The sequence below is a fragment of the Ovis canadensis genome, chromosome 4 (assembly GCF_042477335.2).
Source record: "Ovis canadensis isolate MfBH-ARS-UI-01 breed Bighorn chromosome 4, ARS-UI_OviCan_v2, whole genome shotgun sequence".
Classification (NCBI taxonomy): domain Eukaryota; kingdom Metazoa; phylum Chordata; class Mammalia; order Artiodactyla; family Bovidae; genus Ovis; species Ovis canadensis.
Window position 1 is genome coordinate 55,371,449 of NC_091248.1, and position 144,179 is coordinate 55,515,627.

General features: G+C 37.4%; 1 protein-coding gene across 1 annotated transcript; it reads left to right on the forward strand.

The window, feature by feature from the left end:
• The first annotated feature begins 25,745 nt into the window (after positions 1-25,745).
• On the forward strand, positions 25,746-80,561 carry GNAT3 (G protein subunit alpha transducin 3). Its single transcript, XM_069587782.1, has 8 exons — positions 25,746-26,045; positions 48,784-48,826; positions 52,563-52,704; positions 59,758-59,915; positions 65,875-66,003; positions 77,225-77,354; positions 77,546-77,699; positions 79,947-80,561. Exons 1-8 carry the CDS (start codon positions 25,928-25,930, stop codon positions 80,135-80,137), a joined length of 1,065 nt encoding a protein of 354 aa, XP_069443883.1. The 5' UTR covers positions 25,746-25,927; the 3' UTR covers positions 80,138-80,561.
• Positions 80,562-144,179: the final 63,618 nt, after the last annotated feature.

Sequence of the window (144,179 nt, forward strand, 5' to 3'; positions counted from 1 at the left end):
TATGTTATACCTGTTACAGTTAATTTATTTCCCACCTATGATTTTCTTAGAATAATTGTTATTCCAGGCAAAATCATGTATTTATTGTTCTCAAAAAATACTCAGAATGTTACAGGTGAAGGAAGATGATAAAAAGAGTGATAATAAGGTCAATTATGTTTAGGAACAGATGAACTTAGGAAGTCCACTTCTCACTAAACTGGAAATTGACTGTTGTCATTTGGGCTTCGAGTTTATTTATTCTGTCCAATTTCTCCCTTTTGCTGTCATCATTTCCAGACCCATCCTATACATCCAAGTCCTCATGACCTTCTACCCTAATTCGTGGCAAGATCTGGTTTAAGAAACAATCTTCAGCTCATTCCCTGCAAAGCAGAAAGAGTAATACCAACTTAAATAACTTTGGTTTTATGGTAATATAATCATCCTTCAAAAAAGCTAGCTAAAGTCATTTAAAATTTTTATATTTCTGGATAATTTTATTTTGTGAAAGACCCTTTGAACAACAATCTAAGAATCTTCTGTCTTCAAAATTATTATAAGTCACAAGTGTGTCCTTGTGGGACCTAGGAAAATTTATGGAATATTAAATTCATGGAATATTAAAACTCTGTACATGGATCTATACTAATACATTTAAAATGCACTGAAGAAGAATCATGAGAAAAATATGGCACCAATTACTGTGCTATTACAGTAAGTCACAGAATAGATAAGAAACAAAAGCAGAGGAAATATGAATGAAAAGGAGTCACAAGTTTGTGAGAGATTTCAGTTAAAAATGCAAATTCAACTTTCAATGTCTTGTTCGAACGTAGGGAGCTTGGAAGTCACCACTGAATCCTAACAAGTAAAAAGCTGAACAAACTGTAAAATCAACAACTCTTTTTAGAACCCTAAGAGAAGGAAGGTCACAGAGAACATTGCTATCTCATCACCAAATTATAGAGACATAAAGATAAATACAAAGAATCACAACTTACCAGAGCAAAAACCTCTGTGGGAACCAGAGCCAGGGTAGAAATCCTGAACTGTAAGTGACAAATTGCCAGAGGCTCAATGTGGACAAGTCTGAGTGTTTAAAATTCCAAGGGGACTTGATCAGAGGTGGGCTCCATACTTCAACAACATTTATGTCCTGGAGTTCAAGCAGGTTATCACAGTGAAGATCAGCAAAAAATTTGCTCAGAGGAATTATTTTGAAACATGCCAGAGTTCTCTATTCTTCATAACAGGGTCTGCCCTCAGCAGAAACCTTTTTTTTTTTTTGCTAGGCTGCACAACTTATGGGTGTCCCCTGACCAGTGATGGAGCCCTTGGCCCTGCAGTGAAAGCCCAGAATCTTAACCAGAGGACTGCCAGGAAAGTCCTTACCAGAAACCATTTAGCCACAGCCTAATCTGCTGGGAATATATCAGAGCCTAACTAAAGCGGGAGAAGAGAAAATACCCAACTCCAGCCCGCTAGAGACATCCTGCTCCAACCTGGTGGAGGAGAGAGGACTGAGAAGCACTTGTGAAGTCCAGTCCAGAAGCACAGACTCACTAAACTGGGACCTACCTGCAGGAATGCAGAATGCTTCTCTTTCCCCACAACACCTTATCATCACATTAGTAAAAGCCCATTACAGCAGTTCCTTTTATTTGGTAAAATTACAAGGCATACTTAGAGGCAAAAAGCCCAGTTTGAAGAGATAGAGCAAGCACCAGAAACCAGACTCAAGTATAGCTAGAATGTTATCATACTGGGAACTGAAAGCAGCTGTGATTAAGATCCTGAGGTAATGAAGTAGAAAGCATGCAAAAACAGATGGGTAACACATACAGAGATATATAAATTCCAAGAAAGAATCAAAAAGAAGTGCCAGAGGACAAAAATACTGTAACAGAAATGAGGAGTGTCTTTGATGACTTAGTAGACTATACAGAGCTGAGGAAAACATTTCTGAGCTTGAAGATATCGAAACAGAAATTTTAAAAAACTGAAAAAGGAGAAAAACAATGAATAAAAGCAGAATAGAATATTCCAGAACTGTGGGACAAGTGCAAAAGGCATAATATGTGTGTGGTGGAGTGCCAGAAGGAGAAGAAAAGAACAGAAGCAATATTTGAGAAAATAATGACTGAGAATTTCCCCCAATCAATGTCTGATGCCAAGCCATAGATCCAGAAAGCTTGGAGAGTACCAGGCAGGACAAATACAAATAGAACAAAACAAATCAAACCAAAACAAACCCTAAAAATACTGTATTCAAAGTCCAGAAAATCAGAGATAAAGGATAGATCCTGAAAAAAAGCCAGAAGCGAATAAAACTCTTTACCTACTAAGAGAGAGAAAAAAAAAAAAATCCACCAACCTAGAATTCTGTTCTCAGAGGAATTATCATGCAAAATTGAAAGGAAAATAATAATAAAGAGACATTACATGATAATAAAGACATCAGCTCTCCCAAAAGACAATAATCCCTAAGTGGTATTTACCCAACAGTGAAATGGCGGGGATAGGGCACTGATAAAACTGTAAGAACAAATAGATGAATCCACTATCATAGTTGCAGATTTCAACACCCCTCTATAAAAAATAGATCGAGCAGGCAGAAAATCAATAAGGACATAGCTGAACCAATGATACCACCCATCAACTGGCTATAATAGTATCTATAGGCTACTTTATCCAACAAAGCAGAATGCACAATCTTCTCATGTTGACATGGAATATTTGCCAAAATAGGCCACATTCTGTAACTCTATTTCTGTTTTGTAAATAAGTTCATTTGTACCATTTAAAAAAATTCCACTTATAAGCAATGTCTTACAGTATTTGTCCTTCTCTATCTGACTTACCTCACTCATTATTACAATCTCTAGGTCCATCCATTTTGCTGTAATGGCACTATTTTGTTCTTTTTTGCATCTTAGTAATATCCCATTGTATATGTATGCATCTTCTTTATCCATTCCTCTGTTGATGGGCATTTAGGTTGCTTCCTAAATATTGGAATGTTTGCCAAAATAGGCCATAAAACATACCTTCATGAATATAAAAGAGTAGAAATCACACAGTATCTTCTCTCAGACCCCAGTGGCATTAAAAGACATCAATAACAAAATGATAGTGGAAATTAGGCCAAATATTTGTATATTAAACAGCATACTTGTAAATAACATACTTGTAAATAACTTGTAAAAGAAGAAATCTCAAGAGAAATTTAAAAAAATATTTTAACTAAATAAACATGAAGCTTATCAAAATGTGTGGAGTGCAGTGAAAGTAGTGCTCAGAGGATAATTTGTAGCATTGAATGCATGTGTTAGAAAAAAAGATCTAAAATCAGTCATCTAAACTTCCACCCTGGGAAACCAGAAAAAGAAGGGAAAAATAAATACAAATGAGCAGTAGGAAATAAATTATAAAAATCATAGCAGAAATCAATACTATTGAAAATAAGAACTCAAATAGAGAAAAATCAAAAGAACTGTAAGCTGGTTCTTTCTTTTAAAAGAACAGTAAAATCAATAGGCCTCTAGATAGGCTAAGAAAAAAGCATACACAAATTACTAATATTAGAAATAAAAAAAGAACATCATTACAGTTCCCCCACTGATATTAGAAGGAATAGCTCTGTGACCACAAATGTGATAACTTAGATAAAACTGAGAATCTAGACCTAATTCAAAATGATACATGCATCCTAATGTTCCTTGGAGCACTATTTATAATGCCAAGACATGGAAGCAACCTAAACGCCCATTAACAGAGGAATGGATAAAGAAGATGCATACATATACAATGGGATATTACTAAGACATAAAAAAGAACAAAATAGTGCCATTTACAGCAAAATGGATGGACCTAGAGATTGTAACAATGATTGAGGTAAGTCAGATAGAGAAGGACAAATGCTGTAAGACATTGCTTGTAAGTAGAATTTTTTAAAGTGCTACAAATGAACTTATTTACAAAACAGAAATAGAGTTATAAATACAGACTTCAATCCTATGATTACTGGGGCAGGGAGAAGAGGTAAACTAGGAGACTGATATTGACGTATGCACACTACCATATATAAAACAGACAACTAATAAGAACCTACTATATAACACAGGGATCTCTACTCAATACCATGTAATGACCTATATGGGAAAAAAATCTAAAGAAGAGTGGATATACTTATAGACATGTAACTGATTTACTGTGCTATACAGAAGAAAGTAACACAACATTGTAAATCAACTATATTCCAGTTTACGAAAGGATATACAGATGGCTTCCCTCGTGGCTCAGATGGTAAAGAATCTGCCCTCAATGCAGGAGACCTGGGTTCGATCCTTGGGTTGGGAAGATCCCCTGGAGAAGGGTAAGGCTACCTACTCCAGTATTCTGACCTGGAGAATTTCATGTATAGTCCCATGTATAGTCCATGGGATCACAAAGAGTTGGACACAACTGAGCAACTTTCACTTTCTTTCTCTACAGATGGCAAACAAGTCTATGAAAAGATGCTCCGCATAATATGTCATCTGGCAAAAGCAAATTAAAACAATGAGATTCCATTACACACTTATGAGAACAGTCACAAAATCTGGAACTGACAAAACGAGATGCTAGCAAGGATATGGAGCAACAGGAACTCTCATCCATTGGTGGTGGGAATGAAAAATGGTACAGCCATTTTGGAAGATATTTTGCCGATTTCTACAAAACTAAACATACTCATACCATATAAACCAGCAATCATGCTCCTTGGTATTTATTCAAAGGAGTTCCCAATATATATCCACATAAAAACCAGGCATAAATGTTTATTGCAGCTTTATTTATAATTGCCACAATTTGAAAGCAACCAAGATGTCCTTCAGTGAGTGTCAGAAAAGGAAACTGTGGTATATCCAGACAATGAAATATTTCTCAGTGCTAAAAAGCAATGGCAACCCACTCCAGTACTCTTGCCTGGAGAATCCCATGGAAGGAGGAGCCTGGTAGGCTACAGTCCATGGGGTCACAAAGAGTCGGACACGACTGAGCGACTTCACACTCACACACAACAGGCCATAAAAGACATGGAAGAAGCTTAAATATATATTGCTAAGTAAAACAAGCCAGTCTGCAAAGGCTACATACTGTATGATTTCAACTATATGATATTCTGGAAAAAGCAAAACCGTGGAGATAGTAAAAACTCAGTGGTTGCCAAGGGTTAGTGGGGAGAAAGGGATGTATAGGTGGAACACAGGATTTTCAGGGCAGTGAAACTACTCTAATATCATACAAAGTATGATGGGATACATGTCCTTATACAATTGTCCAACACCAACAATGAACCCTAATGTGAACAATGGACTTTGGGTAACAGTGGTGTGTCAATCTAGGTTCACCAAATTATAACAAATGCTCTACTCTGGTGGGGAATGCTGATGATAATGAGTTTGGGGAGGAGGGGATAGGGAAAACATCTGTACCTTCTGTTCAGTTTTGCAGTAAGCCTGAAACTTCTCTAAAAATAAAGTATATTTTAAAAAATGAAGTGTCTGTGTTTCCTTGGATGTAGGAATAAAGTGAAATGAGTGATAGCAATGCCTTCCTTGATGAAACTGAAATGGTGCTATTCTGCACGCGAACTGCAGTGTGAATGACAGACCTGCTGGAAGGTGGGGTGGTGGTGGTAGCCTGTTTTGTCTTGGAAAATACTACTTGGTGCGCTTCCCTGGGAGCTAACTCTGAAACAGACTGTGGTGAAGGAAGCTCATTAGGGAGTGCTCCCAAGATCCACATTGGTGAGGGAAGTGAAAATAGCAGAATAGGCAGAGAGAGAAGTAAGACTGCAGTGAAGTAATAATGTCTCAGATAACCCTATAGGGGTCCCTGGAAAGGACAAGGTCCTTTGGATTTGTGCTGATTTGAGGCACCAGTCACTGAATTCAGATCAGTTCTCTTGGAGGCATGTGAACTTACCTGTTGTTGTTATTCAGTCGCTCAGTTGTGTCCAGCTCCTTGTGGCCTCATGGACTGAAGCACCCTGGGCTTCCCTGTCCATCACCATCTCTAAGAGTTGGTCACACTCGTGTCCATTGAGTCAGTGATGCCTTCCCACCATTTCGTGCTCTGTCGTCCTCTTCTCCTCTTGCCCATCAGGGTCTTTTCCAATGAGTCAGCTCTTTGCATCAGGTGGCCAAAATATTGGAGCTTCAGCTTTTTCAGTATCAATCCTTCCAATGAATATTCAGGACTGATTTCCTTTGGATTGACTGGTTTGATCTCCTAGCAGTCTCAAGAGTCTTCTCCAATACCGCAGTTCAAAAGCATCAATTCTTCAGCACTCAGCCTTCTTTATGGTCCTACTCTCATATCCATATACGACTACTGCAAAAGCCATAGCTTTGACTATATGAACCTTTGTCAGCAAAATGATGTGCCTCTGCTTTTTAATACACTGTCTAGGTTTGTCATAACTTTACATCCAAGGAGCAAGTGTTTTTTAATTTCATGGCTGCAGTCACCATCTGCAGTGATTTTTAGAGCCCAGGAAAATGAAGTCTGTCACTGTTTGCATTGTTTCCCCATCTATTTGTCATGAAGTGATGAGACCAGATGCCATGATCTTAGTTTTGTGAATGGTGAGTTTTAAGCCAGCTTTTTCACTCACCTCTTTCACTTTTATCAAGAGACTCTTTAGTTCCTCTTCACTTTCTGCCATCAAGGTGGTGTCACCTGCATATCTGAGGCTATCGATATTTCTCCCTGCAATCCTTATTCCAGCTTGTGCTTCATCTAGCCAAGCATTTCTCATGATGTGCTCTGCATATAAGTTAAATAAGAAGGGTGACAATATATAGCCTTGATGTATTCCTTTCCCAATTTGGAACCAGTCCGCTGTTCCATGTCCTGTTCTAACTGTTGCTTCTTGACCTGAATATAGCTTTCGCAGGAGGCAGGTAATGTGGTGTGTTGCTCCCATCTCTTGAAGACTCTTCCACAGTTTGTTGTGAGCCACACAGTCAAAGGCTTTCATGTAGTCAGTATAGCAGAAGTAGATATTTTTCTGGAATCCTCTTGCTTTTTCTATGATCCAATGGATGTTGGCAATTTGATCTCTGATTCCTCTGCCTTTTCTAAATCCAGTTTGAACATCTGGAAGTTCTCAGTTCATATACTGTTGAAGCCTAGCTTGGAGAATTTCAAGCATTACTTTGTTAGTGTGTGAAATGAATGCAATTGTGTGGTATCTTGAACATTGTTTGGCATTGCCTTTCTTACCTGAGGTAGGTATATTCAGCTAAGGGAAATTTTTGGAGAACTGAGAGCACTCAGTTATCAGGCATCAATGTTCTAGTAAGTGGGGATCAGTCCTGAAGGAGGGTGTAGGTGGCACCCGCAGAGAATCCACAGGAGTATCTGTTTACAGTCCTAACAGGATCAAAAATTATGCGAGAGGTATTATCATTACTGGTTACTTAGGTGAATGCTGTGGGCTTATCAGAACACCTCTTTTTGGCTCAGGGCCAAGAAAAATATAATACTTTAACTGTCATATGCAAGGCACTGTTGTAATATTCTCTCATGTGTTAGTTCATTCACTTGTGACAACAGATTTTAATGTCTTCATTTTTAGATAAGAAGATTTAAGCTCATTGAGTTGCTCAACTCTCTGTTTCCCTGCACTGCTTACTAAGATAGCTTTCACAACTTGCTCTTCAGAGGGTAGAATAGGCCTGAATTATGACATTTTGTTTAGTGGGTGGCTTTGAAGGAGATGTGACATTCAAAAAATGGGAAGTGCTAGGCAGCCTCTGAGCTTTAAAGGAAGAATGTACCAAAAGACCGAAGAGAGAACTCTCAGAGGGGAGGTAGTTAGTGTTAGTCGCTCAGTCGTACCCAACTCTTTGCGACCCCATGGACTGCAGCCCTCTGTGCATGAGATTTTCCAGACAAGGATACTGGAGTGGGTTGCCATTTCCTTCTTCAGGGGATCTTCCCAACCCAGGAATCGAACCCAGGTCTCCTGCACTGCAGGCAGATTCTTTACCAACTGAGGTGGGAGGTAGGAAGGTGCAAATAATGTTTTCACTCACTTCAAACTAAGGCAATGCTCTTTAAAAGGACTGGCCTCAGATCAAATAAAAATAAGTTAATGACTATTCAGTAATGTCCATTATTCAGCTGCCCATTCTAGACTAATACTATAATGAGTTTAAAAAGCCTTTTTTATAATATGTCGATTATCCGTTTCTGCCCTTAATGGGAAATGTTTGGATTTGCACTATTTTTAAAGCTAAGAAAGAGGAAGGACAGCCTGATTCTCACTTGGTTTTCATCTGACCCAAACTGTTTGAGTCAGCACATGCAATATAAGTCCAATACCCTAACAACTAGATCTACACGTACCTTCAAGACATTTTCTGATTTACGTAGACCGTATTTTCCATTTTTAAATGAGGACAACTTTGATTTTCTGGACATGTATGGGATTCACGATAACATTTCACATAGAGAAATCTTTAGTGCACAGAGAGATAGAGCAAACAGTTTGTTGAGAGGAAGGCTGAAAAGTCCTGGGAGATTTTACCTTGAAGAACAAAGCCCTTCTGGCAATGTGGTAAGAGCTGAGACTAACTGGTTACAATGGACCCACACAGCAGAGAGTAAAAACGTCAAGTCCCCCAAATCAGGGGAGATTTTCAAAGTGGGTTTAAGAGAATATATTTAACTAAATATATTGAATATATTTAACCATTTAACTAAATATATTGAATATATTTAATTAAATATATTTAATATATTTAGGAGAGGCAAGAACACAAGCTAGGAAAACTATTCATGCTCATGCTCAATCACTAAGTCATGTCCAAGTCTTTTATGACCCCATGGACTTTTAGCCCACCAGGCTCCTCTGTCCATGGGATTTCCCAAGCAAAAATATAAGAGTGGGTAGCCATTTCCCTCCTCAGAGGATCTTCCTGACCCAGGGACTGAATCCCTGTCTCCTGCATTGGCAGGCAGATTCTTTACCAGTGAGCCACTGGAGAAGCCTATTCAGCTCAGTTCAGGCGCTCAGTCATGTCTGACTCTTTGTCGATCCCATGAATGGCAGCACACCAGGCCTCCCTGTCCATCACCAACTCCTGGAGTTCACTCAGACTCACGTCCATCGAGTCCGTGATGCCAGCCAGCCATCTCATCCTCAGTCGTCCCCTTCTCCCCCTGCCCTCAATCCCTCCCAGCATCGGAGTCTTTTCCAATGAGTCAACTCTTCTCATGAAGTGGCCAAAGTACTGGAGTTTCAGCTTTAGCATCATTCCTTCCAAAGAAATCCCAGGGCTGATCTTCAGAATGGAATTGTTGGATCACCTTGCAGTCCAAGGGACTCTCAAGAGTCTTCTCCAACACCACAGTTCAAAAGCATCAATTCTTTGGCGCTCAGCCTTCTTCACAGTCCAGCTCTCATATCCATACATGACCACAGGAAAAATGATAGCCTTAACTAGACGGACCTTAGTCGGCAAAGTAATGTCTCTGCTTTTGAATATGCTATCTAGGTTGGCCATAACTTTTCTTCGAAGAGTAAGCGTCTTTTAATTTCATGGCTGCAATCACCATCTGCAGTGATTTTGGAGCCCCAAAAAATAAAGTCTGACACTGTTTCCACTGTTTCCTCATCTATTTTCCATGAAGTGATGGGACCGGATGCCATGATCTTCATTTTCTGAATGTTGAGCTTTTAGCCAACTTTTTCACGTTCCTCTTTCACTTTCATCAAGAGGCTTTTGAGTTCCTCTTCACTTTCTGCCATAAGGGTGGTGTCATCTGCATATCTGAGGTGATTGATATTTCTCCCAGCAATCTTGATTCCAGCTTGTGTTTCTTCCAGTCCAGCATTTGTCATGATGTGCTCTGCATAGAAGTTAAATAAGCAGGTTGATAATATACAGCCTTGACGTACTCCTTTTCCTATTTGGAACCAGTCTGTTGTTCCATGTCCAGTTCTAACTGTTGCTTCCTGACCTGCATACAGATTTCTCAAGAGGCAGGTCAGGTGGTCTGGTATTCCCTTCTCTTTCAGAATTTTCCACAGTTTATTATGATCCACACAGTCAAAGGCTTTGGCATAGTCAATAAAGCAGAAATAGATGTTTTTTCTGGAACTCTCTTGCTTTTTCCATGATCCAGCAGATGTTGGCAATTTGATCTCTGGTTCCTCTGCCTTTTCTAAAACCAGCTTGAACATCAGGAAGTTCAAGGTTCACATATTGCTGAAGCCTGTTACCGCAGTCTAAACAAGATTTCATCATGATCTGAACTCAGGAATGGAGAACTGTATGTTCAAAAACCTCACAAGATGGTGTCATACCAGGCCTAGGTTTCTTTTCCATATTTCTAAAATACCCTCCATTTTCAAAATAAAGTAAGACTCTCTCTTGAGTACTAATCATGAACTTTCAAATGCCTATTATATGTTCTCTAAAGGAAACCTGATTTTGGAGCAAATTAGACAAATACAACGTTAGTCTTCTTATTTTCTACTGAAAATATGTTGTCCTTTTTTGTAAATATGTTGTTCTTATTTTCTATGTCAAATCCTGTTTATACATTCTATCATAATCTCAATTCATAGTTTAAAATGCTTTAGTCTCCCATCACACTAAAACTGCACAGCAAAATCACTGGTATCATTATTCTTATTTTACAGATGGACTAACTGAAGCTCAGGAATATTGGGTATGATTAAATTGACAAAAAGAGTGAAGGCAGGATTTTGAGCCTGACTCTGACTCCAAAATGCTGTTCCTTTCACTGCATCAAATTTTCGTTTTTTGTTCCTCGTTTCATCAAGCACCTATTACTTTTTTCTAGGTCCTAGTTCTTGTGTTTGTACATTACTTTAAAATGACTTTTCTACATTTAATACCCTAATTCTCATCCTTATTTTCTAATATTTTAAGTATTATAATAGAATGATTTGATAATTTATTTCTATTCCTTTTCTTCCAAGCCAGCTGACATCATCCTAGTGGGTTTCTGTCCTTAAGATGTCACCTCTACTTGGCTACTCCCTTACTCAAAAATATTGGCCCCTTCCTATTTATATAGTAAGCTCTCTACCTTGAAATACAATGCCCTTCACAATCTTGTTTCAATCTATTTTTCCAAATATATCTCCCATTGTTCCTAAATATACACAATCCTTGAGCCAAACTGATCTGTTGGTGTTAACTCACCACACTGTATCTTAAACTTTCCTATGTCTACAGAGATTCCTGCTTTTGGCTCTCAGGATATGCAGTTTCTTTCATCTGGAAAAGCCATAAACCTAGTTTGTATTGAATTTCTGTGATCTTCCAGGAATGATGCTAGGAGTTTTACAGGTAGTATTTCTAAACTTAAAAAAAAAAATTGAAAATAAACAAAAAGAGAGAGAGAGAGAGAAACAACCCAAATGAAAAATAGGCCAAAGATCTAAACAGACATATCTCCAAAGAAGAAATATAGGTGGCCAATAGGCATATGAAAAATGCTCAACATTGCTAATAACTAGAGAAAGGCAAATAAAAATCTCCATGAGGTACAGAATGGCCATCATCAAAGAATCTACAAATAACTAATGCTAGAGAGGGTGTGGAGAAAGGGGAACCTTCCTACAACTGTTGGTGGGAAGGTAAGTTGATGCAGCCATTGTGGGAGACAGTGTTGCTCATAAAACTGTGGGAGTTTCCTCATAAAACTAAAAGACCAATTGCTATACGATCCAGAAATCCTACTCCAGAGCATATGTCCAGACAAAACTACAATTTGAAAAGATGAGTGCACCTGCAATCCTATGTTCACAGCAGCACTAGTCACAATAGCCAAAACATGAAAATGACTTAAATGTCCATCAACAGATGAATGGATAAAGAAGCAGTACATATGCACAACGGAATACTAGCGAAAGTCACTCAGTCATGTCCGACTCTTTGTGATCCCATGGACTGTGACCTGCCAGGCTCCTCTGTCATGGAATTCACCAGGCAATAACACTGGAGTGGGTTGCCATGCCCTCCTCCAGGAGATCTTCTCAGCCCAGGGATGGAACCCAGGTCTCCCACATCGCAGGCAGATTCTTTACTGTCTGAGCCACTAGGGAAGCCCAAGAATACTGGAGTGGATAGCATAGCCCTTCTCCAGGGGATCTCCCTGACCCAGGAATTGAACCAGGGTATCCTACATTGCAGGTGGTTTCTTTACCAGCTGAGCTACCAGGGGTACCAATCAAACACTACTCCATCATAAAAAAAAAGAATGAAATAATGCCATTTACAGCAATGTGAATGCAACTAGATGTTATCATACTAAGTTACGTCAGAAAGAAAGACAAATACCATGTGGAATCTAAAATACGACACAAATGAACCTGCCTATGAAACAGTCTCACAAACACAAGGGGGAGGGAGTTGGAAGAGGGATATGAGTGGGAGGTTGGGGTTAGCAGATCTAAGCTTTTACATAGGAAATGAATTAACAAGGCCCTACTGTATAGCACAGGGAACTCTATTCAATATCCTATGATAGACCATAATAGGAAGAATATTAAAGAATGTATATATATGTATAACTGAATCTTTTACAGAAGAAATTAATACGACATTGTAAATCAACTATACGTCAATTAAAAATATTAAAACTGAAAAAAGAAAGTTGTAAATCCCTCAGTCCTTAAATATTAAGAAGTTTGTACAAGATGACACAGCTCCCAAGAGAATGGCATGACTGCCTACAAATTACATGTTCTTTCATTTCTCTATACTGTGTTCTGAATGCTTTTTGTTTAAAATCCTATCTATAATTGAATGGACAACTAAAATTATAACTTTTTCATATCACGTTTCTTATATATAAAAGCATGTAAAAGCCATAGCTCTCTCCGCTGAGCTCCTTAAATCCTGTGTGTGGCTGTGTGTGTGCATGCGCACGTGCAATTCTTTTGACATTAACCATAAACCTTGTGTACCACAGTGCTTTTATTGTATACTTGTAGTATTTCTCTAAGTATATTTTACATTCTTCAAGAGTATCATTTTCCAGTTCAGAACTTTGCTAGAAATTTAAGTAGGGTTAAATAGGCAGAGAAATCATTTAACAACTTGGCAGGGAAAGGATAATTCGGGGAAGATGTGACATGATTCTTTAGCTAGCACAATGAAAGGTGGGAAGAATGCACAGTTATCGAAACAGATTCATTTCTCTTCCTGTTCCCCTCAAGCAGTCAGTCATGTCCCTCTAACCCATATGTATGTAGAAACCAGAAACTACAACAAACAAGAGTGACAATAAAGGAACAGGGGTTAATGTTGGGAAAGTAATGACTCTGTGACTGTTTTCAGCTTTCACGTGCTTTGGGTGGTACAGGGGAAGGAAGAAATAGTCAGATTCAGATTCATGTTGCATGAGTCATAGAAAGGGGGCCAAAGTTGATACACACAGTGAAGTTCTACAATGGTTCGGTGAGGACTGAATCTTGAAGCAGCATTTATGCAAGGGTTTGTGTGGGTTGAGATGAATGGATTTGGAAGAAGGAGGTGACCCAGGAAATCTTAGTGTTCATAAATGGACCAAATGTGTAATATCAAAAAGCCACTTGTGGTAATTTAGATAAAAGTGATTAAAATTTAAAGTGTAGTTCTTCAGTTGTATTAATACTAGCCACATTTCAAGTGCTCACTGGCCATATGCAGCTAGGAGATGCTGAATAGGGCTGTGCAGATCCGGAGCATTTCCATTTACTACAGAAGAGTTCTGACTAAAATACCAAAAACATATAGTATTCTTCCAGCTTTGTTTCCAAAGCCTATAGAGTGTCAGTTAATAGCTATGGTAAGCTGGATATATAATTTAAATTAATTATAATAAGTTCAATTAGTATTTTAAATGTGGCCAGAGTAAAATTTTCTATTTTTCAGAGAATATTACTTTCAAGTTAGGATGGAGTTGAAAGTACTCAATATAGTGATATTTGAATTGGGCATTAATAAGATTTCTAAGTTGAAAAGGACACTGTGGCAAGAAGAGCCCAAGGTTAGAGATGAAAGACATGAAGTCTCACAAAATATGTGGGAAATAGTAAATCATTTTGATTAGGATTTAGAATAAATATAGGAGAGAAATGCAAAATTTAGGAGAAATGTAAAATTTAGAAATTGAGATCAACTAATGTAGGCTTAAAAGTTTGTCTTAAACAATGGATCTTACAAGAGATGTTGCCATTTGCTCCTTGGGAAGATAAATCTTCAGCTCCATGATGCCATATTGAATAAAAATGCAATTAAAGAAAAAAGGAAGTAAGATTCTTTAAGAGATTGCCCTAATAATCAGGAAGAGAGAGGGAACTATGTGCTTGGATAAGGGAGCTGGCAAAGGAAGGCGAAAGGGAGGAAAGGGTTTGAAAACACTTTTGCATGCTATCAAATATATAAATACAGGGAGAAAGGAAGAGTCAGAAAAGGCTCAGACTTCAAGTGAGGGATAAATACAATTATGCTGTTGCTCAAAGATAGTCAAGGGTTCATGAGGAGCTTTCTTGAGTTCAGTTTCAAACACTTTCACTTTGAAGTGCTGTGGGGCTTGCCACAGGCTCAGTGGTAAAGAATCCACCTGCCAGTGTAGGAGATGCAGGTTCGATCCCTGGGTAATCCCCTGGAGAAGGAAATGGCAACCCACTCCAGTATTCTTGCCTGGGAAATCCCACTACAGAGGCGCTGGTGGGGCTACAGTCCATAGAGTTGCAAAGAGTTTGACGCAAGTTAGTGACTGAACAACAACAAGACTCGCCACAAATTGAAGAGGATGGGGTGGTTCAGGTGGATGTAAACGTTTGGGTTTGCAGGGTTCATCTCCTGATCACTGAACCCTAGAAAGAAAATGAGATTGCCTGGAGCAGGAGCAGGGAATTTAAAAGACAGAAACATGAAACAATCTGGCTTAAAAAAAGAGTAACAGAGAAAGAATTTAGTGAAAACAAGATGTGAAGTCAGAAAAGGATAATAGTCAGTGTGAAAGTCACAGTGAGAGAGGCTTCAGAGGAATGAGTGGTTAGCAATCTCCAAATTTGCAAAGAATTTAAGGACAACTCCTAAAAGCTTTCTGGTGATCTGGAGTACATGAATGGCTATTGAGGCATCTTTAATAGAGGTGGAGGGTGGCATTGCATGACTGATATAAGGGGTTATTTAGATAAGAGCTGTTAAGTAGGTCACTATTTTATTCTTTTTCTTTTTTTCTTGTATCTCCAACACATGTTCCACTCTTGATTGCTACTTCTCTGAGAAATAGAAGCAACCAGAAGACACATTTAAACTCTATCACCATCACACCTATCCTCGATCTGCTTCTGTATTTACTTGCTTTTCCTTCTCTCTTGTTCCTGTAAATGAACTGTCTGTTTAATAGAAAGCAGCCATCCACTTATGCACTACATCCCATTTCTCTCTACCTACTCAAGGACATCATTTCAACAGTACTGTCCCTTCTCTGCTATGCACTATCAAATTTTACCACTGTTCTCCACTGTATCTTTCTCATCACTACATACAAAGCATCCTCTTTTGATCAACTTCCCCTACCAATTATGATGCTAGTCCTCTCCTCTCCTTTATGAAAAAGCACCAGACAGATTATACGGCGGCATTAAAGGATTTCCTAAAAACACTGCTTATTTATACTAAACAAAATGTTGAAGGCAGTGCTTTCACTCACTGTTAAATATATATTAAACAATATAGTTTAGTATATATTTTTGAGCAGCAGGAGGACATCAGAGCAGAAACTGAGCTTCTGGTGAAAAGATTTTCAAAAAGTCAGTAGAATATTATTTCAAAGTCTTGTATTTATAGTTGAACTACACCAATACAAGCTATTAATTGTATATTATACCAAATAAATGGAGAAGGAAATGGCAACCCACTCCAGTATTCTTGCCTGGAAAATCCCACGGTTGGAGGAGCCTGATGGGTTACAGTCCATGGGGTCACAAAGAGTCGTACATGACTAAGTGACTTCACTTTCACCTTCATACCAAATAAAAGTTGTTTTTAGGGGGGGAAAGAAAGAAAGTAATGTCTAGTACAGTTTCTAATTTCTCTTCCCAACCCCACATTCCCCCCACCCCCGCCACTCTTAACACTGCCTTGAAATCAATATTATCAAGATCAATATTTCTAAATCTTGTACCACCTTCAGTTTCAGCAAACAGGGGACTCTTCCCTGGACCCCATGACTTAGAAATTCTTGCCCTGGCCCTTCATACGCTGAGCTTCTCCCCAGTGGAGCAAGGAGTTGAGAGGCCCAGGGGAAATATCCACTTGGCGTCTATGCTCTTCATCCAGCCCATACTCCAGGGAACCAGAACTGTGCAACTTCCTTTTAGTATCACTTAAACCCACTTCAAGATCTGCACGGGCCTCTTCTGTGAGTCTGATGACTCAAGAGTAGATCACACCACTGAATTTACTTATCCCTAGGTCAGAGAGATTGCCAAAAGTCAGCTGTTTGTCAGGTGTTAACAGAGCTTGCCTGTGCAAGAGTTCTCACAGAGCAAAGCACTGAGTGGATAGTGGGAAGAGAAGGGGGCTAGGATTCTTACACTTCCTCATTTCCATACTGAAAAGAAAGCAAATTGTGCTAAATTTGGACATGTCTTTTTGTATCACTATGAAGTTACTTTTTTTTTTTTTTTACATAAGAGGGAAGAATTTTTCTTTTAAGTTGCAAGCTTGATTTATAACATAAGTATTTAGATGTGTAGCATGTATGCTTGGAATGATACTCTGGCCATGGAAATGTTAGATGTAGGTCTGACTGGATTCAGTGGTTAATTCTCAGTACATTGTTTTAACTTCACCAGTCAGTAGTATGTGACAGAGTGAATCATTCCATTCTCTTAAGACCCTTTCTTTTCTTGGCTTCTAGGAAGACGGTGTATTCTCCAGATTCTCCTCCTTCCGTGTTAGCAGCAACTTCTCAGATTTCTTTAAATGAGCTTAGACAGTCCCTGAACCTCTTTTCTCTCTTTCCATATTCCCCTCATTATTTCATCTACTTTTATAACTTTAAATGTCATTATCTGCTGATGACTCTCAAATTATATTCTAGCCCTCGTGTGATATGTGGAATCTGAAAAAAAAAAAGATACAAATGAACTCATTTACAAAACAGAAAAACACTCACAGATAGAAAACAAAACTTCTGGTTAACAAAGGGAATAGCAGTGGAGGGGCAGGGAGGGAGATAAATTAGGAGTTTGGAACTAACATAAGCACACTGTATATGTAAAATAAGAAAACAGCAGGGACCTATTGTATAGCACAGGAAACTAAACTCAGCATCTTGTAATCACCTATAATGGGAAAGAATCTGAACAAGAGTATCTATGTATGTATAACTGAATCACATTGCTATATACTTGAAACTAATACATTATATATTAACTATACTTCAGTTTAAAGAAAAGAAAGAAACAACACTCTAGCCAGAATTCTGACATTGAAACTCATATTGGTAGCCTGCTTGAACACTTGATTTGACTAATCATTTTTCGAGTATATGATATTCAATTGAGCTCCTGATCTTTCTCCCCTAAGTCTCCTTATTCCACAGTATTTCTCAACATGTAGAAACTCCATTTCTACAACTAACCAATTTCTTTCTCTTAAGTACTGCATCCCTGCCAGTTCTAACTGTAAGATGTATCCAAAAATCTGTCCACATGTTACCATGGCAACAATCCAGCCTAAATCATGTTGCCTTTCACCTGGATTATTGCAAAATTTTCCTAATTTCTTGAAAATGTTATCCAGAATTCTCATGTTAACATGTTGGTTCCATCTATTTATTCCACTGCTTAAATCCCTGTATTGTTTTCCAGTCTCTCACAGGGCTGAGTCCCGAGCTGATTTAGGAGTCCCTCATTCATCTGAAGGAGCACCCCCATGCTCACCCATCTGAGCTCCTCCACTCCTTTCCCTGTACTTACTCTACTCCAGCCACCCTGGTTCCCTGTGATTCTTCAGTCATGCTAGGCGAGTGCCTGCCTCAAAGCCTTCGCAATTACTATTCCTTTTGCTCAGATTTATCCTTCTCTAGATGTCTGTGTTTTTCTTTCCTCATTTCTTTGATGTCTTTGCTCAAATGTTAGTGAACATTCTGCTGTACCATTAAGAGCTCCTTTCATGCCTGATTCACTCATTCTTTCAGCTCCTGGCAGTGTTGGCAGATGAGTGCCTCTGCAGGGCAGGGTCCTTGACCAAAAGGACCTGCCTTGTCCAAGGTTCTAACTCCCACCTGAAGGCAGCCCTCATGCAATGACTGGGCAACTTGGGAATATAAAGGCTAATCTCCCTTCTCAAGAACAACTTTGAAGAATCAGTCCAGTTATAGACCTCCAAAGGATCATCTGTGACCCCTATTACAACAGCATTGTGGTTCACCCTTTCCTATGGCCAAATTCTGCCTCCCTCCTTCCATCTAGATTTATCTGCCAAAGGTGTTCCTTACTCCTTTTTAAGCAGATCTGCCTCAGATTCTGTTTCCAGGGAAACTTAATCTGAGAGAATTGACATCAAGAGTGGTCCCAAGAAGCAGACTCTAAATAGGGTATTGGAACTAGATTACCAATCCCCAACCTTCAACCTTCAGCCAGCTAAGCAATTAGGGCCCGATTATTGCTGTTAGTTTTATGACCTGTTGCATTCGGCTTGCAAAAGCAGGTAAGTTTTTAAAATTTTCACTGGTAGTAATCTGAAATTGGATATCAGTGAAAAATAATATGCATGTAAGAAAAATCTTAGTGTTCAGAAGAGTTAAAGCAAGAAAAAATTATAAGGACTACAGCAATATGGCTATTGCTGGGAGCTATCAATTCACTGAAGAAAAGACAATGGAAGGCCAAGGGTGATTAATCACAAATTTAATGCAAAGCACAAAAGTAGAGGATAGCCTATATAGATGAAGGTGGGAAAAGTGATGATCAGGAAGAGGACTTAATTATAAGGCAGAAGAGTTCAACAGAAGATTGAATATTCAACCATGGCAAGACTGTTACACCAAAGTCAAGGTCTTCATGGAAAGAAATGGGACCTAGAGAATTAAAACAGTAATGCCAGGGTTGATGCATCAAAAAATCTTGAATCCTTAGACTCTACTTGGATCCTCTGGGCTGGCAAAAGTGTTACATTCTTTTTTAAAAAGTAGCACCCTCTCTTGCAAGAAGACAATGCAGAATCCTTTGTCTTGTAAGATAGCTTTCAGTCTAATGCGAATCTATACCTACTGCTTCAGGAAACAGTAATTATAAGCTACTTATGACATAACCTGACCAAGGATGTTCTGAACCTGTGAGCAGAAGAAAGAGCCCACATAACAAAAGAGCTCCAGAAGCTAACCAACATGTACTTGCAGGAGCTATAAGTGTGTGCGTGTACATACACACATATATTTAGATTTTAAGGGTGCTAGATCAAAGGAAAGTGGAACATAAAATTGGATAAAGGAGAGGTATCATACAGAAGCCCTCTCCTATGATATAGGATGCCAATACCCTAGGAGACAGTATCAATATGTTTCATAGGATGGCTCTTGGAAGCCTGGATAAAGTTCTGTCCCATGGCAAATGGTAGAGGAAGGCAACAAAAGGCTCAGAGAATTTGGCAACCTATAAAGGAAAACTAATCAGACTTTAGGAAATGATCAAATAGATTTCCATGTATTGAAATAGTAAGGAATGCACTAGTGGAGGGAACGATTTCAGCATTATTGAGACAGTTCTTTACAGGCAGGGGTTGATGACAGAAAATACAATTATAGACCTGGGCTTCCTCAAATCAATGGGTATTATAAGACCCCAAAATAAAAGAGACCAGGTGCGAGCATTTAATCATGAAAGTCAACACAGCTGTAATATTATAAAGGGAGTAAAGGTCAGAGTAGCAGCTGGGGGAGCCAGATACGTGTAGACCTACGGAAATAGTTAATAGATCGGCGCATCCTTAAAGCCAAAGTAAATGAACAGGCCTTCTGAGTACTGCTGAATTTAAACAACCCAAAGAATCAAGGATAGTCATTAGAAGGATCATGTCATGATTCCTTATCCTATTTCTAGAACTGAGCTGTTTCTCAGAGCCTGATTCCAATTACTGAGAGACCCTCATGGAGGAGTCTGCAACATGATGACAAGCATGTAGAATGAAGAGTCACTAAACAGATTCTAGTTGCATGGGCTGTTCTCTAGTTGTGGAGAGCAGGGGCTACTTTTTAGTTGTAGTGTGCCGGAGTCTCATTGAGGGAGCTTTTCTTATTGTCGAGCATGGGCTCTAGGGAGCACAGGCTCAGCAGTTGTGGCTCCTTGTGGGTTGTAAAACACAGGCTCACAAGTTGTGGCATACAGTCTCAGTTGCTTTGCAGCATGTGCAGCCGGGCTAGAATGCATGTCCTCTGTGTCGCTAGGTGGATCCCTACCCACTATACCACCAGCAAAGTCCTTTTTTTTTTTTTAACACTTGTCACCATCTATAATTCTGTATACTCAAAATATCTAGTGTGTTTATTGTCTGTGTGAATCCCTCTGCAGCCTCAGACACTAGAATTTAAGCTCTGTGAGAAAGGCATCTAATTTGATTTACTGCTGAATCGCTCATGCCTGGTACACACATAACAATTGTTAAATGTATCAATTGCTGAATAAATGAATTCCTGCAATCCTAGAGGTAATATTTCACATTTGCAGTCATTTGGGAAAAGGAGAATCATGCATGTCCAAGATGGAACAGGACCCTTCAAACACTGTGTATCTACTGGTCACTCACTATTCTCTAGAGTTTTCAGTAAACAAGGTTTTTTTCCTATGTATTCTGTTGAGAGCCTGCAAACAGAAGAGAAGAACCAGAGGGCATGGTCACTGCAAAATATCCCCACCTAGTTAAAGAGGATGTACAAACTGATTGGCTGCAGACTCCTCTTAGGAATTTCAAAAGTAATGAAGCATCTAACAGGAGGTAGTAGATGTGAATCATAACAGAGAGTGTACAGAAGAGGTTCGCTCTTAAAGGATGAGAATTATGAGGAAAAGTTAGGTATGGAAGAGCAAGATATTCCTAGTGAGGGAAAAAAGCCTGAGTGAAAGCTAAGTTGCGATACTAGCAAAAAATTTTGTGAAATTTGAACAAAATCTGTACTTTAATAATCCTGAGATACATTTGTGTTTTAAAGACAGACTTTGGGACAGGAAGAGGCCCCTTAGAAAATAATTATCTCCTTTGTCATTTAGGCTTGTAATATTTTTGTTTCCAATAATCATCGCTTATAATTATATCCTAATCCATAGAAAAATAAAAGAAATTAGAAAAATAAAGATAGAAATTAACTTCAATGAATAAAAATACATATTTGCATTACCTCTAAAGACATAAGAGCTGCTTAATGCTGGTACTGTAAACTTATTGCACCATCTGAATGTGCTAACTTGAAACAGCAACTTTTGCCCTACTCCCTCAAGATGGAAAGACTGCTCTCAAGGAGTCCCCAAAGACATGAACTCTCAAAAGGCAATACCATGCACAGGGCTCCCAGAAGTACATATTTGAGTACCATTAGTAAAGAAGGGATAGTTTATCTCAAATTTCATGGGAATATACAGAGAAAGGTCATTGCTAAGGGAGCTAAGACTCAAAACACTTAGGGATCCAAAGCCTAAAGTCAACACCTCCTATAAGATATGGAAACAAATTAAAGAATAATACAGATGGCAGCCTGTTTTGACAATTTCCAGAAGGGGCTGAGCCACTGAAGTCACTTATGGAAGTCAGCCACAGGTCACAGTGTCAGCGGATATCCAGTGTGCTGCAAGCTAAGCTGCTTCAGTCGTATCCGACTCTTTATGACCCCATGCACTGTAGCCCACCAGGCTCCTCTGTCCATGGGATTCTCCAGGCAAGAATACTGGAGTGGACTGCCATTTCCCCTTCCAGGGGATCGTCCCAACCCAGGGACTGAACACCCATCTTTTATGTCCCCTGCATTGGCAGGAAAGTTCTTTACCTCTAGCACCACCTGTCAAGACCCCACTGTATAAGACTCAGTAATACTAGCAAAAGAGACCTCTCCAGAAATGTAGGTTGGACTCTCAATATTAAAAGCAAATGGGAAACAATCTCAGGATATCTCAAGCTAGGTGTTAAAACATAAATGTAAAACAGCAATTATTCAAATGTTTTAAAGACTAATATGCCAGTCTGAAGATTCAACAGAGAACCTGACCAAAAACAGCAAGAAGAAAAATCACATCACTCAAACTTGTGGTTTGTCAGTGACTTTTATTTTTTTTATTTTTTATTTTTTTTTAGTTTTTTATTTTCTTAATTTTAAAATCTTTAATTCTTACATGTGTTCCCAAACATGAACCCCCCTCCCACCTCCCTCCCCATAACATCTCTGTGGGTCATCCCCATGCACCAGCCCCAAGCATGCTGTATCCTGCGTCAGACATAGACTGGCGATTCAATTCTTACATGATAGTATACATGATAGAATGCCATTCTCCCAAATCATCCCACCCTCTCCCTCTCCCTCTGAGTCCAAAAGTCCGTTATACACAGCTGTGTCAGTGACTTTTAAAGCTGAGGACTCATTCTCTGTATTTTACCTCCTCAGTTTTCTTTATTGCACAACCTGTTCCCACAGAAGATATTCCTGATCAGGTTGATACTGTGATTTTTTAAAAAAGGCAACAATGTTCTTAGAAGTTATTTTGCAATGATTATTTGAAAAGACCATGATTCTCCAATACAATGTCTCTTTCTTTCTCTGTGTGTGTGGGTTGTGCACACAATGTATGTATATCTCTGTGTGTGTATGTATATGTACAGCAATCTACCTTTTTTAGTTGGTCACTATATAAAACTCTAATATGATAGGATACTTTGGCCACCTGATGCGAAGAGCTGACTCATTTGAAAAGACCCTGATGCTGGCATGCTGTGGTTCATGGGGTTGCAAAGAGTCAGACACGACTGAGCGACTGAACTGAACTGAACTGGACAGCTTTATGTTTCTTATTTTAAAGAAGGAACAAAATGTATAGCCACATAGCTCCTTAAACAAAAACATCTAATTTAGTTACCTTTTCCTGTTGTCATTTTTATCAATTTTCCCTCACTACAGAGCAAGGTTTAATAATAGAAAGGGAGTATGCTGGTGTTATTTTTAAGGCTGATTAAAAAAAAAAAGATGTACTTATTGGGCTAACAGTTGTAATCATAGATATGAACACTATTTCAGACTAAAATTGGGCTTCACAGGTGGCACTAGTGGTAAAGGACCCACCTGCCAATGCAGGTAGACATAAGAGACGTGGGTTCGATCCTGGGGTTGGGATGATCCCCTGGAGGAGGGCATGGCGACCCACTCCAATGTTCTTGCCTGGAGAATCCCACAGACAGAGGAGCCTGACAGGCTGGGGTCCATAGGGGTTGCACAGAGTCGGACATGGCTGACGCGACATAGTGCACATACACAGACTAAAATTGGTCTTTTTGTTGATTTTTTGAGTCACTTTAAAATTTCAAGGGTGTTGAGACAGACCCATCATGACCCTGAACCTTGGAAATATTCAACTGTGTTATCACCTCAACAGAGCACACACACAAAAGGTCCCAGGTCTCTATCAATGTACTAACAAAAAATAATTTTTGAATATTTCCAATAGTTAGCACTATGCCAAATACAATGGAGAATACCTAAGCTAATAACATACTGTATTCACTCTAACAGAATTTACTATTTTATTTCCATAATTTTCTTAGGTCCAGAAAAGCATAGTGAGTGATAAGTAAAGCAACATGGATTAATAGCTATATTAACAACCACAGCTCATTAGTGAAGCTGAGTTCCAGGCACCCAAGGGAGAGGAATGAGAAGCCTTTCTCTTCTCTCTGGCTCTCCCCAGCTTCCCTCCCCTAAATATAGATACACCTTGAATTTAATGTCAAGATTATTTTAGCAGCTAATGAAAAAAAAATCACATAACAATCTCATAAATTTGAAGATAAAACATTCTGAGTCACACAGCAAAGTAGAATTTTGTAATTGTATACAGTACAGAAAATATACAATTATACTCCTGGAAGAGTTGGTCGGTTTTCATCAGAAGCCCACGTAGAAGTCTTAGTAAATTGCATACCCTTACAAAGCCACAGTATGTCCCCAGCAAAAAAATAGGGAGTATATCTACTTGAATGCAGGTATAGAAAGTACCTTATCTATTCATAATTGCTATGGAATACACAAGAGTCTTCTATATTCAAGGTACTTTATAGTCAATTTTGACGTAAAAACAAAAAGGAAAAGATTTTAATGTTTGTGTTCTTTTGCATTGCTGTTAGTGTGGATGGACTCGGTGTCCATGAGCAAGTATAAATAAACCAGCCGGTGCAAATCTTGTTCCTTTGGGGCAAGCCTTTTGCATTTTAAAAGCAACATCACATGCTTTGCATACCTACCTTTCCACATCTTTATACTATCATAACACGGCTTGGGCAGATGAAATCCAGAAAGTTTTGACTATGCTTATGTATTGACAGTCTAATATTTTATGTGAAAAGTAAACAAAGCAGGACTATGTATTAAATTTGGCAGCCTATTTCCTTGTTCTATGAATATGCAAAAATACACCTGTTCAGAGTTTGTCCACGATCCCACAAGAACAGCACTAACATGCTGATCGACTGACTGTATTCTAATATTTCTCTGTTAGGCATGTCCACAAATCCCAAAATGTGCACTGAGAGATTTGCCTGCTGCCACAGGTAGCCAACTCTGCTTAAGAGGAAAACATCACTTGACTATCTAAGTGCTTTATGCTTCATATAAACAAACAAGCAAAAAAATTGTATAACAGAATCTGTCTCCAGACTTGCAGATTGTCAAGGACGACATGATGTCTGTTGGGGTAGTCGAAAGGCATGGAACATATTTAGGTATATTTACTGTTCTTACCTTTCAGGAAAAACCAAATCACCTACTGTTACAAAGAATATTGCTTTTTATTCCCTCAGTACCAAATCAATAAAAGTCCTTCCAGCACAACAGCTGTTCCTTAATGGCCCCAGTTAATGCACTGCCTGAATCAAACACATTCCAGTGTCTATACCAAGCAGACCCTCAATTAATGGTGATGGATTGACTTTCTCACAAGCAGTAGAAGCTCAATTTATAGAAATTGATCCTATGAGACAAAAATAAATAATTTAAGAGCACTGTGTTAAATTCTATGTTTGGCAACACAGCAATGTGTATAGATCTAAGAACTATGTGTTTTTTTTTTAATGAAAAGGTTTTCTAGTTAGCTGACAGATACTGAGTGTCTCAATCATTTTGAGTTATAATCCAAGCATAGCAAAACTATAAATCTGGGTGATTCATATGAATATTCTGATAGTGATATCATAATGATTATGAAGAATCTGAAGACTCGTATACCTAAAGATAAGACACATTTGTTCGTTAGTAATTATAACTTTAAATCTTGCAATAAAGATTGCCTATTAGTGATAAACACTATTTGAATTGTCCATTTCAGATCTTTAGTGTACAGATTTTCATAACTTTCTACATTATTGTATACTGTTCTTTAAGGAAGATGAGCAGGTTTGAAGGAGGGCCAGAAGTAACCACTTAATTTGAAAGTATAATGAATTTTCTCTTTCGCTGCCATAGAACTGTGTGGTTTTACCCTTTGTCAGGTGATAGCATCTCCTTAGTCAAAGCAGAGTCTTAGAAAATGAGGGAATGGGCTGTTGGGTACTTCAGCAGAGCATTGCTCTTACATCCTATGTCTAAACCAGAGCACTAGCTGCACTCTACATTCCAAAAAGTTTGAGCAAATAAACTGACAAGCATCTACCACTACAAGATGGGAATTGGAATTAGTTCAGAGAGCAAGGAGTCAGCCAAAAGATCAAAAGAATTGGAGAAAAAGCTTCAGGAAGATGCTGAGCGAGATGCAAGAACTGTAAAGTTGCTGTTATTAGGTAATATCCTTTTTTCCTTTTGCCTTTAAAACCCTGCTATTTTTCCAACAGTGATGTATTTACTTTTCTCAAACTTTAATTTCAAGGGTATTACCATATGGGAGATTTATTACGAAAATGTGTTTCGAAATTGATTTTATGTGTACTCTGTAAATATTTACTTTTTTGCTTAGGATTTTATTGCATGTCTTTTATTAAGCAGAGAGACAACTATTTATTAGATGACTCAATTTCTCTATGTCAGTAATCTTTTATTATTAAAAAAACTCATGGACATTTATTATTTTATTATATTCTAGTTATTTTCTGAATATCAACTTTTTAATATGGAAGAAATCATTTAATTACATCTTACAAAGACTTATGTCATTTTGTTTGGAAATATTTTGTTTGGTATCAGCACTAATATGTTATTTAATTACTTATACTGTTAAAACCAATTAGTCAAGTTATTTAGAGAGTAATGATAAAGTACTTTAAAGATACTAACAATATTATTCAGGTTTCTGAATACTATCTGTATAATTGAAAAATACTCCATTTAAATCCTTTTAGGATATTTAAATATTTATTTAGGTCAGGAATTATGTCTCTTCTATTTTTTATTCCCTCAAAATTCAGTACACTATTTAACCACAGCTATGAATTTAATAAATGTTCAATGAACTGAAAGAATGAATATAATTTATATATCATGCATTTTCTAAACATGTCACAGTCCCTAGAAAATAAATGATTTTGAAATAAAATAAAGACCTATGAAAGAATATAAAACAAGAACTTCAATTTAATCATAGTTATATGTTCCTCCTGCTCTTCATTATACACAAAAGCACTCCATTTTATTTCAGAATTGTGAATCTTTCACACAACAAAATATTCTTATTTGTATCTATGTGTTCTTTTACCATGTCTGATTTGCTCCCAGTGGCAAGAGTATCTCAGAAACCAACTATAAGATTCCCACTATTTGCTCTTCCAAGGAAAGGAAATGTTTTCTCTCTTTATGCCCAATTCCTGGGGCTTCACACCCACAGCACTTACAAGTAACTACCAAGAGAGGCTGGTAAGTTAGAAAGATGTAGGGGTCAGCTCTTATGAAACCACCAAATGCAACTTCCCTAACGCTCCGGAGTATCTGAGACTTTGTCAAGAGTGAAAGTAATAAGTGGACATAGAGAAAACAAATAAAAGATGAGAGGGAACACCAAACATTCCAGCAAGTATGTTCTATGTCCCTGTTGTACTGAGAACCATGGCACAGGACTAGTAACACAATACACAGAGAACCCCTATGTTTGAATAAAATTTCAAAAGAAGAGATATTTTCAATATACGAATTATTTTTAAATTAAAGTGATGGGCTACATAAAGAGGAAAGGGTAACGTTATAGAAGATATATAAAGTACTTTAGTGATATTATTACATCTTTTAATATCCTAAGACAATCACAATTGCATAAATTCATCTCCAGTGTTACCCATACATCTGGATTCATTTGGTTCCAACAATATGTCACTGAACTTCTCTATCACATCTTATTTACACAGATGAATCAAATTCTCTGTAGCTTTCCCTATTCAGTGATAGTTCAAACCCTTGACTAAGTTTTCCCTTCTGGACTCTAAAGTTCTATGTGGTAATTAAGTTACTAAGTCATGTCCGACTCTTGTGACCCCATGGACTGTAGCCCACCAAGTTCCCCTGTCCATCGGATTTTCTAGGCAATAATACTGGAGTGGAATCTTGCTGAAACAGGGATTGAACCCGGGTCTCCTGTACTGCAGGCAGATTCTTTACCAGCTGAGCCACCAAGAAAGTCATATGGGTTCTATATCTAATGATTAAGTTGTCAAAGTTCAAGACAATAAAATCTTGTAATAACTCTGCTTCAATTCTCATGTTTTGAACTGAAAGCAAATTATCTAACCTATTATCTTTATATTCAATTTGGCCTCATTAATATATAAAAGCATTCAGTAGAACCAAAGTAAACCTTCCCACCCTCAAATCCCCTCACTAATGAAATCTAATTTCTCCCATCATTGAAACAATGACAGTACTGGCGCTCTACTCCTTAATTCTAAAACCATTTATTCTTGATTTTTCTATGTGCTATCTTGTAAACATCACAGTATCATTTTTAATGTATATGTATATATACATTAATTTTACATAATTATCAAGTAATACAATGTACATATACATATGTATATCCTTTTATGTATATCAAGAGGAAAGAGGACATAAGACTCATACTATATCAAAGTTCTTGTATTCTGTTTAAATAAGTCTTTTTATTTTAAAAAGCATTTCTATATATGCGTGGGAAAGGACGCAGAAACCTGGAGGTGTTCCTCAGTCACTGGCTGGAGTATAAATTCATCAAGTATAGAAGCTCTATTTTATGTTTCTATTACACCAGAAGAGTCAATGCTTGTCTGTGGATGTGATCACTTTTACAGGTCCCCTGGAATAATTATGTTACAATTAAAACTTGCAAAGCATAATTAGAAAAAAAAACTTATTTCAGATAATCAGTGATACGAATCTTGTGAACGACATGCAGAAGCGATTCCTGAGTAATGTTTCCAAATTTTTTTAATTAAAATCATTCTTTGTTATATTATTTTGTTTAAAAATATTTTACAATATTTTATTTTTATAAAGATATCAATCATTGGGGTGTACAAATATTTTTACTATTTATACAAATGTTTAAAATTGTTTTTTAGTAAAGTGGAAAGAAACAGTCTACTTGGAGAGTCAAATTGTCTCCAAAGCAACTATTTGCACCATAGCAATCTGAAACCTTCAGAGGAAAAGTCAAATATTTACAGTTATATTTTTTATAACTAATGGCATCTGGCAGCATCAAATAGCTCTCTACAGTGTCCCTTTTCTCTAATGGGCAAAAAGCACTTAGACAAACATTTTGCATTTATTTGTTTGTTTTAGATTAATATATCTAATAATCAAGACACATTAACAGACTCATAAGTCCCTCACATGAAAAATGTAAACCATTCATTAAGGCATTCCATATTTAGCCAACTTATGGTATTTGTTAATGAGATTAAATACCCTGTCTTGCTGAGAATAACTCTCATTAACTGTAATGTAACAGAACATCTCATGTTATATCACAGAGCGTTTTTACATTCATTTGCTATATTCAAACCTTAATTATTGATTTAGGAGCAATACTGTACTTTTAAAAATATTCAGATAAGCAACATGAGTTAACACAATTTATTTATCCTTCCATTAATTAAAAAGGAAAGAGGGTAGTGAAACATTTGATGGTATAAAGTCTCTGTGATAAATTTTACATAAAATATACTTCCAGTTAAGATTTATACTCAAATTCAGAATCCATCTCCTTATTTAACTTTCCTACAAATGTATCAGTGTAGAATTCGCCTCTAAGGAAGTGGGATTCAAGCTGAAACTGAAGGTAAAACTCATCAAGATATAAAAATATTGATTTTGTGTATTAGACTCTGCTCCTAATAAACTAAAGTCAGTTCAGTCGCTTAGTCATGTCTGACTGTTTGCGACCCCATGGACTACTGCACACCAGGCTTCCCTGACCATTACTGAATTGTGGAGCTTATTCAAACTCATGTCCACCAAGTCAGAGATGCCATCCAACCATCTCATCCTCTGTTGTCCCCTTCTCCTCCTGCATTCAATCTTTCCCAGCATCAGGGTCTTTTCCAGTAAGTCATTTCTTCACATCAGGTGGCCAAAGTATTGGAGTTTCAGCTTCAGCATCAGTCCTTCCAATGAATATTCAGGACTGAGTTCCTTTAGGATGGACTGGTTGGATCTCCTGGCAATCCAAGGGACTCTAAGAGTCTTCTCCAACACCACAGTTCAAAAAATCAATTCTTCAGCACTCAGATATTTTTACAGTCAACTCTCACATCCATACATGACTACTGGAAAAACCACAGCCTTGACTAGACAGACCTTTGTTTGCAAAGTAATATCTCTGCTTTTTAGTATGCTATCTAGGTTGGTCATAGCTTTTCTTCCAAGGAGCAAGCGTCTTTTAATTCCATGGCTGCACTCACCATCTGCGGTGATTTTGGAGCTCAAGAAAAGAAAGTCTATCACTATGTCCATTGTTTCCCCCTCTATTTGCCATGAAGTGATGGGACCAGATGCCATGATCTTATTTTTTTGAATGTTGAATTCTAAGCCAGATTTTTCACTCTCTTCTTTCACTTTCATTAAGAGGTTCTTTAGTTCTTTGCTTTCTGCCATAAAGGTGGTGTCATCTTGCATATCTGATGTTATTGATATTTTTCCCGGAAATCTTATTCCAGCTTGTGCTTCATCCAGCCTGGCATTTTGCATGACATACTCTGCACATAAGTTAATTAAGCAGGGTGACAATATACAGCCTTGATGTACTCATTTTCCTATTTGGATCCAGTCTGTTGTTCCATGTCCAGTTCTTACTGTTGCTTTCTGACCTGCATACAGATTTCTCAGGAGGCAGGTCAGATGCTCTGTGGACAGAATTGTCCACAGTTTGATGTGATCCACTCAGTCAAAGACTTTGACATAGACAATAGAGCAAAAGTAGATGTTTTTCTGGAACTCTCTTGCTTTTTTGATGATGTTGGCAACTTGATCTCTGGTTCCTCTACCTTTTCTACATCCAGCTTGAACATTTGGAATATTTCACAGTTCACATACTATAGAAGCCTGGTATGGGGAATTTTGAGCCTTGCTTTGCTAAGTGTGTGAGGAGAGTGCAATTGTGCAGTAGTTTGAACATTCTTTGACATTGCCTTTCTTTGGGATTGGAATGAAAACTGACCTTTCCCAGTCCTGTGGCCACTGCTGAGTTTTCCCAATTTGCTGGCATACTGAGTGCGGCACTTTCACAGCATCATCTTTTAGGATTTGAAATATTTCAACTGGAATTCCATCACCTCAACTAGCTTTCCTCATAGTGATGCTTCTTAAGGCTCACTTGATTTCGCATTCTGGGATGTCAGGCTCTAGGTGAGTGATCACACCTTCATGGTCATCTGGGTCATGAAGATCTTTTTTGTATAGTTCTTCTGTGTGTTCTTGCCAACGCTTTTTAATATCTTCTGCTTCTGTTAGATCCACACGATTTCTGTTCTTTATTGTGCCCATCTTTGCATAAAATGTTCCCTTGGTATAGAGATTTTCTTGAGGAGATCTCTTATCTTTCCCATTCTATTGTTTTCCTCTATTTCTTTGCACTGATCACTGAGGAAGGCTTTCTTATCTCTCCTTGCTATTCTTTGGAACTCTGCATTCAAATGGGTATATCTTTCCTTTTCTCCTTTGCCTTTAGCTTCTCTTCTTTTCACAGCTATTTGAAAGGGCTCCTCAGACAACCATTTTGCCTTTTTGCATTTCTTTTTCTTGGGAATGGTCTTGATCACTGCCTCCTGTACAATGTCACTAACCTTTGTCAGTAGTTCTTTATGCACTGTGCCTATCAGATCTAATCTTTTGAATATATTTGTCATTTCCTCAGTATAATCATAAGGGATTTGATTTAGGTCACACCTGAATGGTCTAGTGGTTTTCCCTTTCTTTCTTCAAGTTAAGTCTGAATTTGGCAATAAGGAGTTCATGATCTGAGCCACAGTCAGCTCCTGGTCTTGTGTTTGCTGACTGTATAGAGCTTCTCCATCTTTGGCTGCAAAGAATATAATCTATGAGCCATTCCATGTAGTACCACCCAAGACGGATGGGTCATGGTGGAGAGTTCTAACAAAACGTATTACACTGAAGAAGGAAATTTCAAACCACTTCAGGATTCTTGCCTTAAAAACCCCATGAACAACAACAACAACAAAACCCCATGAACAGTATAAAAAGGCAAAATTATATGACACTGAAAGATGAACTCCCCAGGTTAGTAGGTGCCCAATATGCTACTAGAGAACAGCGGAGAGATAACTCCAGAAAGAATGAAGAGATGGAGCCAAAGCAAAAACACCACCCAGTTGTGGATGTGACTGCTGATAGAAATAAAGTCTGATGGTGTAAAGAGCCACGTTGCATAGGAACCTGGACTGTTAGGCTCATGAATCAAGGTAAATTGGAAGTGGTCAAACAGGAGACAGCAAGAGTGAACATCGGCATTTTAGGTATCAGTGAACTAAAATGGACTGGAATGGGTGAATTTAACACAGATGACCATGATATCTACTACTGTGGGCAAGAAGCCCTTAGGAGAAATGGAGTAGCCCTCATAGTCAACAAAAAGTCCAAAGTTCAGTACTTGGATGCAATCTCAAAAACAACAGAATGATCTCTGTTAGTTTCCAAGGCAAACCATTCAATATCACAGTAATCCAAGTCTTTGCCCCAACCAGTAATGCTGAAGAAGCTGAAGTTGTACGGTTTTATGAAGACCCACAAGACTTTCTAGAACAACACCCCAAAGATATGTTCTTGTCTTTATAGAGGACTGGAATGCAAAAGTAGAAAGTCAAGAGATACCTGGAGTAACAGGCTAATTTGGCCTTGGAATTCAAAATGAAGCAGGCAAAGGTTTACAGAGTTTTGCCAAAAGAACACACTGGTCATAGAAAACACACTCTTCCAACAACAAAAGAGAAGACTCTACACATGGACATCACCAGATGGTCAATAAATTAGAACTCAAAGGTTTAATTCCTGCCTCAATATTATATATTCAAATATAATTTGCTACTTAAAATTGTTTTTAAGATATCTAGAAATTTCACTTCCTGACCAGCATATGATTCTTTACCATTTCATACTTGTTCACACCTACTGAATTCTATCTTTGATTTCATATTGCTTCCTTTCAAAGTTGACCATTTCACCTGTGTCCCTTCTAAAAGTCTAAAATATTCTTTAACCTAATCCTCTGTCTTAATTGACATTCACAACCTCAAACCTGGATAACTCCTCAAAGTTCCCACTTATTATTGTTCTAATAACACTACTCCCAACTGATTTCTTCCAAAGTAACATTATTTAGTATCTTTTCAGCCTTTAGTGCTGATCCTGGTCCCAGGTAAACACCTAATTTCCTCCGTTCCCAGGTACTGTAGAATAAAATGATGTATCATTCTCAGTTTCCTGGTTGACAATTTCCTGTTTTTAACTTTCAGTTCAGTTCAGTCACTTAGTCGTGTCTGACTCTTTGTGACCCCATGGACTGCAGCACACCAGGCCTCCCTGTCCATCAACAACTCCTGGAGTTTACTCAAACTTATGTCTATTGAGTTGGTGATGCCATCCAACCACCTCATCCTCTGTTGCCCTCTTCTCCTCCTGCTTTCAATCTTTGCCAGCATCAGGGTCTTTTCAAATGAGTCAGGTTTCTCATCAGCTGGCCAAAGTATTGGAGTTTCAGCTTCAGCATCAGTCCTTCCAATGAATATTCAGGACTGATTTCCTTTAGGATGGACTGGATGGATCTCCTTGCAGTCCAAGTGACTCTCTAACACCACAGTTCAAAAGCATAAATTCTTCAGGGCTCAGTTTTCTTTATAGTCCAAATTTTTTACCCATACATGATTACTGGAAAAACCATAGCTTTGACTAGATGGACCGTTGTTGGCAAAGTAATGTCTCTGCTTTTTAATATGCTGTCTAGGTTGGTCTTAACTTTTCTTCCAAGGAGCAAGTGTCTTTTAACTTCATGGCTGAACTCACCATCTGCAGTGACTTTGGAGCCCCCCAAAATAAAGTCTGTCACTGTTTCCACTGTTTCCCCATCTATTTGCCATGAAGTGATGGGACCAGACACCATGATCTTATTTTTTTGCATGTTGAACTTTAAGCCAACTTTTTCACTCTCCTCTTTCACTTTCATCAAGAGGCTCTTTAGTTCTTCATTTTCTGCCATAAGGGTATTGTCATCTGCATATCTGATGTTATTGATATTTCTTCCAGAAATCTTGATTCCAGCTTGTGCTTCATCCTGCCTGGCAGTTTGCATGATGTACTCTGCATATAAGTTAAATAAGCAGGGTGACAATATACAGCCTTGATATACTCCTTTCCCGATTTGGAACCAGTCTGTTGTTCCAGGTTCAGTTCTGACTGTTGCTTCTTGACCTGCCTACAGAGTCTCAGGAGGCAGGTCAGGTGCTCTGGTATTTTCATCTCTTGAAGTATTTTCCACAGTTGTGATACACACAGTCAAAGGCTTTGGCATAGTCAATAGAGCAGAAGTAGATGATTTTCTAGAACTCAATTTCTTTTTCAATGATCCAATGGATGTTGGCAATTTGATCTCTGGTTCCTCTGCCTTTTCTAAATCCAGCTTAAACATCTGGAATTTCATGGTTCACAAACTGTTGAAGCCTGGCTTAGAGAATTTTGAGCCTTCTTTGCTAGCCTGTGAGATGAGTGCAATTGTTCGTTACCTTGAGCATTTTTTGGCATTACCTTTCTTTGGGATTGGAATGAAAACTGACCTCTTCCAGTCCTGTGGGCACTGCTGAGTTTTCCAAATTAGCTGGCATATTGAGTAACAGGATCATCTTTTACAACCTGAAAGAGCTCAACTGGAATTCCATCACCTCCACTAGCTTTGTTCATAGTGCTGCTTCCTAAAGCCCGCTTGACCTCGGATGTCTGGCTCTAGGTGAGTGATCACACCACACTGTGTTCTTGCCACCTCTTTTTAATACCTTCTGCTTCTGTTTGGTCCATATCATTTCTGTCCTTTATTGTGCCCATATTCATATGAAATGTTCCCTTGTTGTTTCTCATTTTCTTGAAGAAATCTCTAGTGTTTCTCATTCTATTGTTTTCCTGTATTTCTTTGCACGGACCACTGAGGAAGGCTGGCTTATCTTTCCTTGCAATTCTTTGGAACTCTGCATTCAAATGGGAGTTTTTAACCTTAGCCAGGCTAATAATTATTTTACTTATTTGTAGTTTATTACTAAAATATTCCAAAAGGCAGCTATTTGTACATTTCCAACATCACTTTCAACTACAATCGTCTCTCCTTCCACCTCACCCTAGATGACCACTGCTCGTAAGACAGTCATCAAACATCATCTCCAAAGCTTTCTCCAAAGCATCTCTTCACTAAGCTTTCCTTCATTCTCTTCCATTTTAACTAGTTTTAAGGAATTTGTGGTATTCCATTCTCATTTAAGGCTAACTTCAGCCTTTGTGCTATAAACTGTATCCCCTTCTATATTTTAAGAATTTTGCTTAATGAATTATCCCGTTTGTCACTTTCAAACTTCTCTGCTAGCTCCTTCCTCTTGGCAGATAATGATATTTCTTCCCAGTCACCTAGAGATTTTTCTTTGATTCCATAAATAAAGCTCATTTGATTCACCTTATATGGTTATCTTTTAAAATGTGTTTATACTAAAATACTTCTCAAACTAGTCTATGGTCACTTCTTCTATGGCTACACTGCTTCCATTCTCTTCAGTTAATTGAGATCTAACTTGTATATTCATTCTCCTCTTTACCAAAAATGATCTCTCACAGATCCCTGTTAATCTGCAATTCACAAAGCTGAGACCTCAATAACTGAATTTTTCTTAACTCCTGTTACACTGCAATACTTTCTAATTTTTTATATCCCTCTCCTCCTCACTTCATTCAAGCTTGCTTCTTTTTCCTCCATTTATAAGTAGTTTCACTCACCAAAATTTGTCCTTGAGCCTTTGTGTTTTTCAGTCTGTACTGTATCAGGGACCTCATATCAGGACGTAGCTATCACTTCTAGAAGAATGACTCTAACATCCTTTCTTTTGCCCAATTTCTGGATCCGTAATTGTGTCAACTAAAAATTAGCAGTTGCCATGGTTACTTGCCATCTACCTCTGCAAGGATTAAATCATGTACTGCTACAGCTGCTGATCTTCAACACCCCCTTAAAGAAGTTCAGGGTAGAAAACAGAAACGAGGCACTCTGTCCTTTAGGAAAAACTGGCAGAACAGGTCTTCAGATAGATGGTTTTGGGAGCCAATTTTATAAGCTCAATTCTTGTATTTCCTTATATCTAGAAAAGCACTCACAGCACTAACATCTACTCCTTGCAGATTTTTGGATCGCAGCCATTCTGACTGGTGTGAAGTGGTACCTCATTGTGGTTTTGATTTGCATTTCTCTAATAATGAGTGATGTTGAGCATCTTTTCATGTGTTTGTTAGCCATCCGTATGTCTTCTTTGGAGAAATGTCTATTTAGTTCTTTGGCCCATTTTTTGATTGGGTCGTTTATTTTTCTGGAGTTGAGCTGCATAAGTTGCTTGTATATTTTTGAGATGAGTTGTTTGTCAGTTGCTTCATTTGCTATTATTTTCTCCCATTCGGAAGGCTGTCTTTTCACCTTGCTTATAGTTTCCTTTGTTGTGCAGAAGCTTTTAATTTTAATTAGATCCCATTTGTTTATTTTTGCTTTTATTTCCAGAATTCTGGGAGGTGGATCATAGAGGATCCTGCTGTGATTTATTTCTGAGAGTGTTTTGCCTATATTCTCCTCTAGGAGTTTTATAGTTTCTGATCTTACATTTAGATCTTTAATCCATTTTGAGTTTATTTTTGTGTACGGTGTTAGAAAGTGATCTAGTTTCATTCTTTTACAAGTGGTTGACCAGTTTTCCCAGCACCACTTGTTAAAGAGATTGTCTTTACTCCATTGTATATTCTTGCCTCCTTTGTCAAAGATAAGGTGTCCATATGTGTGTGGATTTATCAGTTCTGATGAGATGGATGAAACTGGAGCCAATTATACAGAGTGAAGTAAGTCAGAAAGAAAAACACCAATACAGTATACTAACACATATATATGGAATTTAGGAAGATGGCAATGACGACCCTGTATGCAAGACAGGAAAAAAGACACAGATGTGTATAACGGACTTTTGGTCTCAGAGGGAGAGGGAGAGGGTGGGATGATTTGGGAGAATGGGAATTCTAACATGTATACTATCATGTAAGAATTGAATCGCCAGTCCATGTCTGACGTAGGGTGCAGCATGCTTGGGGCTGGTGCATGGGGATGACCCAGAGAGATGTTGTGGGGAGGGAGGTGGGAGGGGGGGTCATGTTTGAGAACGCATGTAAGAATTAAAGATTTTAAAATTAAAAAAAAATAAAATAAATAAAATAAAATAAAATAAAAAAAAGAAAAAAAAAAAACATCTACTCCTTATGACTAGGTGTAACCTTCGTGACACTAGAAGAAACTTTTTACAAAACATGTGTGCTCGATTGCCTGTACTCCCCCTTCTCCAAAATTACATATATAATGACTCTCCCCCTACCTCTTTGGCGCAGTTTCTCAACGCTATTAGAAATGTTATCTTCTGGGCTATAGTCTTCATTTTTCCCCCAAATAAAACTTAACTCAAACTCTCACATTTTACGTTTTTCTTTAAGTCAACAATTGTTATTTATCAGTAACTTTGGGGCACCTAGCAATCATTCTCCAAGTTTATCTTGCTGTCCATTCATCCTCAAACTTCATCTTTTTAATGAGGCCCTTCATTATATTCTTTTCCATTATATTCACTCTAGTATTTCAATCTTCTTTAATTCCTTTCTTTGTAATCATTCTCTATTCATTGTCGAAAGATTGATCTTTGTTACAAAGCTTGGTTCTAGCCTTATCTCTGATAGAATGGGTCTCATGTTTCTCTTTTATTCCACTACTCTGTTACGGTTTTCAATCTACAAGGAAATGCTATGAAATAGTATTTTCATTAAATAGAGAAGAAAATGAAAATTTACTGAGGTAATTCAATTTTTAAGATCACACATTAGTTCACAGGAGAACAAAGGCTTTAATTTTTTTCTCTGTCATTTTTAAATTAGTATCCACATTCTAAGTTCTATAATAACAGTGGATATGTCTGATTTTGTCCTTCACTGATATCCTGGCACAGAAAAGCATGCATGCATAATGCATGGAAGAATAACAGAGCTGGGAACATAAAACATTTCTGTAGGTTGCTTATGGTGACCAAAGCATAGATATGCATTTGGCATTTGCAAAGAACTGGGAAAAAATATGTATGTCATATAATAAGGCATTTTTTTAAGTCAATGAAGCTTTTGATAGATTTTTAGAAATGTAAATGAGAATAATAATACTTGGATTTTTTTGTCGAAGACTATCCAAGCTATGCTATAAGATAAAGACTTTATGCAGGTGCTTGAGGTAGATAGGCCAATTAGGAAATTGTCACTACTCTGCAAACACTTGATGAGATTGTAAATTAAGGCAGAAATTACAAGTTTGAAAGTGAGATTTGAGGGATCTTATGAGACAAAATAATAAAGCCTGGTGACTTGACTGCCTGTGGCTGTTAAGTCAGAGGAATGATTAAAGGCAGAATAAGGAATAGTGATCATTTTATTCATCAGTATGTGAAATACAGAACAAAGTTCAGGTTGGGGACAAAACAAAAAGAGTAATCATTTGAGACATTCAAATTTGTGTCGTTTGGAGAACAACCAAGTGGAGATATCTATTAAACAGATGAACATATGGGTCCAGAAATCAGGACGGGTAACTCAAGTGAGAGCTGTTACTTTGATGTATTCAATTCCTGTTCTCTTTTTCCCAGATATACAGTATATAAAGGCCAACTGTATAATTAACCAAGGTCTTAGTTTGAAGAATTCATACAAAATGTATAACTGTTCCCCAATTAAGGAACACTTAGATAAATTCTATCAGTCTATCCTTCTATCATCTACATTTCTATCTAAAGCAAATGTGTGGGAAATATCACATAATTATATATTTCATTGCCCCCCCCCCTTTTTAGCCTAAGAAGTACATTAAAAAGATGAGAAAAGAAAGAAAGAAAGTGAAGTCACTCAGTCGTGTCCGACTCTTTGCAACCTCATGGACTGTAGCCTACCAGGTTCCTCTGTCCATGGGATTTTCCAGGCAAGAATACTGGAATGGGTTGCCATTTCCTTCTCCAGGAGATCTTCCCTACCCAGGGATTGAACCCCAGGTTCCCGCATTGTAGGCAGACGCTTTACTGTCTGAGCCACCGGAAGGACACCATCTGAGCCACCAAAAGGATTTTGAAGTTAAAATACTTCAAAATCCTAGAAGGCATATATATATATGGTGTTTTAAATATTATCAACTATTTTAAAACAAGCATAAAACTGGAAGTATTTAAATAAATTTTCATTAGGAAGGAAAGAGTACATAGCCACATCATTCTCACAAATGAAATATGCGTGTTTGGCTGATGACTTTTTACAGTTTCAGAATGCTCATCATTACTACATCATAGAAATAGGTACTTGATGTAACACTAGTAATTGAAATATATCTGACACCATATGACTACTAACATAATTCACTACAAAAAAACCCACAAAATTACTTATATTTATGCCAAGATATTTACACCAGACTGGATTTAATCACCACACAAATACGGAATATTGGACATTATATAATAAACTGTCCTAGACTTTAAAAAATGACAGTTATGAAAACAAAATAACAACAGCAGTATAACATGGGAAACAGTATAAATTAAGAATTTAAATAGCGTAATATACAAAGGAAATGTGTAAGACTTGATTGGATCCTGGATCTAAGAAATATAAAAGGCCTGAAAAACAATTTGGAACAATCAAATAAATATGAATATGGAGTATATTTTATATAACATTTTGGATTTGTATAGATATTCTTAAGCATGAAAATAGTGTTGTGATTTTCTGGGACAATGACATATTCTTAGAAGATGCATTCTGAAATATTTACAAGTGAAGTGTGTGATTGCTTTCAAGAGGTTCAGCAAAACAAAGCATAAATATAAGACAGATATACATGTATACATGTATATATGTGTGTGTATGAATTTATATATATGAAAAAATACAAAGGGCAAAGTGCTAATAATTGGTAAGGTAAAGGAATAAAATATAGGTATCTAATGTACTATTTTCTCAAAATTCCATAGTTTATAAGATTATTAAAATTAAATGTTTGGGAAAAATAAGTGTACCTTGGGATATTATTTTTCTGATAAAAGAAAATAGACGAATATATCTGCAAATTCATCCATATTATTTTGCAAATGGATTCTTTCAGATACTTCACGAGCAGATCACTTTAAAATCATAAAAACTTTTAAAGGAAATCCTTCTCAAAAGATTATTTGATAAACTTAACAATAGAATTTGACAAAAACAGGCCAACTCCTTCATGAATGCAGATCCAAACACCAAACCAAAATATCACCAAACAGACTCCAACAATGTAAAAATGTATATTAAAAGAAAAAAGCCAGAGGTAAGAGAGAACACAAGAATGACCTGTTGAAATACTACTGGAACATTAATATTATTCACATTGTCAGAGGAGAAAGAACATCATGATTATGGCAGGAGATGTGCACACATGTGCGTGAACACACACATACATGCTAAACAAACTTCTTTTATACATTCTTGATAAAAACTTTTATCACACTACAAATAGAAGGCAATTCCCGTAACAAAATAAAGAGTATGTACAAAAGCCTGTAGTAATGGTCATACTTGATGAGGAATATTTAGCATCATTAACTATAGGTATTGAGCAAGGACTTATGGTGATGAATGGACTGACGGTTTCCTCTCTTTGACCTTCTCCTCTTCAATGTTCTCATTAGGGATTTGAGTGAAAGTGGATAAGGCAAAATTTCCCACTTGAGTAAAATTCAGCATTTGGAAGGATACAGTTTAAGGTAAAGTCAGTATTCCAAGTGATCTAAACTAGCAGAAATGCTTGGCCCAAATGAACAGAATTTAGCAGATATCTTTAATTGAAGTTCAAAATCAGCTATACACATGTAGTATACCCATATAGTATGTGGGAAAATCAGTTTGCTAAGTGATGATGCAAAAAAGTAGAAAAAAATTAACTGCTAAAAGTTCAATATAGGTTAAAAAAAATACAGCTACCAAAAAAAAAAAAATAGAAAAAGAAGGAAAGAGGTAAACCAATAATAGTATCTATTTAAAAAAGTGTTCTGTTTAGAAATAAGTACTAGGATTGAGGCAGACCTATTTTGTACCCCTATCTTACTAAACCAGAATATCAGTACCCTTAATAAAATCACCTATATCTATGGCAAAATTTTAAGTCAGACAGTGTTTCAGAAGGACATTGGCTCTCACATGGAGTGTGATTCAGAGGGTAAGAAATCTAAAAATCATGTTCCAGAAGAAAGGATGAAAGGAGTCGAACATCTTATAATTGAAACATCTCTTGGAAAAGTGGAGAATCCTTCAAATAATACAGAATGTTGAGAACTCATTGTAAGTTAGACTTTGTACCAACTATTTCAATCTACCCAAACCCTAGGAGATAGATATCAGTAAGTCAATTTTATAAAGGAGGAAACTCTCAGAGATTAACTTCCATCAAGACACCCAGATTCAGCAATGAGTACAACCTCACATTTATCCAAAACATAAGTTTGCTTATTACATTTCACTACCCACTATCTAGGCTATATGATGGGTTGTAACGTGGAAGAGACAGAGAAGTTTGTTGTTGCTCAATGAGAAAGAGGAATAGTGAGTGAAATAGAATTGCTTCTAAACAAGAAACAAAGTTAAAAATCTTTTATGTTAATAGTCTACCAAAAGATTACAACCATAAACTGTATACCCATATGTCTATGAAAGTTCATATCTTCCATATTAATTTTTAAAAAGTGATTTTAAATTTGTCTTGACATCATATTGACATTACCAGTTAATAATTTAAAAGAAGGCATCATTATAAGATTAGTATTAGGCTGTATATTGTCACCCTGCTTATTTAACTTATATGCAGGGTACATCTTGTGAAATGCTGGGCTGGATGAAGCACAAGCTGGAATCAAGATTGCCAGGAGAAATATCAATAACCTCAGATGTACAAATAACACCACCCTTACGGCAGAAAGTGAAGAAGAACTAAAGAGCCTCTTGATGAAAGTGAAAGAGGAGAGTGAAAAAGCTGGCTTAAAACTCAACATTCAGAAAACTAAGATCATGGCATCTGGTCCCATCACTTCATGGGAAATAGATGGGGAAACAATGCAATGACAGACTTTATTTTTTGGGCTCCAAAATCACTGCAGATGGTGACTGCAGCCATGAAATTAAAAGACACTTGCTCCTTGGAAGGAAAGTTATGACCAACCTAGACAACATATTAAAAAGCAGAGATATTATTTTGCCAAGCAAGGTCCATCTAGGCAAAGCTATGGTTTTTCCAATAGTCATGTGTGGATGTGAGAGTTAGACTATAAAGAAAGTTGAGTGCTGAGGAATTGATGCTTTTGAACTGTGGTGTTGGAGAAGACTCTTGAGAGTCCCTTGGACTGCAAGGAGATCCAACCAGTCCATTCTAAAGGAGACCATCCCTGGGTGTTCATTGTAAGGACTGATGCTGAAGCTGAAACTCCAATACTCTGGCCACCTGATGCAAAAAACTGACTTATTGGAAAAGACCCTTATGCTGAGAAAGATTGAAAGCAGGAGAAGGGGACAACAGAGGATGAGATGGTTAGATGGCATTACCAACTCAATGGACATGAGTTTGAGCAAGTTCTGGGAGTTGTTGATGGACAGGGCGGCCTGGTGTGCTGCAGTCCACAGGGTCGCAAAGAGTTAGACACAACTGAGTGACTAAACTAAACTGAACTGATAGTATTAGTACGGGAGTGAAATGGCACCCCACTCCAGTGCTCTTGCCTGGAGAATCCCAGGGACGGGGTAGCCTGGTGGGCTGCCGTCTATGGGGTCGCACAGAGTCAGACAGGACTGAAGCGACTTAGCAGCAGCAGTAGCAGCAGGAGCTTAATTTCGTTGTTTTAAGTTAGGTCTAGGACTGTAGATGAGTATCATAATTTCTACTAGATTCGGTATTCTCATGTATAGAAAGAAGATGCATGCACAGCTGGTGGGCTTCTAAGGTTTCAGCCTTCTGCACAGTTATGTGTATTTAAGAGTACCTCCAAAAAGCTTCTGCAGGATTCTAAATCAGGGTTTGTTTTCATTTTGCCTATTTTAACAAGTTATGGAATGAGTGAACAGGATTTGAGTGTGTTTAGGTGAAATTTAGTTACTGGTATAGATCTGTAATGGCTTCTCTGCTGGCTCAGACAGTAAAGAATCACCTGCAAAACAGGAGACCTGGGTTCAATCCCTGGGTGGGGAAGATCCCCTGGAGAAGGGAATGGCAACCAACTCCAGCATTCTTTCTGGAGAATTCCATGGACAGGAGCCTGGTGAGTTATGGGGTCCTGGTGACTCACGGGGTCTCAAAGAGTAGGACGCGTCTGTGTCACTAAAACTTTCACTTCACACTTCACTTCATTGACATCATGTACCCTTAAAAATTTTTGAATATATTTGCAAAGAAAAATGTGGAATAAAACCTCTAATTTATACTTATTAAGAATAAAACAATTTATGAGTATTAAAGTATGAATTAAGTATAAACTTAAATATTTAATTATTTGAAACATTTTCTACTTCGAAGAAATAAATAGCTTATTAAATTTCCCTCATTACACTTTGACCCAGATAATAATATTAGTCACCATCACAATTAGGAAGGAATAGATTATTTCAGGATGCCCTTGGCTTGCGTAAACACGCTATTTTGCTGTCTATATTTGGCTGTGTAGCTTGATCTAATCTTACAAGAATGGAATGATTATTGTGAACTAAGACCTAGAAACATTGTGAGAATGGGACTCAATGATTTATTCCTAATAAAACTTTGCAGCAGGGCAAATAATAAATTAGATTTTAGACAGATGGGCTTTTCTTCAGGAATTTTCATCTTATTCCTATAGTTGCCTAGACTGGGCCTTCATATATAAGCCTGAAGTCACCACATGGAGCAGGAAATAGCCGGTAGCTATTTTAAAATCTTTCAAAGGAAAATACTGTTTTCATACAGATTTTCATTAAAGAGTAATGCTGTTTTTCCAAAAGTGATTATTCTGCCTATTTGACACACATTTGAATGATCAGTTATCAACAATCTCTGTATAATAACATACCCATTAGCACCAGAAATAGCTCTGGAACCTTGCCAGATCTTAATGAAATGTAGTTGTGATTATTTAAAAAATTTTTATGTGTTCAACAGTGGTTCAAATGTATATCTGTCCATGATACATACGCTGGTACAATTCTGGAAAATTCTTTACACAGATTATTCTTCTCAAGATAGATAACTGAAATTATATTAAAATTATCTAAATTATTTTCACTTCATTGTAGAAATTATAGATATTATACCATTATGTAACTGATAGTTAAAAATGAGACATTCTCAACCTCTCAGATTTTCTCGAAAATTTTTTCATTCAGTGCTTCCACTCTAGTTGAAGAAAATGCAACATTAAATATTTCTGAATGGATAAGTCCTGGGGTTTCTATTGGGCCAATTGGTTTTCCTCCCATATCCCCAGAACTCTGCAATTTTCCATCTAGCAAAACTGAAAACATACTTAGAGAAGTAAGATATACTAGAAATCTTTTAGTTGTGTAGGATGATGCTGCTATTTCTAATATCTACTTCTAGTTTTATAGAAGTAAAACTACTATATATACTGTATCTACTTCTATATATATCTAGTTTTTTTAAAAAACTACCAAGAACAGTTTTGTAATCTTATTGAATAACTTTTCTTTCAAAGCAATGCAGTCTGGAGCAAAATAGCAAATTACATAAAGCCAGTAAACCAAGATATTGTGCAAAGCTCATTGATTTACTCTTGCCATCCTCACAAACATAACCGTTAGCCATGGAAAATAATATAGCCAGTTGTCTTCTGAAAACAAGTGAGGTGATATTTTAACGTGATTTTCACTTTAATCTCAAATTTCTCAGTCTTAGACATGGCAGCCTCTATTAAATGGTTGTGCCCCATCTGTGAGTTTTGTTTGATTAGATTTAAAATCTACAAAGAAAGATTAGTAAATTTCCTGAGGCTGATTTTGTATTTATCAACTTTGTTGTATCATTTCACACTGATTGGTGTGGAAAAGACTAGCATTAAACCACAAGGCAAACTATGCTGGAGGTTTATCCAAGAGGAGAATCTATAAATTATCACCAGCAATAAAATTATTTTATTTATCATAGCTTCACTACTTTGATTCCTCAGTATCCTATAGGGTGGGCAGTTCTTTCAGATAGCTACAGATACATAATTTTCTTAGAAAAACATAAGAGAATTTTTCTCTAAGTAAGAAAAAACCAATGTTCTGTGAAGTAGAATTAAACTGAGGTGTAGTTGTATTTCCTCATCAGAGTTTAAGAAAACATTAAGTCAGGGAGAAATCATTCAATGTGAAGAAACTGACATAAAACACAAGGACAAAATGTTACTTTTGAAGTACTGTCTGAGTTTAAATAATGCATTTGTTTCACTGAGATTCTACTATTAAGCACTGTTCTACGTGCTTTCAATATGTGAGTGAACAAAACAGACTAATTCCCTTGCCCTTGTGGAATTTACTTTGCAGTACTTGCAGACAGGAAAATTTAAAAACTATATGTGAATAATGTGTTACTTTGTAGAATGATGTAATTGCTAGGGAAAAAAGTGAGGCAAGGAAAGGACCATAGTGGGTGACAGTGGGTTTAGAAATTTAGATAGTGTAGTCAAGATCCTCTGATTCAATACAGATTTTCATATAATTTGAATACAATTCTTAGATTCAGGGTTGCTAGAAGTCATGACTTTGTTCCATAAAATTATACTAGTTTTAGTAAAACAAGGCAGTTGATTACCATGCTGGTAAGGGATATGTTTACATCTATTTATCAGGTTTCCTAACTTTGGGTTTTTCCTGGAAATTTAAATTGTCTTAGTAGTGCTGCTTTGAAATTTGTCCAGAGTTAACAGGCACAGAGACTTTAAACATGTCCTATGACTCAATTTACAATAACATATCAAAGCCTTTGCTTCTCTTAAGGATACAGAAATTAGTGTAAGGTTAAACATTCACTCATTGATCTTTTTTTATATGCCTTTTATCAATATTATATTTCAATATCACATTTTTATTGATGTTAATTATAACCTGAGGAACATTGAGTGTTCCTCAATTTATTAAAATTTCAGTTCAGTTCAGTTCATTTCAGTTGCTCAGTCATGTCCGACTCTTTGTGACCCCATGAATCGCAGCACACCAGGCCTCCCTGTCCATCACCATCTCCCGGAGTTCACTCAGACTCACGTTCATCGAGTCCATGATGCCATCCAGCCATCTCATCCTCTGTTGCCCCCTTCTCCTCCTGCCCCCAATCCTTCTCAGAATCAGAGTCTTTTCCAATGAGTTAACTGTTTGCATGAGGTGGCCAAAGTACTGGAGTTTCAGCTTTAGCATCATTCCTTCCAAAGAAATCCCAGGGCTGATCTCCTTCAGAATGGACTGGTTGGATCTCCTTGCAGTCCAAGGGACTCTCAAGAGTCTTCTCCAACACCACAATTCAAACGCATCAATTCTTCGGTGCTCAGCCTTCTTCACAATTCAACTCTCACATCCATACATGACCACTGGAAAAACCATAGCCTTGACTAGACGGACCTTAGTCAGCAAAGTAATGTCTCTGCTTTTGAATATACTATCTAGGTTGGTCATAACTTTTCTTCCAAGGAGTAAGCGTCTTTTAATTTCATGTCTGCAGTCACCATCTGCAGTGATTTTGGAGCCCCCCAAAAATAAATTCTAACACTGTTTCCACTGTTTCCCCACCTATTTCCCATGAAGTGATGGGACCAGATGCCATGATCTTCGTTTTCTGAATGTTGAAGTTTAGTGATTCTATATAAAAACTTTATGAACAGATTTGCATTATTCAGGTTTTATCAACTCTTGATGACCCCCTGCTTTTCTCCCGTTTATAAACCCAGAATTCCCAAATTTCAAGAAGTTGCCTGATATCACTAAAATGTCTGCAAGTTACAAATGCTGGAGAGGACATGTGGAGAAAAGGGAACCCTCCTACACTGTTGGTGGTGACATAAGTTGGTGCAAGCACTATGGAAAGTAGTACAGAAGTTCCTCAGAAAGCTAAAAACAGAATTGCCATATGATCTAGCAATCCCATTCTTGGGCATATATCCAGACAAAACTATAATTTGAAAAGATACATGCACCCTAATGTTCATTGCAGCACTACTCACAATAGCCAAGACATAGAAACAACCTAAGTGTCCATCAGCAGGTGAGAGGATAAAGATGTGGGGCATATACACAATGGAATATTCCTCAGCCATTCAGAAATGAAATAATGCCATTTGCAGCAACAGGAAAGCAACCAGAGACTATCATAAGTGAAGTCAGTCAGAAAGAGAAAGACAAACACCACATGATATCACTTAGATGTGGAATCTAAGACATGACGCAAATGCACCTGTCTATGAAACAGAAAGAGATCAGGGACATAGAAAATAGATTGGTGGTTGCCAGGGTAGGAGGGGTAGGAGAAGGGTGAATTGGGAGTTTTGGATAAGCAGATATAAACTGGTATATATAGAAGGGTAAACGACAAAGGTCTTCTGTATAGCACAGGAAATTATATTTTTTTCATTAAAAGTTTATGTTAAAAATTTTTAAATCATGTGAATTTTGTATCTTTTTACATGTTTTCCAACAATACTAAAATATAGTTGTATATTGCATATCATCAACTAAATAGATGCCCCCAGATAAATGCAGTTGGTTCTCTATGGTATTACTGCCACTCCCTTCCCTTCTCTCAGGAATGTGTAACCCATTGTGAGACATTCATTCCTTTGTTATTGTTATCCCAGCAGCTCTTTAGGTTTGCTTAGTGTTATAGGCAGCTTTCTATGTTTAAACATAAAATTCCTATGTAACAAGATAAACATGATGATGAAAACAAAAGCTCATCCTCAATCAGAATAGGCTTTGAATAGTTCTGGAAATAAATTATTGTCTTTTTTTTTTTCCTTGCTATTTAATCACATAGGATATAGGAAGACACATTCTGGAGTGATCTAGAGACTAGTAGCTCAGACAGTAAAGCGTATGCCTGCAATGCCGGAGACCCAAGTTCGATCCCTGGGTCGGGAAGATTCCCTGGAGAAGGAAAATGGCAACCCACTCCAGTGTCCTTGCCTGGAAAATCCCATGGACAGAAGAGCGGCGGGCTGTACAGTCCATGTGGTCACAAAGAGATGGACACAACTGAGTGACTAAGACACACACGGAGACTATAAAGTTGGAACCATTCGAGGGGAAAGTTGAAAACTCAGGAGAGAAAAGCTTTTGTAAAGTTATATTCAAATGCAATAATATATAGATATGTCATCACCAACTCAATGGACATGAGTTTGACTAAACTCTGGGAGCTGGTGATGGACAGGGAGGCCTAGTGTGCTGCAGTCCATGGGGTTGCAAACAGTTGGACATGACTGAGTGACTGAACTGAACTGATGTTTTCCTGATGGTATAAACTTCTTGATTTACAAAACACATTCTACCTTGGAGCCAGAAATATATCTGACTCTAGTATCAAGATAGAGGGGTTGCTACTATCTTAGAAAGTAGACAGCCAATAATACATTTCAAGTCCTGATTGATTACTCTCCTTCTTTACATAAGAGGGTGGTATGTAAAAGATTAACCCACAAGAAAGAGAGTCACAGGTTTTAATGTCTATAAGAACTTGGTTTATCAGTTGATAACACTCCCATATTTCTATTGCAGGAGCAGGAGAATCTGGAAAAAGTACCATTGTGAAACAAATGAAGTAGGTGCCCACTATTTTAAATATTTACTGTTTGATGTCTGTCCACGTGGGCTTCCCTTGTGGCTCAGCTGGTAAAGAATCCGCCTGCAACACGGGAGACCATGTATTTGACTATGACTTAAATAAGTACTTTTGGAAAAACTAATCGATAGTCTCTAAACCACAGATAGTGGCAGAGCAGTCACATTTCCTGTGCAAATATTCCTCCAATCCTTTATCTGTAAGCACAACAGATGAGTAATATTATAATTTCCATTTTTCTTTCAAATTTTGCCTCTCAACAAGATGACTACTAAAAGCAATTATGTTTTAAATATATTAATGCAGGTATGATTCAGGGTCTTAATATCATGAGCATAAGCCATAAACATTTCAAAATATGTCAGTGATCCATTTGAAATTAGGAAGAAACAATATTTTTAACTTAATTAGCATTTTGCATGCATGGAAATGAAACCCATATTTAAAGTTATTATCATCATAGATTTCAATTTGTTTTTGTATTTTTTCTCTATTTTTTTTCTCTTTACAATAAAATAAATAGACCTGAATTCTGAGTAAGGATATTATGAGCACAAAAATGCTCTAATTTAAGAATGCAATATCTAAATGAGTAAATGAAATACTAAGGGGAGTTGAATACGTGAACTCTCATGACTATGTCACTGCTGGAGAATTTCAAAGGACCATCATTGCTAAAGGAGAAGAAGATAATCATTTTTTTGAACTTATTTTTTACTATGCTTGAGGATCTTTTTCTTTGGAATGTATCCTGATGATGTAATGATCCCAACTAATGATGAAATTGTCTATTTGAAGTCTGATGTTGTTTGGTCACTATATCCAACTCTCGTGACCCCATGGACTGTAGCCCACCAGGCTCGTCTGTCCATGGGATTTTCCAGGCAAGAATACTGGAGTGGGTTGCCATGCCCTTCTCCAGGGGATATTCCCAAGCCAGGGATCAAACCTGGGTTCCCCACATTGGCAGGTGGATTCTTTACCTCTGAGCCACCAGGGAAGCCCACACTTTGAGCTAAGGAAGCATGTAATATCTGCCTCTATATTTTACGGATAGGTCTAAATCAGAATAAACAACTTATCTTCCCATGTGTCCTTTAGTCCCCTGCAATGATTATAGCAACAGCAGCCTCTACAGAAATAAATCTATGTGTAGTTACAGTGACCCCTGACTCTTTCAACCAAGTTATGCAACATCTGCACAAGTTATGTCTCCAAACATGTCGCTTAACCCCACTGTCACTGCTCCAGTTCAGAACCTCAGCATTGCTTTCCTGGATTACAGTGGCATCATGCTATCTCGTTTCTGCTTCTCCTCTTCTTTCCACTGTGTTAGCCACACTGCCACCAGCTATCTCTGCAGGAACTATTTTATCTCTTTCATGAATTGAACTCTTCACCTAACAAGATCAAACTCCCAGAACTCTTAAACATTTCAGAGTCCAGCTCTTGCCTATCTCTTCATCCTAATATCCCATAATCCCCCCTCCTTTCTGCCTCAGAAATGCTGAACTTACACAGTGCTATGGACTAACATACCATGGGTGGCAATATAGCTTAGTGGCTAAGATCGCAGGCTCTGAAATCAGGCTGTGTGTGTTGACCAGCTGTACCACCCATTAATGGGATAAGTCAGGGACAACATCTTTATGTATTTATGCCTTTGTTTCTACCTTGAAATGTAGGTGATAACTTTTATTGATACCTACTTTAAGTCAGGACTTATTACAAGAAACAAAATGATGCATAAGCACTTAAAACAACGTTTGGCACATACTGAAAGCTTGATGATTGTAAGCATCTATTTGGCCACACTGATTCTTCTGCTCAAAGTGTTCTTTTTCCTTTTGACTCTCTGGAAATAACCATTTATCCCTGAAAAATTAACTGATCATCCCTGCTGATGATCCTCCCTGATCCCTTACCACCTCTCCCAGTTGGGTTGATCACTTTTTCTAGTTCATTCCACCTGCCAGTATTTTTGCTATACATTATTATACTGTACAAAAATAGGATTTCATGCCCTACCTTCCTGTAATCTAGTACTCTCCAACAGCACATTCTGTGATGACAGGAATATTATTACATCTGTGCTCTCCATATGTGGCTAATGTGACTGAGGAGCTAACTTTTAAATTTTATTTAATTTTAATTAACATGTGTGGCTACTGTATGGGACAATAGAGCACTGGTCTATGGTTTTAGGGAGGAAGGACTTTTATACTTCATTCATTCTCTTCAGTGTTTGAAATACATTGCTGAAAATGCCTAGTAAATGCTTATTAATTTGAGCAGATCTAGGAAAGAACTTGCAGATGGAGAGTTCTGTCTCACAGTAATTGCAGTCCCTAGAAAAGCAGTGTTGCTCAAGTCCCACTACGGCTGGATTTTGTTAACTTTGCTGTTAATTTGCTTGGTGACAGGTATTTCTTATTTCATGAAAAAAAGGACAGAGATAAGAACTTGTTCCAGGAAGAAAACCTAAATGCCCCCAGGTTTACTTATAATTGCCATTTAAATTTAATAATTAAAGCCATATTCTAATTTTAATTTTTGACAGAGAACTGGGATTTCTTTCCTGAACTTATTCTTAATGTATCCATAAAAACATTTTACTGTTTTTTCTCTGTAGTCTTTAACTGACTATCTTAATCACCTAAGTTAATTGTTTAATACAGTAGGACAAATATGGCCATGCTTGAAGTATTGAATATAAATACAGCCAGTATTGCCAATCAAATACTAAAAACAATAAATAATAGTTATAGGTACTACCTTTACTCTTTCCACTAAGAGTATTTGCATTTGAAGGTTTTAATGTCTTTGGAGGCATTTGTATTCTTTTTACTCCCTATACTAAAGCTTCTGTGTGTATGGATGCAACACAAATCCCTAGTAATCTCTCATCTAAATGATGCCTAATGAACATGCAGTTCATTTTAAAAGCAATTTAAAAACAAAAAACAACAACAAGAATATATTATGCAATAGAAATGTAATAAAGTGATTAGCATACACAGAGACCCTTTTCATAGGTGTGTATTCCAACACTAGTAATAAAATTGAGTTCTGATTGAATGAGTGGAAGGGAAAGAAGAGTTCAGCCAAGTTAAATGTCTAGGCATTTCAACTTTGAGAACTCAGTGGCACGTACACACATGGAACAGTGACAAGGGACTGAACAGAAGGTAATTACCACCATTTAAAAGGATGCTTTTGTTACTGTTATAAATAGAAAGCAGGCACTCCTATTTTTCCTGTGAGTCTTAAGTGATAGGAAAAGATGTGGATGCTATAGTAAATTACTTCATTTCCTCTACACATCATGTTATAAACACTAAAAAACGTTTCAGAACTCTGTGTATATCTTTGTCCTGGGAATCTGGACAATCTTTCTCTCAGAAAGAAATAATCTTGCTCAGTAAAAAGCTCATGATTTAGCCATTTTAAATTGTAGTTTACCTAGAGGAAATCATTAAGTCCTCTTTGTATTTAGCTTAGGAGCTCAGGAAGAAAATGCTACATTAAATCCCAATGAAAATAAAAACTCAAAGCCACAAAATTGTTCCCATTTATTATATGCATGGGTAACATTCTTCTGTTTTTAACAAAAATGTATACTATAATTTTATGCAAGCAAATTATTATTGATGTGTTTAATATTAGAAAAAATCAACTATCCAACTAACGAAAGCTTTTCATGTTTAAATTATAGGATCATCCATAAGAACGGTTACAGTGAGCAAGAATGCATGGAGTTCAAAGCAGTAATTTACAGTAACACACTGCAATCCATCCTAGCTATTGTGAAAGCCATGGCAACCCTGGAGATTGATTATGTAAATCCTAGAAGTGCAGTAAGTATGCAAATAACGACAGCTGTAGTGGAGTTTGAACCATAAAACAATGGGACCTTATAGATCTGTAGTATTAATCTACACCAAAAATTAAGAATATAAAACATGAATTTGAAAGTATTAATTCTGTTTAGTGTAAGATTTCCTATTTTCCTTTAAATGGAGCTTTCCTTTTGACTGTGTGCTCTCATCTTACTCAACAATAACTGTTTTCCTAGAACTCAATCAGCCACCAGGAAAGCCCAGTTTCAAATAATACACTATATCAAATATAAATACTTATATTTGCTAAATATAAGAACCTAGTCCATAAAACCAAACTGTAATGTCTCTATATTAATTTTAATTAGGAGCCATTTCACGGGGATTTTATGTTTAATAACAATACTACAACTATCAATAATGTTCAATGATAATTACAACTATGTGGCACAAAGAAATGATTATTTTATAAAGTTAATTTTTTTAAAAAAATTGAAAATTGTATGAGAGAATGTTTGCATAATAAATATACTCAGTCATTATTTGTTTACAAGGTAGCCGATAGTTTCATTTGTCTTCTTTTTTATATTTTATAATATATAAGATTTTATGTTAAAATGCATAAAAATTTTGCCTACTTGAAAACAATTTATGTGCCAACACATAAAACTATTGTAGTTAGCAAATGAAACCTATAGTATTATGCAAAAAATGGTAGTTAATCATATCCTGAAACAGACTGTATACAATCTATAGGAAGAACTCACCCATTTCCCTTTATTCTCTCTGGGAGCAGCTGATTGCCTCTGGATGATGCCAACTAAACTATTCCCAGTGTAATTTTTAGGTACCTTGTTATACTAACAAGTGGCTCAGCTAGTAAAGAATCCGCCTGTATTGTGGGAGACCTGGGTTCGATCCCTGGGTTGGGAAAATCCCCAGGAGAAGGGAAAGGCTACTCAGCCCAGTATTCTCGCCTGGAGAATTCAATGAATTGTATAGTCCACGGGGTAGCAAAGAGTCAGATACAACTGAACAAATTTCACTTTCACATACTAACAATGAACACAGAGAGGAATGATATAGTAGGTATAGAGAAGACAGTGATACTTGTGCTCTCCCCTCCTCTGGAGAAGTTTAAGGTTAAACCATGTAAATGACTCTTGGCAGTCACTAGGATGAAAAGAAAAATACTTCTTTCATGTCCCTAAATCCCCTTTGGTCCAGCAGAGAGCAGAGAAATGCTCCGCATGTCCTTGGGGCAGACTGCAAAGCAGAGTCAGGATTTCTGCTGGGTGTTCCTTCCATTTTTAGCTTCCCCACAACTTGGCTCCACTAAGATAAAGATAATATTTCTCTAGGTTACAGTTTTCCTCACATGTGTAGGGCGAACTTGAAGGAGCTGAGTGATAATATCCTTTTGGTCTTTATTATTCTGTGATGTAGTGTTCATTTATAATTCAGTTACTACTCAGACCCTGGCTTTTCTAAGAACGTAGGATTTTAAACTGACCATTAAGAGACAAGTTGAAATAATCCCTTATTTTTTAAAAAAATAATAATAAGGGCCAAAGAGGATTAGCAATTTGGCCTGCATTAAATAACTAGAGTTTAGGGCAAAACTCAGTTCTGCTGGCTTCTGTTATATAGTACTTTTCCCTATATAAGGAGTTTTGTAAAAATATTTTTAAAAATTAGGACTACTTCTTTTCTTTTATTTCTTTTAAACAATAACAGTTCTTAGAACAGGTATTCCTTCTACATTCCTCTGAGAACGATTTAGCAAGTTTGCATGTGTAATATTCCATATATTTGTGTCACAACCTTGCCTACTGTTACTTAGTTAATTATATTTTTTTGCTTCATGAAGCCCAATGTTTGCAAATTAGATAGCAGTCATCACTAAAGACCTGGAATGTGTTGGTTAAAATTCTTAATGATCTGGCATGAAGGTGGGATGAAAACAGACTCTGTACATTGCTGCCATTATGCTAACTACAAAATAAAAAGAAATGTCATTTATTCAAACTGTACATTAAATGGTGTAAATAGAGTAACTTAAGCAGCACTAAACAACTGATATAACTTCTCAGAAGTACCTATGTCCTCAAGTATCAAGCATCACAGTTGTCAGGTACTACATAGCTCATACTTTTATTTCAATTAATGTAGATTATAGCAATTTCAATCACATTGTTCTTCAGTATTTGATTTTGAGATTAATATACTCTCTACCTGACTCAGACTATTTGTTTGACAGATTAATTGCTAAGCACTTAAGTGTGGCTTTCACAGTTCTGGTGTCCTGTGACTCTCAGTTTAGCTTCCAACTTATATATACAGTATATAAATTTTTACATAACAATTTTTACCTCACCACACAGATTGCCATTCAAAAAGAGAAAGATTTCTAACAGAGAATATACATAAGCTTTACTGGTCACTGGTTCTGCAACTTTGGACAAGATACTTGTTTCAGGTTTTTTATCCACAAAGTGTTAGCTTTCATCATCAAATGACAATGACTATTACAAGAGGAAGCAAGAATAATAAATCCACACAAACTCTAATTATGAAAGAATATAAGCTCCCAGTATTAGATATTATTACTTTCTAATACTCATAGAGAATATAGGCTCATTAACATTTATGTATTGAAGTATACAACTAATATCATTTGAAAAGTTGTTTTTCACTAAACTATTATCTATTTGGCAGACAACTAACTGGACACTAGGAATATACTGAAGAATCAGCCATAAATTAGATGGAAATAGTATTTGCCCGCTAGAGAAGAAAAAGTGGTGTTGACCAAGTAGTTATAAAGCATCAGCTCTTTCAAAAGCTTTTAAAGATGGTAAAGTTGAAGAAACAAAACGGAAATAATAAAGGCATTTACTTATTCTCTCTCAATATTACTATATTCTATTTTAGAAATCTAAAACAGTCATTAGACTGACTGAAAGAATGCTGAAAATTACAACACACATCGTGGGTGTGGTGACCATCTTTGACAAAGCACCCTATGCAGTGAATCCTCTAATCTGAAGTAAAGAACACTGATTACTCAAGATGGTCTATGATAAAAGCTCTATAATCAAATAAGTTTAGGATACATATGCACTGTAATAAGTTTTAGGAAATTCACAAACAATATTTATAAGCAAAGTTCCTGAAAATCCTGTAATTAAAACTTGGCATTTTAAACCTAACATTTCTGCAAATTATTAGGCTATGATATCTTTTCCTTCCCTGATGTATTTTTTCTGTAATCTTTCAAAATATGATTCTAGGGTTCAGAATGAGTTACACAAGGTTCTAGGTTCATCTGAGGTTCCAAATATTGATGAAGAAAGTCTGGAAAACTTATTGAGGAAACATATTTCACTTTCTATGCAACATAGTTCTAGAGCTACCCAACATAAAGAAAATGAGTTATTCTAGAACCACCATAATTCCCAAACATTTCCAAATACATGATAGGGAAATAAAATTTATTTAGGATGCCACTCAAACCTGCAGTGAATTATTAATATTTGGACAATGATTAAACATCCCTTAAATTTATCTAGATCAAATCTGAGCTAATTAGTATATTCATTTAATTGATTCATTCATTCAACAATATTTCAAGGATATATACTATGTGTTAGGTTCTGTTCTTGGTTTTAAGGATGTAAAAACAAAAAAATAAAATTTCTGCCTATATATACTTATAATCTAACATAAAATATGTAAAGAATTGTGTACTATACATGTAGTAATAAGTGTACTATGAAGAAAAATCAAGACAGTTAAGGGGGAGAAAGTATAAGAATGAAAGGGGTGTTAAGGAAGCCATCCTTGAGGTGGTGGTATATTCGAAGAGATCTAAATGAAGTAGGTAGTGAGTCAGAGGAAAGGCATGAAGAGATCAGCCATTCTCAAAAGCTTTGAAATGGGGGCTTGGTGAGTTCAAGGAATAGTAAGGAGTCCACTGGGTCTTGAGGGAAGAGGGACAAAGGCACAGGGTTGTAGTGGGGTGAGGGGGAGAGAGGAAATAAAATTAGAAAGGAGGACATGGCTAAAAACAGAACCACAGCAAGGAATTTGGAATTTTGTATTGAGTTTGTTGGGATTAAGATAATCGGTAGGAGTTAAGTGTTCAATCCATTTGACTCTGATATAAAGATAATTTCTCATATAGCTGCTAATTTTTGTGTGATGTATTTCAAAAATTCAAATTTCTTTGGTGGGCCCAATCCCCTAAACATGATAATTAAAGAGACCAAATTTATATGTATGTTAAGTCACTTCAGTTATGTCCAACCCTTTGCAACCCTGTGGATTATAGTCCCCCAGGCTCCTCTGTCCATGGGATTCTCCAGGCAAGAATACTGGAGTGGATTGCCATACCCTCCTCCAGGGGATCTTCACAACTCAGGGAATGAGTGTCTGCTGCACTGGCAGGCAGGTTCTTTACCACTAGCACCATCTAGAAAGCTCCTTAATTATCATAACTGTAGAAAAACTTCAAGAATTGAATTGCAGTATGTCTAATAAGATATTATTTATGGCTTAAAAAAATATGTTGCAAGGAATTCTCAACTCAGGCTGCACATTTGAATGACCGGGGAGATTTTTAAACCTACCTTTGCAGACTCTGATATCCAGAAATTCAGATTCATTTTATTTGAGTTGGGGGTCCTGGTATCAATTTTTTTTTTTAAAGTGTCCCACCTGGAAACAATGTGTAGTCTGGTATGAAAATCACCACCAACAACTTTACCTCTACATGCAGCTTTAGTCATGTCCGACTCTTTGCAACCCCGTCGACTGTAGCCTGCCAGGCTTCTCTATCCATGGGATTCTTCAGGAAAGAATACTGGAGTGGGTTGCCATACCCTCCTCCAGGGGATCTTCACGACTCAGGAATCGAACCTTCCTCTCTTGCGTCTGCCTCACTGACGGGCAGGTTCTTTACCAGTTGCTCCACCTGGGAAGACCCGCACTAAAATATAAAAGATCTCCAAAGACGAAAACCAAATTGATTGGGTGTTTTGCCCGTAGCTCATAGTAAATGATGACCAAGAGGACTTTCCGAAATTTAAATGTTCAAGTTGAGACTATATTCATGACACCTCTACAAATAAAGAATATTTAAATTAACAAATGGTATATATTTAAAAGAATGAAAGAGTACATAACAGCTTGGTTTGTAAAGCTTGTAAGGGATGTGATTTTTTTTTTCCCTCTAAGGACAATATTGTTTAAGCAACTATTTCATTGCATTATTTGTCCTAAATGGCACTTTAATGTGGAAAAAGGCAAATAGAATGATGACAGCAAAAGTGACTGGTCATATTTCACTAACTGCAGTTTCCTGTCATATCCAACTAATCTGGAGGAAGGATTTTAAAGTTCATCTTGTGTTGACAAAATAAAACGACAGGTCAAAGCCTTTGATTTGGGCCAGTTAAAATCTGTGGCCTAACGGTCATCTGACCAGTTTGGCTTAGCAGTAAAATTGGATTGTGAAGAAAGATAAAATGAAGTTTTTAGTCTTAACGAGCCTTTCTTTAACACTGTTACAGACACCCTTCGTTTTTTATAAAAGAGCAGATTTTTAGTAAAATGGTGACACAAGCCGATCGTCAATTTCAAGTAATAAATTGAGTTGTGTCAGAAAGGCATCAGGGTCTTGTGGGACATACTTCACTAGTAGCCACCTAATTTTTGCAGAAAATATGTTTAGGTTTGACTCTTTTTCTGATGCTTACATCTTCATTGATTTGGCAAATTTACCTCCAAGTTTTGGTTTCCTCATTTGTAAGATAGAGAAAATATAGTGTCTATGCTACTCTTGTTGTAAAGACTATGTGAGATATCACATGTGCTAAGTGACATGTGAGTTGTTATGAAAATATGCACCAAAGAGAGTCAGGAAAAAGAATATGGGCTTCGGAATCTGACAACCAAGATTTGAGCCTAAATTTCTCCATTTGTCTGGTCTGGCATCATGGCCAATAATTGAATTATTCTGAAACTCACATTCTTAACGAAATTTTTTCAGTCATAAACCAGTTTAGATCATTAGTTTAAGTAAACTGTGGACTATGTTATTTACTCAAACTTCCTTTTGCCCTTGTCACCTCCAAATATCCCATCAGGAAGGACACAATACTTGGTTTTCTTTTCTCCTTTTCCTCTTTTGTTCTTTCCTTTACTTTCTTCCCTTCTTTTCTCTTCCTAATGAAATCTCACCTCTACCCTATTAATTTGCCCTAAAATCATGCTCATGACAACACCTACACTGATGTTCAAAAACTTTATGTGGATCAAAATGTTTACCATTGGAATTTTTATGATTACAAAGAGGTATGTGATGGTAAATAGTGACAATATATTTCTAAACTATAATTTTAGAGTACTGAGTTTTGATTTCCATTTGTACTCCAATTCTTACTTGGTATTTTTATTTCCTGGAAAATATATGGCCATGATCAAAGGAATACAATGTGTTCGATTAGATTAGACTTGTTGCTCTTTGATACTAGCATTCTGGTTCTCTAGAAGCTCAGTGGACTTACATCAAAATACTGTTATCCCTTTCTCCATCATATTTAGAAGTCAGTGATAAATGCCCAAGTATCTTAATTTCATCATGTAATATTTCACAGTTTTCGCTTTGTGGACATAAGCCAGAAGTTTCATTATAAGATACTTGTGTTCTATTAACCTAAAGATACAATGGGCTTCCCTTGTGACTCAGCTGGTAAAGAATCTGCTTGCAATGCGAGAGACCTGGGTTTGATCCCTGGGTTGGGAAGATCCCCTGGAGAAGGAAAAGGCTATCCAACACAGTATTCTGTCCTGGAGAATTCCATGGACTGTACCAGTCAATGGGGGTGGCAAAGAATCCAACATGACTGAGCTACTTTCACTTCACTTCACTTCATAGTGAATAGATTTTCAGTGAAATTGCTGCTAAAGTAAAAATCACCAAATTAAAATGACCTTTTGGAAAACAAAAGAATTTGTGAGTTTAAGTAACAACACATTTTTATCCTTCTGACAAAAACAATGCTGCAGGAAGACCAACGACAGCTTTGTGTGATGGCAAATACCCTGGAAGATGGCAGCATGACCCCTGAATTGGCGGAGGTAATAAAACGACTGTGGAGAGATCCAGGAATTCAGGCCTGCTTTGAAAGGGCATCTGAATATCAGCTCAACGACTCAGCAGCATAGTAAGTAAAAGCATTTTAAAAGGAACTGTAGTTGAAACATTTACATTTAAAAACTGTAACTCTGTATACTCTGCATTTGTAACCACAAATAACAAAAGGAGATAGTTTTACATTTTTATCATGCTAAAATAACAAGTAAATGAAAGGAAAGAAAAAAGAGCAAGATTATATAAATAAGATGTAAAAAACATAACCATGGAAGCATTTTAAATAACTAATTTTGAAACTATTAATATATGTCTGAAAAGATATATATGTTGTAAATATTTTCTCCCAATTAGAAAAATGTAATCATTATGTGGGCTTCTCAGGTGGCTCAGTGGTAAAGAATCTGCCTGCCAAGCAAGAAATGCAGATTTGATATCTGGGTCAGGAATGTCCCCTGGAGGAGAAAATGTCAACCCCCTCCAGGATTCTTGCCTGGAAAATCCCATGGACAGGAGCCTGGCTAAAGTCCATGAGGCTGCAAAGGGTCAGACATGACTTAGTAACTGAGCGCCCATGTGCACCCATGCACAAACACACACATACTCATTATGCACCAAGCTCAGTTCAGTTTAATTCAGTCCAGTCACTCAGTTGTGTCTGACTCTTTGCGACCCCATGAACAGCAGCACACCAGGCTTCCCTGTCCATCAACAACTCCCAGAGTTTACTCAAACTCATGTCCATTGATTGGGTGATGCCATCCAATCACCTCATCCTCTGTCATCCCCTTCTCTCACCTTCAGTCTTTCCCAGCATCAGAGTTTTCCAAATGAATCAACTCTTCACATGAGGTGGCCAAAGTATTGGAGTTTCAGCTTCAGCATCAGTCCTTCCAATGAATATTCAGGACTGATTTCCTTTAGGATGGACTGGTTAGATCACTTTGCACTTTAAGGGACCCTCAAGAGTCTTCTCCAACACCACAGTTCAAAAGCATCAATTCTTTGGCTCTCAGCTTTCTTTATATTCCAACTCTCAAATCCATACATGACTACTGGAAAAACAATAGCCTTGACTAGACGGACCTTTGTTGACAAAGTAATGTCTCTGCTTTTGAACATGCTATCTAGGTTGGCCATAATTTTTCTTCCAAGCAGCAACTGTCTTTAAATTTCATGGCTGCAGTCACCATCTGCAGTGATTTTGGAGCCCCCTAAAATAAAGTCAACCACTTTTTCCCCATCTATTTCCCATGAAGTGATGGGACCAGATGCCATGATCTTAGTTTTCTGAATGTTGAGCTTTAAGCCAACTTTTTCACTCTCCTCTTTCACTTTCGTCAAGAGGCTTTTGAGTTCCTCTTCACTTCTGCCATAAGGGTGGTGTCATCTGCATATCTGAGGTTATTGATATTTCTCCCAGCAATCTTGATTCCAGCTTGTGTTTCTTCCAGTCCAGCGTTTCTCATAATGTACTCTGCGTATAAGTTAAATAAGCAGGGTGACAATATACAGCCTTGATATACTCCTTTTCCTATTTGGAAGCAGTCTGTTGTTCCATGTCCAGTTCTAACTGTTGCTTCCTGACCTGCATACAGATTTCTCAAGAGGCATATCAGGTGGTCGGGTATTCCCAAAAGGCTTTGGCATAGTCAATAAAGTAGAAGTAGATGGGGTTTTTTTTGGAACTCTCTTGTTTTTTGATGATCCAATAAATGTTGGCAATTTGATCTCTGGTTCCTCTGCCTTTTCTAAAACCAGCTTGAACATCTGGAAGTTCATGGTTGATATATTGTTGAAGTCTGTCTTGGAGAATTTGGAGCATTACTTCACTAGCATGTGAGATGAGTGCAATTGTGTGGTAGTTTGAGCATTCTTTGGCATTGCTTTTCTTTGGGATTGGAATGAAAACTGACTTTTTCCAGTCCTGTGGCCACTGCTGAGTTTTCCAAATTTGCTGGCATATTGAGTGCAGTACTTTCACAGCATCATCTTTCAGGATTCGAAATAGCTCAACTGGAATTCCATCACCTCCTCTAGCTTTGTTCATAGTGATGCTTCCTAAGGCCCACTTGACTTCACATTCCAGGATGTCTGGCTCTAGGTGAGTGATCACACCATCATGATTATCTGGGTCATGAAGATCTTTTTGGTATAGTTCTTCTGAGTATTCTTGCCACCAAACTCTAGATGAACACAAACTGGTGACATGCATGTTGAGGTGTGGACTATTCACTTCATTTCTAACCAAGTCACCAAAATCATCTTCTAAAATAACCTTATTAATGACATGTGCTTTGTCTCCCCTGGTTTGATAGGCATGATATAGAATTTCAGAAGAAAGTAATGTATTGATTTGAGGAATGTTTGTATATAGTGGGATTCTTTTGGAATCTCAAGCAAGATTATCTAATTTTCACAATAATATCAACCAGTTAGAAATCTTTAGCCATAAGCAATAGGAGGTTGTAACAGTATTTATAACTTCATTATTAAAATGATTTTAACTATCCATTTTAGTAAATGGTTCCTGACCTGTCCCACAGTTACATGCCTGTAAGCATGTGTGCACATGCATACAAATATGATGTAAGTACGTATTCTATATTTCTGTCCCTGCAAATGAATGTGTGAATGGGTATATATGCAGTTCTTCTGATGGACTCCCAACAGAACATACTAGATGTACTTAAAAAATAAAACAGTTAAGGTTAAACAAATGAAAAAATTTTGAGGACAGAATAAAAAAAAACTTTCATGATACTTTAGATTTTAAGCATAATAAGAAGGATTATGGACAGAAAACAAACCATATAAATTCTAGGAAAACATAACAGAAACAAAAGTCCTCTGTGATTGCTCATTCATGTTCATTTAAAATTCCAAAATCCAATGAACATATTACCCTTGGAGGAAAGTCCTATTCTTATCTCTCTGATGACATGGAGAATGGGTATCGCCCTTTGATTACATAAACAATGGTTTAATATTACTCTATAGTATAGAAAACATTGCTTTTGATATGACTCATTGAAAAAGGCAGTCACAATTAAACAGAAACTGAATTGTGGAATATTCCTATAAAATGTTGCTTAGCAAAGTTCTGGAGAAGGACGAAGAGAAAGATAGGTCGATACTTGTAATTTTAATATATTTCATTTTAGATACACATTATTGGTTAGACATTTTCCCTTAAAATAATGTCAGAAATAAGTTTGCAATTATATTACATTATGTTTACCAAATTCTTTGGTCTTTGATATCAAAAATAATTACATACTGCATACCCTAAATGGGCAAAAAAAAAATGAAATTTTACTGTTTTTCTTAGACGTCCCTTAATGTTAGCTTTTTTCTTTGTTTTGACAAAATAAATTTTACAGTGAGGCTATCACATTTCAGATTCATATTAAAAACATTTGTCAGTTCTTCAAGTTAAACAATATATAAATCTCTGTACCAATTTTGTGAATGTTGCCACTAATGCAGTGATTTTTAACTACCCAGATCAATTTGCAAAGAACAGTAGAAAATAAGAAGAAAGTTGACTTCCTCCCTCTGTGTCTAAGAAAGTTTTCTTACAACATTTTTTAAAAACAATGTAAATGTTAACTTTTTGCCTTTATGGATTCTTAAAGTGAAAATTAAGTGAAAGCTTACTAAATTAGCTGAACCTCCATTGCTTTCTTCCAAAAATTAACAGGTTTTTTAAAAATACTTAATTACATTAATATTTTAAACTAAAATTAACGTCAGATTGATACCACATCCAGTTTACCTCATATACATTCTGTAGTGGAATTGTATCTCTTTTCCTTCCTCTCTCTTTCTCTTTCTTCCCCCTCCCTCTTCCTTTCCTTCCTTCATGCCATCTATCCATTCATGTACCTGTCTATTAATCTATTCATCCAATTTTTCTGGAAATGAGATATTTGATTTTCTGTCAAACCTAAAGACTCTTTTAGTTGAGGTCAATAAAGGGATGAGTCCTGATCAGGGAATGTTGGTGACATAACACCTCGCCCTCCACAATCAGTACTAGCAAACTTACAGAAAAGCATCGTGAGAGCAGGAAAGATTTTTAGTAATACTTTGCAGTTTGCTGATTGGGGCTGTCTAGTGTACAACAAACTCTACATGCTTTAAGATTCAACATGGACTTCACTGAAAATGATGCTATTTGTACATGATTAGGAAAAGAATGATATTTTTTAAGTGATTTGAACTATAGGTATTTCAGGCCTCTGGCTGATTTTAAGTTTTAGACCACAGGCTTGAGCACCCAAATTCTATATGTTTATTAAAATGAGTATTTTAGATGCAAATCTGTCACTCTGCCAATGCTTCCGCTTTGTTTGGCATCATTTATGTATGCAAATAAAAGTACATTAGAGCGTGTCCTTACCAAAGCATTCTAGGTATGTTTCTGTTTGGATTGCTTTTGTTTTTGCTCCTGCATGAACCAACTGACCAACAGTATACTACCACATATGCAGTCTGAGTAAACAAGAAATTCACCAAAGAACTTGCTTCAGAAACAGAGAAAATAGATAAAACAAAATATCTTCTAACATTTTCTTCTGATGTATTTATACTTTGATTTGTCTTTTTATAATAAAATTAAACTATTAGAAAAAACATGGTGATCAATTTTCACATTATACATATATGTGTTTCAGAAGTCTGACTGTCTATTTGTCCCTGACCAAAATACTTTTGGGACACTTGACACTTCTTAGTTTATTTCAGCTTAAAATCAGAAATATCCTTCAAGAATAATTATCTACATTGTTACTAAATTTTCAAAAACAAACAGCATTAACTTTTAAGGCATTGTGCTAGGCTTTAAGGTATAACTGAAAAATTGAACTGTTGAACAATAACTAATACTCAGTTATATTCTACCTCTCAAATTCTGTCTAGATGAATGTATGTCCATTATGATCTTTTTATTTAGGTTATAAGTATAAACTTGGTTCAATATAAAAGCCAATTTGATCATGAAAACTTTACTAGGCTATCAGTATCCCTATTTAATATTTTTATAGAAATAGCCATATTGCTAAGCTCCTAAAACCTTAGTATCAAAAGTATAGAACAGGTGAATTTCAACTGTTTTTAAAGCAATAAAGCTTTATTCCAGCAGCATGATCTGGCTTGAAGGGTGAAGCTAAAAGCAGTTTATTTCCTCTAATCTAATAGACTCCTCTAGAGCACACAGCTTAATCATGCTCATTCCAGGCTCTCACCACCCCTAGATCCTGTGGGCAGAAAGAGGGCAGTATTTTGGCTGGTGATAGTAGGGTTTTTAAATGTGGCCTCTGGAGAAGAGCAGAGGACATGCTGAGGCACTCTTGGAAGAGAAGAGGAAGTAGGAAAGTATACAGCGTATAAATTCAGCTTTCTGTCCTCAGGAGCACTGACTCAGGAGTGGGTCAGCAACGTAACTAAGTAGTTCCAGCATGAACCAGAAAGAAAGTGAAAAGGTTCTTCTACTACTGACCTAACTGGATAAAATCATGGCACTTAATAAAAACAATTCCAATTCCTAAACTAGACAATCCAGGAGAAATAACACAAAACCAACAGACCACAACACTAAAACAAGCCACTCTCTTAAAATTCCAACTGCCTAAATACAAACTACAGCATTTTGAGACTAGTCTAGTGACCATCATTACAAGAAAGCATTTTTGGCAGAGGGATGATCTAAGTCCTGTAAGGAGAGCCTTCCTCTCAAATGCCTATTCAGACACCAGTGAATCCATCATATCAGCCTTGTAAAATAAAGCTACGGCAGCACTCACCCAGCTGCCTTTACAGAAGGACCCGCAGGCCAGCTGTGTCACACCCAGTGCTTGCAACATCCCAGCCCCTGAGCTTTTATAATTTTGAGAAGCAGAGTTTGAAAAGCATCAGTCTGGAGGTTAATCAGTTCAATGGACTCTAAATGAAAAATTCATTTGTACTGAATCCTGGTATCTTCTAACATAAAGTTAAAACTATATATGCTATTTTTTTTTTTTTTTTAGCTACCTTAATGATTTGGACAGAATAGCAGCTCCTGGCTATGTCCCAAATGAACAAGATGTTCTACATTCTCGAGTGAAAACAACTGGAATCATTGAAACTCAGTTCTCCTTTAAAGACTTGCATTTCAGGTATGAGCAAATGTCTTTTTTTTAACTCTCAACAGAAATATGCATCAAGCACATATTCTTTATGGAGAAGAGCTCTAACCCACGATCAAGTGCAGTGAGGCCTTGGGCATGTTCACAAGGCCTCGTGTACTTCAGTTCCATGGTCTTTCACTGCCCTCCTGTAGCTCTCCATGCCAATCCTGATCCTGAGCCTCATACTCCTCTTCAAGAAAAAAATACCTCTTCTTGAGCAGGTGGGAGCTAGATTTTAGTTTCCTCATACTTGAAACTGATATCCTACTTTGAAAATACAAAAGGAAATACATGTAAATAACACTGATGCAACAGGTGCCAAGGATCTTGTTTCTGTACCTTCCTACTCTCCCATTTGCTTGAAATGTTATTTTGTTTACTTCACTTAAAAATGCAAATAATTTCGAAGAGAATTATTTGAATGTGATGCTATCTACTGGAATAACAAGACCTATTTCATAAGCATGATTTGGGTATGAGTCCATTATTTTCATTGCTGTCACATTATCAAGACCCTCCTAGCAATTCTGTTGTAAAATTATCCATTTACTATACCAAGAAATAGAAATCCATACTATAGTGTTAGAAAATGTCCCTTGACACTTAAGTACCTCTCCCTATGATTGTGGATGAGATAGAATGCTGCTGCTGCTGCTGCTAAGTCATGTCAGTGTCCAACTCTGTGCGACCCCATAGACGGCAGCCCACCAGGCTCCCCCGTGCCTGGGATTCTCCAGGCAACAAGACTGGAGTGGGTTGCCATTTCCTTCTCCAATGCATGAAACTAAAAAGTGAAAGTGAAGTTGCTCAGTCATGTCCAACTCTTTGTGACCCGGTGGACTGCAGCCTACCAGGCTCCTCCACCCTTGGGTTTTTCCAGGCAAGAGTACTGGAGTGGGCCGCCATTGCCTTCTCCCTGAGATAGAATATTAGACATTAAAACCATGTTCTAGATGTACCCTTAAAACATAATTAAGGGTACATAAGTCCATGGGGTCTCTGAGGGTTGGACACGACTAATGTGACTTAGCAGCAGCAACATAAACATAATTATTTAATTAATAAAAACATAATTAAGTCATTCATGCATTCAATAATGGGAATATATTTTAAAAGTAGAAAAAAAATGGGAAAAGGTGACATGAATTATTTGTATCCATTGAGGAAAGATTGTTTCAGTGGGATCAAAGTTTAATTGCTTTAAAACTATTGCAATTACTGACATACAGTATTTAATTAGAATATTATTACACAGATGGCCAGGATACTTTCAAGTTAATATGGAAGAAAGCCCTGAAAACTACCCATTAATGTCAAACACACAAATAATTAATTTTCTGAAAGATGAATGAAAGACCAAACAGGATAAAGGAATTGCAAAAATTGGGATCAACATCTCTTGGCAAACATAAGCAGCTTGTCTTCAGGCCTGTCATCACTCTGGTACAGTTCCTCTTTGGCAACTACTTTCTGCAGACTCCTGATCATTGATCCAGTTTTCAGGGCTGTACTTTGAGAGCCCAAATCCAATTGCTCCTCTGTTCTACCCCTCCTAAGCCTCTCAAAGCAGTTTTGGCACACTCACATTTCTTTGACTCTTTCTCCTCTCCAAATTTCTCCCTGAAACAGACTAGAAGCTGACTGCAGGCCTTGGGGCTAATCCTACCAAGGTTCCCATCACAGAGTCCCCATTAATTAGCAGCAATTGTTGAGAAATAAAATTATCTCTTCTTTGCTTGTCTAATGTGGCTGCTGTAAAAAATTAGTTGAAGTCCCAGGAGAGAATTATAACTTGGTGCTAGCTTATCTTATGTAAAGCTAATGGAATTTTCTGGATCCTAAATTGTCTTATTATTAAAACTGGCTCAGTTTTGAGAATTAACGTCACATCTTGAACATCTAGAAACTCCCAACCCTAGTTTTTCTTTACCACATCAAACAATCTAGTATCTTGTCGGAAATGCTCACTAGCATAAATTATCTTTTTTATATCTCTGTTCCTTGAACATCCAAAGTCTTAGAGTCTTTGCACTTACTGTTCTTAACTAAAATGCTCTGACACTAGATCTCTGCAAGAACTGGCCCCTTCTTATTAAGTTTCCCAATCAAACACTGTCCCCTCATGGAGTCTTGACCACCTTATCTATTAACCATCCCTAAATGTCCCTGTTATAACTATATCCTGCAGAGTGTGGATAAATATGTAACCACAAGCCCCCAGGGATGGAGGGGGTTCAGACTCATTTTTGGCCCTTGAGGATTTCTTGGGTGTAAACACCCTAACAATAGCCATGTTCAGCTTACAAACACGATGCCACTAAATGTAGAACTGGGAAGATACACAAACAGTTCTTTCCAGCCACACCAACGTGAGCCAGTATCATTATGCAACTCATATGATACCATTTTCTCTTTCTGAACTTACCACTACATGAAGCTGCCTTGTTTATCAGTTTGCTCTTTTTGTTTCACGTGATCTGAGGTCCAGAAGGCCAGGGGCCATGTTTGCTTACAGCTGTATCTCCTGTGATTACATAGTGACTAACTCAGAGCAGGCACTCAGTCAGCCTTAATCCTGTCTGGAGGAATAAATGTACTGTGCCAAGCAGCGATGAGCATGGTCTTTACACCCTTACTGTAATATGATGAATGGGTATTGCTATCCTTACGTGAGACAAAGAGTCAAAAATGGAGGCTGAAAACAGGTAGAAGGTTTCTCCAAGATCACACACAGAAATGCGAGAAATGTGATTAAAATGGCTATCTTTCTAACTTCAAAAACCATACTTCTTACACTGCTCAACCCTGACGGGTTATGAGGTAAATTGGGCTGGAAACCACTCTTGTCCTGTAGAGTAAGTGCTTCTTCCAATGTTGCTGGTCATCCATCATTCCCTTCAGAGAGAAGAGGGATAAAAAGACAGCCCACTGGGGAGATCAAGTCCTGTTGCCAGGGCTCTTTGGCACCTCACAAGTCTGTGCTCCTAAAAGGAGGGTGTGTGTGAAACTGCCAATGAACACACAAAAGCTCAGGAAATCATCATTTCCTGAAACATCAAGTTCACTCAGTACCAAGTAATATCATTATCCATACATTTTAAAAAACCAAGTAGAATACAGCATTTGCATTAGGACACTAGACTTCCACTGGTACATCATTTTCCTTTCCTTTTCTAATTCTGTGGTTAATTCTGTAAAGCATTTTAAGTTGTATAAGTAATACTTTCTTATATTGTTGGCTCATATGAAGGAATGAGAAAGGTCTTGCTAATTCTTCAAACAGTAGCAATGCTAAAATGTAAGATATTTGTGAATTGGACTGAAGCTCAATTAAGACTCATTTTGAGTCTTAATATTTTCTATAGTATGCAACCACTACCTCTTTCCCACCCACTAAAACAGGTTTTGAGCTCTTTTGTTTTCTTACTAGCTTTTGCTTTCTCTCTGGCTCAAGAGGATGTGTAATTAAGGACATCATTTATGAGGAAAAGAATGTAGGGAATTTCTCTAGAAATAATATTTAAGCAATGAAATTTTAAAAAAATTCAAATTTTACTATAAAGCGTAAAAAACACAGTTATAGATACTTTTAAGGAACTATTTTAAATCATTAAAAATATTTCAAATCATTTAAATAGTCACAGCAATTGAGATAATTAATCCCTTAAATTCTCACAGCTAAATCACTTTTTTTTTGAAGTACTAAATAGGATTATCCAAAAGTACACAGGCATTCACAGTGTAAAATATCATAGTATTTTAAAATAGAAAGTATAAAAATAAAGTACCTTCCAACTTCATTTCGGTAAGTGCCTAGGTACTTACATTAGCACTGATTTGTATTCACATAGCATAAATCATCCTAAAACTTTTAAAGATAAAGTTAATTTACATATTAAATTCAAGACTGTAGAATTTTAAACAGGAACATCAAAATGAAAAATTCTCTGTCAATGCACTGTATCATCTTCATGTATCACCTAATTTAATGCAAATTACCTTGGAGTGTTTTTTTATCATACCAGAATCTTCAACTGTCAAACTGGTAAAATTATTTCTCTTTACAGAAGTTACTATGTAAATAGAAAATGCAGTGCAAATGTGAACCCTTTTACCCTTGAGTTATCAGTTATAGAGAAGTCCTTTCTTCCTATTGCTCTGTGATTAAAATAATTGAAAGGAGATAAAACTATATGGAAGCTAGGGAAAAGAGGTCAGCAACTATCACAATGTAGAGATTTAGATTTTGTAATTGTAACTATTTTCAACAATATCATAGATTTACCCAATCTATGATAAAAAAATAAATTATAATTGTTTTGAATTTGAAGTTAAATCATGCCCAGTACATTCATTTCTGTTGGAACATGAGACAGCTTAGGAGTGTCTCTGGTTGTCTATCAAGCAATTGTAGCCCAGCTTAGGTTTGTTATCCTCTATTAGATCTCACAAAGCAATAAATCATGTATAACTATACTTTTGTTACAGGTATGTTCACGGCTAATGTTATCAAAATTATGTTATATAACATGATGTCTAATTTATTCTCATGATAGAATTTACTTTAATGACTTTAAGCATTATATTATTCAATAATCAGAGAACTCTTCTGTAGGCATTTTAAGTTACACACAAATTTAGTAGGAAATATATAATGATATTAACAATTACGGGAGTTTAGCGACCCCAGGCTACCTTATGGTGGTTAATCCTTTTGATCCTGTTTTTTAATAACCAGCAGTTAAGGGATTTAGAATGACCTCGGTGCATATTCTTTCTGTCTGCAGCATCTGCCCTAATTTATTTTCAGAACTGGGCACCAGGGAAAGACTTAGTGAAGCTCCTTTGCTAAGACGTGCAATGGGAACACAGATACACCTGGTGGCCCCGACTCAGGTAGCCACCTCAGGACCTTATACCTAGATTTTTTGTGGGTATCAATTTACAACGTATATAAATGTCAAATCACTAGGTTGTAACATGAAATAGTATAATTTTGTATGTCAACTATACATCAATAGAAAGATAAAATTTAAAAAGTTATACCAATTCTGATATAGTCAAATATGTTGAATACATCCCATTCAACACAAGAGCTTAAAATAAATTTCTACTCAGATTAGATCTTATTTTTCTGTGGTCAAATACATAAAGGATGTCAGAAATTGTTATTTTTCCAAGAGAGTCACATGCTTATAGGATGAGCAAAGACATCTTATAAGAAATTAGCTGCACTAGCATTATAGCTATCCTAGACTATGCAATGACTTTGAAAGTATATAAAGGGCCTATTATTTCATAATAACCTATTCTAATATGAAGTATGAATAATCTCATGTAGTTAAATATTTGTGTGTTCAAGTCCCTTCAGTCATGTCCAACTCTTTGCAATTCTATGGACTGTAGCCCACCTCTATCTATGGGATTCTCCACGCAAGAACACGGGAGTGGGTTGCCATGCCCTCCTCCATATTTCGCCAATCGTTTAACATAAATTAGTAAAGTTCAATAGTTTTCCAACTGTCTAAAATGGACTATAAAACTCAACTGCTTAGTCAACTGTTTAACATAAAGCCATAAAAGTCTGATGGCTTGCCCTATATTAATACCATGGGCAGTCTAACAAATAATTGATGTTCAATTGTTGCTTAAAACCCTGACCTGTGAATTTTTAGTTACATAATACATGTCAGGCATTTAAACACATTTTAATATTTAAGAATCCTTTCTTAATCAGACTTAAGGAAACATGTATTAAGTCAATCAAGCAACAAAAAAAAAAAAAAGAAAAAAGAAAAAAAAACTTTTCAAATTGAGAACTGAAAGTTCCATCTAATGTCATCAAAGCTCTAGTTATCTTGACTATTCAGGCAATTAAGGATATTCAAGCCACATCACATATCCATTCACCTCATTAATTGTCCCAGTATATTTAACCAATCCAGATATTCAGTCAGCAAATATACATGTTGTCCTCTGATTTCTATTATTGTTTTTCTCAGAAAAGTGATGATGAAGTGTGTATTTATATTTCTTACATGCTCCACTTTGGGAATCTCCACATTTTTTTCAATGATTATAATGCTTTAGCGTTATCTGCTCATCATATCTGACTCTTTGCAACCCCATGTAGTATAGCCCACCAGGCTCCTCTATCCAAGAAATTCTCCAGGCAAGAACACTGGAATGAGTAGCCATTGCCTTCTCTAAAGTAAGCCCCAATTAAAATTTAGAGGATATAAACATGAAAAGACATGTAAAAAATAAATTACCACAACAACAGCAAAATAAAATGTAATATCCAAGAGAATCAATATTAAAGCAAAACTCCAGCCACTGATCTGCTTTGCCAATGAGCATTTCAGTTCAGTGACAGCATATGACATTAGAAAAAAGGTCAATGCTCCCTGGACCTGTGTCTCTAACATCACTCTGCATTAGGAAAAAAAAAAGTTTTATCAAGTGAGTCATAAAATGAGAAGATTATTAGCATGCAATCTAAGATTTTTCAGAAGCCATTTTATCAACATGAATAAAACCTTAAGACTAATCTTTGTCCTTCCTTCCTTGGGAGGCTGTAAGATATGCTGAGAGAGAGAACCGTGGGCTAAGGATCACTTACATAACTTATACCTCTTATCAACTAAATATTTGACTAAAAAGGAGAATAGCTACTTTTCACACATATGTGTTAATATCAATAGCAGAGTTCAGAGAAGATAAATGATCAAAGTCAGGAGATAACCAGATGTCCATTAAAAGAATGCAACACAACCCTTGGGAAGGGGTAAGTTTTAAAGTTTTGCACTGTTATCTGTTTGGCAACACAAAAAGGTATTTTCTGACCTGGGGAAAGGCGGCTCCACAACAAATATGCTTCTACTCTACTTGGTGAGGATTTGACAGCTAACAGTAGGTAGATGTACTTGTTAGGACCTGTAGTCTAAGGAAGTAGACCTAATGAACTTCACAACAAAGCTTAACATTCACAACATAGCTGTCATACATAAAGAACCTAACATGGCACCTGCAGCCTCAAATATCAACTGGATTAATGAGCCTTGGGCAAGCTGTTTAAAGAGATAATTGTACCTATCTTATAACTTTATGGTGAAGTTTAAATAATTGTCGACTAAAAGTTTTAAAGTCTGAATGCATATTTATCATCCTTGCTTCCATAAGGATGTTTACTAAATTAAAAATTAAATTTGTTGGCTAATTTTTACATATTATAACCTTTAAGTCAAAACTGTCCTCTTCCTCCATTTATATTGCAAGTCTCAAACTGTAGAGGGTTTGGTAATTAGCAGCACTTACAATAGTCTTTACCCACTCCAGTGTTCTTGCCTAGAGAATCCCAGGGACGGGGGAGCCTGGTGGGCGGCCGTCTATGGGGTCGCACAGAGTTGGACACGACGGAAGCGACTTAGCAGCAGCAGCAGCAATAATCTTTGAAAGTGAAACTGAAAGTCCCTCAGTCGTGTCCAACTCTTTGCGACCCCATGGACTATACAGTCCATGGAATTCTCTGGGCCACAATACTAGAGTGGATAGCCATTCCGTTCTCCAGGGCATCTTCCCAACCCAGAGATCGAACCAGATCTCCCACATTGCAGGTGGATTCTTTATCAGCTGAGCCACAAGGGAAGCCCAAGAACACAGGAGTGGGTAGCCTAACCCTTCTCCAGTGAGTCTTCCTAACCCAGGAACCGAATCTGGGTCTCCTGCATTGCAGGTGAATTCTTTATCAGCTGAGCCACAAGGGAAGCCCAAGAATATAGGAGGGGGTAGCCTAACCCTTCTCCAGTGAATCTTCCTAACCCAGGAACCGAATCTGGGTCTCCTGCATTGCAGGTGGATTCTTTACCAGCTGAGCTACCAGGGAACGCCATAATAGTCTTTATTGAGACCAAATTTAAATTTCTAAACCATGTAACTATTGAACTCCTAAACATCGTCTTCAATAATATGAGCAACTTCTCTTTCAATATACTACTAAATGGAGTGATTTTGCATTGGTGCACACATATTTGAGGAATTTTAGTTCTATACGACTGTTCTTTACTGGATTAATATGTCAAATATTAAGCACCAGAGAAGTACAATGTGTGGTACTTCTGATTATCTCCAATAAGTCAGCTGACTGATGTTTAATACCCCAATATAGTTATTACCTTTGAAATATCTGTACAGGTTGGGTGTTCCTTGGTGTTGAATATTTAATATCTTGGAATCAAGCTATTATGAAAGCCCTGTAATTTTTCCTTTGCCTCTAGTCTCTTCCTCATCAAATCTGTCTTCAGATTTGAACTCAGATCAAAGTGACCTAACAGTAAGCACACAAGCAAATGTTAATTCCCTAGTTCAAAATCACCAGTGGATTGCCATTGACCACAGTATAAAAACTGATCTTCTCATGTAATAGAAAAGACAGAAAATCTATTTCTGGTCTAACACCTCAGGCTTACTCTTGGGTGCTCAAATCCTTTGCTCTTGCTTTTGCTCTTATTGCCTCTATCTGGAACATTCTTTTTACACACTATCTTCTCTGCAGTTTCTGATCACTCCATTTCACATACATGCATACACACACAGACCACACACACAACTACTACCACTACAACCAGATCAGAAGATTCTCAAGACTGAAAATCTAACACTTAGAATGTAATAAATGCTCAATATATATTTGCTGACTCAGGCCATAAATTTCAATATTTTACCATAATGTTCACATTCTCCAAAATATAATTGCTTGTCTCAAGCATGCCATGTTCTCTCATTCCTTGATGACTTAGACATGCACTTTGGGTAAAAATCCTCCCTCCATTTCATTAACATGGAAATTATTCATTTATTTGCAAGTATTTATTGCATGTTTGGAGAAGGCAATGGCACCCCACTCCAGTACTCTTGCCTGGAAAATCCCATGGACGGAGGAGCCTGGAAGGCTGTAGTCCATGAGGTCGCTAAGAGTCGGACATGACTGAGCGACTTCACTTTCACTTTTCACTTTCATGCATTGGAGAGGGAAATGGCCACCCACTCCAGTGTTCTTGCCTGGAGAATCCCAGGGGCGGGGGAGCCTGGTAGGAGGCCGTCTATGGGGTCGCACAGAGTTGGACACGACTGAAGTGATTTAGCAGCAGCAGTGTAGATAAGGTCCCTGCCCTCATGAGACCACTATTCTATCAGGGAGATGATAACTACTAAACATATGAAAAAATAAATCAGTCATTGATTGTGACAATTACTATAAAAGAAATGGAGTGATACAACAGAAAGTAAATGGGCAGTGGAAAGAGTTAACAGTTTACAAAGGATGCTCTAGGTGGCTATCTGCAAAATCTCGATATTGATATTAAGACCCGAACACTGAGGAAAAAAACAGTCTTATGGAAGGAAGAACTGAACCATGTTGCCTGGAAGGGAGATGGACTATGCAAAAGTCCTAAGATAGCAAAATTTAGATTTATATTAAAGGAGCTGAATGAAAAGCATTGTGATTGGATTGCATTGAAAAGAAGAATGGTAGGAACTAAGCTTGCAAAGGTAGGGATGAACAAAAACAGGTAGAACCTTAGAGGTCATCAAAAAATAGTTTGTGTTTGATGCTAAGGGCTTCCCTGGTGGCTCAGTAGTAAATAATTCGCCTGCAGTGCAGGAAATCCAGGAGACGTAGATTCAATCCCTGGGTCAGAAGATTCCCTGGAGGAGGACATGGCAACCCACTTTAGTATTCTCATCACGAAAGTCCTAGAGACAGAAGTGTCTGGTGGGTTACAGTCCATAGGGTCACAAAGAGTCAGACACAACTGAAGTCACTGAGCATACACTAAGGGGAAAAGAAGCCTTTGAAAAATTGTAAGCAGGAAAGTGGTATAATAAGATTTACATTAGGATAAAATTCTGAGTGCTGTGAGAATTTGTTTTTAGAGCTTTTAGAAACAGGGAGACCAATTAGAATATTTCTATAGTATCCCTGGTGAGAAACCATGGTGGCTTGTGCAAGAGAGGAGTTTCAAAGGAGTGGATGAATTAGAAACTGCATTTCACATGTGCACTATATGGAAGATAAGGGAAAGAGGGGGATTACAAAGGATTCCTAGCTTCTTTATCGAGTTTCTCTGTCCACATTGGTGCTTTTTACCAAAACACAAAACCAGAGGGAGGACCAAATTTTCTAACATTTCCTTTAAGTTTCATGATCACTCAAGGTGACTTAATCATCCTCTGGGCTCATATTTAACCTTCTATGTTAGTGTGTACATATATATATATATATATGGACATGAATCTGAGCAAACTCCGAGAGACAGTGAAGGACTGGGGAGCCTCGCATGCTGCAGTCTATGGAGTCACAAAGAGTCAGACATGACTTAGTGACTGAACAACAACAACAAATTAGAATATTTATTAAAAAATATAATAATTTATTTTTCTCTTTGCAAGACAGCAAGCTCATTGAAGACAGTGACTATATCTTTTTATCTTTGTGTCAGTAGGCTCAGCACAGTGTCGAGTACATAGCAGGCAGATGGAAATTGTTCAGATGAACTAATGAAATGAATGTAGGAGGAGCTCAGTGAACAAGCAAGACTTGTAGCATCAGAACTATGACAACTTTCAACCTTCTCTGGGCTCTAGTAATTTAAGAATACAGATGGTCTTTGATCAAAATCTCTAAGGCCAACGATATCTTACCAAACTTCAAACTGCTGTAAATTTCCCAGTTGCTCAAAGTCAGTATGTGAATTATTTTACTCCACCCTGTGTAAATACATGCTAAGTTGCCTCAGTCTGACTCTCTGCGACCCTATGGACTCTAGCCCTTCAGGCTCCTCTGTCCGAGGGGATTCTCCAGGCAAGAATGCTGGAATGGGTTGTCATTCCCTCCTCCAAGGAATCTTTCTAACTCAGGGGTCAAACTCACGCCTCTTACATCTCCAGCATTGTCAGGCGGGTTCTTTACCACTAGCACCACCTGGGATGCCTGCATGAAAACCAAAAAATAAATAAAAGTCCTCTTTTTCTGTAGTCCTTGAGCTGCAAGTTACCCGAATAAGACTTACTTCATAATCGATAAAAATTAAAAGACTACCTTTAAGCATATGAGAGCATTCATTTATAATTCCAAATGTTCATCTTAATGTAAATTTTGGAGGATATTTGCAAGATTCATTTTTCTGTTATCCTTACTGTTTTAAAGAATGTTTGATGTAGGTGGACAGAGATCTGAAAGAAAGAAATGGATTCACTGCTTTGAAGGAGTTACATGCATTATATTTTGTGCTGCACTCAGTGCCTACGACATGGTTCTGGTGGAAGATGAAGAAGTGGTAAGTCTAAAAGGAAGACAAGATCGAGATAAAAAATAAGCATTTGTGATTTCCAATAGGACTACCCCACTCCCCGACTCAGTTAAGAACTTCCAAAGACAGATGCTATTTCTAGATCCTTGTTCATAATCCCCACCATTAATATCTTGCAAACAACAATCCCACACATTTTCATCTTTTATATCTAACAGAACAGAATGCATGAAAGCCTTCACCTGTTCAACAGTATCTGTAATCACAAGTACTTTGCAACCACCTCCATTGTCCTGTTTCTCAATAAAAAAGATCTCTTTCAAGAAAAAGTTACCAAAGTGCATCTTAGTATCTGCTTTCCAGAGTATACTGGTAAGATTCTTTTCCTTTAATTCCAAAGTAGTAAATTCTTGTATAGAGATCCACTTTTCTATCTGGACCTTGATGTATAATATTTAGGAGTTTTGAGGCTTATGGTACTTTTTGAGTCATGATCCACATTGGAATGAATTTTACAAATAAAACAGGAAACCCTCTCTACACTGCCTGCATTAAAGCAAAGTTCTAATGAACAAAGGGGAAGTGGTTAGGCCAAACGGGGCTGAGACTCCATATAATGTATCAAATGGCATTGCAAACTATATTATCTTAAAATTATGATGAATATAAATTTTATTTCAAATTGGCATCTTTTAGATATTTCCCAATGAAACTTTGTAATGCTGTACTAGATCTCAGTGACTCTTCAAAGTCAGAATTAAGTTTCCAGAGGAAGATCTTGAATCAATTTGAGAATAGTGACAGCTTTTTTTTTTTTTCCAGTTTTCCTACCTCCTAGAGTTTTAGTACTGACCCTGTTTGCTATTGACTATAAATGTCAGGTTCTCTAGAAGGGTTGTATTTTTTTTTTGGAGACTGGTGTGGTTTTTTTTTTTTTTTTTTTTGGTAAATAGTTATATGCTCTGTTGTCAATGAAACTGTGTTAAATGGAGATATTTATGGTTTAAACACAAATATGGGCTTCCCTGGTGGCTCAGTTGGTAAAGAATCCGCCTGCAATGCAGGAGACCTGAGTTCAATCCCTGGGTTGGGAAGATCCTGTGGAGGAGGACATGGCAACCCATTCAGTATTCTTGCCTGGAGCATCCCCAAGGACAGAGGAACCTGATGGGTTACAGTCCATGGGGTCGCAAAGAATTGGACACGACTGAGCGCCTTAGTTCAAGCATAAGTTATAAATCTAGTTTACCACTTAGATATGTGGGTAGCCCAGATGTACTAGGGTTGTGGCACTTTGTCAAAATAGCTACTTAGGCTAATCTATAATGACTGCTTATAGCTTTTTTATTTATAAATATTAATTATATGCTTATATATTTGTCATGTAATTAAGTATAATTACATGAATGTTGTATTGATTGTTACAAATCAAATATAGAATCATAATTAAGCACTTAATGTGTTCCAATAAGTTATAATCTTAATTTCTTAGAGCAATTTTAGTTGATAGAAAAAGTGAACAGAAAATAGAGAGTTTTCATATATTTCCTCTCTGGTCAGCTCCCATCATTTGCCTTATTAAAACACCTTGACTTGGTGTCATACATTTATTTTGTTACAACTGATGAGCAGATATTGATACGTTATTAACCAAAGTCCATGATGATATTTTACATCAGAATAAACTCTGTGTTACACAGTCTGATGGGTAATACCAAACGCATGTCAGATACCCAGCATTCTCGTGTTACCCAGAATAGTGTCACTACACTAAAACTCCCTGGGATCTACCTATTCATGTCCTTTTCCTTACCTCCAACCCTTACAACCACTGTCCTTTTTACTATTACTATACTTTTGCCCTCCCCAGAATGTTATATAGCTGGAATCTTACAGTACATGCCTATCACTTTTTCAGTTTCATTCACACAATTTTTTTTTCCTCTCTCCTACCTACCTTCAAAGTCCAGCTCAAAAACTACCTCATTATGTATTCCACTCATCTTCAATTTCCATTCTTTCCTTTTAGTTCATATTAACACACATGCACACACGCATGCACATGTTTACAAGCATAGTCTTTGACTTACGTCTAGGCTTTCTTACTCACTTTGTTGTATAAATACGTTAGTTGTTGCTGTTGTTTAGTCACTATGTTATGCCTGACACTTTTGCGACCACAGGAACTGTAGCCTGCCGATCTCCTCTGTCCTTGGGAATTCCCAGGCAAGAATTCTGGACTGGGTTGCCATTTCCTTCTCTAGGGGATCTTCTCAGACTCAGGGATCGAACCCACGTCTTCTGTATTGGTGGGTGGGTTCTTTTTCACTGAGCCACCAGGGGAGGCCCCAAATATGTTAGTAGTTCCACTATATTTTGATGTTTTCATGCAGAGGTTACATTTTAACCACTTGGAACCCTCAATAGGGTAAGCATAGTTTCCAACACAAAGTAGATTTTCTATAAATCCCTGATAATTAGCCATTGCCATTTTGATTTTTTAATCCTGAGCACATCAAACAGCACACTCAGTAAAATTCTAAAGATTATTTATAATTGTACGCTTTTTAAATGCAATTACGGTTTACTTCTTTAACTTTTTTTTTTTTTTTTAACAAGGTCCAAATACATTTGAAGATGCAGGGAATTACATCAAGAACCAGTTTCTAGACCTGAATTTAAAAAAAGAAGATAAGGAAATTTATTCCCACATGACCTGTGCCACAGATACTCAAAATGTCAAGTTCGTCTTTGATGCAGTTACAGATATAATAATCAAAGAGAATCTGAAAGACTGTGGGCTTTTCTAATTAATGCTTTTTTTCTTCCACTCCCGCTCCTGTACACTTTTCAAGATATAAAAGGTGCTGTGTGATATGTTTAGTTTTAATAGATACTAACTTGAATAACTAGTGTTGTAAGGCAAAAATTTTCACACAAGCATTTTAATGTATTGTCACCTTTCTTTGGTAAGCTTTATTTGAGGTAGCAAGGATTGGGGGTGTCTGATGCCTTCAGTTCTGAAAACTGATACATTGTGGTAGCACTCTTACTGTACATATCAGTGACACTGAATTTTCTTGGAAGTAAATTCTGCATTGTGGCCTATTTTAAAATCATAGAACAATGGGGGGAAAAAACAATGTCTTCTATATTATATCCATTGGCCAGAATTTGAGAGGTATTCATTTTTGCTGATAATATATCTGTGCCTATACCATAGAAACATTCAAAGATGATATATGTGGCGTTTTATTTGTCAGTTACTCCTTTTCAACCAGTGCAAATGAAATGTTCACTATACATGTACCTCTTGATGGAGATTACACATGCCAAAGAAATGCATACAATTTTATCTGCTACTTTTCCATAGGAAGAAAAAAAGTATTAATGCTGAATTTACCTTTAGAATTGAGGATTTCAATAACGTATTTTTGTACCAATCCAACTGTACCAATCCACATACCATGTGTGGTCAAGACAGTGTAAGACTGCTCAGGCTGAAGAGTCATCCTAAGTGGAGTACTCCTCTCCCCCATTTTATTTCGGAGCAGCGTGGAACATTATTACAATTAATGGTTTGAGGACAATACATCGTGACCACAAGAGAAAAAAAATAATTAAATATCTTAGCACTAGTGTGTTTTAACTTTGTGAATAAGAAGTAGGAAGTAAGAGTAAATAATTAGGAGATTATTTTAGAAGAGAAACTGAGCTTCTTGTTTGTAGCATATGCTCCTTTCTAATGTTATATGGTATGCTAGTGGTCAAAGCGTACTCTTTAAAAGATTATTTGGTGCATTACGAACACAATCATTATTTATGAACAGAAAAGATGACTTTATTTTTTTCCTTTTTTAAAGTGCGCATCACTTACAACATATATTTTTAAAACATGTCTGATATTTAACTTATCCACTTTTGAAGGTGATATATATAGGTCAGGATAGGAGAGCAGTGCATAAGATCTATAATTACTCCGAAAAGAGAGCTAATTAGATTAGGTAATTGGATGAGATGAAAGGAATATAAGTTAAGCAATTTGCCAATAGGTAGCTCTGGTGGATTTAGGTAGCCCTGTCTCAGGGTCACTGCTTCACTGTTCTATAATACATTTCCAACCTAAGCACATAAGAGTGATCCCCATTCAGTGAGTAACCCAAGAGCATTTCTGGCTTTATTTCCAAAAACACAAGGAGTTATCAACAAATATGATCAAATAAAAATGTTATATTAAGAACAATTAATTTGAAATTTCTTTGCAAAATACAAGTTATTAAGGAGCCTAAGATAACAAGGACAAACAATGCACAAGAAATCATTTAGTTCAGGCACTCAATAAATTTTTCTGGCTGAAAACCATTATCTATTAAACAAGTCCACATTTTACTAGGAGCTATATAATGCTTTGAGATTTTAAATTAAGATTACAAATACTATCATTTTATCCACTACTTTGTCTTTTTGTTCTCCTGTTCTACTTTAATCTATTTTTCTCTATCAGTGTGAAGATAATGTTCCAGAAAGTAATTTTTTGAAATAGTATTACTATTATAATTTATATTTTGACTCTGACTTATGCTTAGAGTTCCTATTTCAGATAACATAGGTAGAAAGGGTAAGGTCAAAAATGGCCTTTTAAAAATATATAACTCATTTTGATCTTAGCAAAAAATTAATAGACATCATTTATTTATGAAATCTTGTTCTGAGAACTTTAAAAATACTACTACTTTAATACTTTAAGTAGTTTAATACTTTAAACTACTACTACTACTAAGTTGCTTCAGTCGTGTCCGACTCTGTGCGACCCCATAGACGGCAGCCCACCAGGCTCCCCCGTCCCTGGGATTCTCCAGGCAAGAACACTGGAGTGGGTTGCCATTTCCTTCTCCAATGCAGGAAAGTGAAAAGTGAAAGTGAAGTAGCTCAGTCGTCTCCGACTCATAGTGACCCCATGGACTGTGCCCACCAGGCTCCTCTGTCCATGGGATTTTCCAGGCAAGAGTACTGGAGTGGGGTGCCATTGGAGGTCAGTTGGGTTTATCTTTTTAAAAACTGTTCTGTTCCTTCCAATTCTATAATTAAATTTAAAAAAAATTTTTCTTCACAAAAGTGGATACAAAGAATTTGAGGTTAAACAAAGTAACAGAATGGGAAACAGGAAGTTACACTTCAGCTAGAAGAAACTCACCTTAAGACTAGAAATGTTACAATTGATTAGACTCAAAACTTCTATTGCAACTGAAAATCCAATATTTTAACTGTATAGTTAGTGTTTTTGCTTTCATACTATCTCAAGGAAGTAGTATTTGTCATTCAAAAATTCAAATGTGATTATAATGATATTTTCCTTTTCTGTTATTTGTGTCTTTTCTTCCTGATTGACAATGTTTTATAACCCTGCTTGTCTTAGATTTTTAATACCCCCAACTCATAATTCTCTAACATATGTCCAATTGTAGACACACTGCACTGCCTCAGAAATCTGGTGTGGGCTTACGTCTAATAGGGTCACTAATAACTAGTTCTTGCAGAGTTCTTCCAGAAGCATGAACTGATCAACAAATAAACTTTTGCCTCTTAGAACTAGTGACTGGAGAGTTAAATGAAGAAGAATATTAATTGGGTAATATCTTTGTGTCAAAATATGAGAGTTGGCAACTCTATGAAGAAGGTCTATGGAAAGGGGGTTTCAAATTCTGTGAAATCTACAACATAACTTATAGATATCCAATATCCTACTGATTAACAACATTTATAAACAATTAACAGTTTTTGTGTATATCACAAAAATAGGCTCACTACTTTTATAGGCCGTGAGTCTGTCCTAATACACATTTTCTTACTCAATCCAATATCCTATTTTAAACACAAAAGGTATTTTTAAATACTCGACAGAGAATTACTCAGGCTTAACATAATCAAACACTATGTATACAAGCGAAAAAAATAATATTTTCTGTTGACTTAATGTGTTTTCACAGTGCTACGCCACATGTAGAAAGGTTGATAAATGTGTATCTACTAAAAACAAAATATTTATAAAAACTATAGGAGAATTATGCATTCTCTAACTTGGAATAACTTTAAAAATAGGAGAAATAACAATCTGCCTAAGGGGAGGGTTATAACCATCACTCCTCTGCCTAAGGTAGAGCCAGGATTTACTGGAGAATATAACCAGCTAAGGCCCTCATTCAAAACATTTAGGAATTTTTCTACATTTTTACAATGGCCTATAGCCACTTGGGGGCACACTTATATTATGTGTTTTTCTTCCCAAATGTTGCAAACATAATGAATTTGGATTATTGGTAACGTTAATGACACAGATTATAAAATCCTATTAGTAATCACGGATCATTTTGTGTTTCCAGCTCAGTAGTACATGATAATTTTCTGATAATCATAATATGCACGATCTTAATCAAATTTTTGAGTAATGGCTATTAAAACAGCTTGAAATTTGTTTGATATTATACAGATATTTAGTTTCTTTGCATGCTTTTATTTTCTGTCATTTTCAAACTATTATTAAATCTGAGTAACCATTAATTTTGCAAAGTGTATTTTTCCATTAATTTGAATTGTTTCTAAAATCTTGATTAGCTTATAGTGAAAGAATAATTTGAAGCCCAACAATTATGTTTTGTGAATAGTTATTAGATGCTTATTAGTGTGTTATCTTTTCAATAAATCAAAGTAAAATTCCACTCTTCTATAATATTAGCTATTCCATTATTCTTTTTATTACAACTTATTCTGTAACCACCACTGCAGTAAATCAAGAGGGAAATGAGCGCTCTGTGACATTTTTCTGTTAACAGCACTGCCACTACCAGCACATTTTCCACTAGTAATAGTACAACTGTTATTTTAAGCCACATTTGTCACACTAGTTAAGAAATAAATAGAGTCACAAGAAAGAAAAAAGAAATAAAAAGACTCTAATTGACTTCACAAGGACAGTAATAATCCTCTAATTATTATACCTTTCAGATAAAGAATAATATATGTGACACACAAATATAGTGATTGTTTGAAAGACATTCACATTTTCTAAATTGCTCAGATTAAAACAGACAGCACATAAATGGAATGGCAAATCTTTTTTTCAATGTATATTGCTGTGACTTTTCTGGAAAAAAAAAACGTCAAATATGAAATGCCAGTGTAATATCAAAACCAATGAAAACTGTCTTTTAACATATTAAAAGACTTACATTGGAGAAAATACTAGATGACTGTACATATAGTTAGCATATGAAATTTCAACACAAAAAGCACCCCATGTAAAACACCAAAGAAAAAGATGACCTATGCTGTGATGATCTTACTCAGTTAAAATCTGAATATTTAATGACATTTTTGAAATACTGATGGACAAGTGTACATTTGGGGCTTTCCTGGTAGCTCAGCTGGTAAAGAATCTGCCTGCAATGTGGGAGACCGGGGTTCAACCTCTGGGTTGGGAACAGTCCCCTGGAGAAGGGAAAGGTACCCACTCCTGTATTCTGGCCTGGAGAATTCCATGAACTATATAGTCCACGAGGTCGCAGAGAGTCTGACGCAACTGAGCGACTTTCACTTTCTTTCAAATGTACATTTATATATTGCATAAACTAAGGAAGACAATTCACCAACAAATGAAGTGATTTTATTTCCCTTGGAGTTAGTCAAGTTTTTCATCAGTGAGTCCACTAGTGTTTATTTTCTAGCATATCTGAGAAAGTTACTCTTTGTGTTGTTACTCACACATACGATGTGCTCCCCTATAATACCTTCATAATTATCTGTGCCTTTTGAACCAAAAGGTAGAAAATTTTATTAAAAAAGACACACAAACCACATGTATTACATCTAAAACAGAAAAAAGTACTTTCTCATTTTGATAATTCTGTTTTTTGGTAAATATAAAAAGAAGCATTGCTTCCTAATCTAAAGCAGCAGCCACACTGTTTTGCTCTAAAGCAGGAGAGGAAGTATCTGGGCAGTTATATTCTAGACCACTACACATGAAGACTTCATTAAACTCAGATTTCAAGAGCAAATTACTCATCAGGCATTTTATCCTGAATCTGAGGCAAAAAGTCCTCTTGAACTACATTTTTCCTTCAAGGGTAGGTGATATGGTCACTGTAGGAAACCCTTGCCTGTGCTTGAGAATTGGCATTTAAATCTCAGTTTTGTCACCAATCATCCCCCTATGAGACATTGAACACAATTTTTTTCCACGTGGCTGCTTTTCTTATCTACAGATGAACAGAGTACATTAAACAATCACCACAAACCAATACACTCTGAGCTTCTGAATCAGCAACATCTTTGAACACTGGTACCAGAGTACGTTTGTCTTAATTGTGTATTGAAAGAAAACAATAACAGAAAGAGGAATGATATGTAAAGAGTCTTTAATTAGCACTTAAAATGTGACTTATAAAATATGTGACTTTCTTCTGTTTTCACTGCTCAACTGAGCACTTGACTTGTTATTTCTTCCTGGAAAGAATAGTCTAGCACCTGGCATTGTCCCTAGTTAAGACTTCACCAGGAGGACAACTCATCGTTCAGCCAGGTATAACAGAGCATCCATTACCATCCAAAGAAGCAAAACTGCATTGATTCATGTTTAAAAAAAAAAAAAAAAAGTTAAATACCAATGTAACAACTTATAAAGTTACCAAACACTCAATTACATGCTTAAAATGAATGAACATATAAATTATCCCTCAAAACAATAATAACTTTTAAAAAGAATAATATGGCACCCATTCCCCCCCCATAGTATCTCACATAGGTAATGGCATTAATGAGTTTTTAACAAATTAATAAACAATAAGGTCATATCCGTATAATGACCTCTATGACTGAAACAGATGAGTACTAATCTCCAATCTCTGTCTACCCTAGGATATCGGTCTGCCCTCTCCACATAGTGGGTTGCCCAAGAGTAATAAATCAGTTCTACTTTTTTAAAACTCCTGAAAGCTTAGATCACTCTCATTCTAAAATACAGTTTCAGGTTAAATCTAGCAGTTAGGGCACAGGCCCTGGTCCTTCACACAGTGGGTCCTTAGCTCTTGCTATTTTATTATCGGGACTGCTCGCTCGCACTCCAGGCCTTATGGGCTCCTGCTTATTTTTCAGATTTTAAATCAGTGTTGACATCTTGAGACACGGGTTCCCAGATCTCAGAGATACAAGTTCACCTGCTTCATACTTGTATAGCTTTTTATAATAAATCTACTCTTTATACCTTGCTGACATTTATAATGAAATATTTATGTGTAGGTTTGATATTTGTACACAGTATTTGTGCACAGATATTGATGTGTATTTGTTTCTCCACTTTACTGTTAGTTTCCTGAGGGTGGAGCCAATATGTGGGTTTTCCACTGTTGTGTTTGATGCAAATAGTAGTTGTTCAGTCGTGTCCAATTCTTCGTGACCCTGTGGATTGTAGCCTGCCAGTCTCCTCTGTCATGAAATTCTTATCTAGAAATCAGAAGTACTTTTACACCTTTATTTTTCTTTACCTAAGATCAGTTTCCTGATCCCTGGATGTATGCTTTAACTGCCTTTGGGGACATAATCAGACAAGGAAAACTCAACATTTAAACAATTAAACTCAGGATTTAGTAATTTTAATTAATCTCAAAAATCTATCCCTCCTCCTGTGATCTCTCGGTAGTTTATTCCAGACCTCAGGCTCTACCCTACTTTCTCTCATGTGTTACCTATCTATCTTAAATTATTCAACAAATTCTATTATTGCTCTACATCTGAAATATTTCTTTATTTGCTTTTTTTCTATCATCACCACCCCTGTCTAGTTCAAGTCTCTCTCTTGCAGAGATTCCTGGCTCCTTAAACTCTCTGCCCAACATCCATTCTTGCCCCTCCCTGTCTATTCTCCACCCGACTGACAGGATGGACTTTCTGAAATGCAGAACAATTACATTACAGGGCTTCAAACACTTCCGTGGCTCTCCAGTGTCATAAAGTCCAGCTGCCATAACATCGACATGGTCTCCCTGACCTGGTACCTTTTTTCCTCTCTAGCCCATCTTTGCCATTCTTTAGTCTAAATCCACTTGCAAATATGTTCCCTCCTAAAACACTGCCCTTCTCATCCATTGATTAACTCAACCTTTAGGTTTCGACTTTTTTTCAGTTCTCTCCTCACCTGCCAGATCTTGGCTAACTACCGCTCTATGTGCTTGTTCACCCTGTATCTCCTTCTCTGTAAGCCTTATCATGATAAGGAAGGCAAGTAAATTCATGCTGTATTACTCTGTGTGCGTATTTTACCATTTTTAACTCTATCTTAATGTTCCTGGTGGGGTGGGGTGGGGTGCTGCTGCTGCTGCTACTAAGTCGCTTCAGTCGTGTCCGACTCTGTGCGACCCCATAGACAGCAGCCCACTAGGCTTCCCCATCCCTGGGATTCTCCAGGCAAGCATACCAGAGTGGCTTGCCATTTCCTTCGCCAATGCATGAAAGTGAAAAGTGAAAGTGAATTCGCTCAGTCGTGTCCGACTCTTAGCGACCTCATGGACTGCAGCCTACCAGGCTCCTCCATCCATGGGGTTTTCCAGGCAAGAGTACTGGAGTGGGGCGTCATTGCCTTCTCCTGGTGGGGTAGGAAGAAATAAAAATTTCTAAAGAAAATGATGTATCATAGTAAAAGAACATCATTTGTTTCTCCTCAATTCAGACTTGCAAAAAGTCTTGAATGCATTTGGCAAAATTTCTGATTGGTAAATCAACATACCAATTTAATATTCTAAACAAATCTACATAAATATGTCAGCAATCTGTTTCCCAAAGCCATTTACCATATCCTATTGGTATCAGTAGGAACAGACATGTTTCTAGAGAAGTCAAACACATTACTATTGAGAGAAGCTATAGCTAATCCTATCCTAAAGACATCTGAAAGAAAACAACACCAGTGTTGCCTTTCCTGCCAGCCTGACACCTCTATAAACAGAGACACATCTAAACGTCCTTGACACATTGAAATGAGATTTTTGATCCAGAGAAGCCATATAAGACATGTAGTTTTTTTTTTTCTTTTTGAAGTTTGGGATAATGAATAACTGAACATTACAAAATCCTATAATAATTAGTCTATTTGTATAAAAACATAAGCTTTAAAGTGTGAGCATTGCCTTAATTGTTCACAAAGGGAGAATTACATCACATAAAGCACTATCTTAGAACAGCAAAATCTGTGTTAGTTGTTCAGTCATGTCCAACTCTTTGCAACCCCTTGGACTGTAGCCCACCAGGTTCCTCTGTCCATGGAATTCTCCAGGCAAGAATACTGGAGTGGGTTGCCATTTCCTTCTCCAGGGGATCTTCCCAACCCAGGGATTGAACCTGGGTCTCCTGCATTGCAGGCAGATTCTTTACCAACTGAGTCACCAGGGAAGTCCGTAAAAACAGCAAAACCCAACAATAAAAGAATTAATGTTTAGAATCTTTGAACATTTCTTTCATAACTTTTAATGATATTTTTAAAAATAATTAGAAGATTTAAATTTACTGCTAATATTTTTCTATTCTTTTTGTTTTTGTTGTTAAATCTCCTCAAGTCTTTCAAAAGCAACATTTATCTCCTTAGCAGGACAGACTCTGAATTTTCTCTGTACACAACCACCTTACAAACAAATCATATTTTCATCAAAGTATCAGTCCCTTTTAAAGTTAGTTCTCTCTATACTATAAATAACCCTTACCTGGAACATTCCAGAAGATTATCAAACATACTTGATCAAAGTTCTATTACAGCTTTTCAGAAAATGCTTACACTTCAAAACTTGCAATGTAACTTGGAGAATTTATAAACAGATCAATGACCCTTTAATATCTACAAATATAAGTAGATAATCTCTGTTAGTCATTCAGTCATGTCTGACTCTTTGCAACACCTTGGAATGTAGCCTACCAGGCTCCTCTGTCCATGGGATTCTCCAGGCAAGAATACTGGAGTGGATTGCCGTTCCCTTCTTCCGGGGATCTTCCTGACCCAGGGATTGAACCTAGGGTCTCCTGCTCTGATTCTTTACCAACTGAGCCACCAGGGAAACCCATAAATAGATAATAGTGGAACTCTTATGTTTTCCATAACTTGAATCTATTATTTTCCTTAAAATTTCTCACATTTAAAAATATTACATAAAAGATACTTCCTTCACTGAGATGCATAAGAATATTGGTGATAGATTTCAGTGGGAAGTCAATAAAGACTAATCTTGATGAGGTTAGTAACTGTGATCTTTGATACAGATTTAGGTGTTTGGTAATTTCCATTAATCATATGAGTGTGTATGTATATTTAACAGGAAGAAAGATCATAACATTTTTAGATTTCTTCTAATGTCCTTTCTTAAATTTTTAAATCTATCAAATCCAGTAAATCTTAATTTTTTTTGCTGTAAATTAATTGAGCCATGTTCCTAAATACAGTTGCCTTCATCACCTCATGCTTCATGAAGACCTAACATACCTTTGCTAAATATTGTTTTTAAAATGCTTTTTAAACTATTGAAACCTACCTGTCTTTCTTGAACTCACAAATTTAAGCCAACCAGTTAGGAATTTTAAATTTTTCTGATATAATTCATGAGACTTTAAATGATTACATAGAAAAAAAGCTTAAAGATTCGATACATTTCTACTGTCTATGGACTGTCTGTGCTGCCTCTCAGTTGTATTTCAATTCTAAAAATGTAAGCTTCGAATTTTAAAGAGATTTGAAGAAGCAAATTCTCCTTCATGCATGATCAGACAAAATGACAAGCAGCTTGCCATCTATTAAACTCACAGGCAATTTGACTGTGAGGCAGGCAATTTGACTTTCTGACGATCAGGTAAAAAAAGTGTTGTGATATTTACCTTCTGAAAGTAATATTTTCACTTTGAAAGTCTTTTTTTTCCCCCTAAGTTAAATCAAGTATTACTCCATGAGAGGCCTATCTTCAAACCCCATCTCAGCAGAGGCCCATCAGATTATTTATATTACATTTGTGAGCTCTGGCCACAAAAAGCCCAGCTGAGCCCACAGCATTTTACAAGTGTTCTAAACCCAGGAGGCAGGCACATCAAACATCCACATACTAATTGTGACATTAATCTCTAGCCATCAGCTGACTAAGGATATTAGAGCTATAATAAAAACATGCTACAGTTTTAATCACTTCACCAAGTAACCCATGTGGTGCCATATCTTATTTCCATACCAACAAGGAGTGGCAACAAGCAGGAACAGTATAGCTGAGCACAAATTTTGAAAGAGAATCTAATGTTTAGATGTGTAAGCTGTGTAAGCAGGGTGTGAAAAATTGCCAATTTAGAGCTCAAACAGCATTTATTTTTGATCACCTGTCTGTACAAGAAACTTTTACTAAACACAATATTTTCAGATCAGTAGAGGATTTGCTCCTTTCAAATTCTGGCATCTTAAACCATAATGAATAATTTAACTTCATTATAAATTATTCTGTCTTCTGAGATTGAATATATTCAACATATTTTACCCTTTCCTTAAAGTCCCATAGTTAATATGATACATAATTACTTTATTGTACTGTGATAATACTCAGTTACAATTTTGGCATGTGGGTTTCTTTTTATTCATTGTCACAGGGACTCATATGTGTGAGAAGATGCTATGAGTCACCAAGAGAAAAGGCGCTTGCTTTTAAGGGCAAACACCCAAGTGAAACCTGCTCTCTCATGTGGACAGAACACAAATAGAGAACAATGGTGCCTGAAGGTTCTTTGTCATCTGGGCTGATAACTTAGTTCTGTCCCTGATGAGTTGCATAGTCTGGAATAAGGTTCTTAACTACTCAGTATCCACATTCACACAATGAGGGAAATAATAACAGTTATAGGTAAGAACGCAGGAATAAATGAGATAATACGTGTGACATGCTTAGAAGAGATGATTGTTCATTAGTAGAGGGGGTAGAAAGCTTAACGTGGAGTTGTGAAGCTGCATAGAGATATATAAAGAGGATTCATGGTATAACAGAGTCCTTGGCTGAGAGGGAGGTGGAAGTTTAGGAAATATTTAGAAGTATATCCTGTGAAATGAAAATATCTCCTGCCATATCAATAACCAAGAAATGTCATAGTCATCAGCAGTTTCTGCCCCCCAAATGTGAACAAGGGCTCCCAAAGTTGTAGTACAGCAGATGCTGCCACTCCCAAAAGGTGACTGCTGAAGAGCTAGGGGAGTAAGAAGCAACCATCTGCCACTCCTTAAGGTCAACAAGGAAACAGGATTTGGCCCAGATAGCTGAGTGAAGGGAAAGTCACTCAGTCCTGTCTGACTCTTTGTAACCCCATGGATTATACAGTCTGTGGAATTCTCCAGGCCAGAATACTGGAATGGGTAACCTTTCCCTTCTCCAGGGGATCCTAACCCGGGAATTGAACTCAAGTCTCTGACATTGCAGGCTGATTCTTTACCACCTGAGCCACAAGGGAAGCCCAGGAATAATGGAGTGGGTAGCCTATTCCTTCTCCAGGGGATCTTCCTGACCCAGGATCACACTAGCGTCTCCTGCATTGCAGGTGCATTCTTTACCAACTGAGCTATGAGGGAGATAGCTCAGAGAGCTGAGATGCACATGAAAAGAATGAATTCAGTGAGGCCAGAGGCTTGCATCTTCCTACACGCTGCTGCTGCTAGCACTGTATATATCTTCCTGTATGTGCAATGCTGAATGCCTTAATTTGACCCTGATCTTTGCTGTTCAGACTTCCTGCTCCCTTTGCTGCAAACTTGTATATGGCCTGACTCCCCCTCCTGCTTCCCTGGAGCAGTTTTCTCAGAGCTACAGAGATGCTGTCCCCTGGGCTCTGAGTCCTAAATATTCTGTCAACTACAAACTGGCACTTGCCAAGAGCACTGCCAAAGACTGAACGAAAAGGACATTTGCCATCTGCCTCTGAGGAGACTGAACCCTGTGCTGCTTGCAGCTGCTGACAGTCAACACCCCTCGAGGGAGTTCAGGGTGGAGTGAGGCACTCTGTGCTCCAGGCAATCTGGTGAGGCAGTTCTTTAGATAGATGTTTTTAGGAACTGATTTTATGATCTCAACCCCCTGTATCTCCTCATATCTAGAAAAGCCCTAGATCCCTTCATGGTGACATCAGATCCTCAGAAGCAGAAAATCTTTTGTGAAATGAGTGCTTAATGGTATTGAACTTCCTCCTTTCACCAAAATCTTATATATTGAACTTCCCCTACTTCCTCCTTGGCGCAGTCTCTCAGAGCTATCTGGGGCGCTGCCTCCTGGGCTGCAGTCCTCATTTTGCCCCAAATAAAACTTAACTCACAATTGTCAAGTTGTATATCTTTTTCTAGTTGACATCACCAAATAAAATAACTATTTTCAGGTTGTGACTATTTGTTAGTCGACAGGATTAAAAAGATGATGTTAAAGAATGTTTCTTTATCTTTTGCAAAATATAGTAACTTCCCTGGTGGCTCAGAGGTAAAGCATCTACCTGCAATGCAGGAGACCCGGGTTTCAACGCTGGGTCGGGAAGATTCCCTGGAGAAGGAAATGGCAACCCACTCCAGTATTCTTGCTTGGAGAATCCCCGGGACAGCAGAGCCTGGTGGGCTGCCGTCTGTGGGGTCGCACAGAGTCGGACACGACTAAAGCGACTTACTTAGCAGCAGCAGTGTATATACATTAATCCCAATCTCCCAATTCATAACCTACTGTTTAGCACAGGAAGCTCTACTCAATGGTCTGTGGTAAAAATGAGGGGTTTTATATACATGTGTAACTGATTCACTTTGATGTACAGCAGAAACTAGCTCAGCTGATAGAGAATCCACCTGCAATGCAGTAGACACCAGTTCGATTCCTGGGTTAGGAAGCTCCCCTGGAGAAGGGATAGGCTACCCACTCCAGTATTCTTGGGCTTCCCTGGTGGCTCAGATGATAAAGAATCTGCCTGCAATGTGGGAGACCTGGGTTCGATCCCTGGGTTGGGAAGATCCCCTGGAAGAGGGTATGGCAACCCACTCTAGTATTCTTGGCTGGAGAATCCCCTGGGACAGAGGAGCCTGGTAGGCTACAGTCCATGCGGTCGCAAAGCATCCAATACAACTGAGTGACTAAGCACAGCCTAAATTAATGACATTGTAAAGCAACTAAACTCCAATTTTTAAAAAGAAAACCAGGATAAAAGGGCCCTCCTGATAGCTAAACGGATGTCTCCAGAAGTATTTCAATGAACCCAGATTCATACATCTTCCCATACCTCACAGAAAAACACTAAAATCATTAAATTGAGATCTCTGGTCTTTGTGCTTGGCAGTAATATATTTAACCAAGATGTATGCTTGACTACATGTATTTCCTAGCTAAAAATTTAACTAGGTATTGGTTCCTCTTATCTCTTCAGAGCAGTTCCTCAGAGCTGTCTGAGAGGCTGTTTCTCCAGCTATGGTCCTTAGTAAGATCCCTGAAAAAAACGGAAACTCGAAACACGACTCTGACATTGTGTATTTTCCTTTCAGTTGACAAATTAAGTAAAAAGTTTCTTTAACACTGTGTACCTTTGAGAAGGAGACAGAGTGTAAGAACTATTTTTTTGGATCCATTATTTTTGCAGCTAATATTTTGGGAAATACTGTGTATGTGTTAATCACTTGGTCATGTCCAATTCTTTATGACCCCATGGACTGCAGTCCATCAGCCTCCTCTGTTCATGGAATTCTCCATGCAAGAATAGTAGCATGTGTTGCCATCTCCTTTTCCAGGGAATCTTCCGGACCCAGGGATCAAACCTGGGTCTCCTGCATTGCAGGTGGATGATTTACCGTCTGAGCTTCTAGAGAAGCCCCTTGGGAAATATTAGGTAATAAATATAGCAATAGCATTATTGTGAAGACTTTGTGATAGGTCCTTGGGACAAAAGGCTTTTCTACTTACTTTCTGGTTTTCAATTCTGTTCAGCATATCCTGATGTGTTTACACAGTTTCAATAAAATAAGGGTGCTGTTTGTATTCCTTTAGATCATGGACACAGGAAACATACTCCAGCATCATAAAGGGCAGGTTTAATGACTGACAGTGTGAAGATTACAGGAGAGAGAGCAATGAACCGAGCCTGCTGAGGCCATATTGCGGATGATGGTTTCATGCCAGGAGCCAGCGCTGCTGCTTTTTTCTGAATGATACTACTTGGTACAGCAGTTTTCTTTATATTAAAAAAAAAAAAAAAGGCCTGAATAAAGAGAAGTCCTGGGAGTTCTCCAGATATCTGGCTTTCATCCTGAGTATCTGGAGTGAATTGAACACCATTTTTAAGTTATGAAATTGTAATGCTGAAACACAAATCCTACCCCGACAGAAATCTTAATTGTTCCAAAACTGGAACCATCAGAATGTCATTTATCTGATTTATCATCATTGTAAAATGCTGAACCAAAGGCAAGATTCTCTGTTTCTCTAGGAAATCATTTGTTCCTTTGCATAAAATCAATATGAGGTCACTCATCTGCATACAAGTCTTCCTTGACACTAATTTCTCATGGAAATATTGTTGAAATAATCTCAATGCGGCTTTCTCAGCCTAGCTATTTTCCAGATGATTTAACCTGCAGAGTTGAACCTAGAAAAATGTTATTGCTTAGGTTGAGACTTCCCAAAAAATAGGCAATAAAATGTATGAGACATCGTTAGGATATAATACACATCATTAGGTACAAACACATATTCAGCATCTAATTTTAACTAGTGAATCACTGACCTCGAGTCACAAGTAACAATTTCTTTATCACACAGGACAAAGGTGTTTCTGCCCTTAGTAAAAATTGGTCAGATGAAATCCAAAGTGTACTTATGAATTAGGGGACAAGAAAGGCAAGATTTGTAAGCCTATTGTAAATATACTTGACTCTGATTTTGGACTATATCAATATTGACATATGGATGAAGAAAGAAGGAAAGTAGGAAGACTGTAAGAAAGATATATATTTTTCCTTAGACATGTGTGCATGATGTCATTGGTTTTTCCTTATCACTGTATCTATTGTAAATATAGACATATCACTGCAGATGGTGATTGAAGCCATGAAATTAAAAGACATTTACTCCTTGGAAGGAAAGTTATGACCAACCTGGATAGCATATTCAAAAGCAGAGATATTACTTTGCTGACTAAGGTCCATCTAGTCAAGGCTATGGTTTTCCCAGTGGTCATGTATGGATGTGAGAGTTGGACTGTGAAGAAAGTTGAGCGCCGAAGAATTGATGCTTTTGAACTGTGGTGTTGGAGAAGACTCTTGAGAGTCCCTTGGACTGCAAGGAGATCCAACAAGTCCATCTTAAAGGAGACCAGTCCTAAGTGTTCATTGGAAGGACTGATGCTGAGGCTGAAACTCCAATACTTTGGCCACCTCATGCGAAGAGTTGACTGATTGGAAAAGACCCTGATGCTGGGAGGGATTGGGGGCAGGAGGAGAAGGGGACGACAGAGGATTAGATGGCTGGATAGCTTCACCAACTCGATGCACATGAGTTTGGGTGAACTCTGGGTGCTGATGATGGACAGGGAGGCCTGGCGTGCTGCGATTCATGGGGTCACAAAGAGTCAGACATGACTGAGCAACTGAACTGAACTGCATTAGATTGATGTTTCTAAACTTTTCTTGCTAACACCAATGGCAATTGTTTAAAAATATAGATTAAAGGATTCCTATTTCAATTCTGTTGGTTTGAAGAACACCCAAGTATTTCTGATATCTATGAGTAGGCAGTAGGAGAAACTTGGCTTAAAACACCAAAAATAAAACACTGATTTGAATTAAATTTTATTTTCACTTGTATTTTTTTAGCTTCAGTGTTAATGAAGCTTACTTACTATACATTAGTTATTATATTCCAACTTAGTTGAAGGAATTGTGAATGGGTAAGATTAGCGTCCACTTTCAAAACAGACTATTCTAGTAAGGTAGATAAGCTATGTATATATAGCTTATCAGAAGAATTATATAACAAAGATAGGATTGCCAATCTTAAATTTATTAAGCCATTCACTTATTAATTTACTTAGTAAATGTATATATATTATCCACCTATTAATGAATGACATTCTATCAAATTAGAGAGCTCCAATGATGAGCAAAAGCAAGCACAAATCCTGCCTTCCTGGAACTTCTAGTTTAGGAGGGAGAAATTCGCTACAGAAATTAATAACATTGTAAATATAAAATGTAGCAGGTGTTATGAAAACAGTGAATAAGACACAATTAGCTAATAGCATGCAAATAGTGATCTAGTCAGAGGGGCTAAGAAGTTTTTTCTTAGTAAATAAACTTGAACTGAGGATGAGGAAGCAGTAACAAGAAAAAGGGAGGAAAGGAAAGCTTCTAGGCCACAGTAAGTGCGTGAACAAAGGCCCTGAGATAAAAGAAATTCTGTGTATGTAAAAGGCTCTGGTGGTGAGAGCTCTAAGAGGAAGAGGGTGAAAGGCTAAAAAGATCAGATCGCATAGGGTCTTTTAAGATACATCAGTGATTTCTGTTTATATTTTAAAAACAAGTGTTCAAAAATAGAATGGTATGATAAGATTTGCAATTTGAAAAGATCACCTTGGGTGTGGTATGGAAAAATGACTATAGAGGAAGGAAGGCTAGATTAGTACAATAGGTGGGCAGCTACTCAAAACGTTCCAGAAGATAACAACCTAAACTAGGACAACAGAGATGGAGAATAAAAGGGCAGACAGACTTCTAACGTATTCTGGAGGCCAAACCAAAGAACTTGGTGATGAATTCACTGCTGTCAGATACGGTGGGGGCCTAGTGGGCAGTCAGGGGGAGGAGATTTCAGGGGTGATGGAGACATACCGAGGTAGGAGATGGTAGAAGAAGAACAGATCTGAGGAAGGAAGAGGGAATAGCTGAAAATGATTTTAAAACAAAATGAATTTGAGATGTTTTGGATATATACCCTTAGAACTGAGTAGGTAATTAGAAATTCTTACCCAGAGGTTACAGAAGTATCATCTGCAGACAGACATTTGTGAAGCATCAGGAAAAACAGAAAATATGGGTTCAAGCAAGGTTAAGGACATACAGTAGAAAGGAAAAAGAGCTTGGGATACAGCCTATAAGAACAGTGGAAGTTTCTTTTCTTTTCTTTTTTTTTTTTTTTGACCAAGAAGAGAAGATTGCAAAGTACACTGAGAAGGAAAGGAAAATAAAAGAAGTAGGATTCAGACAAGGGAGTGTGTAAGAACAAGACAACATGGGAGACATTTTCAAAAATGGAGAAAAAGTATCAATACTTTTACATATTGTTGTTTAGTCACTAAGTCACAGCCAACTCTTTTGTGACCTCATGGAGAAGCCTAGGCTCCTCTGTCCGTGGGATTTTCCAGGCAAGAATACTGGATCAGGTTGCCATGCCTTCCTCTGGGGGATCTTCCCAAACCAGGGATCAAACCTGTATTTCCTTCATTGGCAGGTGGGTTCTTTACCACTGAGTCACTAGAGAAGTCTCAGTTTTACATATACAAAAAAAGTAATCTGGGAAGGAATGTCTGAAACATGAAAAGAAGAATGATTAAATAAATGATAAACATGGAAAAATCTAAATTATTTTAAAAATTAGTTTTATGTATATATCCATTGGATTTAGGGACATTGGTGTCACTGACAACATTTTAGCAAAGTGACATTTGACAAAGTCAGATAGTCATGACTCAAGAAATGAAAGGAAAATGGTGACAGTAAGTAATGAATTGGTTTTTTTTTTAGAAGTCTGACTATAAAGAGGACAGGTAAGGTAGCATTGATTTCAGTTTTTCCTAATAAGAACATCATCTTTATTTTATTACTCACTCTTTTAATATCCTTTCATGTTTCTCTTCTATGAAATATTCCTTGTGCCTCTCAATCACCAAAGCATATAAGTCTGTTTTAACACACACCATCTGACAAGCCTTCAGTGGTCCCATCTCATTCTTCTGTAAATTTAAAAGATCTCTAGTACCCCAAACTCTTTCCCCTCTACTCGAATGAACATGTGGCTTAATTTCATGAGCAGATCCACCCTAGTTCTATTATTTAGCTAACCTAAGCTTCAGTAAATGATATAACATTTTTAGAACTTAGTTTGCTTGACTAAAAGGGAAGAATCATCTGTATGTCATGGTGTCCACGAAAGTAGAGTGAGACAGTGAGTCCAAATGGCTTATTACATTATGTGGTCCCTGTAGATCTCAGTGATTACCAGTTGAATCTGAGTTTGATTCATCTGTGCATGATGTCTTTTATTCAGTATTAAAAAGAAGAGAACAATCTCAAAATGGAGTCACTTCTGTTAAAGTCCCATTTCACCAAACTGAGACAACTTAGTTACAGTTTTGGCTTTCTCAGAAATGGAAACTGAAACCAGTCAAATAGTAATCACCTGGTAAGCAGTGAGGTCATTTGCCTGATAGACCCACAGCATCCTCTAAAGGAAAGAAACCTTGCTTTGGGCAACCTGCTTTTTTGCCTAGTATAACCTACTTGTTCCTGCTCCTTTCTTCCTGTAAAGGTCCTTCATTTTGCAAAGCTCCTCAGAGACCCCTTCTCTCTCCTAGAATGAATACTGCCTGATACATGAATCATTGAATAAAGCCAACATGATCTTTAAAATTTACTCAGTTGAATTTTGTTTGTAACATGATTTTCACTCATGTTTCCCATGAGTTTTCACATGAGTTTCCAGTAACTACATGTAAAAATGAACAAGAATCATATAAAATGTTGTTGAGAAAATTAACATTTAAATAGCAATTCAGATTAGGTTGAATCATGAAGACACACTCCTCTAAACTTTATAATTATTATCATATTACTTTAAAATAGTTACTTTATGTGCTATGCTACTTGGATCCAAGTATTTAAAAAAAATACAAAGTGAAGGTAGGTTAGTTCAAGTCATGAGCAAGAACACTCATATCATTCCTCCTCACTCTCTCAGGCTGCAGCCTTTGAAGGGAATGATACCATGTGACTGTAGTCTAATGCTTAGGACTATAAGAGCTCAAGTTCAAGTGTAAGATTCAGACTCTGAGTTCAAACCCCAGCTTTGCTATGTGAGTTCAACTATGATCTTCAGATTCTCTGTCCTTAATGTCTATTCAGGTTGCTATAAGAGAATACCACAGATCAAGTGGCTTACAAGAAACAGAATTTTATTTCTCATGGTTGTGGAGGCTAGGACATCCAGGATCAAGGTGCCAGCAAATCTTATGTCTCATGAGAACAAATTCCTAGTTCATAGAAGCTTGTCTCCCCACAAGTTCTCACACAGTAGAAGGAAGAAAGGGCACTAATCTGATTCTTGAGCGCTCCACCCTCATGATATAATCACCCGCCAAACACTTAACCACCTAATACCATCACACTGAGGGTTAATATTTCAACACGTGGATTTACGGGGACACAGCATTCAGTCTGTAACAGTGGTGATCATAATGGTTTCCTAATTCAATGAGTTAATATAAGAAATAAGTAATGTAATGTAAATATAAAGCACACAGCATAGTGCATGGGGAATATTAAACAGATAATGGCTAGCTGTTATTATTGTGATTGTAGCTTTCTAAGAAATACAGAAGTGACAAGATATAAATCTCACTTTGTTAAAACACAATAGCTAAGTTTTATCAGAGGCCATGAGACCCTGTATCTACTTCAGCTAATTCACAAATAAAATATAAAGTCTTATCGCATATCAATACACAAGCACAAGGGACGTGGCCTAGAGGATTTATACATAAAACTGCATTGATCAGTCTCTGAAATAGCACAAGGAAGCCAGAAGGGACTCAGTATACATGCAGCATAATGAGAAATGACAGGAATTGATATGGGTAATAAGCTGGAGTCAATGGGATGCTACTAGAGAAAAAAACAAAAGAATGTGTCAGTTGGGGTGTAACAAAGAACAGTGGTGGGGGAGTCGTGGGGATAGTAGGTGAGAAGATGAATATCATGAGCAAGTCATCTGGGCAAGAGTCAGGAAGTCAGGGAGGCAAGGTGGAGAGGCCTGGGGTTGACATTATGAGGAATTCTTTTTCCTCATTTTGCTAAAGATTTTACAATGTTGCTATTGCTCTTATAGTTTAAGTTGTATTTTAAAGTGATTATCTGGATTAGCATGTCTATAATCAATATGATTTTCAGTGAATAAAAATAGGTAGTTCTTTGGCAATTTTTATTCAACATCTTAAGACATTTCAAATTCATGTGAGAAATAAGGCAATTATCCTTAACATTCATGTAACAGGTAGAAATGCTTATGTGCTTATTTTTAAATTGTTTGTCCTCTACTTCATTTTAAACACTGATCTACTGACCCAACTATTATACCTACGGAATACATTATTTTATGTCTCAAAGTTAGCTCAGTGTAGTAGGTGGAAATATAAGATGACCCCAAGATTCCTCTCTCTGGTGTACACATCTTATAAAATGTGGGCATTTGAGTGTGGGCAGGGCTATGAATATGATGGGATAACACTCCTGTGATTAGACAGAGGTAATCAAAAGAGGCAGTTCATGTGTGGGCCTCTCCTAGTCAGGTGAGCCCTTCAAAAGGTGACTGTCAGAGAGATGCTCTCCAGCGTTGTAAGAGGACCTATGCGTGGGTCAGGGACCTATGGCCTCTAGGAGCTGACAGCCAGCAAGAAATCAGGGGTCTCAGTCACACAACCATTAGCCTTACAGGAAATTGGACTCCTGAGCCAGAGAAATTATAAGATAATAAATTTGTATTGTTTCAAGTCACTAAGTTTGTCATTATACACAGGAATAAAGAACTTATACAATGAGAAAAGTAATATAAAAAATTCTGTAATATTCAAAGATGTGAAATGTAAATACACAGGTATAATATGTCAAGATGGATGAATAGATAGAAAAAGATGTGGTACAATTTATGCAATGGGATCTTAGCCATAAAGAAGAATAAAATAATGCCATTTTCAGTGACATGAATGAACACAGATATTGTCATACTGAGTGAAGTCAGAGACAAATATCATATAATATCACTTATATGTGGATTCTAAAAAAAATGGTATAAATGAACATATTTATAAGACATAAGTAGTCATAGGGTTAGAAAACAAACTTTTTGTTACCAAGGGGGACAGGAGAGGGAAGGGATAAATTGGGAGATCAGGATTGGCATACACACACTACTATACGTAGAGTAGATAGTAAGTTTAGCGCAGGGAACACTGCTCAGTGCTCCACAATGACCTATATGGGGAAAGAACCTAAAAACAAGTGAATATATGTGTATATATAACTGATTCACTTTGCTGTATGGCAGAAACTACACAACATAGTAAATCAACTATACTCCAGTAAAAATTAATTAAAAAGCAAAAATAAGAATTCTCATCAGCTGTTAATTCAACAACAATTAAAAATAACTTCTCATGCTGATATGAGCATAGTAAAATGTGCTAGTATAAAGGCCGGAAGGCTGTATTCACCCATTTAGGAGATCTGGTAAGCTGCTTCAATTTCTGCACCAGGTAAAATCTCACTAAGGTCATTATAATATTAGTTATTTAATAAATAAAATGTTAAGGAATCAGTATTTTTGGAACCATCTGACATTTGATTCACATTTTGGGAAAAAGCAGGAAAATGGCATACTGAATCTGGTGGCTTTGTGTTGGTTGAGATTTGACTAATTAAATGTATAAAGTTCCTACAAACTAGCTTATATTAGAATCACTTACCAGCAATTCTACCTTCTAGCATTTACATTTTAGATGAACAGCTGTTAAATCCCACTATCTGCTAACACTGCTAATACTGACATTTATATCAGTGGCTGTGTATCACCTCTCCTCACATGTCCTGGCCTCCTCTCTTACTTCAGCCAGTGTTTCAGCATCACCACACAAGTAAACTTCTGCAGTGCCTTGTCTGGTTCATGCAGCATCCTTTCCCTGACCGGAGGCTCCTCCAATCCTATGGTGTAGGGATACCCTCAGAAACCCATTGGGCATTCAGAGTACAACCAGTAAGTAGGGGTAGTTAACACACCCATAGGGCTAAGTATCAAAGGAGATCAGAAGCTTATCGATAACGCTTTCTGCTTTTGTCCTCTCTGGATAGATGAAACAGATTTAAAGTGTTTAGTTTGCAGTACATCTGATTTGATCACAGATATTTTAAAACTTAATTATGTTTTGAATTCTAAGTCACAATCTTGTGACAGGGTATGTTTGAACAAAAGTAATTAAGTATAAATCAGAGGAAACGTGTATAATGTTAAAAAGAATGCAGGATATAATTAAATTCCTATCAATTGGAAAGTTTGCGGTGCTATTTTCCTTCTATTTTTAGTAAAAATTTCACAGGTATTAACATATTTCAGCTTGTGACAGGTAAAGGCTGATCGAGTCTTTATAAATCATTTGTCTTCTCTAAGTCTAGATGAAGATTCTGATCCTCTTATCTAGGAGTCTTTCCCCTACTACATGTTGGTATAGCGATCCTAGTAGAAGATGCCTTTCAATTAATATGATGGGGTCTTCCTTTGCAAGAGAAGAGAGTGAGAACGATTACAAAACTGGAGAAAAGAAAAATGTAGATACTGGCATGTAGGATGCATGCAAATGTGACCAATCAGTATGAAGGAAAGTGATCCTGGCCAGGGCCGTGTCTAGAGATATGGGATTCACTGAATATGCACCACTCTATCAGCTTGCGAAAGAAGCATATGCTTTGTCAATTGGAACAAAGCAAGAAGAAATTTAACAGAAAAAGAAGTGAAAGGGTAAAGAAAACACTAAGCTTTTTTTAATGGCTCTAACTAAAAACCTGAAAGAGGAGCAGAGAACTGATCTTAAGAACAAATAAACGTCCATTGCACATGAGCCAATTGGAAGCCTCTAGACAAACAGACCATATCAAAATCCACGTGAAGAATAAGAATTTTTTTTTATAATAACATGGAAAGCAGCCACTTGATTCAGTATGAATAATATAAAGAGAATTTATGGCTGAACATAATGTATGAGGTTATCAAACGAGAAGAGCTTTATGAAGGGACAACAAACTATAAAGTAAATCAGGCTATGGGTAAGTAAGAGTCTTAGAAGGAGTAAAGTGGTTTTGCTAATCTTTTATGGCCCCATGGACTGTAGCCCACCAGGCTCTTCTGCCCATGGAACTTTCCAGGCAAGAATACTGGAGTGGGTTGGCATTTCATCCTTTGGGAGTCATCCAACCCAGGGATTGAACCGGGTCCCTCGTGTCTCCTGCACTGGTCAGCAGATTCTGTACCACTAGCTCCACTTGGGAAGCCCTTTGATGAGGAAGTAAAATCTTAAAAGGGATACAGCGGTTTAGCTAATCTCTTACATAGCTCATATTTCGTTTTAACCCATGATGTGCTTCTTCAAAGTGGAACAAATCTGAAGTAACACTACTTAAATAAAATGCACCCTTGCTCTCAGGACTTTGCTGGGTCTTTACCTGAGCCTTGAAAATTCAAGTAGATCTAAATGCTACAGAGGCTTTCCTTATATGTCTCTCATTTCCATTAAACCTATGTCTTTTTATAGGTTGGGGGGGGGGGAGGACTTTAAAATATGTTTACACTGTTAATATCTGGAGCTAACCTGCCTGAGAAAATCTGAGGCTATGTCGTCTGACTAAAACTATGCCATGTTGCATGCATGCTAAGTCTTCAGTCATATCTGACTCTTTGGGACCCTATGGATTGCAGCCTACCAGGATCCTCTGTCCATGGGATTCTCCAGGCAAGGATACTGGGGTGGGTTGCCATGCCGTCCTCCAGGGGATCTTCCCAACCCATGGATCAAAGCCACCTTTCGTATGTCTCCTGCATTGGCAGGAGAGTTCTTTACCAATTGCACCACAAGCAAGTTCAATGCTATCACGCTTGAAATTCCCTGAAAGAAGGGACACAGGGAAAGGGGTTGCAAACAATCTAAATTAGGGGAGCTATCTCAGGTAGATATTTTGGGGATGGGGAAAGTCTTCAAATGATTAAATTAAAGCCCGATCTCCCTTCTCTCTTTTTCTCTCTTTTACTGAGAATCCCACAGTGGCTCTAAACATGTGATCCCATGTAAATGCCATGTTGCTGCATGTATCAATAGTTCATTCTTTTTGGCTGAGTGATATTCCATATTTTGTTTATCTACTCACATACTGAGGGCTATTGGAGTGGTTTTTCAAGTTTGAGGTTGTTACAAATAAAACTGATCTGAGCATCTGTGTACAAATCCTGGTATCAGTTCTCCTGGGTAAATACATAGAGGTAGAATGGCTGGATCATATAGTTCAAATTGTAAGAAGCCAAGCTGCTTTTCCAATGTGGTTGTACCATCTTACATCCCTGGGCCAAATAGTTGTAGTTTCTTACTCGAATAGGTCAGCCTTCTTCATGAGCTAAATAAATATGTATCAATAGCTCAGTGAAGTTTTCATTTACTTTTATCATACTTTTACTGATCATTCATATAATATCTACAACAGCATGATTCCATTCATATAAATTTAAGATTTCATAAACAAATATCTATTAACAAAAAGTAGATTAATGGTTGCTGGGGACAGGAATGGAGTAACAAATGGATTGCAAGGGAATAAAAATCAACTCCTGTTTTCTGTCCACCACTATTACTATTCTTAATATTTCACTTCTGACACCAGATATGTTTTTGCCACATCAAGCAGTTCTCTGGTTCGCTGGATACCAACTGAGTGTCGTATAACTTAATTCAATTCTGACAATACTTTCCTAGAAAAAGCATCGGAGAGATGCCACAGGTTAAGGGCTCAGTCCCTTAAGACTTCCCTTGCTTCAGATGTCAGCTGAAACTCAGGCTGTGACCTGGGCTTCTGACCAACCCAGCATAAATCAGAGATTCCTGATCCTCTTTCTCCAGCTCCATCAATTGTTAGAATGCCTCACGTAGTTCAGGAAAACACTTATTAGATTATCAGCTTATTATAAAAGGATACAACTCAAGAATAGCCATATGGAAGAGATGCCTAGGGTGAGAGGTGTGGGAAGGGGTGCAGTTTCTATGCCCTCTCCAGACACACTACAGCCCCGATAGCTCTCCCCATACATGTTCACAACCCCAGAATCTCTCTTGCTCTCATCCTTTTGGCTTTTTATAAAGGCTTTATTCCACAGGAATAATTGACTGAATCATTGATCATTGGTGATTCATTCAACCTCTAGTCCCTCTCCTCAATCTGAAGGTAGGGACAGGGCTGAAAGTTTCAACCCTCTAATTACATGGTCGGTTTGCTTGATAACCAGCTTCTATCCTGTAGTTATCTAGAGGCATTTTGAAAAATAATTTTATTTATTTAGTTTTGTCTGTGCTGAGTCTTTGCAGCAGTGTAGGGGCTACTCTCTAACGGTGGTGCACAGGCATCTCTTTTTGGTGGCTTCTCTTATTGTGGAGCTCGGGCTCTAGGATGTGTGGGCTTCAGTAACTGTGGCTCCCAGGCTCTAGAGCACAGGTTTAATAGTTGTGGAGCATGGGCTTAGTTGTTCCTTGGCATGTGGAACCTTTCCAGATCACATATCGAACCCTTGTCTCCTGCATTGGCAGGCAGATTCTTTTCCACTGAGCCATTAGGGAAGCCCCATCTAGAGGCTTTTGAGAAAAATCACTCAGTGACAAAATCAAGTGACTGGAATGTTTTTTATAAAAAAAACAAAAGACATCTTTATCACTCTTATTATTTAGTAGATTCCAAGGATTTTAGAAAGGGAAAGATATACCCAAATGAATGCAGAGTTTCAGAGAATAGCAAGGAGAGATAACAAGGCCTTCTTCAATGAACAATGCAAAGAAATAGAGGAAACAATAGAATGGGAAATGCTAGAGATCTCTCCAAGAAAATTGGAGATATCAAGGGAACATTTCATGAAAGGATGGGCACGATAAAGGACAGAAATGGCAGAAGAGATTAAGAAGAGGTGGCAAAAACACACAGAAGAATTATACTATAAAGGTCTTAATGACCTGGATAATCACAATGGTGTGGTTACTCACCTACAGCCAGACATCCTAGAGTGTGAAGTCAAGTGGGCCTTAGGAAGCATTACTATGGACAAAGCTAGTGGAGGTGATGGAATTTCAGCTGAGCTATTTCAAATCCTAAAAGATGATGCTATTAAAGTGTGCACTCAGTATGTTAGCAAATTTGGAAAACTCAGTGGCCGCACGACTGGAAAAGGTCAGTTTTCATACTAATCACAAAGAAGGGAATGCCAAAGAATATTCAAACTACAGACAAATGCTGCTACTGCTGTTGCTAAGTTACTTCAGTCGTTTCCGACTCTGTGCGACCCCATAGACAGCAGCCCACCAGGCTCCACCATCCCTGGGATTCTCCAGGCAAGAACACTGGAGTGGGTTGCCATTTCCTTCTCCAATGCATGAAAGTAAAAAGTGAAAGTGAAGTCGCTCAGTCCTGTCTGACTCTTAGCAACCCCATGGACTGCAGCCTACCAGGCTCCTCCGCCCATGGGATTTTCCAGGCAAGAGTACTGGAGTGGGGTGCCATTGCCTTCTATTAAGGTTATCTTCAAGATCCTTCAAGCTAGGCTTCAGCAGTACATGAACCAAGAACTTCCAGATGTACAAACTGGGTTTAGAAAAGGCAGAAGAACCAGAGATCAAATTGCCAACATTCATCAGATCATAGCCAAAGCAAGGGAATTCCAGAGGAACATCTACTTCTGCTTCATTGACTACAAGAAAGCCTTTGACTGTGTGGCTCACAACAAACTGGAAAATTCTTACAGAGACAGGAATACCAAACCACATAACCTGCCTCCAGAGAAACCTGTATGCGGGTCAAGACGTAACAGAAACTGTTGACTGGTTCAAAGTGAAAGTGAAATCGTTCAGTTGTGTCCGACTCTTTGCGACCCGTGGACTGTAGCCAACCAAGCTCCTCCATCCATGGGATTCTCCAGGCAAGAATACTGGAGTGGGTTGCCATTTCCTTCTCCAGGGGATCTTCCCAACCCAGGGATCAAACCCAGGTCTCCCACATTGCAGGCAGACACTTTAACCTGTGCACCATCAGGTTGAATCAAAATTGAAACAAATGACTGATTCAAAATTGGGAAAGGAGTACAACAAGACTGTATATTGTCACCCTGCTTATGTAACTTATATGCAGAGTACATCATGTTAAATGCCGAGCTGGATGAAGCACAAGCTGGAATCAAGATTGCTGGGAGAAATATTAACAACCTCAGATATGCAGATGATACCACTCTAATGGCAGAAAGTGAAGAAGAACTAAAGAGCCTATTGATGAAAGAGGAGAGAGGAAAAGTTGACTTAAAACTCAACATTCAAAAAACTAAGATCATGGCATCCAGTCCCTTCATTTCATGGTAAATAGATAGGGAAAATGTGGTAACGGTAACAGATTTTATTTTCTTGGGGTCCAAAATCACTGCCGATGGTGACTGCAGCCATGAAATTAGAAGACAGTTAGTTGCTCCTTGGAAGGGAAGCTATGACAAACCTAGGCAGCATATTAAAAAGGCAGAGACATCACTTTGCTGAGAAAGGTCAGTACAGTCAAAGCTATGGTTTTACCAGTAGTCATGTATGGAAGTGAGAGTTGGACCATAAGGAAGGCTGAGCAGCAAAGAATCGATGCTTTTGATCTGTGGTGTTGGAGAAGACTCTTGAGAGTCCCTTGGGCTGCAAGGAGATCAAATTAATCAATCTTAAAGGAAATCAACCTGGAATATTGATTAGAAGGACTGATGTTGAAGCTGAAGCTCCAATATTTTGGCTGTCTGATGGGAAGGACCAACTCATTGGAAAAGACCCCGATGTTTGGAAAGATTGAGGCAAAAGGAGAAGAGGGCAGCAGAGGATGAGATGTTTAGATAACACCACTGAATCACTGGACAGGAACTTGAGCAAGCTGCAGGAGATAGTGGAGGACAGGGAAGCCTGGAATGCTGCAGTCCTTGGGGTGGCAAATAGTTGGACACAATTGAGCAACTGAACAACAAGGATTTTAAGAATTCTGTTACAGAAATAGGACAAAAAGCTAAGTATTTATTACTTACTATAAATCACCAAGTGGCATAAGGAAACTAGATTTATGGAAGTATTTGTTATACCCACTAAAGTGATGGTGTTAGGGGTATATATAAATGTCAAAACTAACCAAACTGTATATGTTAAATATGTACAGCTCACTGTATGCAATTAAGCCTCAATTAAGTTGTTAAGAAAAAGAAATGCAAAAACTCTATTACAAAGTATAGCCATTATTAAATATACTTCACAGATTGGTCCTTAGCTTGCATTGCAGAACCTTGTATTTTGATGGTATATAGGAAAGTTATGACCAACCTAGATAGCATATTCAAAAGCAGAGACATTACTTTGCCAACAAAGTTCCGTCTAGTCAGGCTATGGTTTTTCCAGTGGTCATGTATGGATGTGAGAGTTGGACTGTGAAGAAAGATGAGCGCCAAAGAATTGATGCTTTTGAACTGTGGTGTTGGAGAAGACTCTTGAGAGTCCCTTGGACTGCAAGGAGATCCAACGAGTCCATTCTAAGGGAGATTAGTCTTGGGTGTTCTTTGGAAGGAATGATGCTAAAGCTGAAACTCCAGTACTTTGGCCACCTCATGCAAAGAGTTGACTCACTGGAAAAGACTGATGCTGGGAGGGATTGGGGGCAGGAGGAGAAGGGGATAACAGAGGATGAGATGGCTGGATGGCATCACCGACTCGATGGACGTGAGTCTGAGTGAACTCTGGGAGTTGGTGATGGACAGGGAGTCCTGGTGTGCTGCAATTCATGGGGTCACAAAGAGTCAGACATGACTGAGCAACTGAACTGAACTGAGGTGGTCTAAAAGGTTCAGTTCAGTTCAGTCATTCAGTCATGTCCGACTCTTTGTGACCCCATGAATCGCAGCACGCCAGGCCTCCCTGTCCATCAACAACTCCCGGAGTTCACTCAGACTGACGGCCATCGAGTCAGTGATGCCATCCAGCCATCTCATCCTCTGTTGTCCCCTTCTCCTCCTGCCCCCAATCCCTCCCAGCATCAGAGTCTTTTCCAGTGAGTCAACTCTTTGCATGAGGTGGCCAAAGTACTGGAGTTTCAGCTTTAGCATCATTCCTTCCAAAGAAATCCCAGGGATGATCTCCTTCAGAATGGACTGGTTGGATCTCCTTGCAGTCCAAGGGACTCTCAAGAGTCTTCTCCAACATCACAGTTCAAAAGCATCAATTCTTTGGTGCTTGGCCTTCTTCACAGTCCAACTCTCACATCCATACATGACTACTGGAAAAACCATAGCCTTGACTAGACGGACCTTAGTTGGCAAAGTAATGTCTCTGCTTTTGAATATGCTATCTGGGTTGGTCATAACTTTTCTTCCAAGGAGTAAGCATCAGGAATGGACTATGGTAAAGAGAAGGAAGCCGAGCCCAGCATGTCAAAGGGAGTGTGATCCAGAAAAAGAGAATGGAGGGAAACTGCCCAGAGCAGCAGCAGCAGCAGCAGGAAGAGGAGAGACACAGGAATTAAAAGAGGAGGCTGTCCCTTCAGGACAGGGCCACTGTAGCATCTTTCTGAATGATAGATACTGTCTGTATGTAGAGCTCCTCCTACTCCAGCCTTGTGTGTAGATTTGGGGAATGTCTTCTAAAGTAAGGGCTTCCCAGGTGGCTCAGTGGTAAAGAATCTGCGCAGCAGATGCAGATTTGATCCCTGAGGTGGGAAGATTCCCTGCAGGAGGGCAGAGCAAACTGCTCCAGTATTCTTGCTGGAGTCACAAAGATTTACTCCATGGGGTCACAAAGAATAGACGTGATTTAGCATCCACGACACTTACACTTCTGAACTAGACTCATACAAGAGTAGAAAAGAAAGCTGGGAAGGCAATCTACTTTGTTACCATTTGTTCTGAGCCATCTTGGTATCAATTCTTTTTATGATTCGTAACTCATGAGAAATCATTCTTTATGGTAGATTCAAATACTTTTATTTGTGGAATCAGGGGAATAGGGCGTTGTGGTTTGGGGAAAGATCATGAGATCTAGGGTTAGGCCTAGATAGGCCTGTGTTTGAAGTCTAGCTTTACCAGTTATGTGATACTTGATAAAGTGCATAATCTATTAAAGGCTCTTTTGCCTTCAACTGTAAAATGATACTAATTAAATGATATAACACACACAAAGTTCCTGCTAAATTGTTTAGAGAAATTTAGCTTATTTCCTGTTAGTAGCTCTGAACACTCAAAAGCTAGAATTAATGTGTTCTAGATTTTTATGTTTGTGTTTATTAAGGTAAATATAAAAGATGGCCTTGAAACATAATATTTCTTTTTCTTTAACCATAAAGCTTATTTACTAGGTGGTTTGAATTAAGCTTCTATTTCTAAAATTCCTGTCTGTGTCCTTAACAAACAATGATTTTTCTTCTTTACATTTAATAATGATACTAAACCCATAAAACAACTTTTTAAAACAAAGCATCTCATGAATAGCAGTGATTTGAACCCAATTAATAGCAAACAAAGGATATGTCATAGACAGAAACCCAACTATTTAAGTGGCCTTTTAAATATAGAAATTAATTTCATCTTGTAGCATCATGCTCTCTTTTATATAGGCAATAACTGATATTACTTTCTTATTCATACCCCAAAATTTTAGGTGCTGGAAAACCTAAAATTCATCAATTTCCAAGCACTGATTTTGTAAAAATTCCTATGATTCTGAGTTTTAAGGATTCACTTATGTTTGATATTAAATTAAACTTTTTGATCTAGAAATTAATTTATAATCTGTTCAGTTTCTAAGGAGCTTCCTTATGACTCTCAAACAGAATTGACAATACAGCTCTTAACCAATGAATATATAACATAATAAGAAGCAAAACTAATCTATGTACTTCCCAAACTGCTTTCTGAAGGTAGGACCCTATTGGAACAGGTCCAGCTTTCCACTACCTTTATGCAATGGACTCTCCAGAATTCTTTCTCGTCTTCCTTGTTCTGTTTTCAGGGACAGTGGGTGGTAGGGTGCACTGGTGTGTGCTGCTCCCTACTGGACAAGTGTAAAGCTATGTATTCAAGCTTTACCCTTGAACGATGCAAGAGCTGGGCCATAGAGAAGGCAGAGCAACGAAGAATTGATGCTTTCAAACCGTGGTGCTGGAGAAGACTCTTGAGAGTCCCTTAGACAGCAAGGAGATAAAATCAGCCAATCCTAAAGGAAATCAACCCTGAATATTCATTGGAAGGACTGATACTGAAAGTGAAACTCCAATACTTTGGCTACCTGATGTGAAGAGCCCACTGACTAGAAAATACCCTGATGCTGGGAAAGATTGATGATTAGAGGGGGCAGCGGTGACAGAGGATGAGATGGTTGGATAGCTTCACCGACTGAACAGACATCAATTTGAGCAAACTCTGGGAGACAGTGAAGGACAGGGAAGCCTGGTGTGCTGCAGTCCATGGGGTCGCAAAGAGTTAGACACAACTTAGCAACTGAACAACAATAAATATATTCAAGAGTGGGGCACTGCCTCAAGAAGCCTACATTATCATTTTTTTCCCTGAGCTCTGATAAAGATAGTGAAAGCAGATTTTTTGCCCCTTTCCTTTTTGGTCATTTTTATTCCCCTCTAACCATAAAAGAACCTAATTGTAGGAATGAGGTAACTAAGTAATTGAAACTAACTCTTGACTTACGTTCCCTTGAAAGCATACACTTTGCCTGTTGTGTTACTTCTTTTCCTGGGTAAAAAAATATAATGAACAATTATCAATTAAAAGATGTGTATCTCTCTACTACCAAGAGCCCCCTTAGCAATCCTGTAGGCAGATCACCTAGTCAATTTAATGTCTAAAGACAGAGTCAGCTTGTCTGCACTCAGTAGAGAATGATGCAGACAGACCCCAACTTCCTGCCTTGATGATTCACTTGCATTTCTACACTTTTTTTTCCCCTTTAAAAATTGTCATAGTTGAAAAGAATCTTTGGAGTTGGTCCTTGGATATGCGTCTACCTAATCCCAGGTTACTGATTTTCCTGATCAAAGCACCTTTTTTTTTTTTTTTTCTACTGACACTTCTCTAATTATTGGCTTGTGAGCAATAAATAGTCAATCCTGAGTTCAGTAAAAATAGACATTTAGGAATCAAATGCTTAGCTTAAGCTTTCATATTTTATGTCCACTCTAGATTTACATTCCTAGTCATTAAAACAGGTCACACATCTTGTCAAACATAGATCACACTCCAAACATCAACAATTGACAGCCTCTTCTAATTTATGGAAATGATTATAGTTAGCATAATAGAAAAACTGATACTTGTTAAAAGCAAAGTTATACAAGTCTGGGTCTAAATCATACTTTCATTGTTCTGCCTGATCCTACATGTTAAGCCTCAGTTTTATCATCTGTTAATTGTGATTAATAATGTTACCCCAACAACTCCTTGAAATTTTGCCCTTGTATCTGAATATAAGTTTCTGATCTACAGGTCTAATTATCATTATAATAATTATGAATTTAAATACTTAATGTATAATTGTTATAGAAATTCATTGTAGTAAAATATTCCTTTAAGAACATTGTAATATATCAAATATACTGTAGTGTGAGGACTTTAATAGTGTGAGGACTTTAATAGTGTGAGGACTTAATAGTTACCCCATAAAATCACTGAGAGAGTTAAATTCCATATGCAAAGCACCTAACAATTTCTGAAAAAAATACATGCTTAATAAATGTTAAAAATGATAATCATTTAATGAGCTATACATTTTTTTGCAATTAAAATAAATATTTATTCCAAAGCAGCTTCCTTCCCTCCCTCAACTTCCATTAGAAAAGTGTTTCCTTCTCACAGAGGTTCCAACCTATGCTTGTATTCTGTGTCTTATGCTCTATCACCTGACTTGCTACTTTTCTCCATTAACGATTCCCTCGCACTTAGGGTTTCTTTCCTTGGTACTGACTTTTCTTCTCCAATTATAAACACACTTTCCTACTTTGACCTAGAGCCTTACCACAGTCTTCCTTTTCAAAATCAAAACTGGTAAACATGATTTTACATTGGCCACCTCCCTGTCTCTTACTCCTTAAACCTTTTTTTACAGTACCACTTTTCTCAATGTACCAAAACTCCTTTCTGCAAGGTCACCAATGTTTGATCTGCTTTTCTCCAGTTAGTATTCAAGTATCCATGCCCCTATTCTTGCTCTGCATGAACTATTTATAGCATTGACATAGTTTCTTCTGCAGTTCCAGAACACAGCTCTCTTTTACTCCCTTCCTCAATTTCACCTTCCCATCAACTGCTTAAATGTGGACATGCCCTTGAATTCACGTTTTGTCTCCTTCATCGCACGTACCATGTAACTCTGTGATTCCACCCCTATTTGTATGCCCAAGAGAAAACATGCTTCCACACAAATATTGGAACATAAATGGTCACAGCAGCATTATTCATAATAGCCAAAAAGCATAAGCAACCCAAATATCCAACAACTGATGAATGGATAAATAAAATATGGTACATTCATAAAATGGAGTATTACTTCACAATAGAAAGAATTGATGTTATTGACACATGCAGCAACATAGACAAACACTGAAAACATGCTAAGTGCAAGAAGCCAGTCACACAAACCACATGTTATATGATTCCTTATATATGACAGATTTAGACTTAGAAAATCTATGGAGACAGAATGCAGATTAACTATTGATCAGAGCTGGAGAATTAGAGAGTTGATTAACTGCTAATGAGTCCATAGTTTCCTTTAGGAGAGAAGAAAATATGCCAAAATTAGACTGTGATAATGATTGCATAATCATATGAATATACTAAAATATTGTACTGTACTCTTTACATGGGTGACTTGTTTCACATGTGAATTATGCCTCAATAATGCTACTGAATTTAAACACACACACAAATCACTAATAAGCATCCAAGTGATCTATTAGAAAATTATTTATCCTTAAAATAAGACATTTTCATGTTGAACGTGTTTCTGAATTAACCCCATTTTCACATCTTCCTATGTTTTATATAAGTATTTCTTATCTAATCAGGCAGTCTTTGAACCTAGATAGAAGCATATCCTTTATTTACTTTTTTCTAAAAAAAAACACAACTAAGGAAACTAATACAATACTGGATTCATTCTACTTAACCTGGAAACTGCACATACTTTTTTCCAATTTGCAGTGACAACTAAAAGCCTATAACCTTGAGATTTCTGCATTGCTAATTTTTAACCCTTCTGATTTGCAAATGGAAAATATGAAGTTTTGGATGTCTATGACTATATACTTGTGACAGAGTATCCATATGTCTTCCAGCAAGGTGATGTATCTAGTAGTTGAGGAAATGATGATATCAAGGGTTGATTTATTTTTAGCTGTGGATGCCAATTATTCTGCAGAAAACTTGTCCTCTAGGGAAGCAATGTCAGGTTTGGGTGTGTGTGTGTGTTTTTCAATTTTATGCCATATAATGACCTTTGTTTCACCAACATTCTAACTCTTCCAATAAAATGAAGGTAAGTGACAGGAAAATGGGACCTCTTTTTTTCAGAGTGAATTATCTGTCAAACACACAGTGAAGCTGCTCAACATCAAAATTAACTTGCTCTTAATATCTTACTATGCTGCTGCTAAGTCACTTCAGTTGTGTCCAACTCTGTGCGACCCCATAGACAGCAGCCCACCAGGCTCTGCCGTCCCTGGGATTCTCCAGGCAAGAACACTGGAGTGGGTTGCCATTTCCTTCTCCAATGCATGAAAGTGAAAAGTGAAAGTGAAGTCACTCAGTCGTGCTTGACATAGTGACCCCGTGGACCACAGCCTGCCAGGCTCCTCCATCCATGGGATTTTCCAGGCAAGAGTACTGGAGTGGGGTATATCTTACTATAACCACTGCTAAAATTAATTCAGCATCATTCAAGATATAGAGAACAGCCTTGGGGATTTTTGGCTTTTTTAATGCGCATATTATTTTTCATTGGAAAATCCAGAGTATTGTTTTCTGTCAATAGGTCCTACTGAACCTGATGAAGAGCCACTGATCTTGACTAATCTTATCTGATCAGATCTAACAATGTTGGCTCTATTTTCTGAAATATACACTGAAAAACTTAAAAGCAGAGAAATTTGAAAGCAGAAAGATAAGCTTAGCAGACAGAGAATAACTGAATACTGCCATAAATAAAGATAAGAGCCATATCACTGGAGACATGTGATATCTCAGAATAGTAATGTGCTCTTTGTTCCCAAATATGGTTGTTGATGGGAACGGTTTCAATTTTCACTCCTTTTCAAATGACCGAATAACTTAAAAAAAAAAAATCTTTGTATATTACTAATTCTCAAAGCTCCATGTCTAGATATTCTCTTTATTTCTTATCCAGAAAAATGTTTTCTTAACGTCTTTAATGCAAAGTTAGTTATGATATACTGTATATATGAAAAGTATGGTTTCTGAAAGTTTTCTTATATTTTATCTGTTTACACCCTACAAAATTTCCATAGGCAAATATTGCTATACATAATTTACAAATGAAGGGATTGAGGTTTAGAAAGTTTGAGTAAGCAGAATGCTTGCCCAAGGTGTGTGCTTAAAAACTAACAGAATCAGGAAAAAAGTATCAAAAGTATCGTTTTGATCCTAAACGACAGCTTTCCTCCTAAAAACTAGTAAAATTAAAATAAATAAATAAATAAATAAATAAGAGTATCTTTTTCTTTTTTCACATCAGAATGATAATACAGAAACATCAGAAAACAGTTATATAATGTACATATTTATATAGTGAAAAGTGGGAAGCCCTGAACTTTAAATTTCAGTGCTAGCTACTGTTAAGTATTTTCTGCCTCTTCCATTTTCTTCCCTTATACACATATTAGGATTTTTAACAAAGTAGGTTTATATAACTAATTTAGCTCAGGGTGCCATGACAAAATACCATCAACTAGGTGGCTCAAACAATAGAAATTTACTTCTCATATGTTTGGTGGATGGAGTCTAAGATTAAGATGCCTGAAAGTCAGGTTTGTTCTGAGGTCTCCTGTCTTGGTTTATAGGCAGCCACCATCTCCCTATGAGCTCCTCATGACCTCTTGTTCCAACACCCATGGGGGGAGAGAGCAAGCTCTCTCATGCCTCCTCTTATTAGGGCACTAATTCCACCATAAGGACCCCACCTTCATAAATTCTAACCTTGATTACCTCCCAAAGGCCCCATCTTCAAGAAGTACCAGATTGGGGGTTAGGTCTTCAACATGTGAATTTTGGGGAGACACAAACATTCAGTCCTTAACAACAACATATACTTTTATGCAAACTATTTTCACAAACTATATTTGTAAAATACTCCTTGTTAGTATAAGCACACTATTACATTAACAGAATAGCTCTATATTAATCTATGAAATAGATTCAGTAAGTCATTGAGTCAATGACATTGAATTATTACTAAATTTATTACTAAAATGAATATTCTTATATAGGTCATTTGTGCTTGAGTTGGCAGTTGCTATTGCTATAGAAAACCATATTGTCAAGTATGAACATTTATCAATTTAAGTATTATTGCTATTAATATTTGTCTCATGAAAGAAATCCTATTAAGAAATGACAACAATGGCGTTAAAAAAGTTAATAGCATAAAGAAACTTTATATCTACTATGCTACTTGAGTTTTTCAAAGACCAAATAAAATCAACAGAGTAAACATATTTAATTCTATTTTTATACACTTGGAAATCAAGGCACAGAGAGTTAGAAATTACTCATCCAAATTCACATTTGACTAAGGACCAGAATTAGAATCCAGGCCCAGGTCTGTAGGAGTCAGTGATTAATCTTCAGTGATTCCTTGGATGCATTCACAGAAACAGGAATGGGCCATGTGGGAAATGTGTACTATTTACACTGGGCCTAGAGCTTTCTGCTGCTGAGACTCTCCTCACGCTGCTTCCATCATCTTTGCCCAGTCTCACTTTTCCTCTACAGGATTCTCTTTCCTAGTTGCATTTCACTCTGAAAATGGCAACTTTCCAATTTTTTGTCCCTTTCCTTGCACTAGACACTCTAGATGGTGCCTTTAGAGACACAAGAGAAACTTGGAGAACAAGAAATATCAGTGAAAAATATACAAAGCTCCATATCACAGCTGTGCTACCTACGCACAATTTCTTTATAACTTAATGGGAGATGTTCAAGTTTACAGAAAAGTCGATGGATAAATACATGGATTAGATACCTGTATGCCATAACCTTTAGTTAAAGAAAGATACATAAGCAAACCTCTTTCTGACTACACTGACAGCTCTGTTAATTTTTTGTCATTGCTTTATCCACAGAGGTCACTTTGCCTCTGTTTATAGCTATCTTTTCAACAAAACAGTACGTGTTCTACCAAAAATAAAAGTTCACTATTTTAATGAACAGAAATTCAATTATCATGGCCTGGAAAGAAACTGGAGCATGACAAGAATTATGCTTATAAATGTGTGCTGCCAACAAACACAGAAATTTCATCAAGGAAATAACCAAGATAAATCTTGTGCCTAAAACACTACATGAATTAATATGTGCAAAAGTGAAAACAATCACAGAAAACGTGATCAGGCACTAATTAGCAAATACCAGTGTTTCAGAACAGTCATACACTTTATGCCCAAATTCCAAATTACATCGTGAGGCTTATAGAAGTCATTAAGTATGCTCCTCCTGCCCCAAAGCTTCTCACAGTCCCATTTCCTTCCTCTTTCCCTTTCTCATAGTGACTGAATTATCATCAACTGAATATTTATTAAGGTTAAAGTGTCTTATTTTAAAATGTAAATTCTGCTCAAAGGATTTAGAAGTGGGTGTGGGGTTATCAGCTATTCATACTTTGGGTAACAATTAGTATAATCTAATTGCTTTCTTTTCAGATTCAGCTGCCATCAGATTCAATGTAAGATTGCCAACCTGAATGGAGCTAAAAGGTTCAGTACAGGGTGCTTTAAAGGGAGCTAAGAAGGTGGTTATACCTGGGTTCCTGGTGCACCAGGAGGTGTTGGATAGTACACGGATGCTGAGCCAAGAGCAGAGAGAGAGTATGCCCCCAGCTAGCCTGAGACAAGGGAGAACAGACAGGGAGGACCCCAAAGCCAAACTCTGTCCTCACAGATGTCTAAGGGGCTTGTCTTTGAGGGGACACATAAGGTGTAAAATATGTATCTTAATCTACAACCTTTTTACTTCTATAGGACAATATCAAAGTTTCCCAATGACAGTACCCAGATCTACGTATCTCATCTTTCAGGCATCTTCTCATCCGTTGCCCTTCATAAGAGCCCAGAGCTGCTTCCCATGTGCCTCAACCCACTATTCCCCTTCCTGTCTCTCCTCTGGTTTCTACTCTATTTTGTATGGACAATCTCATGTAGGCATCACTAGGACTCACAGCCTCATTATACGACCGCCTCAGGGCGGTTTGCCACATCATCCTTCACAGGTGAACTACAAACAAAAGGAAGGCTAAATACGGGATTCGAAAATTACCAAGTAAAAAATAAAACAAAACAAAACATTACCAAGCAAGTCTATTTACTCTTCATGCAGAAGAGTATCACATCAGTATCAACACCAAACAGACTTTAAAAGGCCGTCTCTTAAAATCACTCATCTGTCTGACTCAGAGTTCATTTTGTTTCTTAAATATTATCCTTGGATTCCAAAGCAGATTCACAAAGAAACATGCCCAACCTAACAGCTATCTTGACATGAATAATCATACATATGTACTTCAGTTTTTATAATAAAATGGAAATGTTTTCCTTCCACCTAGTAGAAAAGTTCATAAAGTGTCTTCTGCATAGTTCAAAATGCTCATTTCTAAAATATAGACTTGTAAGTGTATTGTGATAGGTGTAGACTAGTTTCTTTTAGCATAGGCTTTTTAATTTCTGCTATGAATAACTTTTTGACTGCCATATTAAACTCATGCCATTCATATCAGAACACTGGCAAAACTTCATGCTTTGCTGGAATTTAGGTTAATATCTTGATATCCTTTTGGTCATTGTCTTGATTTATGATTTTTTGTACAACTTTTAAATTTTATTATCTTATTGTCTAATCATCGTTAGGGCTTCTCTCGTGGCTCAGTTGATAAAGAATCTGCCTGCAATGCAAGGGACCCTGGTTTGATCCCTGGGTCTCGAAAATCCCCTGGAGAAAGGATAGGCTACCTATTCTGGTACTCTTGGGCTCCCCTTGTGGCTCAGCTGGTAAAGAATCTGCCTGCAGTACAGGAGATCTAGGTTCAATCCCTGGGTTGGAAAGACGCCCTGGAGAAGGGAAAGGCTACCCACTCCAGTATTCTGGCCCAGAGAATTCCATGGACTTAAAGACCATGTTTTTCTTGACTGTGTTCATTGTCCTAATTTCTGTATTGTAAACTACACTCAATATCTTTAGGTCTTTTTACTCTCATTCTACAATCCAAAATATTTGTATGTTTATAACATTTTATGAGATGTTTCATGTATGTTCTTATACACAATTAATGTTTTTTAATCTCCCAACATTATTTATACTGCATTAATGTTTCTTTATCTTTACAAATTAATTTTTCTGATTTCATTTCTTCTATTTTTAAAGCACATATTACTTCTTTGTGTGTTAGTTGCTCAGTCATGTCTGACTCTTTGCAACCCCATGGACTGTATCCCGCAAGACTCCTCTGTCCATGGAATTCTCCAGGCAAGAATACTGGAGTGGATTGCCATTCCCTTTTCAGGAGATCTTTCCAACCCAGGGATCAAACCCAGGTCTCCCACACTGCAGGCAGAGTCTTTTCTATCTGAACCATCAGGGAAGCCCTATTGCTTCTTTAAGTACTTTTATTATTTGTACCTATTTCTGTTTTAGTCACTTTGTACTATCTGCTTTCCATTTGTTAATTTAGTTTGATTTTCCATATTTAATTCTTCTTCAAGTTTTTTGAATAAATTGTTTTATGATAGTGACAGTGATTACGGCCACAGGTTAGGTAAATGGATAAAATGCACACTGCAAGTGAGGAAATTGGGAGCCTCCTCTGACTCAAATGTCCACACAGCTACTGCTCTAAATCTCTAAATGGATTTCCTATCCTCTCAAAGAATGCTTTCCACAAGTCCTTATAATAACCAGCCCTTAACAATCACAGGTTATTTCTCACAGGAAAAATCTTTCCCTTGATACAGATGTTTTATTATCAAACGTCATACATCTATTTTGTTACATGACAAGGTTTTATTTGTTTAATGCCTGTTCTGTGACACACATAAATATTTTGAGAAATGTGGTAACAGCCTGTTTTGCTGAAGAAGCTGATATCTGGCTACAGAAAGTCCAGGTGGTATTGGTTCTCCCAGTAGACATTAGACATTTATGGCAAGAAGCACAGGAGAGTGTTACCATTTCAACCTTTGCTTCTTGCTAATATATTATTAACAAGTTGACCCTCCTTCCTTTCTCTCAGGTCATGGGGAAATTTTCTAAGCACATGAGTCATTTCCATCCTTTCATTTTGATGGTCTAGGGAAAGCTGGATAGATAGGAAGTTATCCCAATAAACATTTGTATACATCATTAGTGTACCTTTTGGTGGCTTCCATCAGTTTTCAGAAACTTTCTTTGGGCCTGGATCAATGGAGAAAGATAGAAGCTAAGGTTAAAAAATATTTGATTCATTCTGTATATTTCTTGAAGTAGGGAGAAGAAGATGGATCTCTCCCTGTTTTTTGTTGTTTGGGGATGGGGCGGGTGCTGTTTTTTTTTTTTTCTTCTTCTTCTTCTTCATATGTAGGGATAAGAATAAGGTACTTCCAAAATTGAAATTATGGTTACTGTCAGGAATACATTAGATGAATTCAATATGTAAAAAATGTTTAGCCTTTTCCAAGAGATGACATAAGAGCTCAATCAAAGTAATTCTGAGTAAGATCAAGGATACAAGACTGAAAAGTGATTATAAACGGAAAAGTTCTTATCTTGGTAAACTTTTTTCTCTGAAGAAGTGTGTTGATGAAAGAAAGTTTTTCTAAAAAAAATCTACAAAAAGAGAAAGAAAAGTGGCATGATACAGCCAGCATTTTTCAGGGGAGCCTTGTCCCATAGACACATATTCCATATGGCAAGTGTGTGTGTGGTGAAAGTGCAGCATTGGTACCATGGTTTAATGAAGCATTAACACCAAACAATGAAACCCCTGTGTTCTCATTATTTACATGCCTGTGGTCAATTTCATCATCTGTGAAATGGGAAAAGTAACAGTATCTACCCTATACTGTGAACTTTAAATGATGTAATATAATTACATCTCTTATAACATAATAAATGCTCAATAAATAGAAGATCTCTTTCCCTGGTGGCTCAGATGGTAAAGCGTCTGTCCACAGTGTGAGAGACCTGGGTTTGATCCCTGGGTTGGGAAATTCCCTGGAGAAGGAAATGGCAACCCACTCCAGTATTCTTGCCTTGAAAATCCCATGGACAGAGGAGCTTGGGGCCGGCTACTATCCATGGGGTCACAAAGAGTCGGGCACGACTGAGCAACTTCACTTCACTTAGTATTATTATATATAGTCAAAATTAAGGATTTGTAACCACTGTTACAAGTACTTCAAGATTCCTGTAGGCAAACATATAGTAAGTGTAATATTCTACAGCCTTTATTAAATATAGCCATGACATTATAGAAGAATTTTTGGTTCTATAATTCCAAGAAAAAGTTTTGATTTTCATCTGAGACTATCGTCCAATTAACCATAATCCATAAGTAATCAGTTTCTTTTAAAATGTGTGGTGCAGTTTGTTCAACATGCCAGCAGACCTCCTATCAGCACATTAATTATAAACTGTTGTGTTAGTCAGCTTAGGCTACCTAAACAAAACACAGATTGTGTAGCTAAAACAGACACTTATTTTCTCACAGAGAGGCTGGAAAGCCCAAGATCAAGGTGTTCAGTTTCTGATGAGAGAGGTCTTTCTGGTTTGCAGAGAGCCACCTTCTAAGGCCACAGTCCCATTGGATAAGGGCTCCACTCTTACGACCTCAGCCTGGGTGCTCAGTTGCTTCAGTCATGCCTGACTCTTTGCAGCCTTATGGACTGTAGCCAGCCAGGCTCCTCTGTCAATGGGATTCTCCAGACCAGAATACTGGAGTGGGTTACCACGCCCTCCTCCAGGGGATCTTCCCCACCCAGGGATCAAACCTCGTCTCCAGCATTGCAGGTGGATCCTTTACTGCTGAGCCACTGGGGAAGTCCCTCTTATGAGCTCATTTAACCTTAATTATGTCCTAAAGACCGAGTCTATAATATAGTCATATTCAGTGTCAGGGCTTTAACATAAGAATTTTTCAGGTACAGTTCATAGCAACTGTCCAGTCCAATTAAAAAGATTTATCATATTTTGAAAAATATACATCACACTTTCAGAATGCTCAAGAGAGCAGAAGTCTAGGAATAATACATATGGAAACTTTTTTATTTATGAAAATAGTATCCTTAAATTAACACAAGAAAACATCCAATTTCATAGACCAAGATCTTTGTTTTCAAACTATGAAAGGAACAGATTGGAGGAGGAGGGCTATCTGTTATGCTCAGATGTTTACTATTAGGGATCTACTTAAAAGATTTATAAGGAACGTTTATTCATTTTTAATAATTGTAGTAAGTACAATCTGCTTACAAACAGTAGGTTGGCCAAAACATTCATTTGGGTTTTTCCATAAGATGTCACAGAAAAACCTGAATGAACTGTTTGGCAAACCCAACACTATTCCCAAGGACAGGCAACCAGGAAGGGGAGTAAAATGTATTTCATCATGGAAGGATGATGCTAATCCATTTATAAAGTAACCTTATCTCCATTTTACCCGGGATCTTTATGTCTAAGATGAGATATGTTAATTGAATTTAAGTTCTCATTTGGTCACTGAATGTGTAAAAACCCATGTTAAATTCCTTATTCCGTTGCTGATCAATGTTGATCACCAAAGTAATTACTTATACAGTATTCCTCTCCTATCAACACAGAAGCCAATATAAACAGTTGCTTCACCTGTAATGTAGTCATTACACATTCATGGGGTAATCTATCAAGTTGTAAATCTAATACATAGTCAATATGAGATACTGTGTAAGAAAATGTACATAACATATATAAAACACGCATGAACTCTGTGGACAAAAAGCAAGCAGAAATCCTTGTGGGAAATCCAGGCCTTTCTAATATTATTGTCTATGGAAGGGAAGATTTTGTATTGGTATACATTAGGAAGGATTTAATAATAATACAAAATTTAGATAGAATTAGCGAGCTATCCTGATCACATTATCTGTAAATTCTGTTTCTAAGAAAAAGGTTAATGTTCCAAATAGTGAGGATCAGTATTTCGCTGGATGAAAAATGTGCTGTTACTGTAAGTAAGGAATGACACTTCAGATCAGTGTAATGTATTATCGAAATGAAGCACTAATCACGTAGCAAATACCTTTTCCTTCAGGTCTGAGAAACAGTGCTGGGTTTTGACCTTTTATCTGAGTGTCTCTAGGGTGTTATTAAACATTAACTTAAAGGCCAATTGATTTTATTAGTGTCACATATAACAGACATTTAAAAATAAAGCTTATTAAACAACAGTCATTTTTTTTCTGGGACCATTGCTTATTGTTATATTGCATGACTTAAGTTTTTCTTTTACATATTCTTAATTCAATCATACTGTATAATACTTTGCCCTTATTTTTTTAAGCACTTGGAAAATAGTTCATAAAAGAATTGCTCTTAAACAACTTATTTAAATAATGACCAAAGTTATAATCATTTGTGGAATTTTATAGATTGGTCTGCATCTTATCTCCATTCTATGTAAAGGATGACTGACCATGAAGATGAAATAGTAACTTTGCACTGGGTGTCATTTTTGGTTACAATGAAACAGTCATTTAAAAAATCTTAATAACTCAACTCTTTCAGAATACAATGCTAAACATTTTTTATAAGTGAAAAATAAGCAAATCTGACACCAAAACTTGGATCTCTTGATTTAGAAGCAATTTTAGAGATGCAAAAAATAATTTGCCTAGTTACAAATGTCTAGCACAATTGAATCTTTCTATATTAAAAAGTGAATAAACTATACATCCCACAAGTTTTCCTGGAAGTGAGTAGAACATACCAGAATCAGTCATAAGGCACAGCTTGAACTAATAATGGACACTTAGGATTATCTGACTAAGCAGCTCATTTGGGACTAAGACAAGCAGTTCCTATTTCTATTCTCCTGGGCCATCATTCAAATACATTATTATTCAAATAGCTAATGAGACAGGAAGAGCTGGAACCATAATTGACTTGCATCCTCTTGGGAAGTCAGCTCTGAGAGCAGATTTAAATAAATTACCCAAGTGTGTTATAGACAGAAAATATTGTAATTAATTTACTAGTCAGGCCCAAAGCATTGTGACTGAAAGGATTACCCAGTTCTTCCTTTACCAACTCCTAGATTCCAACATCTCTAAAAAGAAAAAAAAAGTAAAACCTACTTTCACATATTCTGAAATACAATGTGATTCGAAACATGAAATGTGATATAATGTACATATGTCTCTACTTTTCCAAAGAATATGGTGCAAAGAAAAATAAAAGCACTCATGTATAGTACAGAACAGTTCTGGATGTCACAGAAGTTCTGTTATATCAAGTATAGCACACTTACATTACTATCAGTTCAGTTTAGTCGCTCAGTCATGTCCGATCTTCGCAACCCCATGAACCACAGTACGCCAGGCCTCCCTATCCATCACCAGCTCCCAGAGTTCACCCAAACCCATGTCCATTGAGTCGGTGATGCCATCCAACCATCTCATCCTCTGTCATCCCCTTCTCCTCCTGCCCTCAATCTTTCTCAGCATCAGGGTCTTTCCAAATGAATCAGTTCTTCGCATCAGGTGGCCAACATATTGGAGTTTCAGCTTCAACGTCAGTCCTTCCAATGAACACCCACGACTGATCTCCTTCAGAATGGACTGGTTGGATCTCCTTGCAGTCCAAGGGACTCTCAAGAGTCTTCAACAACACAGTTCAAAAGCATCAATTCTTCGGCGCTCAGCTTTCTTCACAGTCCAACTCTCACATCCATACATGACCACTGGAAAAACCATAGCCTTGACTAGACAGACCTTTGTTGACAAAGTAATGTCTCTGCTTTTCAATATGCTGTCTAGGTTAGTCATAACTTTCCTTCCAAGGAGTAAGCGTCTTTTAATTTCATGGCTGCAATCATGATCTGCAGTGATTTTGTAGCCCAGAAAAATAAACAATCATTATTACTGTTACATAATATATGTTCTAAAAATAATTTATTTTCTTTAAATTTTATGGTTTTAAACATAACCCCTTTATGGACCACAGCCTTGTCATGGCAAAGGGACTTGTGTAACTCAATGAAGCTATGAGCCATGCTGTGCCGGGTCACCCAAGATGGATGGGTCATAGTGAAGAGTTCTGGCAAAACGTGGTCCACTGGAGGAGGGAATGGAAAAGCACCTCAGTATTCTTGCTGCAAGAACCTCATGAACAGCATAAAAAGGCAAAAAGATATGATGCTGGAAGATGAGCCCCTCAGGCCTGAAAATGTCCAATATGCTACTTGGAAAGAGAGAAGGGCAACTACTAATAGACCCAGAAAGAATGAAGCAGCTGGGCCAAAGCAGAAATGACACTTAGTTGTGGATGTGTCTGTTGGTTAAAGTCCAATGCTGTAAAGAATGATATTGCATAGAAGCGTGGAATGTTAGGTCCATAAATTAAGATAAATTGAACGTGGTCAAGCAGGAGATGACAAGAGTGAACACTGACATCTTAGGAATCAGTGAACAAAAATGGATGGGAATGGAAAAGTTCAGTTTTCATTTCAATCCTAAAGAAGGGGATGCCAAAAAATGTACAAACTACTGTACAATTCTGCTCATTTTGCATGCTAGTAAGGTTATGCTCAAAATCCTTCAAGCTAGGATTCAACAGTATGTGAACCAAGAACTTCCAGATGTATAAGCTGGGTTCAGAAAAGGCAAAGGAACCAGAGGCCAAGTTGCCAGTATCCATTGGATCATAGAGAAAGCCAGGGAATTCCAGAAAAACATCTGCTTCATTGACTACACTAAAGGCTTTGACTGGATCACAACAAACTGGAAAATTTTTCAAGAGATGGGAATACTATACCACCTTGCCTGTCTCCTGAGAAATCTGTATGCGAGTCAAGAAGCAACAGTTAGAACATTACATGGAACAACTAACTGGTTCAAAATTGGGAAAGGAGTAAGACAAGGCTGTACACTGTCATCTGGTTGATTTAACTTACATGCAGAGTACATCCTGCAAAATGCTGGGCTGGATGAAACACAGGATGGAATCAAGATTGCCAGAAGAAATATCAATAACCTTAGATATGCAGGTGACACCACCCTAATGGCAGAAAGCAAAAAGAAACTAAAGAACCTCTTGATGAGGGTAAAAGAGGAGAGTGAAAAAGCTGGCTTAAAATCAGCATTCAAAAAACTAAGATCATAGCATCTGGTCTCATCACTTAACGGCAAATAGGCGGGGAAAAATGGGAGCAGTGACATATTTTATTTTCTTGGGCTCCCAAATCACTGCTGATGGTGACTGCAGCCATGAAATTAGAAGGCTCTTGCTCCTTGGAAGGAAAGCTATGACAAACCTACACAATGTATTATAAAAGCAGAGACATCACTTTGTTGACAAAGGTCCATCTAGTCAAAGCTATGTTTTTCCAGTAGTCATGCATGGATGTGAGAGTTGTGTGTATGTGTGTGTATAAACACAGCAATCACAAAAAGAAAGGCTGAGTGTGAAAGAATTTATGCTTTTGAATTGCGGTGCTGGAGAAGACTCTTGAGAGTCCCTTGGACTGCAAGGAGATCAGACCAGTCAATCCTAAAGGAAATCAACCCTGAATATTCATTGGAAGGACTGATGCTGAAGCTCCAATACCTTGGCCACCTGATGCAAAGAGCTGACTCATTAGAAAAGATCCTGATACTGGGAAAGATTGAAGGCAAGAGGACAAGATGGTTAGATTGCATCACTGACTCAATGGACCCAAGTTTAAGCAAACTCGGGGAGATAGTGAAGTACACTGAAGGACAGGGAAGCCTGGCGTGCTGCAGTCCATGTGGTCGCAAAGAGTTGGACATAACTTAGCGACTGAACAACAGCAACAAAACATGGCTAAAATGATTTCTTCCAAAACTCTAGTAAAATAAGTGTAAAAATATAAAATGTGTGTGTGTGTATAAACACAGCAATCACAAAGAGGAATGAAAAGGAAGCAGAGATGAGAAATTTCAAACCATTTTGGAAGACTGAAAGCATGAACTTGAGTCAGAAACTGACATTTTAGAGTAGAGAAAGAGAAAACTAGGCACTTTTAGAGAAATGTCCTGGTGAAAAGCATTTTTTCACAGAGCTTAGGAGTGCAAAATATTGAAAAAAGGTAATGTGAGATATGGAGTAGATACAAAGGGATTTATTGAAAGTTCATATTAATGTAGTTAGTCTCCAGATCTGGTCCTCAAATGACTATCTGCCTTCAGTGACCCTAAAAGAGCTTAAAGTTTCATTGTTCAGAGACAGTGAATCAGACATTTTCTATACTAATATAGGAGAAATAGGAGAGTAGCAGGAGGTAAGAGCTTAAAATTAGGAGAACTAATTGAATGGTGAAACTCTTAGGGCTCCAGCAAAGTAGATACTTCCTGAACCTCTTCTACAGGCAGGGGATCATAGCTTCTTCTCTAGGAAAATGAGATGGCCTCAGAAAACATAATATATGAATATTAGGATTAGACAGTACCTGAATAGCAACATTATCTAGTAAGTCCAGAAGTCAGCAAACATTAATAATGCAAATGTAGCTTCAGAGTCACTAAATATAAACAGATGGCTAAGGATCACCAGGAATTTGAAGACTACTTTCAACACACACGAAAAACAGGATCAAACTGATGCTAAAGCTGAAACTCCAGTACTTTGGCCACCTCATGTGAAGAGTTGACTCACTGGAAAAGACTCTGATGCTGGGATGGATTGGGGGCAGGAGGAGAAGGGGACAACAGAGGATGAGATGGCTGGATGGCATCACTGACTCGATGGACGTGAATCTGAGTGAACTCCGGGAGTTGGTGATGGACAGGGAGACCTGGCATGCCGCGATTCATGGGGTCGCAAAGAGTCGGACACAACTGAGCAACTGAACTGAACTGAAACAAGTGAAGAAAAGGGACTGAAGGACCCAGAGAAAATTTTAAAGCTCCATAATTAGTATTCTCAGAGTAGGAACGTAAAATAGTATATGAATGAAAAAAAAAAAAGAAAAACACGGGATATAGTAAATAGGCAGCAGAGAACAGGAATAAAAGGTTTTTGCAAATTAATGACAGAATAGCAGATACTTTTAAAATTCAACAAAAGTTTGGAAAGTGTAAGGAAAATATTCCCCCTACACACACACATACATACACACACACACAGAGGAAAGAACAGCCACCACCAAAAAGAAAAGACAAAGCAATATATTATGGGGGAAAAAAAATGGTAAGAAAATTAGAACGTCATTTTAGGTGGGGCAACATCCAGCCAAAATTAGTTTCAGAAGGAGAGAAGAAAGGCAAGAAACTGTTATTCTCCAGAAGTGAAAGGCTTGTGTTTTGGTTACTATTGCCAACAAGATACCCTAGAATTTAGTTACTTAAAATTATCATTTAATCATGTTTATGGCTTTAAGGATTATAAATTTGGACAGGAAACTGTGAGAATGTCTTATCTCTGTTCCACAGTTTCTAGACCCTCACCTGGGAACACTTGACAGCTTGTGGTGATTGAATGATGGGGTCCTGGAATCATTTGGAGCCATCTTCATGGGTATATCCGGTGACTGGTGTGGCTTACAGTGGGGACCTCAGCTGGGCAGACCTCTCCATGTGGTCTGGCCTCCCACACAGAACAGAAGTTACACGGCACTGGGATTTCCTATGAAGTGGCTCAAGCCAACCAGTCTGAGAGCTTCAGCATGCAGCACAGAAGATGCCCCACCTTTTGCAACACAGCCTTGGAAGGTCACACGGCATCATTTCCAATCCATCTACTGGTTATAAACAAGGGGCTAAATCTAGTTCAGATTTAATGAGAGGAGACACAGACCCCACCTGTCTCTTGGATGAGTGTCAAAGATTTGCAGAGAAAACTACCACATGCTTGAATGTCAGAATAAAGGTCTAGCATAACGAGTATAAAATTTCTTGCACCAGAGCATTGATGGTAAAATTTCAAAACATTTAATGTTAATATAGATTTTAGAAGTTTCTGGAAGGTGAAAGATAATATTAAAGAATATAAAAGTGGTGTGGGATTTCTAAAGCTTTACACTGGAGTCTAGAACCTTTCATCAATGCCTCCAAAATTACTATAGACTCAATTTCTGACAAAGAGGACAAAAAAATCAAATAAGAAAAAATAATCCTTTTAACAAGTGGTATGAGGACAATGATATAGCCAAAAGAATAAAGTGGTAAGCAAATTAATTAAATAGCTATTGCTTTAAATTAATTAAATAGCTATTGCTTTAAAGAAGATCTAGAAATAGCCAATAAGCATGTACAAAGAAAGATGTTCATTGTCATTATAGATACATGAAGCAAAATTATAAGATTCCACTTTAAATCCACCAATATGACCAAAATCAAAACAGAAAATGCCATGCATTAGCAATGATGTGGAGAAAGAACGACTCATGTACGCTGCTGACAGGAATGCAAAATGGTACAGTCATTGTGAAATGTACTTTGGTGATTCTTTAAAAAGTTAAACATGGATTTCCCTATGACCCAGTTATTCCATTCTCAAGAGAACTGAAAATATTTTCCCACACAGAAACTTGAACATAACTATTCATAGCAGCATTATTCATAATAGCCAAAAAGTAGAAATAACCCAAATTCCATCAACTGTTGAACAAGTAAACAAAGTATGGTATATTCATACTGTGGGATGCTATATGGCTCCAAAAGAGAGTGAAGTATTGATACAGATTACAACATGGATGAACCTTGAAAACATTCTAAGCTAAAGAAGCCAGACACAAAAGGTTACATACTGCATGCTTCCATGTATATGAAAGGTCTAGAACAGGTAAATTGAAAGTATATTAGCAGCTGCCAGGGGCTGGTGGGAGAGGGAGATAACTGCTTAACGGGTTTGGGATTCAGCGGCTGGGTGATGAAAATGTCCTGGAATTAGATAATTGTGATGGTTTCATTTTGTGATAGACGAGAATAAACTAAAACTCTTATACAGTTTAAATTAGTGAATTCTATGGTATGTGAATTATATTTTAAGAATGTGTATATGTGTCTTAAGACTAAACTTTTTATTTTGGCTTCCCCTGTATCATCTCATTAGCTGCCCTAGGAAAATGATACTGAATGGTGGGGACCGTGGCAGGGCTATTATTCATGATAAGTTTTTATGAAGCATGAATTTTAAAATTACATGCATACTTGTTATTTTAACATTCACTGAACTTTCTCATAATTGTTTTTCATAATAATTATTATGATTTTAAAACTATATGATTTTTATATATAAACCTTTTACATGGAGTCCAAAACATTACTTAGTTTGCAAAGTACATCATTTAATATGAGCAATTAGATAATTATTTCTACTCTGTTTTAATTATATCATTTCAATGAGTTTGAAATATAGTTATGAAGTACATTCTACTTCAAGTTTTGTTATTTTATAATTCCAATCATAAATTCAAGTACGTACTCATTTACCATGGATCAAATCATTCGCTGTTGGCACTCAGAATGCCTTAATGTGCCATCTACTGTGCCTTTAAACCAGTAATGATCAGATTTTTTCCTGAGGCCATATATGAGCACCACCCTAATCCAATAATTTCTTATAGGCACTTAAAAGTATGTCCTTTAAAATGTTGAATAAACCTAGTTCTGCTTACTGTGCTTCATTCCTCCTGATCTAATAAAATTATCAAGAAAAACACTTGTGGCTTATATATCCAAAGAATTGTTGGTGTACCAAAGAAGCAAGTAAATCAGCTAATCACAGAAACCCAACTGTGAAACCCAAAGAAACTGCTTTCCAAGGGACAGACATGATCTGTAAGATTATACTGTTGACTAAAATCAGTAATTTTATATTTGGTTTCAAACCATTTACTGCTTGTTTGGTTTTGTCATTGTTATCACTGCTTCTTTCTTCAGAACAGACAAAATTTGATTTCAGGCTAAGATGACATGCATTTTCCCTTTTTCTTATTTCTGCTCCCTCCTCACTGAACTCTCTCACAAAGAACCTCATAGAATCCATCTGTTTAGCTACAGAGGCTAGACATTGACTCTAGTACCTAATGTGAGACCAAGTGCATATATTTACATCGAAAACTTGTAAACAATACATAGTAGTACAATAGAAAAGGAATAAACATGGTATGCAAACATAGCAATATGAATGATAGGAAAGGTGGATTCAGCAGATGAGCTTACAAACAAAGATAGAGAGGATAGAAAACAGAGGAAAAGGTGTTAGCCGTTGAAGGAGAGGAGGAAACACTTTATATGGGAGCTGCACCTAAAACACTTTATATGGGAGCTGCAATTGGAGAGTGAAATTTGGAACCCAAAGAGCAGAAAATGAAACAAAACAAAACAAAACAGTGTGAGGGCTAGAGCATCACAAATTTAACTAATTAGAGTCTGTGAGGAAGCCCCTTTCCTCCAGTAATGGGGCTTCCCTAGTGGCTCAGATAGTAAAAAAACTGCCTGCACAATGGAGGAGACCTGAGTTCAATCCCTGGATCGGGAAGATCCCCTGAAGAAGGGAATGCCTACCTGCCGGGGTCCAGCCCCGGTGGATCCAGGGAATTTGAAGGGTGGATGGAGTTGGTGAGGAAAAAACTTATTTGTTTATTAATATAAGATTAGATTAGGTAGAAATAGTGTAGTAGGAAAATTAGGTGGAGAAAGAAGGCTGAATAACTTGGTTTACGTGGGAAGCCAATAAAGTTCCAGACAAGGAGCTTGCACCATCTACGTTAGGCCACCGGCATCCTCTTGAATATTGGGGGGTGCCCCGCCTTGGGCTCCCCCTCACGTGGATCTTAAAAGCTGGGACAAGTAAGTAGACATGGTGAGCCTCCACACCCCAGATGGAAATTCAGCCAGAAATTAGAGAGGAGACACGGGGGAAACCAGTCCAGTGACTGGCCCCATCCTCTATTGTTCAGAAGGCCTTTTATACTTTTGATAAAACATGGAGATCAATGGGTAACACAAAGTTATGTAGCGTTAGCAGCCCAGACTCTTATCAAAACCAGGCTTTTGTCTCTGCATACCTAGTTGTATACGCAAGTCTTAGGTAATTTACATCATCTTCCAGCCAAAAGGGCCAATTAACATTTTACAGCCTTTTTTCTGATAAGGGTTTGTCAACCAGAAGACTTATTTGTGTGTTCCCAAAGTCTGGTGCCCCTCTCAGAAAGCACTAAATAAAGTTACATTCTTACATAGAAAGGACACAAGAGGAGTGCAGTGATATATAACAAAGAGAAAAGTAATTAACTCAAAAGTCTAGTGTTGCTAACATCAAAACTACTATATATCTTTTTCCATATCCCGTTTACATTGATTAAATCCTCCCAGGTGCCTAAAAGATAAAGAATATGGAGGCCTGGCAGCAGTCAGTGAGTCAACAGTGAAAACCCTCTACCAATATGATTTTTAACTCTTTGGAAAAGGCTCTGTATCTTTAAGATGCTTTAAGCTTTGTGCCTCTCGTGGTTGGGGGGCTGTAAGCAATTCACAAGCTGTAAGAGGTCGGGGGAACCTGTTAGGCAAGCTAGAGAGTTATCAGAGGGGGTTTAAGCTGAAACATCCCTTTCAAATGCAGAAGACTAAAGCCCTGATTTGACTTTTCCCAGAGAATATTAGAAGGGTGGAAAAGCAGGCAGATTCTTATTTTTTGGGGAGGGGGTGGATGTTCAGGAAATTCCAGGGGGAAAACCTGAGGTCTGATTAGCCTTGCCATCAGAGCTCTGCCGCCTGACCTTGTCACGGGTGGAATTCCTCATGCTGGCTCCCGGCACCTACCCGTTCAGTATTCTTGCCCGGAAAATTTCATGGACAGAGGAGCCTGGTGAGCTATACAGTCCACGGGGTCACAGAGAGTTGGACACATCTAAGTGTGACTAACACTTTCACTTTTCCTCTAATAATGTGATGCATTACCTGATACATTCAAATCACCAGGCATCTCTTTTTAAAATAAGAATTGTCTGGGTAGAACGAAGGAAACTTATATAGAGGTTAGCACTACAGGGTTGAAACTCCCTCCTTTTGGCATTTAGTGATACACCATCAGAACTCCTGGCTCTGTACCATTCACTCCAAACTGAAGTTGTTAGTAATCCTCAACTACTTTCCAGAGCTCCCAATCACACTTCTCATTGTCAAATATGGCAAATGACCAAGGGTCATATGACATTTGAAAAAGTATATACTTTTTTATCAAAGAAAAGGCAAAGAGGAAAAGGAGAAATATTTATTTTGGAGGAAACTTAAACATTATTTAAAAATAATAAAACGTTTAAATATTTCATAATATCCTCATATATGTGTGAATATATTATATTCATAAAATGCAAATAAAAATCTATAACAAATAGAATAATAGTGAGGTTTTATACCTTAAATATATATTTGTAAACTTTTTTTAAAGACAGGAGAAATAGTAAAGAAAATATTTCATCACATAGAATAAGAAGGCAAAAAGAATAGGTGAAATACAAGAAGCAGCAAAAGACAAATGCAACAAGACTAGCAACAAGTTAGTGAAAATTCGAAAAAGTGGGAATGGCAAATATGGAAGGAAAGAAAATTTCCAAAGAAATAATTCAAGAAAAATTTTCTGCTATAGTACTGAAGAGAGTCATGGGTCTTCAATATGGAAAGGTCCACAAGTGCTGAGTGACTAAATAATGACCCACATCTAGGTATTTAAGTTAGAAATTTTGTAACAGAATGAACCAACTCCTTATACCATGTCTCTTCTTTGCTTTTTGGTAATATTTCAACTTTGACATTTTCTTAAAATCTGCTTCTGTACTATGAATCAGCTTATGAGATTATGACAGATTCTGACCAATTTCATGTCGGGACTTTGGCCTGTGGTCTGTCCCCAACTCTGCTGAGGTGAGAATCCAAGCTTATCACACATCAGGTGTGGCCCTCCATCCCACCTAACTGAATACTGACATCTGTATTCAGTCAGTACACTGCCCATTAGTGAATTTCCCCCCTTGCTCTACTGATGATTCCCAATGTCATTTTGTGATTTTTTTTCCAAGAAACACTTAGTTTATCTACTGTGTGGAAAGAGAAAATATTTTTGAGTTTCTAAAGAGCTGGAGCCTTTTGAGTGAATTTTGCTAAAACAGGATAGCCAGCTAAAAGTAAGACTTGGGAAGTTGGTTGACGACTGTACAGAAACTGAGAGAACTCCAGAGATACTGATTAAATTCTCGGGGTACATATTTACATTTCAAGGGAAAATGAGCCCTAGAACCTTGGAGACATCTTTAGTCATAAAATCCAGGGACACTGGATCTTATCTGGGCTTTGGAGAGATGTATTTACATTTTAAAAGACTACAGTGAGAATACAGAATCCTTTTCATCCATCTCCAAGAAGCAAAAGTTTTTTTCTCTTTTTGGGAGGGTAGGAGGAGGCAGTTGCCCCTTTCTCCTGTATATAAACAGAGAAAATACATTGTTTTTTTCTCTGTTTCTCTCCTATGACTCAAATTTTATAATCTACATTTATAAGACATTATATCTAATTTTTCTCTCATTGTTCATAAATAAAAATTAGAGTGTGGAGGATCACACAATCATCATGTTTCCATCCACATAGTAAACAGCCCAAACCTGCTTAGCTTCAGAAATCAGATGAGATCAGGCACTTTCAGGGTGGTATGGCCATAGACATCATTATTTTTATGCAAATAATGATAACCTATCTTTGATCTAGAAGACTTCATGTGCATATTTAGGATTAAATTAATAAGATGCATATTTTAAAACCCAACATTTATTCTGCCTTTACTCAAAAATGAACATTAGTCCTCACAACAGTAGCATAGGTCACAAATCAAAACGCTGAAATGCTAGTTTTTGAAGGAGAAAAAAGGAAAATGGATACTATTTTTCTATTTGTAATTTATGATAATGGCATAAGACATTTCATGACAATGTGAAATAATTAAGAAGTAAGGGATTTTTTTCCTCATGCAACAAAAGATAGATAATAACAAACCTATTTGGTGCAATTAATTTACAAATAGCATTGAACTGTGAGCATAAAGGAATGGCTGCAACTAGAAAGTAATATTTCCAGCTGGATTTTGGCTACATTCAAGACTGAAAAAATTTGAATATTTCAAAGGTAATTTCATCTTACATTTCTCTTCCTCTCTAAAAGAATTATCTACTATGGAAAAAATAAAATTCAAGTACCATTTTGTATTTTGAATCAAGACTAACTTTAGCTTTTGTATTTGGGGTAGGGGGAAGTAGGATTTAGACTCTGTACCTTTTAATAAAATTTCACTTTAATTTCATTAAGCTTTGTAACCCTGTTGTGAATATCCATGTAATGGAATTTCTTTGGAATCATTACTCTACATCAACCATTTATAGAGAATAGCAAAAGTTTTGAACTATTGATGTCATTTTGAGCTTGGTATTTTTCCATTCTCTTTGGGCTATGATTACAGAAAACAAATATTTAGAGTTGAAAGTCTTTGAGATCAAATCATTTGACTTAAGAACTGATGTGAATTTTGACAGAGGTAAACTTATACCAGAAAACATGCTGACTTAATCTGTACTTTGAGATCCCAGTACTTGCAGTTTCATTCAAACTGCCCCAAAGACTTCTTTCTCCAGTTTAATAATAATTCCTCAGTCTTTTTGTCTTTTCACAACTATCCTGATTATCCCATCTCTGGAGAAAATGATCTCCTTTAGAATGGACTGGTTGGATCTCCTTGCAGTCCAAGGGACTCTCAAGAGTCTTCTCCAACATCACAGTTCTTCAGTGCTCAGCTTTCTTCACAGTCCAACTCTCACATCCATACATGACCACAGGAAAAACCATAGCCTTGACTAGAAAGACCTTTGTTGGCAAAGTAATGTCTCTACTTTTGAATATGCCTTCTAGGTTGGTCATAACTTTCTTTCCAAGGAGTAAGTGTCTTTTAATTTCATGGCTGCAATCACCATCTACAATGATTTTGGAGCCCGAAAAAGTAAAGTCTGACACTGTTTCCCCATCTATTTCCCATGAAGTGATGGGACCAGATGTCATGATCTTCGTTTTCTGTATGTTGAGCTTTAAGCCAACTTTTTCACTCTCCTCTTTCACTTTCATCAAGAGGCTTTTGAGTTCCTCTTCACTTTGTGCCATAAGGGTGGTGTCATTTGCATATCTGAGATGATTGATATTTCTGAAGGCAATCTTGCTTCCAGCTTGTGCTTCTTCCAGCCCAGCATTTTTCATAATAATAATATCATGATAATAGCTAACCTGCTGTTTAATCCTCTGTTTTTTTGTTGTTGTTGTTTTTGTTTTGTTTTTAGACTAATCAATCCTTGAAATACTTTTCACTCATGACTACCAAGGAATGATTTCCTTCTGGTATTCATGTTGCCAAATGACTTCTGGCTTCTTCTAAGTACCCTTCACTTGTTACATTTTGGCTCCATTCCATGTTTTCTTTGAATAATTGCATCAAACTCCGCTCTAATTCTACCTGCAAATCAATAGCCATCAATTCTTTATCTCCACCTCTCTTCTCTACTTGGCTCACATTTTAGTAGAGATGGAATAACTTTTGTGTAGAAATTCACCCTTGTTAGAGATTTAATTTCCCTAAGAAGTCAATTCTTCAAAAATTTTTGCAGCAACCTATGGCTGCTCTTGGAGAAGGAAATGGCAACCCACTCCAGCGTTCTTGCCTGGAGAATCCCAGGGACGGGGGAGCCTGGTGGGCTGCCGTCTCTGGGGTCACACAGTTGGACACGACTGAAGCGACTTAGCAGCAACAGGATGGCTGCTCTTACCTGGCAACTAGAGAAGCAGCTGCACCCTAAGTACTAGCCAGGGAGAGAAAAAATAAAATATACCACTATTTAATACATTTTCAAGAGCAAAACAGTATTTAAAGAGTATCCCCAAGGGATATGTGGTATTCCTATAGATGCTCAAAAAAGTATCATCGGATTATGTCAGACCATTAAGGATTCTGATAGATTCCTGAATTGCTTTATTGACCCTTTTTCCAAAGTAACTTCTAGGGAACTGTCTTTGACATAATTAGTTAGTCTACATTGAAAGTGTAAGAAACGGCTCCAAGATTATTATCACTGTGTATACTTAAAACGATATTGAGGATGAGAAGTAAACGGTTTTACGTATTGGGACAGAGTGATGTCAGCATTGTGGTGGTGTGAGTTGTTCTTTTTTTCTCACTCCTTTGATTTATAACTAACTGGCTATCCATAAGGGGGGGTGGAGGGGCAGGGGAGCAACTGAGCGATACATCCATGTGCATTGAATGTGGATGAGTCGGACATCTGGGGTCACTGTGAAGGAGGAGAGTCATGGCGGGTCCAGCAGGGAGACTGCACAACTCTTCTGGCACGAGTGAAGGAGGTGAGTGGGTGTTGACCAGCTCCTAGTGCTACAGCTGGAAAGGTTTCGTGTGTGTGGAGAGAATGGCAGTGACTCAGTGACTCGGGAGGGAAAGGAAAGGGAAGACAACAGACAAAGATCTAAAAAGACATTTCCTGCTGACTGTCCCAGGATTCTGTTAAAGAACCACCCACGAACCTCTGTTGCCCCACAGTTCAAGGATTCTACCACCAGGCCATGGCACCCCCAGAACCTGAAATACTAAGCACACATCTCCTTCACCGCTCCATTGCCAGCCTTTTCTCTTTCCCCCTCTGCCAAGTTTTCGTTTGTTTGTTTGTTTGTTTAAATGCACAAGCTCCCCAGTTTAGCAGCCTGTCCATGCTGATAAGAGAAACAAAAATCTTGTGCTATGGTGCCACCTTCTGGGACAAAAAAGGAAGGCTCCTAATTACTAATCTGTTGGATTGTTGGAATCAAAGCCTTACCTAAATATGACGTTCACTACTTCAAACATGGCAACACAACTTTACACCAAACACTATGACAGATCACTATAATACAGTATCACAAAAAGAAAATGACCATTTTTCAGCAGCAGAACCCAAAGACATGGAATAGTGCAATCTACCTGATAAATAATTCAAAATAACTGTTATGAAGAAATGTAATGTGTTACAAGAAAACCCTGAAAGGCAATATCTTAATTTCAGGAATAAAATTAACAAGCAGAAGGAGTGCTCCACCTCAGAGACTGAATTTTTTAAACAGAACCAGGTAAATTCTGGAGCTGAAGAACTCAATCAATGAGATGAAGAATGCTTTCCAAAACAGGCAGAGCAAGCAGATCACATGGAAGTGAGAATAAGTGAGCTCAAGGGTAGGAATATAGAGATGACTCAAGTGGAGAGAGAGGACTCAAGAGTAGAGAGAACTAAGATGTTTTAAAAGTGAAGAAACCCTACAAGAACCATCAGGCTCCATTAGGAAAGGCAACATTAATCAGCGTAACAGAAGGGGAAGAGAGGAGAAAGTGTATTTAAAGAAACATAGCTGAGGACTTCCCAAATCTGGGGAAGAACTAGATACACAAGTCCATGAAGCTAACAGAGCACTTTATTATCTGAACAGAAAAAGAACTTCTCCAAGACACACTATATTAAATGTGTCAGAAGTCAAAGATAAAGAGATATAAAGGCAACCAGAGAAAAAAGACAATATCCTGCAAAGAAACCCCCATCAGGTAAGAGATTTTTCAGCAGAAACTTTATAGGTCAAGAGAGTAGAAGGACATTCACAATATTGAAAGCCAAAGAGACTCTACTCATCAAAGTTATCCTTCTGATATAAAAAAGAAACAAAGGCTTTTCTAGAGAAACCAAAGCTGAGAGAGTTCACCACCGCTAGACCTGCCTCACAAGAAATATTGAAAGGAACTCTTCAGGCTGAAATGAAAAGACAAAAGTACACAAAATTTTAAGGTGATAAATAGAATTTAAAAAACTGACTCTTTTTACAATAGTATATTAAACACTTAATTATAGCATAAAGATTAAAGGAAAAGAGCACTAAAATTATAGTTATCCCTGGTGGCTCAAACGGTAAAAAATCTGCCTGCAATACAGGAGACCTGGGTTCAACCCCTGGGTCAGGAGAAGGAATCGGCAACCCACTTCAATACACTTGCCTGGAGAATTCCATGGACAGAGAAGCCTGGCAGGCTACAGTTCATGGGATCACAAAGAGTCGGACTTCACTGAGTGACTAACTTTCACTTTTCACTACAACTTGGTAATGAAATCACAGCATAGAAAGATAATTGATGACCTTAATACAAAAGGAGAAGAGCAAAAGGATAAAACTTTTGCTTTTTATAGGTGAGTGAAGATGAGTTGCTATCAGAACAAAAAGGACTATTTTACCTATGAAATGTTTTATGTAAAACTCATGGTAACCACAAAGCAAAAAAATTAAAACACAGAGACAACAAGCATAAAGCAAGGGAAGCCGAGCAAATCACCATGGAAAAACACCAACTTATAAAGGTAGATGGAAAGAGGAGGAAAAAAGAAAAACAATGGGGAGAAAATAATAACCGGAAGGCAGAAGATAAAATAGCAGTAGTAAATCCCTACATATCAATAATCACCCTAAGTGAAAATGGACTGAACAAATTAATCAAAAGTTACAGAGTGGCAGGATGAATAAAAAAAGAACAAACCATTTGCTACCTACCAGAAACTCATCTCATCTCTAAAGAAACATACAGGTTTATGTAAAAGGATGGAAGACAATATTCCAAGCAAATAGAAACCAAAAGAAAGCAGGTACAGCCACGCTTAGATCAGACAAAAGATATTTCAAGTCAAAAAACGTGACAGGGCATACGTCATACATTTTAAATTAATACATTATATACCAAATGTATTCAATAAAAGGAAAGAAGTATAAGTGCCTCAATAATTTTATATGATTACATGTTGATTTTTGATTGAATATAATTTAAAAATTTACAAACAGATTGGTACAAATTACAAAATCATCATAGATTACTCAAATTACCAACAAATATGATTTTTTTAAAAATTACAAGTGTCTAGTCTATATTTTTTAATTTAAAATCCCATTAAACATATCTCCATTCAATGTCTCTGGTTAATATACATAAATTAATGTCTAAAGAACCATGAATATAGTTTTAAATATTCTATCATCTGAGCTTGTTAAATCACATATGTTCATACCCGAGGAAATTTGTAATTCACTTGGCATATCAGTTTACAGTAGAGATGGTTAAAACATTATACTCCATCAAAGTGATCCAAACTAGAACAGGTTCATTAGGACTCCTTTTTAATTCAATGAGTGCATTTGCATTTACATTTGTAATGTCTTCATTAGAAGACTTAAAATAAATTATTAATAAAATATTTTCAAGCAAATATGAAAAACGTAGGATTGGAGGCAATGTTAGAGAGTATAAAGAATATTGACATGGAAGTTATTAAATATGAATGGAATCTAGTCTTAATTTTGCTACTGATCAACTGGAAAAGTTGTTTCATATAAGCCTAGAGTTTTCATTTACTTATCTGCCGGGAGCCAGTGTGAGGAATCCCGCCCGTGACAAGGTCATGAGGAAGGAAGCTGACATACGCAAGGCGTGCTCAGACTTCAGGGACCCCTCTGGAAATTCCTAAGCATGTACCCCAACAAAAATCTGCCGGCTTTTGTGCTCTGCTTTTCCACTCTTCTGACATTTTCTGGAAAAAGTCAATTCAGGGCTTTAGTCTTCTGCATTTGAAAGAGTGTTTCAATCCAAAAAACCCTCTGATGGCTTTCTAGCCTGCCTGCAGGACTCCTACAGCTGCGCGTGTGATTGTTTGAGGCCTCCTGACCGCAGGAGGCACAGGAAGCTTAAAACATCCTAGGAATGTAGGAGCTTCCGAGGAGTCAAAATCTTTAGAATAGGACTGATTAAAGGTTTCATTTGTTGAGTCAACATTTGCTGCCAAATTTTCACATCCTTTAGTTGTAGATATAGTTAGAAAAACAAGTAGTAGACCTTGTGTTAGCAACATTAGATCTTTGAGTTAAGTACCTTCTTTGTTATATCCCACTGCACCTTTGTTCTATAGAGATGTAACTTTAACGTCAATGCTTTAAGGAGATGTAGATTAAAGAAAAACACTTCAGGGGAAACAAGATTAACATTCATTAAGGAAGAGAGCCAAAAAGTGTTAACAAGCCTTTTGGCCAGAAGATAATGTAAATCACCTGAGACCTTTTGTATACCAAATGATGTATAGAAAGAGCCTGAGCTGCGAACGCTACATAATCTTGTGTTACCCATTGATCTCTGTGTTTTATCAAAAGTATAAAAGGCCTTCTGAACAATAAAGGAGGGGGCCAGCTCCGGGGGCCAGCTCCGGGGGCCAGCTTCCCGGGGCCAGGGGCCAGGGGCCAGCTTCTTGGACCAGCTTCTCTAACTAGTCTCCCGGCCTGGTTTCTTGGCACTCTGGCTCCCCCCGTGTCTCTCTCTCTCTTTCTTCTCCTCTCTCTTTCCCTCTCTCTGCTCTTTACTTTAATTTCGGGTTGAATTTCCACCTGGAGCGCGGAGGCTCACCAGGTCTACTTACTTGCCCCGGCTGTTAAGATCCGCGAGAAAGGGAGCTTAAGGCGAGGCACCCTTAGATATTCAAGCGGGCGCCGGTGGCCCAACGTAGATGGTGCAAATTCCTTGTCTGGAATTTTATTGGCCTTCCGCGTAAACCAAGCTATTCAGCCCTCTTCCTCCACTTAATCTTCTTACTACACTATAATTTCTTAATCTAATCTTACTTTAATAAATAAACAAGTCTTTCCACGCCGACGCCGTCCACCCTTCGAATTCCCTGGATCCACCGGGGCTGGACCCCGGCACTTATCTGTAAAAAAGACGCTTACTCCTTGGAAGAAAAGTTATGACCAACCTAGACAGCATGTTAAAAAGCAGAGGCATTACTTTGCCAGCAAAGGTCCATCTAGTCAAGGCTATGGTTTTTCCGGTGGTCATGTATGGATGTAAGAGTTGGACTATAAAGAACGCTGAGCGCCGAAGAATTGATGCTTTTGAACTGTGGTGTTGGAGAAGACTCTTGAGAGTCCCTTGGACTGCAAGGAGATCCAACAAGTCCATCCTAAAGGAGATCAGTCCTGGGTGTTCTTTGGAAGGATTGATGTTGAAGCTGAAACTCCAATACTTTGGCCACCTGATGTGAAGAGCTGACTCATTGGAAAAGACTCTGATGCTGGGAGGGATTTGGGGCAGGAGGAGAAGGGGATGACAGAGAATGAGATGGCTGGATGGCATCACCAATCCATCTGGTGATGGACAGGGAGGCATGGCATGCTGCGGTTCATGGGGTCACAAAGAGTTGGACACAACTGAGTGACTGAACTGAAAGAAGACTTTTGAAGGTAATTTATGTCCTAGTTTTATCATTCTCAATCATTGCTTGATTATACTTCATTTAACTTTGCAGCCAAATCCAAATTTAATTGTTTTTACTAAGCCCTCTTTATTAGAAAATGATGCCAGTCTTGACAGTGCTAACAAGAGCAATGGGCATGTCTTATGTAGAAAATGTATACTGAAAGTACAAACTATGTGATTCACTAGGCAACTAAGGGACATAAAATGGTTACGTTTTTGAGCCATCAGAAAGAATGAGATGTCTCTTTTCTTCCTTTCTCTGTTACTTGACTAGTAATCATTGTTTATGCTTATTTTAAGAATAACTGATAAAAGAGAGAGAGAAACTGACATATTATTCCATTTGATAGAATCAGTACCAACTTGCCATATTTTTAATCAAAAATGATACTATGATAGTACACAAAAATTATAAAAATTTTTCAGCCAATATATGAAGCAGGAAGAAAAGCTAAGATCTTAACTGCATATCAAGAGATCGGTGGTGGTTTAGTCACTCAGTTGTGTCTGATTCTTGCTATACCACAGCCTGTAGCCCACCCGCTCTCTGTCCATGAGATTTTCCTGGCAAGAATACTGGAGTGGTTTACCATTTCCTTCTCCAGGGGATCTTCCCAGCCCAGAGATTGAACCTGGGTCTCCTGCACTGTGGGCAGATTCTTTACCAACTGAGCTTGACTTGACAGGAAGATAGTGTTGGTAGTGGGTGTGTGCTAAGTCACTACAGTCGCATCCAGCTCTTTGCAAACTATGGACTGTAGGCCCCCAGGCTCCTCTGCCCATGGGATTCTCCAGGCAAGATTACTAGAGTGGGTTGCCATGCCCTCTTCCAGGGGATCTTCCCAATCCAGGGATCAAACCCACATCTCTCATGTCTCTGCACGGGCAGGTGGGTTCTTTACCATTAGCA

Excerpts from the sequence above, each read along its gene's own strand:
- GNAT3 (XM_069587782.1), top strand. The coding sequence starts at position 25,928 with ATGGGAATTGGAATTAGTTCAGAGAGCAAGGAGTCAGCCAAAAGATCA. Across the intron at positions 26,046-48,783 it reads TGTAAAGTTGCTGTTATTAG|GAGCAGGAGAATCTGGAAAA; the intron begins GTAATATCCTTT and ends TTTCTATTGCAG. Across the intron at positions 66,004-77,224 it reads TTTAAAGACTTGCATTTCAG|AATGTTTGATGTAGGTGGAC; the intron begins GTATGAGCAAAT and ends ACTGTTTTAAAG.